Raw genomic sequence first — 144,179 nt, 5'->3', positions numbered from 1 at the left:
GGGTGCAAATAACTTTCAGAATGCCCGGGTATTTGAGGGTCATGTTCCTCCTCTCTTTTCTGTTTGACAGAAAGTATTTCCCGGCATTTCTTGCACGAAGAAAACGAATGGAAATGCAAAATAATTCAAATGCAAATATCTCCGTTCAAATTATTTATAGTTGAAGAAGTCATGTCATCTTCTTTCTTTGCTTTTAAAAGCTTGAATTTGAATTTACCGGAGATGGGGAAAGTCATTTTATTCCCTCTCATTCAAAAGTTTCGAAAAGTTTCAAATTTCACACAAGTTTTAATCACTCAGCAAACAAACAAACAATCAATCTAATAATTATATTAACATTCCAAAATTTATAATTTTGGGATGTTACAAACTACCACACTTAAAATGAATCTCGTCCTCGCGATTCGGAAGGGCTAGAAAGAAAAGGTTAGGGTTTGGGGGTCTTCTAACAAATCCAATCTCCGGCAAGGCGGGATGCTACCACACTTAAAATGAGAGATACTCGTCCCTCAAAATGCTTTAACGATCCTCTGGGGTTTTGGCAACTGACATCGCACAGTCTTCATATTAAATCCTTTGGTGATGCTCTCCCGTTGATATAAGCTTCTTCCATCACTGGGTCTTCTTAACTGATAGTCTCGTGGTCAATTCTAAATAACATATCGATGGTTCTCGTGGTGGTCTACCATTTGTGGTTATCCTGCAGAGGGAGGGGTCTTGGTTTCATTCTCACCATAAAATTTCCTACGCGTGGCAACAAATGCCATGTACTTGGGGCGTTCATCATACCATTCTAAGGCTTAAACAAAAGCTTCAAAGAACGTCGTCTCTCTATATGGGTAAGTCTCTCAGATTTACCATTCCGAATAGCAAGATAAATGATAAGAGTAAGTCGTCATGGTGATCAATCCATTCCGCACCCAAATCATTTCTCTGTATAAGGTTTAGCGAATCTCGCATTCTAACACTTGGGCATCCTCACAAACGTTGCAGAATTTCTCTTGTCCACGAACGAAGTTCGGATAATCCATTGGTTCTCCAAGCTGAACGAAACATCTATCGTATCTTCACAACTCTCAGGTTTTCGTATGCTCCTAAGAAAACGTTTTGCTGATCCATCATAGCTTCTTCCATAAATCATATTCATTTCATAATCAATCCTTTATTACATCCTTAAATTCCCCTCAAAAACTCCATTTCAAAAGTACTCTATTACAAATGCTGCCATCCACATTGTTCGGTATGGTCGAGCATTTCTGCCAACTTTATTCATCTGCCTCTTTAGTTCCACTGGAACTTTCCGAGGTGCTCCTTGAAATCATCCATCTTTTGCTTCATCATGGTGGTCATGAGCTTCATCTCCATCTTTTCCGCACGTACCTCACTCAGGTATTCCTGGGTGTGACGGAGTCTTGCTTCAAGTATTTCTCCGATCTGACGTATGGCTTCCATGGCAGCTTCACGAACAGCATCAAAGAAGGTTGCTCGTGGTACAAGTGAAATGAAAAAGTATTGCACAATAGTCTTTGGGCAAACTCCTTTCACATGGTGGAGGTGTACTTCCACGTACCAAAGTTCCACTCCATTTTCCACAAATGGGTAGCCTTTGTAGACTGCATCTCCTTCAAGATGAATGTGCTTCATCATGTCCTTCAGGATTTTCGGGTAATCATGATCACTGGTCAGGGTCATGATCGTTTTTGGGCCCTTGAGGAATGACTCGTAGAGAGTTGTCATCTGCAGGTGTCAGTAAATAGGTACTCAGAGGAATGTATATGTCTCCTTGGTAATCATGGTACACTCCTACCCAATGGATCCTGTGGGTTTACCGATTACTACCACACTTAAATGAATTATACTCATGCCTGCATAGACCATATTTTCTCTTATCCTCATAAATGTTCAGAGATATTTGCTCGTAGAGAAACAACGCATACAGTTTCAACATACACAATCATGAGACAATTATTCATGATGTTATTACAATCTCAGGGACTTCTGTTACAAAAATTTCACTCCATGATCTTATGAAAAACAGGAGTGCTTCGGATTACACTCATTGTCATGGTCAAAACTTAACTACTCCATTCTAGCTTTCTTCCTTTGCGGACAATCGCTAGCAAAAATGTCCTGCTTCCTTGCAACAAAAGCAAATGATTTCTGACAAGTCTCTAGGCGTCTTAGTGTTTGCCTTTGCTCCTTGGGTTCCCGGCTTCCTTCCTGAGCACATGTATTTGTGGTGGCCAAATTTCATACACTTGTAACATCTGACATGACTCAGGTCTATGTCTGCAGAGATTTGGCTCTTCCGATGGTACTTTTTCTTCTTTCTGGTCTCCTTCATTTTAGCCAGTTCTTCTATTTCAAGTGGATAAATATCCACTCCTTCCGTCGGGAAGTTTCCCAGATACTCTTGGCTTCTCTTCGTGCAATCCTGTGAATAATGTCCTTCTTCTCCACATGAGTAGCAGGCATTGGAGAAAAATCTGGTCAGACCTTGTCCATCGGGGTCTTCAATATTTTCGTTCATCACAGGTTCTTCTAGAATCTTCTTCTTGAGGGATTCCTTCATTGCATCTTTCTGCTGCTTGACAACCTGTTGCACCTTGGGGTAAATGTGACACTGGGCTGGGTAGTGGGTGGTTCCTTCACACAAGAAACAAGTCACCTGACTAGTTGGGCATTCCTCAGCTGGGTGATTTTCTCCACAATGAATGCATCCATCCTGCTGTTCTTCCTGGGTGTGTCCGATTTCTCCACAGATCTTGCATGCACAACTCTTCTCCTTCGGATTATCATAGCACTTCCGAATGAGACGGGATCTTAACAGAGTCCTCTTGAATTCGTCCCAGGTTTCTGCTCCACTAAATCCTTGTATGGCATGATGCATTTTCCACCACATTGCAGCACTTTGTGTAAAGTACTGAAGAGCATGTTCCACTTCATACTTCTTTGAGATCAAGTTGCTCCCGAAGTGGTTCTCCATGTTCTGAATCCATATTTTAGCCTCCAGCTGGGTCATTGGTCCAGAGACTACAAGTCCAGCTTCATACTCCATCTGGTAGGGTTGAGGTTTTGGGGATGAGACGGGTAAGAGAGGGAGATACACACGATACAAACAATATTTTTTGAGAATGGGTTTTATTTGTGGCCGTCGGAAAACACACACCAATGACGGCTCACAATTCATCGTATCTAACGTGAGTATACAAAAGGGGTTTGGACTTCTAAGGATCATATACATATTCAAACACTTCAGGGTCTTCGAGTCCTTCGGGTCTTGAGAGTCTACTGTTGGTGTAGCTTCAACTGCATGATGAAATCCTCTTTACTTTCAAGTGGGAGTAGGCTGATCCTTCACGTGGTCAAAGGGGAAAGGGCATTGTCTAACTATTTGAGGTGAGAGAGAACGTTTGATGAAATCAGAAGAGATGAGAAGTAAAAGGTGTTCTTGAAAAATAGAATTTTTTTTGAGAGATCCTTTCCTAAGAAATTTCCAGTTTCTAGGGGTCACGTCCTACGGTCAACATGTGCTCTGATACCATTTCTGTAGCGACCCGACTCAAGACGAGTCAAGCCTCTGTGTATCTGTGCCATCCCTGGATCAGTATGCTGGCACACACAGTACATCAATGTATATATCAAAGTGCAATCACATGTAAATAGCGTAAAACTGATATATATACCTTAAATATTTTAGCGGAAGCAGTCAAGGGAGTAAAGTCCCAATAATCACCAACGGCAAGTTGAGTGTAGACCGTAACCGTGAATCGTACTCTTACTCGTCGAAGAAAGATATCTGCAACATAAGACGTTGCAGCCGTGTAGGTCAGCATATTGAATATGCCGGCAAGTCACATAAGAGAGGGGTAAAATGTCATCCATACTATATGCATATATGGCAGGTGGGGTTGTAAGTTTTTTAGCGTAAAGCAATTTTTTCTCCTACGATAAGAGAGGGCTAAAAGCAAAATATTACTACATTGTTGGTTGTTAACGAGATGGTTCCACCAACCAATTCTCGTACCCATGTTGTCAATAATACCCACATCAATATTATTACTTGTGTTGAGCATTTCAGATAACTTCAGTTCCTTTGGCTCAAGTTGTCCATGACCGTGGACACGACTAATCGATTAGGTTTGAGTACTCTGCAGAGTTTTGCACACGTTCCCCACAAGATTTGATCGCCTCCGTGTATGTCCTCGCACTTCAGGGTGTTTGAAGACCGGATGATCAAAACATGGTCTTTCAACGGGTCCCTCTGAATCCCTGTCGGTGCCCATCCATTCCTACCGTTCTTCTACATCTGCTAGCACCGCCTGTCCAGAGTCGCCGCGTTGTCCAACCAAGCCAGAGCCCACAATGACTTGTGGCTGTGCAGGTAAGCCTTGGGTCTTGAAAATATCCGTCCGTCTCTTTGAGCCTAGGTGAAGCTTTCCGCAGGATGTCATGGCCGTCCCCAGCATCCCGGGCATCCACTGGGTTCTCCAGGGAGCCGATCAACCGTCCTTCACCCAGAGTTGCATTGCGTCCGTGGTCTTGAAAATCTTGTCTTAACCAGTCTTGATTATTTAATCAACCTCGCATCACTCGTGTTATGCACTCAACCGAAATCCCGTCTACGCAAGCATAGCAATATGAACTTTGTCGTCCCGGGGCCAAGTATAGGGGTTGTTGTGTGCCTACCACATGTACCTAAGCAGCATGCAATTGGGCATAGGATGGTAGAACTACGATGCATAAAACATAGGTGATAGTATGATCAAAGTGACTTGCCTGGTGATGTTGACGAAGAAGAATTTCTCGAGAAAATAACTTGATAGACTACTCATCACTCTCCGATGAAATCTATATAGCAAACATATCATTCACATAAGCACTCATACTAGCAATCATTCTAGCAATCAAAACAAAAGAGAGAGAGCGAATAAGAAACCGAAAGAAACTTCAAATAAGACTAGGGAGTCTTCTACTACGTCAAACACTAAATAGTTTTTGTCCAACAGAAAATAATAACAAGGAACTTAGATATAAGTTTAATAAAGGATTTTTCCCAAACTTTTTGAAAGTATTCCCAAACGGGATTTGAAACAATGGTGAAAACAATTGCAAGTTACTAAGGAACTAGAATTGATTTGATGAAAACAAATAAAAATAAAATAAAAACTTGTTACAAAACTACTGTTAACTAACATAAACAAAGCATAATAATCTTTCTGAAATAATAAAGAAAATATTTTAAAAACAATTCTAGAAAAGGAACTAGCCGAAATCCTAAAAGAGGTGAAACAGAAATTGTTTCACAAGAAACAGTGAGCTAAAGTACTCAAACAAATCTGAAATTTTTACCACTGATAAATAAGATCACTAGTGATCAGTACCAAAAGGAATCAAATTTAAAGTTATTTTTAAACTCCTGGAATACGCAAAACAAGGTTTAAACTAAATCTGATCTAATTCAAATTTTAAAATTTCAAACATAGACAAATTATATGTTTTTGTAAACTACAGGAAATTTGTGAGCTACTGGAAAAAGAATCAACATCATTGGACTTCGGGATCAAAAGTTATGGGCTAAACAAGATTCGAACTTTGAATGGACCGATTCTTTTTAGAAAACCGAACGGGTAAGTACTTCCTAATCTACACCGTGGGATCTAGATCTAACGGTAAAACTAAAAAAACAAAACAAGTAAAAAAAAGAAAGGAGGAGAGGTTACCTCGGCTGGGAGTAGCAGGAGCCTTCTCCGGCGAGGGTGGGCAACTCCGACGGGGGTGGGGGAGGGGCCGGCGGAAGGAGTGGTGGAGGGGGGGGACGAAGGGTGGAGGGGCTCCAGGGAGGGGAGGGAGGCGAGGTGGAGGGAGGGCTGCAGGGGGGGCGAGGTGGAAAAACTGCTGGCGATGGGAGGAGCAGCGAGGTAGAGGTGTGCAGCGAGGTGGAGGGGTGCAGCGAGGTGGGGCTGCAGGGGGGCGGTGGAGGAGGTGCAGGGAGGTGGCGAAGGGTGCAGCGAGGTGGGGTGGTGGAGGACTCAGCAGGGAGGGGAGGGTGCAGGGGGTGACGAGGTGGAGGAGCTCCTGTGATGTTCTCTGGTGCCGACTCCGGCGAGGTGGCGCGCGAGCTAGAGGCGAGGAGAGGGGATGGTTTCAACGGGAATGGAACGAGGAGGTGCAGGGGGTTCTTATAGAGGCGACGGGAGGCGCTGGGAAGGGAAGAGCTTCGCGAATCCCGGAGGTGGGGATCTTCTGTCCATGGAAGGAAAACTTCCTGTGACGTGAAGAAGAAGAGAGGTAGGAGAAGATCTCCTGTTGGGCCAAGTTTGGAAAGTCTTAATGGGCGAGCAGGTCTTTCCAAATAAAAAGGGATTCCTTTTCTATTTTTAAAACTAGGAAACTAAAACGATAAAAAGGAAATCAAATCAATTCGGAATAAAGAGTTTCTATATACTAAAATTATCAGAAAAATAAAATATAGATGATGGGCATTTTTCCACGGCAAAAAAAATAAAACTTCAGAAGAAATTATTTTCACAAGATTGCCTAAAAGGTTTATTTTCTTTTGCAAATAATTTTCAAATGACCCTCTAAGTTTGAGGGTGCAAATAACTTTCAAATGCCCGGGTATTTGAGGGTCATGTTCCTCCTCTCTTTTCTGTTTGACAGAAAGTATTTCCCGACATTTCTTGCACGAAGAAAACGAATGGAAATGCAAAAGAATTCAAATGCAAATATCTCCGTTCAAATTATTTATTGTTGAAGAAATCATGTCATCTTCTCTGTTTTCTTTTAAAAGCTTGAATTTGAATTTACCGGAGATGGGGAAAGTCATTTTATTCCCTCTCATTCAAAAGTTTCGAAAAGTTTCAAATTTCACACAAGTTTCAATCACTCAGCAAACAAACAAACAATCAATCTAATAATTATAGTAACATTCCAAAATTTATAATTTTGGGATGTTACAGAAGCCAAGAAATCTATGCAAGAGAAAGGCATTAGATCTGAAGATGTCAAAAATCTACCACCTATCGAAGAGATCCACGGTCTCGATAACCCGATATAGGTAGTGGAAGTGAATTCTCTGCGTAGGTTTGACGAGAGTGATATTCCTTTTGATAAACCTGCTAGCCTATGCTTTGATGAATTTGACAACTTTGTTGCCAAACAACAGAGTTTCAATGATTATGTTAGCAGACATTTGGAACAAAGTGCTCGTATGCTTAGCCATTTATGTGCTTGTGTAGACAGAAATGTCAATGCTCTGAAGCTTCTGAGTAAACATTCCTCTATGATTACTACTCAGGTAGAACAAGTACTTAAAGCTCAGAATGACCTGCTCAATGAATTAAATGACAACTCTATCAGAGTCATTACTAGAGGAGGCAAAATGACTCAGGAACCTTTGTATCCTGAAGGTCATCCTAAGAGAATTGATCAAGATTCTCAAGCAATCAATGCTGATACACCTAGTCATCCTAAGGAGAAGAAGAAGGATGATAGAAACCTGCACGCCAGTTCAAAAAATATTGTCACATCTGAAGAACCTAATGATATTTCTGCGTCTGATGCAGAAACACAATCAGATGATGAACATGAACCTGGTGACAATATGGACAGTCATGTTCATAATAATGCTCAACCTAGCCATGATGAGGATGTGGAGATTGAACCTACGGTTAATCATGATAATCCACAACCTAAGAGATACGACAAGAATGACTTCACTGCTAGGAAGCATGGTAAAGAAAGAGAGCCATGGGTTCAGAGACCTATGCCCTTTCCTCCTAAGCCATCCAAGAAAAAGGATGATGAGGATTTTGAGCGCTTCGTTGAGATGATAAGAGCCGTCTTTCTGCAGATGCGGTTAACTGATATGCTCAAGATGTCTCTGTATGCCAAGTACATGAAAGATATTGTGACTAATAAACGGAATATACCAGATCTTGATATCTCCACCATGCTTGCCAATTACACTTTTAAAGGTGGAACTCCTAAGAAACTTGGTGATCCCGGAGTGCCCACTATACCTTGCTCCATTAAAGGAAACTATGTAAGAACTGCCTTATGTGACCTTGGAGCCGGTGTTAGTGTTAAGCCACTCTCTCTTTATCGTAGACTTGAGTTGGATAAGTTGACACCCACTGAAATTTCTCAGCAAATGGCCGACAAATCAACTGCTTTCCCTATCGGTGTTTGCGAGGATGTGCCTGTTGTGGTTGCTCATACCACTATCTTAACGGACTTTGTTATCTTGGATATTCCCGAGGACGATGCCATGGCTATCATCCTCGGAAGACCCTTTTTAAACACTGCAGGGGCTGTTATAGCTTGCAACAAAGGCAATGTCACGTTCCACGTCAACGGTAATGAGCACACAGTGCACTTTCCGAAGAAACAATATCCAGTACATTGCATCAATGCTATCGGAAAGACTTCATCATTTCTCATTGGGAGCTTTGAATGCCATTTTCCTCGCGTCAAGATGAAGTATGATTTGCTTGTTGGGGAGATTCATATCCCCATTGAGGTGACTTAGTGGCTATTTGAAAATTCTCTGTTCTCTCTTATGATTCGAGAAAGTTTTGTCATAAGGACTTGATCAATCCCATTGACGAATTTCTTTCGATGACCATGAAACGGATGAATCAAGGAGTCACATCCCTCTATTTTGAGTCTTCATTTTCTGTTTCTTAGAAGAAAAATGATAGAATTAGTTTAGCTCTTCCTGTTTTGTGTTTTATCGTCCCGGAGAAAAATACCTCGAAAATAAAAGTTCTCCGATGGTTCTGAAAATTTAGTATGATTTTTTCTGGAATTTTTGAAAATTTCTGGGCCTAAGAGCTGGTCAGGGGGCCACAAGGCCCCCACCGCCACCTACCCCCCTGGTGGCGAGGTGCAAGCTTGTGGGGCCCACAGGCACCCCCTCCACTCACTCCAGCTCTCAGCCTCTTCTTCCACCTCCAGAAAAAATTGTTTCACAGCTCAAACCCGTGTTCTTGCTCATTTGGCTGTGATTTTCGATCTCCTTGCTCAAAGCACCATTCTCCGAACTGCTTTGGGGAAATTGCTCCTTGGTAAGTGACTCCTCCATTGGTCCAATTAGTTTTTGCTCTGGTGCTTTATCCTTCGCGAATTCTTGCTACCTTGGTGACCCTGTTCTTGAGCTATAAAAGTTGATTTTAGCTGGTCCCAAGTAGTTTTAGCGCATGATATGGTCTCTAGACACTAGTAGGAGTAGTTGCTACAAGGTATGGTTGGTCCTCATTCACTTTTCTCTTGAACTTCAAAAATTTCAGCAAAAGGAAATTTTGTTCAGGAGGAAGTTTCATGGTGGTTCCTCAAGTAAGAAGGGTCCCCGTCTCTCTTTTCGAGAGCCCGAACCTTTTCAACTAAGGGACGCACCAGTACAACCATGTGAATGGCCTTCCGATGAGTTCATGATCGAAGCAGGCTTCAAGGATGAGTTCGATGCACTTGTCCGCAATGTCGGGTTAGAAGAATTCCTCTCAGATAAATGTGAACAGTATGCTATGCTCACTGCCTCTTTCGTGCGTAGATTTAAATTTTTAGCTGGCCATGAGTCATCCATACTGTTTGATCTGTACGATAAATCCTATACCGTGGGTCTAGAGGATTTTAATAGGATTTTTAAGATACCCGATGGAGGTAGTGTTATGGATCCTCCTAAGTCTTCGGTCAGAGACTTTGTCTCCAGTATAACTGTTGGAGAAACCAGAGATATCACGCAAGCCACCATAGGAAGCATACATTTCCCTACCTTGCACTACCTTGCCCTCTTCATAGGTAGGTGCATTAACGGCAAGGGTGCACATTGTCACCTACGCGCTTTCGACCTTAGTATCCTTAAGAGCGCAGTCACAGGTGACAGGAGCTTCAATATGGGAGTTATTATAGCAAGGAGGTTGAATAAAAATGCCAGTGAGGGGGGTTTCTTTGGCGGAGTTTATGCTACACGCTTAGCAAATTTTCTTGGGGTATCCATCCGTCCAGAAGACCCTCCTCTCCGTACAGCCTACCTTGATCGTGTCGCTCTAACACGCTACCAGTTCCTTGAGAGAGATCATGGATCTCTTCTATACCGCTTGATATTTAACCAGCAGCGTGTTTTCCATATTACCCTTCCTGCTCCTGCTTTCTTTGACTTTCAGGTTAAACGAAGATACTACATAACCATAGGAGAGGCAGAGGAGTATGAGAGGGAGGCGACGGCTGCTCGACTTCGCGAGACAGCTATTCAGGCAGTGGTTGCAGCACTCCCGTATAACACCCATTATGACTTTGGGTTTCGCCAGGATCATCCATGGGAGTAGACCAAGCAAGGCCAAAAGCCTAAGCTTGGGGGAGTACGTGTTCTCACCGACCTTACATTCATGCTTATGCTTTCACTTTGTCAGCCGGTGGTTACACTTTTCCACTGTATTATCCATGCTAGTTTCTTTTTGTTTTCTTGTTTTCTTGTTTTGTGTCCTTTTGAGAAAACCCAAAAATATGTTTCTTTCTTCTTTTTCTTGTTGGGAGCTTTCCCGTGTAAATAGTTTTCTTTTTCTTTGTGTCAAGGTAGAAGATATTGGTTACAATTCTTAGTGGTTCTTACATGCTTACCTGTTTAGCTTTCAAAGAGCCATATTATTTTGTCTTCCCCTTTGTGTTTGCCTGCAAATTCATCTTAGTCCAACGCGCTTACTATCGTTTTCATCGTTCGATCGTGCAAATGAAAGGCAACAATGATGATATATGATGAAGTGACTGAGACTGAAAAGCTGGTATGAACTCTATCTATTTTGTTTTTGTAAATATGACTAGCTTGTCGACCCAAATTTAGCTTTGTTGTGAGAGAACCATGTTTGCAATGACAACTTAGAGATCATAGTTTCTGATGCCATGCTTATTTAGCTGAGAGCTTATAATGGTTTGTCTTGATTGCGGACATAGATTTTGAGATGACTATGATGTAGTATGATAGGATGGTATTCTCCTTTGAATGTTTCAAGTGGCTTGACTTGGCACATGTTCATGCATGTAGTTGAAACAAAATCAACATAGCCTCTATGATGTTCGTGTTCATGGTGATTTATATCCTCTTCATGCTTGCATTCAATGTTAGTCAAACTCGTTGCATCTTGATGACTGTTGTCGCTCTCTAGTTGGTCGCTTCCTAGTCTTTTGCTAGCCTTCACTTGTACTAAGCGGGAAAGCTGCTTGTGCATCCACTTTCATAAACCCAAAAGTTTTTCCATGAGAGTCTACCATACCTACCTATTTGCGGTATCTACCTGCCGTTCCAAGTAAATTTGCATGTGCCACTCTCTAAACCTACAAGAAATAAATCTGTTTTGCATGCCCGAACCGCTCATGTGGTGACACAGGGCTATTGGTATCTTCCATGCTAGGAGTGTTATCCTCGACATGTGTTTATTCACAGTCATTCACGAGAAAGGGGCCAGTATTTGGGATGCCCAGTTCCATGCTTAAATTGAAAACATAACTATAAAACAAGACTCCCCCGGAATGATGTTAGTATGGATGGTACCCGAGGATTCAGCTAGCCATGGAGTGTGATTGATTGGTGGTGGGGGAGTTAAAACTTTACTTTTCTGTTTGGGAACTTCCTATAGCATGAGTAGGATGGAAGATATTGAGAACTCTTGGTCATTGCATTGACAATGAAAGCATGCCACCCAAAATTATTATCTCTGTTTTCAAAGCTTGAGCTCTGGCACCTCTGCAAATCAATGCTTCCCTCTGCGAAGGGCCTGTCTATTTATTTTCCTATCAAGTCATCCTCCTTTTATATAAGCACCAATTAGAGAGCACCTCTGTCATTTTTATGCTTTGCTTTTGATTTATATTGAGTATGACTATGACTGGATCTTCGTTGCTATGAATTACAATGTTTAGTCAGCCCTTGATCTTTGAAAGTGCAAGTTCTTTTCCCTAAGCACGTATGACGACACACGGAATGCATGCCTACATCACATTGACGAACGGGAGCTAGCCATATATCTCCCCGTGTTATAGCTGTTGCATGATGAATATCATCCAAACAAATCACCGACCCATTGCCTACGAGTTTGTCCTACTGTTGCATCCAAACAAATCACCGACCCATTGCCTACGAGTTTGTCCTACTGTTGCATCCAAACAAATCACCGACCCATTGCCTACGAGTTTGTCCTACTGTTGCATCCCAACAAATCACCGACCCATTGCCTACGAGTTTGTCCTACAGTTGCACCAAACAAATCACCGACCCATTGCCTACGAGTTTGTCCTACTGTTGGATCCAAACAAATCACCGACCCATTGCCTACGAGTTTGTCCTACTGTTGCTACTGATGTTACTTGTCTTGCGCTGCTACTACTGTTGCTACTACTATCGCTTGCTACTGTTGCTACTTGCTACTGCTGTCACTACTGGTGTTCCTTGCCACTGTTATTGCTCGTTACACTGTCGTTACTCGTTACTTTGCTGTTACTACTGTTCTTGCATATACTAATCTTTCAGGTGTGGTTGAATCTGACAAATTCAGCTGCTAATACTTGAGAGTATACTCTCACCTCCTGACTAGCTTACCTACAAATTAGGGTTGAATACTCTACCCTCGAAAATTGCTGCGAACCCACGCGACAAATTCAGCTGCTAATACTTGAGAGTATACTCTCACCTCCTGACTAGCTTACCTACAAATTAGGGTCGAATACTCTACCCTCGAAAATTGCTGCGAACCCACGCGCTGGTGGGCCATTAACAACATTCTTCTAGTCTCATTACTCGGGAATGCTATCAGCATTCTTCTGGTGCCGTTGCAAGAGAAGGTTAGTTGTCATAAGCATTCATCTAGCTAACGCCAGAGATTGCAGGATCAACCCTTTTCTGGATCCATTGCCAGGGAAGCGCAACTGACGTCAGTGCATTTATTGGGATCCGATGAATTGTGGGTTTATGTTTAGATTACTCATGAAAAGTATTTGAGTGTTCTATGAAATTATTATGATTCTTTTTTGCATGATCATCATAGCTTCGTAAATCTATTCGATCTATTGAATTTCTTTGGACAAGTAGTTTTGTATTTCTTCAGTGGTAGATGTGCATTGTAGTGGGTTCAAACTCGCGAGTTTCTATATCCCACGGACAGAAGGGGATAACTTGTGTCTTTGTGTTTCTGCCACTAAGGATAAACGATGGGGTTTATTCATATTGGTTGAGTTTGCTTTGTCTACATCATGTCATCGTTCTTCAAGCATTACTTTGTTTTACTTAATACTATAGATGCATGCTGGATAGTGGTCGATGGGTGGAGTAATAGTAGTAGGTGCACGCACAAGTGGGCCTATTTGCTTATGGATGTGGTGGCTACATACACGTGGTCATTGTCGTGAAAATCGCGTAACTATCCGATGCCCTTTCAATTGCCCAAAGGTAATTTGTTTACCCACCATATGTTGCTTTCATGAGAAATGCCCGTGGGAACAATATGTACAAAAGGTCTATTAACTTATATATTCAGGAAGCTTATAATTTCCTCGCTATTATATATTATTTGTCTTTTATTTATATTGCAAGTTACAATTATATACAATTATATACACACCTTATTTGCTTGCAAATAACGAGATCAAGGGGATTAACAACCCTCTTGCCTGCGTTGGGTGCAAGTTGTTTGCTCTTTTGTGTGCTTCCATTGAATAAGGTTGATGATTGATATTCCTATTGGTCTGATAAACCTTGTTTTATTAATCGAGGGAAATACTTACCTGCATTGTGCTACGATTACCTGTTCCTGTTCACGGAAAACCCAACGCAGATCACAAGTATAAGGAAGGATTTCTGGCGCCATTGTCGAGGAGTATCATCACCAACTATCAAGTAACTTCACACACATTATCATTCACTTGTTCTTCTTTTTATTTGCTGTTATATCTACCTTGCTTAAAAAATCAAAAATACAAAATATTTACCTTTGCTTGTCACTAGCTTGAACCTTTGCTCTCTAGTTTACTTGTGCTACTTGTTACTTTCCTTGCTCGGTCACCATGTCCCAAGATAGGTTCCACAATATCTCGTATTACCGAAGAATGTTGGAAATAGGAAACTATATGAAAAATTTCATGACTTCACAATATGAGAATAATGAATTCTTTGGTTCAGAAATTAAGGAACATTCATCTTTGCTTGGTTCTATTAATAATCGACTTGATGAAGTCAATAAGAAAGTATCTAATCTCCTATCACAATTAGCTAAAACTGAAGCGTTGTTAGGAAAAATCTCTGATAAGCAAATCACTTTGATAAATTGGATGCCGCTAAATCGGAATCAATCCCTATAAATGATCATTATGAAGATCTTAAAATTATTGGCACTTCTCCTATTGAATCTTTATTTACTTCTCTGGATGCTAATAAAAAGGGATAGGATATTAGTCAAGTTTAGTTAGAGAGCATCCCATTTGCTTGGAGGGTGATGATTCTAATGCTAAAACTGAAAAAGTAGGTTTGAAGAGGTCAAAACTTTAACTAGTAAGGTGCCGACTATCTTGGATTACAAGTACTTTAATTATGAAAGTTGCTCTTTAATAGAATGTATTTTCTTGTTGCAATCCATTATTAGCTCACCCAATGCTTATGAACAAAACAAGGCTTTCACCAATCATATAGTGGAAGCAATGATAAAGGCATATGATGAGAAACTTGAACTTGAAGTTTCTATTCCTAGAAAATTGCATGATGAGTGGGAACCTACTATCAAAATAAAGGTAATAAATATGAATGCAATGCTTTGTGTGACCTAGGTGCTAGTGTTTCAACACTACCTAAATCTCTTTGTGATGTGTTGGTCTCACTAATATCCAAGAGTGCTCCCTAAACTTGCATCTTGCGGATTCTACCATTTAGAAACCCTTAGGTAGAATTAATGTTGTTCTCATTTTTGAAAATAAATATTATGTGGCTTTATATTACATTTCGTTAATACTGATCGCAATCCTACTTGTCCAATAATACTTAGAAGAGCTTTCCAACAAACTATAGGTGCAATTATTGATATGAAAGAGGGCAACATAAGGTTCAAACTTCCATTAAATAAAGGGATGAAACACTTCCCTAGAAATATAATCAAACCACCTTATGAATCTATCATCATGGGTACTTATGGGTTGAGTGTCAAAGATGACAACAATTGATCATATGAATTATGCCTAGCTAGGGCCATAAAACCATAACACTTGTTGGGAGGCAACCCAATAGTTATCTTAATGTTGCTTTTTTACTTCTTGTCTTGGTGTGATGACAAGATTATATCCTCTCTATTGATTGTGTTTTATGTTTAAATTAGTGTTTGTGCCAAGTAAAGCCTTTGGGATCACTTATATGATAAATATAATTGATATGGTGCAAAAACAATAACTTTGACGTCCACTGTAAAATTTCTCCTATTTTACTAAAATGTCTTTTTAATATGAATGTTTTATACAATATTTCTACATAAATTCCTTAGGTTGTCCTAATTGTTTTGAATTTTTGGACTGACATAAGTGTAGGAACTTTACATATCACTACGGATTGTTCTATTTTAGACAGATTCTGCTTTTGTTTGCATAGTTTGTTTGTTTTGATGATGCTATGGATTGTATTGGGGGGGGTATAAGCATGGAGAAGTTATAATACAGTACCTATTATTAAATAACAAAATATGACTCAATTTACAGTAGTTCCTAAGTATTTGATACGTTTCTTATACTAACGGATCTCATGAAGTTTTGTTGAGTTTTGTGTGATTGAAGTTTTCAAGTTTTGGGTGTTATCGCGATGGACAATGGAATAAGGAGCGGCAAGAGCTTAAGCTTGGGGATTACCAAGGCACCCCAAGGTAATATTCAAGGAAGACTCAAGCGTCTCAATCCATCGGTATGTAACTTGGCGCTACATTTTTATTCATCACATGATATGAGTTTTTCTTGGAGCGTCGTTTGCTTTAGTATGCTTTTTTATTTTTAATTTGCCACGATCATCATTTTCTCGAAACGCCAACCTGAGAGAGACAGAAATTTATCATGATCAATATTAGAATACTCTATGTGCTTCAGTTATATCTTCTGACTTAAGCACTTGCTCTAGTACTTCACTTATATCTTTTTGAGCACGGTGGTGCGTATATTTTATAGAAATTTTTGAACTCTCGTTCTACACTTATATTTGTTTTTGATTTAATAAACAAAAATGGTAATTTTCATGGGTCATGAAGCTAGTCCAAAAATAATAGGTATTCAATGAATGATAATCAAAACCATCATGCAGCACATAAAGAGAAATTGTGGGTTAATGATATTGATGTGGTAATATGAAAAAGGTGTGACTGCATCATTGTTAGTTTCTAGTAGTAGAGGTACTGATACATGTGAATTCCATGATTCTTTGGATATTAAAAAGGCATGGCGGGGATGCGTGAACATTTCTATTCCTCATTGAAATCCCAGTGTTGTTTCGAGTCGGAGTCGTGCGATGGTTGACTCCTCCCAACCCTCTACCTTGGGGCATGTGGGTAGTGCTTTGATTTGTGACGGAACTAATAAAAACATTGTAATAAGTATATTAGTTCTTGATGACTAATGTGAAACCATGGACATACGCAATCTCACCTCCTTATATTTTGCTAGCCTCTTTGGTACCGTGCATTGCCCATTCACACCTCAAGGATCGGTGTGAGCTTAGCCGGTGCATCCAAACCCCATGGCATGATATGCTCTGTCACACATAAACGTTCCTATATATTCCTTAAAACAACCACCATAGCTACCTATCATGGCATTTCCATAACCATTCCGAGATATATTGCCATGAAAATTCCACCGTTACATCATATGACTAGTTCATTCAACATCATATTGCTTTGCGTGATCATATAGAGCTGACATAACATTTGTGGCAAAGCCACCATTCATTATATTGTTGATACATGTCATGCTAGATCATTGCACATCCTAGTACATTGCGAGAGGCATTCATAATTGAGTCATAGTTCTTCATATCGAGCTTTCATGAGTTGTAAGTAAATAAAAGTGTGATGATCATCATTACTACAGCATTGACCTAGTGAGGAAAGGATGATGGAGACTATGATTCCCCCAAAAGTTGGGAAGATACTCCGGACGAAAAAATGGGGGGGGGCAAATGAGCCCACAATAATAAAAAAAAAGATGAAAAAAATCAACGAGAGAAAAAGAGAGAAGGGAGTCTTCATCAACCTTATGCCCTCGTGATGATGTGTGAGTAGTTCACCATAGACATACGGGTCTGTAGTTAGTATCTAGATGGCTATCACACACTCTCTCTCTCTCTTGATCTTCAATACAATGATCATGACATCTTCTCTTTGATCTATCAAATGTAATTCTTTTGTATGATCTGTTTGTCGGGATCCGATGAATTGTGTGTTTATGTTCAGGTTATTCATGAAAAGTATTTGATTCTTCTCTGAAATTATTATGGTTCTTATTTGCATGATCATCACAACTTCATAAATCTATCTGATCTATTGAATTGCTTTGGCCAAGTAGTTGAAACTTCTTCCATGGTAGGTGTGTGTTGTAGTGGGTTCAACCTGGCGAGTTTCTATATCCCAATGATAGAAGGGGACAAGTTGTGTCTTTGTGTTGTTGACACTAAGGATAAAACGATGGGGTTTATTCAAATTGGTTGAGCTACTTTGTCTACATCATGCCATCGTTCTCCAATCATTACTTTGTTTTACTTAATACTCTAGATGCATGCTGGACAACGGTCAATGGGTGGAGTAATAGTGGTTGGTGCGGGCAGCAGTCTTCCTATTTTCTTATGGACGTAATGTCAATATACAAATGATCATTGCTATGAAAATCGCATAACTATCTGTTTTTCTATCAATTGCCCAAGAGTAATTTGTGTACCCACCATAGGTGACTTTCATGAGAGATTCCACTAGAGAACAATACGGCCCTCGGGTCTGTTCACTTATATATTCAGAAAACATATAATTTCCTCAATGTGATTATTTGTCTTTTATTTCATCTTACAAGTTACAATTATCTAGACACCTCATATGCTTGCAAATAACGGGATCAAGGGGATTAACAACCCTCTTGCCCGCGTTGTGTGCAAGTTGTTTTCTCTTTTGTGTGCAGCCGCTGAAGACAGTTGATGATTTATATTCCTATTGGTTTTGATAAACCTTGGTTTCTTAATCGAGGGAAATAAATACCCGCATTGTCGTGCGATTACCCATTACTCTTCACAGATAACCCAATGCAGATCAAAAGTATGAGGAGTACATCAAGTTCGATGAAGACTAGTTCCCCATGTCGAGGAGAGTTTTAAAATGATGGACATTGATGAGTTCATAGGTAAATAGATGATTGTATGGAATGATGAGCTCATCATGAAATTCTACTCAACTACTCATTTCTATCTGGATGGAAGGATGGTGTGGATGATAGAAGGCACCAGATATCAGTCAACTATTGATGAGTGGACTACCATATTAGGAGTCCCAAAGGTGCAGGAGAGAGACTTGGATGTTTACTCAGAATCCAAGATGAAGCACAACTCAATGGACAACATGTACAACCCTATCCCCGAGAATATGTGAAGACTCACAAGCTTGGCTCAGTTTACTTTCTACAAGCAGGATCGCCTACCTACAACACAATATTGAGACACACATTGATTCCCAAATCACGAGATGACGAGATGATCCGTAGCTACTCTATTAACATGTTGCATCATGTGGACAACTGCACCAGGATCAATGATGGATCTCATAGTTGAGACCATCAAGAGGACTGCTACAGATCAGAAGAGATCTTGTGGATATGCTCCATATATTCACATGCTCATCAACTCCAAAGTTGTAAAGAGCCTCTATCTAATTGATCTATCACACCTACCCCTTTAGCCAGAGTTTGAATACAATGTTTTGGCGATGTACAAATCTCATCCCACTTCATCTATTGCACATGCAGCTATAGAGGCATAGGCCCACGCAGAAGCAGCAATAGCCGCTAGTGCGCCAGTCCTTGAGATGAAGCATGATCAAATGACCTATCTTGGCAGTGCTACGAGTGAATGGATAAGAAAATCACAAAGCTACTGCTCAATCAAAAGATCCTAGAGAGGATTACGGAGACAAAATTCCATGATCTTGACATAAGGTAACTGAGTTGACCTCCATTGTCAATGCTTTACAGCAAGAGGTAGATTGAGTGTCCATGCCAAGCTCAGATAATGATGATAGCCCTACACTCCCTACGACTGTTCAGTTGAGGAATCAGGCTAGATGTGTTGATGTGGCTGCCCCAAAGATGAGACCTTCAGTATCTGCACCTACTTCATCTACCATGCCTCCTTCAGCATCTTTAGTGTCCACTCCACCTGCTCAGACATCTTATACACAAGCATTGGTCGATGCTCTTCTTTCGACTACTTCCACGACCACTAGAGCAGCTTCATCGCCCCATGGAGGAGATCCAGCCCATAGTGACGTTTAGCTCTATACTTTCGAGATTTTTGGTAACTTGTTGCCCAAGGGTGATAAATTGTATTGATCATAGGGCTCAGAGAGAGATAGAGGGAGAGAGTTGCCTTTTTGTTGCTTCTCTTGTTGTTAAAACATTTGTCCTACCTTTTGTTCGTCTTAAACTTCGTTGTGTTTAATCATACGCCTTGTGATTTATGTTAGTATTTCCTATTCTTGTGATATTTTTATTATGATCATCACTAATTTTCTTGGTGTTATGTGCATTGTAATCCATTAATATTCTTTATGCATACCACCAAGATGTATGTGAAATGGAAGAGTGGCCCATGATCCTAATACATTGTGCATTTCCATTCGAACGCAAATTTAAACAATGCACAAATTTAGGGAGAGCGCTTGCTTATAACATACTTCTCAAAGCGACGATGCTATGCATTGATTTTATTATTGTCAAAGCTTTGATCTATATGTTATCATTAATTACAAAAAAGGGATATTGAAAGTACAACTTCTCCCTAGGCGGTTTTGGTAATTAATAACAACATATAGTTCTTTGAACTAATGAGCCTATCAAGTATATTTCACGAAAATTTCAATGAACGGATTGGATAGCATTGTAAGCAGACTCCTTAGATGCAAGGAACATCAATTGGCAGAATCTTCAAGGCTCTACATTTTTTACTTTAGGTGAGAAATCACATTTGAGTCCATAGGAAAGCCAATACTATTAAAAGGGGATGAGGCATCTATGATGATCTAGTTTCTCAAAGTACTTAGAGATTAGCCACCAAAAACATCAACATTTCTCCCACAAAATATTCTGTCCAAAACCCTAAAGACCAAATTCGGTACCACCAAAATTTCCCACATCGGCCACACCAAGTTTTGCTTAGATAGAACCCAAGCCAAAACCCTAGCAAATTGGTAAAACCGAGTTTCACTTTGGTACAACTGAAAAGTAGTGACCAACCTTCTCTTTTCTATTTGCTTAAAATGGGATTTATGAGTTTTACAAATCGGTGCTACCGAAGTGAGGAACTGCTCAAGGCTAGCCAAATCTGTCTCACCGAGATGCTTTATATAGGCCTGACTGAAAACCCAAAAGTTAGAGCATTTTGCACTAGTCTGTGCTACCGAATTTTTTACTTTGGTTCCGACGAGTTGGGCAATAATGTTTTAACGTTTTTTTTTATTTTTGGAGATGGCGATATATACCTCTCCAACTCCCTCTCATTCATAGAGAGATCACTCAGAACAAGCAAACACTTCCACCATTCATTTTATGAGAGAGAACTACCTGCTCATGTGCTGACATCAAGATCTTGCACTCAAACCAAATGAATCTTGATTTCTAGCCTCCCCAAGTTGCTTTCCATGTAGTCAATCTCTTCTACCAAGCCAAATTCTTTGAGAGAGTCATTGAGTGTTGAGGAGACTATCTTTTGAAGCACCAGAGTTAGGAGTTCATCATCCATACCACATTTATTACCTTTTGGAGAGTGGTGTCTCCTAGATTGGTTAGGTGTCGCCTGGGAGCCTCCAAATCATGTGGAGCTGAACGAAGAAGTTCGTAAGGGCAAGGAGATTGCCTACTTCGTGAAGATCTATCGCGAGTGAGGCTAGTCCTTTGTGGACGTAAGCCATGGTGGAATAGACAAGGTTGCTTCTTTGTGGACCCCATGTGGGTGGAGCGCATCGTGGACTTGCGCAGCCCTTACCCTCCCTGCGTTGAAGTCTCCATCAACGGGCATGTACGATGGCTCCACCTATCGGAACCATGCCTAAAATGTTTGTGTCTTCATTGCGTTTGATCTTCCAATCCCTACTTTGTCCTTACACTTGCACGTATTTACTTCCTGCTGCTATATCGTAGACTTCCATGTGTAGGGTCTGAAAGACTTGGTAAAATTTTCTAAAACTTGCCAACCGATAAAATTGCAGAAAGGTTAAGTTTTTATTTATCCAAGTAGTCTAATCACCCCCCTCTAGACATACTTTGGATCCTACAAGGAGGCATTTAGGGAATCAATGTGATGCCCCGGTAAATTAAGCTACAGTAAACCTATGCTAATGGTGTCACGTCACCGGGATTACTATTGGTAGTCTCGCGTAGTTTCAAATCGATCCAAATTCAAATTTAAAATAAATGTCAAGCGATAAAAGTTTTGAATGCAAAAATAATATGGTTGGATGAATTGTAAAAATTCCCTAATAAGTTATGAATGTGAATCGGGCATTTTTGAGATTATTTATAATCCCTATATATTTAAAACAGAAGCTATATGTAAAATAAATAAATAAAAGAAAATAATTTTAAAAAAATGCCCCTGGCCAAAGTGTCCGAGTCGTCCACCCCCCATTCGGCCCACCCACCTAGGGGTATAAGACCCTCACGGGGGGAAACCCTAGCGCCCAGCGCTCCCTCCTGCCGCCGCCAGAGACGAGGGCAACCCCCTCGTCGCTCGCCCCACCAACCCACGCTCGCCCCACTCCCCTCGTCACACCCCACGCTCGCTCCTGTCCCCACGCTGATTCACCCCACGAGCCCCCATTGGCTCGATCCCATCCCCCACTTAGTGCCAGCGCCCGCTCCCTCTCTCATGCGCCCCACATCGGCCCTTCCCAGGGTTCCCATCGCCCACCAGTACCCCAGGGTTCCCGTCGCCCCTCCAGTACCCCAGGTTCCATTGCCCCATCGCCCGTTCCCTCTCGTCAGCGTCCTCCAACCACAGCGCCACCACTTCACGTCGCCCCTCCGGTTCCCCCTGTCGCCGCCCCATGCCACCCCGGCACCACCGCGCCCCCGCTCCCCCGGGCGAGTCCCGCGTCGCCTCCAACCGCCGATCGACCCAAGCCCCAACACTGAACCGTCGCCCGGCCCTGCGCCTCCCAGCCTCCCTCTTCCTGATTCCTCGATCCACGAGAGGTTGGGGACGCCAGGCGCTGGCTGAGCTCCGCCTCTCGCCGTCCCGGGGCTACACCAGAGTCGTCCCGCACCGGATCCACCACCTCGGCCTCCTCCTCGCCGGAACCGCGCCACCACCACCGCATCGGCCTCCTCCACCGGCTCCATCGAGCCTCACCGCCCCGATCCCCGGCAACCCCGCTGAGCTCCGGGCCCCGCCCACCCTTTCCTTCCTTTCCATGCCCCGGTGCTGTTCCAGCAGTTGTCGTCCCGTTCCGGCGCCGTTAGGCTTTTGTAGGTGGAGGTGGAGGTTCCCTCCTCTCCCTCTCTATTGAGAGTTGTCTGTGAGTAGAGAGATGTGTGAGAGAGAAAAGAAAATAAGAAGAAAAAGATAATGCATATGTGTATGTATGTATGTATGTATTGCGTATGTATGCATGTATGGAGAAAAAGAAAAAGGCATAAAAATAAATATATGTTTTTATTAATAAAATAAATAAATAAATAGATATATTATTTAATTAATTAGTTAATTAGTTAGTTAATTAATTAAATAGATAATTAAGATAATATGTTAATTGGGATAATTAAATTATCCTATTAGAGAATGACATGTGGGTCCCCCACTAAATTAATCTGATTAATTAATAATTCAACCTAATTAAAATTTTGTGTCTATGACACATGGGACCCACTGGTTAGCTCACCAGTCAACTCCTGATGTTAGCATAACATCATGCTGATGTCATAATAGTATTTAATAATTAATTAAATCTGTTTTTAATTCTTAAATATTGAATAGAACTTTAAAAATTAACATAAAATAGACCGTAAGTGAGATCAAAATATTTTCAACATGAAAGTTGATCAGTAGAACGAGACGAACCCGGATACACGGTCAATTCGTGTGTCACGCGTCCCTAGCATAGCAAACATAGAACTTTTCCATCGTTTTCAGTCTGACCGGTAGACTCGAGAGACACGGGAAATAACATATGATATTTTCCCGACCCGTCTATGACGGATGTTTCTGCGTTAGCTCATGCCTAGCCTGCATACTGCCATGTCATGCTTAGTCTTGCACCTGTTGCTTTTATTTATTGTTTCTCCCCCCTCTTTTACCGGTAGACCCCGAGACTGACGCTGCTGCCGGGTACATCTATGACCCTATCGACCAACCCTTTGCCGCAAAGCAACAAGGCAAGCAAACCCCACCTTCATCATTCCTATATCGCCTATTCTTTCTTCCTCATGCTTGCATTAGAATTTTGCTACTGTTGTAGTTAGCTCCTATATCTAATGCATAGCCTATTTTTGATGAACTGCTACTTTCAGTACCGCTCTTTAAACTGTTTAGTATAGGTGGAGCAGTCTTTCCCTCTGACGCCGTAGTCCACTTGCCCCGCTTTGTTTGCAAGTCTCGATCCTGATCGATGAGCCATAACCGACACAACACTTACACCCCCTTAGTTGTGCGGTGCTACAGAGATACTATCGGGTACCGAGGGTGACACCTCGTGAAGTACTCCTGATGATATCTCTATAGTACAACTAGTCGGTCGTGGTTATCGAGGGTGATTCCTCTTTCACCATTCCCGACGATGCCTCTATCGTGCAACCCCTCAAGTGTGGGACCCTCGAGGGTGATTCCTCTAAGTCTACCTTGACGAATTACATCGTTCGGAATCCAACGAGGGTGATACCTCGGATTCCCCCTCAGGTTACAACCACACGGTTACTTGACCATGTTACTGGGATCTTTGATGAATAGATGTTAGGCGGGTGGATTCCCGCGTGTTTGTGTCGATGACTTAATTGAAATGATAATGGATTTCGGTATTGGATCTGGGTTGGTCGGAAGGCCTTATTACGTACTAACCGTCTGCGTGGGAAGAATTATGGGTACTCGACGTCGCGGTATCAGCCGAAGTTCTTCAGACGTCAGCGATGTAGCGACGCGCACCCGAGTGGTCCCGAGATGCATCGGTATTGTATTAAAGGGTGCTAGTACTGACCTCGGTCGCCCTCGCATCATGCGGGAGCGCGAAGGGAAAGTGGGCCCATGAACCATTTGTGCTTAGGAGTTAGACCGGCGAGCTGGCCTCCGTGCTGAGCTTAGGTGGGGCTGCGACGTGTCGATATTCCGAGGCCGGGCATGACCCAGAAAAGTGTGTCCGGCCAGAGTGTTATCGAGCGCGTCGGGGAATTTGTTGTGCACCCCTGCAGGGAAGAACTTATCTATTCGGATAGCCGTGTCCACGGTTACAGGAAGACTTGGAGTTGTGCCCTGATCTTATACAACTACAATTATTACTTAACTAGAATTAGTTGCCCCGGGATTGCTTCCTCACAGGGAGTCGAGGAAGGATCTCTGGGTGTGACCTCATATTAATATTGCTGCAACAATATGACTATTAATTGTGTTACCTTGCTCTACTCTCGTCTATTGCTGCAAGACCCTGAAGATGCTAGTCTTCGATAGGAGTAAGCCTTCTCTCTCTATTCTTGCATTGCTGCAGTCAGTCCACATATAAACCCCCCTTGTTTGATACTGATGCATACTTAGCATAGTTCTGATGTAAGTCTCGCGAGTACTTTGTATGAGTACTCACCGTTGCTTTGCTCCCCCTTTGTCCCCTTGATCCGTTGCTGCGACTAGATGATGGAGGCCAGGAGATGGAGTTTCCTGTCGACGCCTGCCACCCCGATGGTGATTTCTTCGTGGAGGCTACTGAAGACCACGAGTAGTTTAGGAGGTTCCCAGGCAGGAGGCCTCGCCTCGTTCGATCGTGTTTCTTTTGTGCTAGCCTTCTCTAAGTCACGCCATGTTTAATGTCTGTACTCATATATTGTTGTTTCCGCTGACTCGTGTGTTTATCGAGCTTCTGTATTCTAGCCCTCGAGGCCCCTGTCTTGTAATATGAAGCTTGTATGTTTTATTTGTGTCTAGAGTTGTGTTGTGGTACCTTTCCGTGAGTCCTTGAGTTTGACCATACGCATTTGCATGTATGATTAGCGTATGATTAAATCGAGGGTGTCACAATCAACAAACTCCACAAAGATTTCTCTATCTCCGGTCATATGATTGGTGCATCCACTACCGATCATCCATTGCGTTCCACTAGATATATATCCCTACATGAATAAAACGTTGAGTTTAGGTCCCCATTTTGCAATGGTTCCTGTAGATTTATCAACAAGGTTCTTAGGAACCCAAATATTCCATGCATAATCATCATAATTAGTGCCAACATATTGTTGCAAAAGTATAACCATCCTTTCCTCTCCTAAGGACATAGGATGGGTTGTTCTTACCGGCAAACTCTTTAGGAATGGCCTTATCCTGTTGTTCTTTCCATTCCCATCTTTCTATTTTTCCTTCTCCTTCTCCTTGTTCCATCCTTTCACAAAAACTACCTTTTGTTGAGGACAAGGAGCGGAACCGATCTTCTTCTTCTTGTTCTTCTTCTTGGCCTTCTTTTCCTTGAGAGAGCGATCAAACCCAATTCCCTGTTTTGCAACACTTTCCTTTGGGTTGCTCAAGAGGTCATTGAGTTTTTTTCTCCTTGAATGCATGACACAAGCCCTTTCTCTATTTCTACTATCAACTTTGTATTCTCTTCTTGAAGAGAGGCGCAATCATGAACAAAGTTAGCTATACAAGATTCATTATTTAAATTAATGCGAGAGATGGTAGTAAGAGCCTTCATGGTAGTAGCTTTAAGTTGAGCATACGATTTGGTGAGGGTAATGAGGTCACCTTTGACAACCTTGGAACTTTTCACAAGGATGTCATGTTCCTCACTAAGTCGAGATTTATCAACTAAAAGATTCTCATATTTAAGAGTAATGGCATCTTTGTTTTCAAGATAAACTTGTAAGGCATCATTGGTTATAGCAAAGTCAATGTCATGGGAAGACAAGGCTTCATCGAGAGAGGCTCTCATAGCACTCTGTTCATGTAGTTTGTGCTCGAGGAGTTTGCCTCTCTCTTTTTCCTCTACGAGGAGTTTTCAACGTTCTCTATAAAGTCATCACGTTTGGAGGTGACTTAAGGAGATCTCTAAAACGAGCACATGATTCACCATGAAGAGTTTGCAATAAATACATCAAGGTATCCTCATCATTGTCCATGCTAGCCTCACACTCATCCTCCACTATCTTACATGAGATATTTTGCGTGTGGTTAGCGGGGATGGAAGATTAGGACTTAGGTTTTACCTCTTTAGCCATGATGCATCAATGAGTGAAAGGTTTGTCCTCATTTTGAGATTCGAAGAGGCCGGTGGCAGAGGAGTTAGTGGCATGAAAGGCAATTGCCATTGTGTCCATGATGACCCACAAGTGTAGGGGATCTATCATAGTCTTTTTGATAAGTAAGAATGTCGAACCCAACGAGGAGCAGAAGGAAATGACAAGCGATTTTCAGTAAGGTATTCTGTGCAAGCACTAAAATTATCAGTAACACATAATTTTGAGATAAGGTAATTCGTAGCGGGTAGCAAGTAAAAATGTAACAATGGTGCAGAAAAGTGGCCCAATCCCTTTTGTAGCAAAGGACAAGCCTCGACAAACTCTTATATAAAACAAGGCCCTCCCGAGGACACATGGGAATTTATGTCAAGCTAGTTTTCATCATGCTCATATGGTTCACGTTCGTTACTTTGATAATTTGATATGTGGGTGGACCGGTGCTTGGGTGCTGCCCTTACTTGGACAAACATACCACTTTGATTAACCTCTCTCGCAAGCATCCGCAAATACGAAAGAAGAATTAAGATAAATCTGACCATAGCATGAAACATATGGATCCAAATCAGCCCCTTACGAAGCAACGCATAAACTAGGGTTTAAGCTTCTGTCACTCTAGCAACCCATCATCTACTTATTACTACACAATGCATTCCCCTAGGCCCAAATAATGGTGAAGTTTCATGTAGTCCACGTTCACATGACACCACTAGAGGAGAGACAACATACATCTTATCAAAATATCGAACAAATACCAAATTCACATGATTACTTTTAACAAGACTTATCCCATGTCCTATGGAACAAATGTAACTACTCACAAAGCATATTTATGTTCATAATCAGAGGAGTATTAATAATAATTAAGGATCTGAACATATAATGTTCCACCAAATAAAGAAACTAGCGTCAACTACAAGGAGTAATAAACACTACTAGCAACCCACAGGTACCAATCTGAGGTTTTGAGACAAAGATCGGATACAAGAGATGAACTACGGTTTGGAGAGGAGATAGTGTTGATGAAGATGTTGATGGATATTGACCCCCTCTCGATGAGAGGATCGTTGGTGACAACAATGGCTTCGATTTCGCCCTCCAGGAGGGAAGTTTCCCGTGCGGAATAGCTCCGCCGGAGCTCTAGATTGGTTTTTGTCAAAGTTCCGCCTCGAGATGGCGGTGCTTTGTCCCGAAATCTCTCTTCTGATTTTTTTTCCAGGTCAAAACCCTTCATATAGCAGAAGATGGGCACCGGATGCCTACCACAGGGCCCACAAGCCAATAAGTCGCGGCTACGGGGGTGGGCCTCGCCCTTGGCTTGTGACCTCCTAGTGGGTCCTCTCTAGTATTTCTTTCGCCCAATATTTTTTATATATTCCAAAACAATTCTCCGTAACTTTTCAGGACTTTTGGAGTTGTGCAGAATAGGTCTCTCATATTTGCTCCTATTCCGGTCCACAATTCCTGCTACCAGCATTCTCCCTCTTCTTGTAAACCTTGTAAAATAAGAGAGAAAAGGCATAAGTATTGTACCATAATGTGTATTAACATCCCATAATGCAATAAATATCGATATTAAAGCATGATGCAAAATGGACGTATCAACTCCCCCAAGCTTAGACCTCACTTGTCCTCAAGCGAAAGCCAAGATCGATAAATATGCCCACATGTTTAGAGATAGAGGTGTCGATAAATTAAAATACGGTCATGAAGGCATCATGGTTATCTTTAGAACAGCAACACATATTGACATAGAGTATCTTATGCTAGAGTATCAGTTCATTCACAAGGCAAAGTAAGAATCAATAACTCTATTGAGAACTAATAAACTATGATTTTAGTCATTGAAGCAATTCCAATTTATTGCAACGTAGGAAAGAGTCAATATAAGAGCTTGTAAAGCAAATCCACATACTCAATCATCTTATGCTCTTTCATAAATGTTAACACTCATGCGGTACCTATGAGGTCAAAGCTTCAATCGGACACAGAGAAAGATAGGGGCTTATAGTTTTGCCTCCCAACTATTTACCTCAAGGGTAATGTCAACAATAATAACTCATGATCACCCACATACGAGTGTATATATTTTTCTAGATCATTCCCCAACACATGACGCTTGCCAAAAGATAAAGGTGAAATAAAGGAAATGGTTAAGATCACCACGACTCTTACATAAAGGTAAGTACTAGAAAGTGAAGGTAACAAATAGGCCCTTCGCAGAGGGAAGCAGAGGTTGTCATGCACTTTTATAGTTGGATGTGCAGTCCCTTAATGCAAAGGAACGTCACTTTATATTACCCCTTGTGATAAAGAACTTTATTATGCAGTTTGTCGCTTTTATTTCTTCTATATCACAAGTTCATATAAAGTTTATTTTCCTCTAACTAATAAATCACACATATTTAAAGAGCATTTTTTATTGCTTGCACGAATGACAACTTACTTAAAGGATCTTACTCAATCCATAGGTAGCTATGGTGGACTCGCTAGGCAAAATTGAGTTAAAGGTGTTTGGATGCACAAGTAGTATTTCTACTTGGTGCGGAAGTTTTTGGCTAATATGGGGTCGAAGCAAGCAACACTTGTTGAAGGATCTATAACCATATAACTTCTATTCGGAAATAAGAACACATAACTCATTATGTTGTCTTCCTTGTCCAACATCAACTTCTTAACATATAATAATTTAATGAGTGCTCACAACCATGAAAGATGTCCAAGATATATATTTATATGGGAAGCGCTCTTTCTTTATTACTTCCTTATAATTGCAACAATGACCAATAGCTTTGTTTGTCAACTCACAACAAATTTCACTCAACATACTTTTTACATGTGAAGTCATCACTCCCCATAATATCATTATGTATGCTATTTTTCTTTTATTCTATACCTCTTTCTATTTATATTTCTCAAGATCATAGCAAGCAAGCAAAGCCCTCAACTCAAAACTACTCTTTATTATATAACTCTCAGACTTGCTTACATAGGGGGAGCATAAATCAAAACTTAAAACTAGATCACACTAAAACTTTATTCTACTAGATCAAGATATAACCAAAAGGGTCGAATGAACAAAAACAAAGAAAGTAAAAGGTGTGATGGTGATACGATACTGGGCACCTCCCCCAAGCTTGGCACAAGCCAAGGGGAGTGCTCATACCCTTGTGTTTAGTTGTCTTTCTTCGAAGGTGGTGAGGTTATATTATTGGCGATGATGCCCCTCAGAATGCGATTCTCCTCCTCAAGCTTATTATTTTGGTGTCTGAGATCCATTATTTCCTTGCGAAGTTTTCCAGTGATGGTTAGAGCTCCCATAACCCATGGATGTTTCATTGTTGCAGGGGAAGAAGCAACACTTTTTTTCATGTTTTCATAAGTAAATATTTAGCATTGGGAGGGATAACCAAATTCGGAATTGCTGAGCTCTGAAGTTCTTCCATCATGGCTATAGGTTGAAGACAAGAGGTAACTTCTTAGTCTTCCTCCGTGGCATCTATCCTTTTGAAATCAGCGTCCATCTCTCCCTCCTTGGCCTGCCCAAAGTGGTTGGTTTTGCTAAATGCTCCATACCCTAGTGTTAATGAGAGGCATGGCTCTCCCCGACCGACTCTTGCAAATACATTTTACTTTAAATCTGCTACAGAAATAGCTCAAAAAAAAATATTGTCGTCATAAAAAGGTCAAAACCTTCGGGAGATTATATAATGAATTTTTACCGACCCAAAAGAGTATACCACAAGAAAACGGAGTCTGAAGGGTACACGGGGTGGCCACAAGCCTGCAGGGCGCGCCCACGGGGGTAGGTCGCGCCCTCCTGACTTTTCGCCTCCTGGTGCACCCTTCAGATTGCTTTAAATTTTCCTAATTTTTTAAATATTCCAAAATTGATAAAAATTGCCATTAGGAAAGTTATGGAGTCGGTTTGCTTACCGTAGCACATATCTATTCCTTTTCTGAGTCTGAAACATTTTGATAGGTCTCCCTAATGTAGTCTTCTGGAGTTATGGTATTGATAATATTAGATTCAACATTTATGGGAGTACGTGAGATATAATGTTTGATTCTTTCCCCATTTACCACCTTCTGATTTGTGCCTTCGGCGTTGTTGATCTTGATGGCACCGGAACGATATACTTCCTCGATAACGTAAGGCCCTTCCCGTTCAGAGAGAAGTTTTTGTGCAAAAAACTTAAACAAGAGTTTTATAGCAAGACATGATCACCTACATTGAATTCACGCTTTTGCATCCTTCTACCATGCCATCTATTAACCTTGTCTTTAAACAACTTAGCATTCTCATAGGCTTGGGTTCTCCAATCCTCAAGAGAGCTAATGTCAAATAACCTCTTTTCACTAGCAAGCTAGAAATCATAATTAAGCTCTTTAATTGCCCAATAAGATTTATGTTTTAGCTCTAGAGGTAAATGACATGCTTTACCATAAACCATTTTATACGGAGACATACCCATAGGGTTTTTGTAAGCGGTTCTATAAGCCCATAATGCATTGTCAAGTTTCCTAGACCAATTCTTTCTAGATCTATTAATGGTATTTTGTAGGATTAATTTAATTTCTCTATTGCTCAATTCTACTTGCCCACTAGACTCAGGATGATAAGGAGATGGAATTCTATGATTAACATCATACCTAGCAAGCAATTTACGGAAAGCACCATGAATCAAGTGTGAACCACCATGAGTCATTAAATATCTAGAGACTCCAAATCTAGAGAAAATAAACTCTTTCAGCATTTTAATAGAAGTGTTATGATCAGCACTACTAGTTGGAATAGCTTCTACCCACTTAGTAACATAATCAGCATCAACTAGAATATGAGTATACCCATTGGACTTTGGAAAAGGTCCCATATAATCAAAACCCCACACATCAAATGGTTCTATAACTAGAGAATAATTCATAGGCATTTCGTGACGTCTACTAATATTACCAGTTCTTTGACATTCATCACAAGACAGGACAAACTTACGAGTATCCTTGAAGAGAGTAGGCCAACAAAATCCAGATTGCAATACCTTGTGTGCAGTTCTATCTCCAGCGTGATGTCCTCCGTAGGCCTGTGAGTGACACTTGTGTAGGATTTGTCCGTGATCATGCTCAGGTACACAACGTCTAATAATACCATCCACTCCTTCATAAACATGTGGATCGTCCCAAAAGTAATGCCTTAAATCATAGAAGAACTTTTTCTTTTGTTGGTATGTGAAACTAGGCGTTATAAATTTAGCAACAATGTAGTTAGCATAATCAGCATACTAAGGAGCAATGCGTGAAGCATTTATGATAGCTAATTGTTCATCATGGAACCTATCATCAATAGGTAGTGGGTCATCAAGAACATTTTCTAATCTAGACAAATTATCTCCTACAGGGTTATCCACACCCTTTCTATTAATAATATGCAGATCAAATTCTTGTAGCAGAAGAACCCATCTAATAAGTCTAGGTTTAGCATCTTTGTTTTCCATAAGGTATTTAATAGCAGCATGATCGGTGTGAACTGTTACTTTGGAATCAACAATATAAGGTCTAAAGTCATCACAACAAAACACAACTGCTAAAATGCCTTTTCAATGGTAGCGTAGTTTCTTGGAGCATTGTCTAGAGTTTCACTAGTATAATGGATAACATTTAATTTCTTATCAATCTTTGTCCTAGAACAGCACCAATAGCATAATCACTAGTATCACACATAATTTCAAAGGGTAGGTTCCAATCACGTGGTTGAATAACAGGTGCAGTGGTCAAGGCTCTCTTAAGAATTTCAAATGCTTCTACACAATCATCATAAAAAATGAATGGAACATCCTTTTACAAAAGATTAGTGAGACGTTTAGAAATCTTAGACAAGACTTTAATAAACCTCCTATAGAAACCAGCATGACCAAGGAAACTTCTTATACCTTTGATATCTGTTAGACACGGCATTCTTTCAATAGTGTCAACTTTAGCTTTATCAACTTCAATACCTCTTTCGGAGATTTTGTGTCCCAAGACAATGCCTTCATTAACCATAAAGTGGCGTTTCTCCCAATTCAAGATAATATTAGTTTCTTCACATCTCTACAAAACTTGATCAAGGTTGCTCAAGAAATCATCAAAAGATGTTTCGTAAACGGAAAAATCATCCATGAGAACCTAAACAATCTTTTCACAAAAGTCACAGAATATAGCCATCATACATCTTCGAAAGGTAGCAGGTGCATTGCATAAACCAAAAGTCATATGGCTATAAGCAAAGATATCGAAAGGGCAAGTAAAAGTGGTCTTCTCTTGATCCTCTTTTGACACAGGTATTTGAGAGAAACCAGAATAACCGTCTAGAAAGCAAAAAAATGTGTATGTTTGGATAGTCTTTCTAGAATTTGATCAATAAAAGGTAGAGGGTAATGATATTCCTAGTAGCTTTATTTAATTTCCTAAAATAAATTACCATTGTATATCCTGTAAGAATTATTTGCGGGATCAATTCATTTTTACCATTAGGAACAACGGTAATAGCTTCCTTTTTAGGGACACAATGAACGAGACTAACCCATCTACTATCAGCAATAGGATAAATTATACCTCCCTCGAGAAGCTTTAATATTTCATTTCTTACCACTTCCTTCATTTAAGGATTTAACTGTCGTAGGTGATCAACAACTGGTTTAGCATTAGGCTCCATATTGATTTTGTGCTCACATAGAGTGGGACTAATGCCCTTAAGATCATCAAGGGTATATCCAATAGAAGCACGGTGCTTCCTCAAAGTTTTCAATAATCTCTTTTCTTCATGCTCTGAAAGGTTAGCACTAATAATAACAGGATATATCTACTTTTCATCTAGATAAGCATACTTTAGAGTATCAGGTAATTGTTTAAGCTCAAACATGTGATCACCCTTGGGTGGAGGAGGATCCCCAAGTATTTCAACACGCAGGTTGTGTTTCAAAATAGGCTGGTGATCAAAGAAATCTTATCTATTTCATTCCTTTCATTCATATGCATATCATTTTCATGTTCTAGCAAATATTGTTCTAAGGGATCGATAGGAGGCACTCCGATAGAAGGGAGACCAATAATTTCATCTTTACTAGGCAATTCTTTGTCATGGGGTTGTCTACGAAATTTAGAGAAATTGAACTCATGTGATGCATCCCCAAAACTTACAGTAATCGTTGGTTTTTCACCATCAATCTTAGCATTAATAGTATTCAAGAAGGGTCAACCGAATATAATGGGACAACAATCAACTTGTGGGGAACCAAGAACAGGAAAATCAGTAGGATACTTTATTTTCCCACACAAGACTTCAACATCTCTAACAATCCCAATTGGTGCAATAGTATCTCTATTAGCAAGCTTGATGGTAACATTAATTTCCTATAATTAGGCTAGTGCAATATCATTCATAATTTCTTGGTATAAGGCGAAGGGAATTGCACTCGTTACGAATTACCTTATCACAAAATTATATGTTACCGATAATTTCAGTGCTTGAAGACAACACCTTAGTGATAGTTTTGTGATAAGGTAATTCATAACGAGTAGCAAGTAACAAATGTAACAATGGTGCAGAAAAGTGGCCCAATCCCTTTTGTAGAAAAGGACAACCCTGGACAAACTCTAATATAAAGCAAGGCGCTCCCGAGGACACATGGGAATTTATGTCAAGCTAGTTTTCATCACGCTCATATGATTCACGTTAGCTACTTTGATAATTTGATATGTGGGTGGACCGGTGGTTGGGTGCTGCCCTTACCTGGAAAAACATCTCACTTATGATTAACCTCTCTCGCAAGCATCCGCAACTACAAAAGAAGAATTAAGATAAATCTAACCATGGCATGAAACAGATGGATCCAAATTAGCCCCTTACGAAGCAACACATAAACTAGGGTTTAAGCTTCTATCACTCTAGCAACCCATCATCTACTTATTACTTCCCAATGCCTTCCCCTAGGCCCAAATAATGGTGAAGTGTCATGTATTCGAGCTTCACATGACACCACTAGAGGAGAGACAACGTACACCTTATCAAAATATCGAACGAATACCAAATTCACATGATTACTTATAACAAGACTTATCCCATGTCCTCGGGGAGAAACGTAACTACTCACAAAGCATATTCTTATTCATAATTTGAGGATTATTAATAACAATGAAGGTTCTGAACATATAATCTTCCACCAAATAAACAAACTAGCATCAACTATAAGGAGTAATCAACACTACAAGCAAGCCACAGGTACCAATCTGAGGTTTTGAGACAAAGATCGGATACAAGAGATGGACTATGGTTTGGAGAGGAGATGGTACTCATTAAGATGTTGATGGAGATTGAACCCCTCTCGATGAGAGGGTTTTCGGTGATGACGCTGGCTTTGATTTCCCCCTCCGAGAAGGAAGTTACCCCGGCGGAATATCTCCATCGGATCTCTAGATTGGTTCTGTCAAAGTTCTGCCTCGAGACGGCGGCGCTTTGTCCCGAAAGCTCTCTTCTGATTTTTTTTTCCAGGTCAAAACCCTTCATATTGTAGACGATGGGCACCAGAGTCCTGCCAGGGGGCCCACAAGCATGTAGGGCGAGGCCAGGCGGTAGGCCGCTCCCCCTGGCTTGTGACCTCCTGGTGGGTCCCCTCTGGTATTTCTTTCGCCCAATATTTTTCATATATTCCAAAAAAATTCTCCGTAACTTTTCAGGACTTTTGGAGTTGTGCAGAGTAGGTCTCTCAGATTTGCTCCTTTTCTGGTCCAGAATTCTAGTTGCCGGCATTCTCCCTCTTCATGTAAACCTTGTAAAATAAGATAGAAAAGGCATAAGTATTGTACCATAATGTGTATTAACAGCCCATAATTAAATAAATATCGATATAAAAAGCATGATGCAAAATGGACGTATTAGCCCACTTCGTCATCATCACCGTCATCATCATCTCCGAACATGTATTCTTCATGAACAAGTGCATTGTCATCTTTCCTCTTGGTGAACTTGGAGAACTTATTCTGAATCACAAGCTTCTCATACTTGTGTTTATGTCTCTCATGCAGGCAATCATGCACGAAGTGTCTTGGCTTACCAGAATTGTAGCACTTTCTTCTTCCAAATCTTCTTACTTGAATATTCTGCGCTTTGAAGGCCATGGTGTCCTAATATTTCTTGACTAAGGGGGAAAAGTCTTCCGCGAAGTCAGTGGCCAGGTAAGTAGTGTCACCATCATCCTCGCGCTCTTTTCAATCACTCCTTACTCTCTAGCTTGAGCAACCACCTTCTTCGCCTTCAAAGCAAGAGTTGAGTTCTTGGTGGCCTCAGCAATTGCAAAGGTCTTCTTTGACTTTCTCTCCAAAAGCACATGGGTGGAGAAAGTAGACGCAACTTGACCCACCTTCAACATGTGCTAATCCGGGCATTGATATATCATCATCACCATGCTGTGTTCTATTAGCACCATTGTATCAATGAACTTCTCCTTGATGAAATCATCATTAGCCCATAAGGATCCAAATGTTCTCAAGTTTAGCACAAGAGACTTCAATATTTGATACACTTCTTTCGTGGTCTCACCATCATTCATTACAAATAAATTTACGTATTGCTTGAGCAAGGCCAATTGAGATATTTGAATTGCTTCATCACCCTAAAGAGCCTCTTCTAGGAAATCCCAAATTTCCTTTGCAGTCTTGAGAATAGAAATGGAGTCACTATAGTCTTTGGTCGTGACATTATGCAAAATTTCGTGGGTGGTTGCATTGAGTTGATCATCAACTTCTCCCCTTGGAGTGAGATTTTTTCGGTCCTTGAGGTTGAAACCATTGACCACAATCCACTTTACTTGCATAGATGCACTTCGAGACTCCATATCTAGCTTCCACTTAGCAACCACATTAGCTTTGAAAGGGGAGGAGGCCCAACATGATTAATGTGAAGATGTGTCATTGTAATTAGGAACTTCAGTGCGACCCGGTGATTCAAGGGTTTCTCTTGAGTCATCCACATCAAAGAACTCAGTTTAATTAAATGAGTTTGACGTGGATGTCGATGGCTTTATGTGTGCATCAATTTCTTCCTTAACCGAGGAACAAACTTCTTTCAACATTGTGAGCTTGAGATCCGTAAAAATTGGAAGAACATCCATCGCGGTTAAGGGGGCAACCGTTTTGGGGGCTAAGGGAGCCTTGGCTTGAGGTATGGTCATACATATCCAACGTATCTACTTTTCAAGACACTTTTGCTCTTGTGTTGGACTTTAATTTGCATGATTTGAATGTACTAATCTGGACTAATGTTGTTTTTAGCAGAACTAAAATGGTGTTCTTTTTGTGCAGAAATAAAAATACTCGGAATTGGATGAAACTCTTTGGAGAACTTTTCTCGAATATTAAAATAATATTGGAGCAAAGATCCACCGGAGGGATCCACCTGTTGGAGCCAAGCCAACATGTGCGACCACCCCCCTAGGTGCGCCCTGTTCGCTTGGGGCCACCTCGTGGCACCAGAGACCCTAATACCTGACCTATAAATTCCTATTTATCTAGAAAGAAATAAAGAGAAGTTCCCAACAAGTTCTACGAGATACATCCACCACCACCTTATGTTCTTCCTCGGGTGGGCTGATCTGGATTCCGTTTGGGGCTGCGGAGAGGGGGATTCATCGTCGTTGTCATCACTAACCCTTTTCCATCAACACCGTCATGATGCTCACTGCTACCTCCTGAGCTTGCGTTGGTTTTTCCCTTGAAGAGGAAAGGGTGATGCAGCACAGTAGCAGTAAGTATTTACCTTAGTTTTAGAACCAAGGTATCAATCCAGTAGGAGTATCAAGGCAAGTCACCAATGTACCTGCGCAAAAACAAACAAACTTGCACCCAACGCTATAAAGGGGTTGTCAATCCCTTCACGATTGATTGCAAGGTGAGATCTGAAGGCGGAAAGTGCAACAAAGTAAAAGTGTAGAGCTGAAAATATGATGTGAAGTAGACCCGGGGGCCATAGTGTTCACTAGAGGCTTCTCTCATGATAGCAAATATTACGGTGGTGAACGAATTACTGTCGAGCAATTGATCGAACCACGCAAAGTCATGATGATATCTAAGGCAATGATCATACATATAGGCATCACGTCTGAGACAAGTAGACCGATACTTTCTGCATCTACTACTATTACTCCACACATCGACCGCTATCCAGCATGCATCTAGTGTATTGAGTTCATAACAAACAGAGTAACGCCTTAAGCAAGATGACATGATGTAGAGTGATAAATTCATGCAATAGATATAAACCCCATCTATTTACCCTTGATGGGAACAACACGATGGGTGCCTCGCTAACCCTTCTGTCACTGGAGGAGGACACCGCACGGTATGAACCCAAAACTAAGCACTTCTCCCGTTGCAAGAATTATAGATGAAGTTAGCCAAACGAAACCCACAACTCGAAGAGAATTACAAGGATATGAAATCATGCATATAAGAGATCAGAGGAAACTCAAATAATAATCATAGATAATCTGATCATAAATCCACAATTCATCGGATCTCGACAAACATACCGCAAAAGAAGATTACATCGGATAGATCTCCATGAAGATCATGGAGAACTTTGTATTGAAGTACAAGAGAGACAAGAAGCCATCTAGCTACTAGCTATGGACCTGAAGGTCTGTGCTGAACTACTCACGCATCATCAAACATGCAATGGTGTTGGTCAAGAAGCCCTCCGTGTACGAATCCCCCTCCAGCACGGCACCAGAACGTGCCCCAGATGGGATCTTGCGGAGACAGAAGCTTGCGGCGGCGGAAAAGTGTTTTCGTGGCTCTCTCCCGTGGTTTCAGATTTTTAGGGAATTTATTGGCAGAATAGGTAGGGCAGAGGAGCCACGGGAAGCTCACAAGCCTGCTAGGCGCCCCCCAGGCCGCGCCTAGGGGGCTTGTGACCTCCCCCGAGGTCCTTTGCCTTGGTTCTCAAGTTCCCCGCGTATCTTCTATTTCGGAAAAAATCATTCCGAAGATTTTATTCCGTTTGGACTCCGTTTAATATTCTCCTCTGAAAAGGGTCAAAAACACGAAAAAAACTGGAAGTGGCACTTGGCACTGAGTTAATAGGTTAGTCCCAAAAAAGATATAAAATGCATACAAAACATCCAAAGTTGACAAGATAATAGCATGGAACCATCAAAAATTATAGATACGTTGGAGACGTATCAAGCACCCCCAAGCTTAACTCGTGCTTGTCCTCGAGTAGGGAAGTGATAAAGACTGAATTTTTGATGTGGAGTGCTACCTAACATATTTGTCCTTTGCAACTTCTTTCATGTGACATGAATGTTTGGATTCGTAAGATTCAAAACAATAGTTTGCTATTGACATGAAAACAATAATACTTCAAGCAAACTAGCAAGGTAATCATGAACTTTCGAAATAACAAGGCGAAAGAAAGTTATCTCTACAAAATCATATAGTCTGGCTATGCTCCACCATCCCCACACAATGAATTTAAATCATGCACAACCCGGTATTGGCCAAGTAATTGTTTTCGCACTCTTAATTTCTCAAACCTTTTTCAACTGTCACGCAATACATGAGCGTGAGCCATGGATATAGCACTATAGGTGGAATAGAGTGTGGTGGAGGTTGTGAGGCGAAAAGGAGGAGATGGTCACATTGACTCGGTGTATCAAAGGGCTATGGAGATTCCCATCAATAGATATCAATGTGAATGAGTAGGGATTTCCATGCAACGGATGCACTTAGATCTACAAGTGTGTGAAAGCTCAAAAGGAAAACTAGTGGGTGTGCACCCAACTTGCTTGCTCACGAAGACCTAGGGAAATTTTGAGGAAGCCCATCATTGAAATATACAAGCCAAGTTATATAACAAAGATTCCCACTAGTATAAGGAGCGTCAAAACGAGAGACTCTCTATCCTGAAGAACATGGTGCTATTGCGAAGCACAAGTGTGGAAAAGATAGTACCATTGTCCCTTCTCTCTCTTTTTTTGGATGGGCTCTTTGGCCTCTTTTCAGTTTTTTTCTTTTTTTTGTGTGCATCTTTGGCCTCTTTTTTTATTTCCTCACATGGGACAATGATCTAATAATGATGATCATCACACTTTTATTTACTCACACCTCAATGCTTAGAGCAATGATGACTATAGGAGATGCCTCCAACAGTGTATTGGGATGTGCAACGATCTAGCTTGGCGTCTGACGTTAAAACATCTCGCTAGCTATCTTATGATCATGCAATTGCAATATGAAAGTGACGGCACAAGTCATGAGATGGAATGGTGGGATTTGCATGGCAATATATCTCGGAATGGTTATGAAAATGCCATAATAGGTAGGTATGGTGGCTGTTTTGAGCAAGGTATATGGTGGATTGTGCATCGGTGAAAGTTGCGCGGCACTAGAGAGACTAGCAATGGTGGAAGGTTAAAGTGCATCTATACCATGGACTCACATTAGTCATGAAGAACTCATATACTTATTGCGAAAGTTTTATTATTAATCGAAACAAAGTGCTAAACGCATACTCCTAGGGGAAGGGTTGGTAGGTGTTAACCATCGCGCGATCCCGACCACAACACAAAGGATGACAATCAATAAATCAATTATGCTCTGACTTCCTAACATAGCGGTTCACCATACGTGCATGCTATGGGAATCACTAATTTCAACACAAGTATTTCTTGATTCACAACACCCTACTAACATAACTCTAATATTACCATATCCATGTCTCAAAACTAATTGAGAGGAATCAAACTTCTCTTACTAATCGATGCACATGAATATGGAAGTTTTTAATATATCCTCTTTGGATGCATATCATCTTTAGGACTACTTTCATAGAACAAGCCAATTACCAAGTTACTCAGAGAGAGCACTCTCAAAAAGATATAAGTGAAGATCGAGAGTTCTTATTTCTCCAAAATATAACACCGCCGTGCTCTAAAAATATCTAAGTTAAGCACTAGAGAAAAGTTATCTAGCTCAAAAGATATAAGTGAAGAACATGCGAGCTAAATTGCCTAACTCAAAAGATATAAGCGAAGCTCAATGAGTATTCTAGCAAATTCACGATGAGTGCATGTCTCTCTCAAAAAGGTGTGCAGCAAGGATGATTGTGACACAACAAAAAGAATAGACTCCTATAATAGACGACGCTCCAAGAAAAACACATATCATGTGGTGAATAAAAATATAGCTCCAAGTAACGTTAACGATGGATTGAAGACAAAAGAGGGGATGCCTTCCTAGGGATTGATACGTCCCCAACGTATCTATAACTTTTGATGGTTCCATGCTATTATCTTGTCAACTTTGGATGTTTTATATGCATGAATATGCTATTTTATATCTTTTTGGGACTAACCTATTAACTCAGTGCCAAGTGCCAGTTTTTATTTTTTCCGTGTTTTTGGCCCATTTTCAGATGGAGTCCAAATGGAATGAAACTTGACGATGATTTTTTTGGACCAAAAGAGACCACCGAAGCATTGGGAGAAGGCCAGATGGGCCACGAGGGAGTCACAAGCCCTCACTCCGCCACCACCCCCCCCCCCCCGTGGTGGCGCGCAGGCTTGTGACCTCCTCGTAGGCTCAACTGACGCAATTTCACCGCCATAAATTCCTATAAATTCAGAAACCCCCAGAAAGAAACCTAGATCGGGAGTTCCGCCGTCGCAAGCCTCTGTAGCCACCAAAAACCAATCTGGAGCCCATTCTGGCACCCTGCCGAAGGGGGAATCCATCTCCTGTGGCCATCTTCATCATCCCGGCGATCTCCATGACGAGGAGGGAGTAGTTCTCCCTCGGGGTTGAGGGTATGTACCAGTAGCTATGTGTTTGATCTCTCTCTCTCTCTCGTGTTCTTGAGATGTCTTGATCTCGATGTATCATGGGCTTTGCTACTATAGATGGATCTTATGATGTTCTTCCCCCTCTCCCTCTTGTAATGAATTGAGTTTCCCCTTTGGAGTTATCTTATCAGATTGAGTCTTTGAGAACACTTGATGTATGTCTTGCACGTGTCTATCTGTTGTGATCAACTTGAGGGTTTGTGACAATTGGGAACCTATGCATCTGGGTTGGCACACGTGGATTCATGTGAGTACTTGATGTATGTTTTGGTGATCAACTTGTGGGTTCGTGACATTAGGAACCTATGCACAGGGATTGGCACACATTTTGACTCTCTGGTAGAAATTTTGGGGCACTCTTTGAAGTTCTATGTGTTGGTTGAATAGATGATTCTGAGATTATGTGATGCATATCATATAATCATACCCATGGATACTTGAGGTGACAATGGAGTATCTAGGTGACATTAGGGTCTTGGTTGATATGTATCTTAAGGTGTTATTCTAGTACAAACTCTATGATGGATCGAACGGAAAGAATAGCTTCGTGTTATTTTACTACGGACTCTTGAATAGATCGATCAGAAAGAATAACTTTGTTGTGGTTTCATACCCGACAATAATCTCTTCGTTTGTTCTCTGCTATTAGTTACTTTGGAGTGACTCTTTGTTGCATGTTGAGGGCTAGTTATATGATCCAATTATGTTATCATTGTTGAGAGAACTTCACTAGTGAAAGTATGAACCCTAGGCCTTGTTTCCACGCATTGCAATACCGTTCGTGCTCACTTTTACCATTTTTTACCTTGCGGTTTTTGTAATTTCAGATTACAAAAACCTATATCTACCATCCATATTGCACTTGTATCACCATCTCTTCGCCGAACTAGTGCACCTATACAACTTACCATTGTATTAGGTGTGTTGGGGACACAAGAGACTCTTTGTTATTTGGTTGCAGGGTTGCTTGAGAGAGACCATCTTCATCCTACGCCCCCCGCGGATTGATAAACCTCAGGTCACCCACTTGAGGGAAAATTGCTACTGTCCTACAACCCTCTGCACTTGGAGGCCCAACAACGTCTACAAGGAGAAGGTTGCGTAGTAGACATCAGGCATCCCCAAGCTTAGGCTTTTTCGTGTCCTTGAATTTGGCTGTGGATGTCATGGGCATCCCCAAGCTTGAGCTCTTTCCACTCTTTATCCCATTGTCCAGGAGAACATCACCCAAAACTTGAAAACTTCACAACACAAAACTTAAACAGAAACTCATGATATCATTAGCACAAGAAAACAAACTACCAACTCCTTAGGTACTATAGAAAACTTGATTTGTATTTATATTGGTGTTATATTACTGTATCTCACTTTTACATGGCTAGTACCCCCCCGATACTATCCATAGATTCATCAAAATAAGCAATCAACACAAGAAAAACAAAATATGTCAAAAACAGACCAGTCTGTAGCAATCTGTATACTTCATATACTTCTGTTATCTCAAAAATTCTGAAACATTATGACAATTGGGGAAACTATCATATCAACCAGAAGCAAAAAGAATCAACACAATATCTCTTTCTGGACAGGAATTAAAAATAATTCGTGAGTGCAAAGTTTCTGTCTTTTTCAACAAGATCAAACAACCATCACCAAAACTAGTCATAAAGGTTTTACTTGGCACAAACACAAAAAGAAACACAAAAAACACAATCATAACATAATTATGATGGTGTGGACACAAAAAAACAGAAAGAAAAAAGCAAAGATAAATTCATTGGGTTGCCTCCCAACAAGTGTTATTGTTTAACGCCCATAGCTAGGCATAAGGCGATAGAATCAAGTATCGTCGTCTTTGGTGCTCAAACCATAAGTAGGGTGAACACTCATCATTTTAAGATCTTCATCTCTCTTACTAGATGGTTCACCACTATTTTTAGGAACAAAAACAAACTTGGTGGCCTTATTGTGGGCAAAATTTGGAGTGTTCTGCACAGCGGCAAAAGCGGAACCCAAGTTGGTTATAACATCCTCTAGTTTGCCAATTCTAGCGGAATCATGACCTAGTTTTTCGTTAACTGTGGGTTCCCTCTCCTTTAAATTTTTCAAAGTCATTCCCACCTTGGATCCATACTGAGTGATTTGATTGTGGATCTTTTTATTCAAATTTTCAATGAGTTCAATCGTAGCAACTTTATTTTCAATGAAATCCAGCCTACGCATCACATGTTCCAAAGTTAAGGAAGTTCCATTAACCATGAGTGGGGGTGAGCCAACTAAATTTGTTAAAGCACCGTAAGAATCAACGGTATGGCTACCCAAGAAATTTCCGCCTACGATGGTGTCAAGAACATACCTATTCCAAGGGGAAATACCCACATAAAAGCTGCGAAGTAGGACGGTAGTAGATTGCTTACGAGTAGATCTATTTTGAGCATTGCAAATCCTATACCAAGCATCCTGTAAGTTTTCTCCCTCAATTTGTTTGAAATTAAGAACTTCGCTCTTGGGAGTATCGTTCGAAGCGATAGGTCTAGCCATAAGTATACGTAGACTATCCCACACAAGCAAACAAAAAGCAAGCGAAAGAAAAGGGCGAACAAAAAAGGCAAATATTTTTGTAAATTTTTGTGTTTCAGAACTGGGGGAGAGGAAAACAAGAGGCAAAATGGCAAAAAAAAGTAAATACAAGAGATGAGTTTGCGACAGTTACTTGGATAAGCTGCACTTAGAATAGTCCCCGGCGCAAGAAATTGACACGTTAAAGGAAGACTATTCTTGACTTGATACTCCCCGGCAACGGCGCCAGAAATTGGCACGTTGACGGGAGACTATTCTTGACTTGATCCTCCCCGGCAACGGTGCCAGAAATTTGTCTTGCTACCTCTTGAGCTTGCGTTGGTTTTTCCCTTGAAGAGGAAAGGGTGATGAAACACAGTAGCAGATTTCCCTCAGTTTGAGAACCAAGGTATCAATCCAGTAGGAGTATTAAGGCAAGTCACCAATGTGCCTGCGCAAAAACATACAAACTTGCACCCAACGCTATAAAGGGGTTGTCAATCCCTTCACGATTGATTGCAAGGTGAGATCTGAAGGAGGAAAGTGCAACAAAGTAAAAGTGTAGAGCTAAAAATATGATGTGAAGTAGATCCGGGGGCCATAGTGTTCACTAGAGGCTTCTCTCATGATAGCAAATATTGCGGTGGGTGAACGAATTACTGTCGATCAATTGATAGAACCGCGCAAAGTCATGATAATATCTAAGCCAATGATCATACATATAGGCATCACGTCTGAGACAAGTAGACCGATACTTTCTGCATCTACTACTATTACTCCACATATCGACCGCCATCCAGCATGCATCTAGTATATTGAGTTCATAACAAACAGAGTAACGCCTTAAGCAAGATGACATGATGTAGAGGCATAAATTCATGCAATAGATATAAACCCCATCTTTTTACCCTTGACTTCAACAACACGATGTGTGCCTCGCTACCCCTTCTGTCACTGGGTGAGGACACCGGATGGTATGAACCCAAAACCAGGCATTTCTCCCATTGCAAGAAATATAGATCAAGTTGGCCAAACGAAACCCACAACTCGAAGAGAATTACAAGGATATGAAATCATGCATATAAGAGATCAGAGAAAACTCAAATAATAATCATAGATAATCTGATCATAAATCCAGAATTCATCGGATCTCGACAAACACACCGCAAAAGAAGATTACATCGGATAGATCTCCATGAAGATCATGGAGAACTTTGTATTGAAGATCCAGGAGAGAGAAGAAGCCATCTAGCTAATAGCTATGGACCCAAAGGTCTGTGGTGATCTACTCACGCATCATCGGAGAGGCAATGGTGTTGATGAAGAAGCCCTCCGTGTCCGAATCCCCCCTTCGGCAGGGCACCAGAACGTGCCCCAGATGGGATCTTGCGCAGACAGAAGCTTGCGGCGGCAGAAAGTATTTTTGTGGCTCGCTCCCGTGGTTTCCGATTTTTAGGGAATTCCTAGGCGGAAGAGGTAGGGCAAAGGAGCCACGGGGGGGGGGTTAGGGGGCTTGTGACCTCCCCCGGGGTCCTTTGCCTTGGTTCTAAAGTTCCCCCCGTAATCATGTGGAAATAGAACCTCCTATAGATATTGATAACCCACATCCTAAAAGTAAACTTTATGATAAGAGATACCTTGTTGCTAGGAAGCATGGCACATAAAGAGAGCCATGGGTTCAGTAAGCCATGCCCTTCCCTCGTAAAACTTCTAAGAGTAAGCACGAGGAGAATTTTGACCGCTTTTCTCGAATGATTAGACCCATCTTTTTGTGCACTCGTTTGACTGATATTTTGAAAATGCCTCCTTATGCTAAGTATATGAAAGATATCATCACTAACAAAAGAAAGGTACCTAAAACTAAAATTTCCATCATGCTTGCTAATTATTCTTTTGATGCTTGAGTGCCTAATAAGTTGGGAGATCTTGGTATACCCATAATACCTTGCTCGATTAAACAAAGTTATGATAAAACTACTTTATGTGATCCAGGAGACGGTATGAGGGTTATACCCTTCTCTTTATACAAAATATTTGATTTGAATAAGCTTACACCTACTGAAATATCTTTGCAAATGGATGATAAATTTACTACTCTACCTATTGGAATTTGTGAGGATGTCCCTATTGTGGTTGCAAATATTACTATCTTAATGAACATTATTCTTGATATGCCTCAGGACGACAACATGTCGCTTATCCTTGGTAGACCCTTTTTATATATTGTAGGGGTTGTTATTCATTGCAACAAAACCAAAGTTACGTTTCATGTCAATGGTAAACAACATACAATGCACTTCCCTAAGAAACAAGATTCAGTAAATAGTATTAACACCATTAATAAACTGGCCACGATTGCTATTGGAGGGTTTAAATTTCCTCTTCCTACTGCCAAGAAGAAAGATGCTATTATTATTGTTGCGAGATGAAAATCCCCATTAAGGTAACCTAGTGTTATACAAAAATTCTTTAGTTTCATGTCAATCGGAAATGATTGTTAATAAGACTTGATCAACCTTATTAATGGATCCTTTTTGAGAGGCATGTGATTGACGAATTTAGTAAGCACAACTTGCTGTACTCATAGTTCACTCTATGATGTTTTTAGTTTAATAAAATAAAATGCCATGATTATCCTGTTTTCTAAATTATCCTTGCAATAAAAATGGCCCAAAATAAAAGTGCTCAAAATGTCGCAAAATTTACACATGATTTTTTCTGGAATATTTGATAGTTTTTGGAGCTGAGCACACCCTGAGGGGGGTGCACCAGTTGCTGCCAAGCCAACACGGCGTGACCACCCCCTCGGTGTGTGTTGATGGCTTGGGGCCACATAGGGACCCTCTCACTAATTGTTTCAGCCGAGTCCTTCTCTTACCTCTAGAAAAATTCTCTCTCTACCTCATGTTCTTGCTCCCAAACCTGAGATTTTCGATCTATCTGCTCGGAACTCCGTTTCTAAAATTGTTTTGAGGTATTAGCCTTGGTATGTGACTCTCCCATTGCTCCATATTGTTTTTTTGCTTTAGTGGATTATATTTTGCATATTTAACTCCTCTTGGTGCTACTGAAAATGAGCTTGCATATTGAATTCTTTGAGTTCCAAGTAGTTTGAATGCTTGATATGGCCTCTAGGCATGTATATGAGAAGTTGTCATCAATCTTATAATGTTTTGTTGATGTCCAATTTTTTTAGAAATTTGTTCTTAGGAAAATGAACATATTTAGCAGAGGTTTGATAATAAACAATTATAGGGGATCACGACAGTCTTCATGGATAGTATTTCACCCTAATTTATTGATTCGACACAAGAGGAGTCAAAGAATATTTATCTTCCTTGACATTTGGGCTGTCAATTCAACCGCACCTGGGATATCTCTCTGCAACAAAGGATTCAGTAGAACATCAAATAATAGTAGTAGCAGAAATAGTGATAGCAGCAATTTTGGTAACAACAATAACAATAACAATTAAGTAGGAAGTGTGACAGTAACATCAGCAATAGTAACTTAGCAAGATTCCATAGTTGTAAAGCGTAGGCACATGGATCAGCGATGGAAATATATGGATGAAATCAATCATGTAATTGTTACACACTAGAATGACATGGAACTAGCTCCAATTCATCAATATAATGTAGGCATGTATTCTGTATATAGTCATACGTGCTTGCGATAAGAACTTGCATCGAATCTTTTCCTTACCCTCCAGTGGCAGCGGGGTGCTATTGGAAACTTAGGGGTATTAATGCCTCCTTTTAATGGAGAATCGTAACAAAGCATTAACACATAGTGAATACATGAACTCCTCAAGTTACGACAATCACCGAAAAGAATCCCAATTATTGTCACCCTCGGGGATGCGGATCATAACTCGTAATTGGTGTCTACAACTTGCAAGATAGGATCAAGAACACATATATATTCATGAAAACATAATAGGTTCAGATCTAAAATCATGGCACTTGGGCCCTAGTGACAAGCATTAAGAATAATAAAGTCATAGCAACATCAATCTCAGAACATAGTGGATACTAGGGATCGAGCCCTATCAAACTTAACTCAATTACACGATGAATCTCATCCGAACCTCATCACCATCGAGCAGGCATACTAAGCAATTACTCACACCTGATGGTGATTATCATGTAATTGTTGATGAAGAAGGTTGGTGATGATGACAGCGACGAATCCCCCTCTCTAGAGCCCAAAACGAACTCTAGATCAGCCCTCCCGAGGAAGAACAAGAGGTGGCGGCGGCTTCGTCTCGTAAAATGCAATGAAATCTTCTCTCTGATGTTTTTCTGTGAGAATAGGAATTTATTGCACTGGAATTAGGGCGGAGGAGCCATGTGGGACCCACAAGACATGAAGGCGCAACCATGGGGTGGTTGTGCCCTATTGACTTGTGGCCCGGAGGTAGCCCCCTTCCAGTGGATCTTCACTACAAAATTCATCATATATTCCAAAAATAATTCACAAAAAGTTTCATCCAATCCCAAGAACTTTTATTTCTGCACAAAAATAACACCAAGGTAGTTCTGGTGAAAAGAACGCTATTCAAATCATGCAAAGTAGAGTCCAAAACTAGAAGAAAAGTATTTGTAAAAGTAGATAGGTTGGAGACGTATCAACTCCCCCAAACTTATCTCATTTCTTGTCCTCAAGAAATTCAGTTGATAAATTGAAAGTGATAAATAAAAAATTTAGAAACTCTTTTGTTCTAGATGATGTATATATGCTTAGATAGTGTTTAGGTTTTCAGTATAAATCATAAGTAATCACATCCATGATAACAATTAAGCATCATATGCCATCGTGGGAATACATAACCAATTAGCAAGCAATAATAAGAGATATCACATGGCAACAATTTGTTAAAACAATCATGATATAATATGTTGACATGATATCTCGCTAGCCCTTTCTAAGACCTCAAAATATAAACGCACAGCACCTTTCAGGTTCAAGCTACAACTAAACATTATAATTCAGGGTAGAAAAGATCCAGTTAATGCTCACATCCAACTTTAAGTAGATTCAATCCATAATAATGGTAATAGTGCTCTCTGATCTGGTACTCGTAGTTAGAGGGTGATGAATCAACATAAAAGTAAATAGATAGGCCCTTCGCAGAGGGAAGCATTGATTTACAGAGGTGCCAGAGGTCAAGTTTTAAAACAAGATTGAAAATATAGTTTTTGAGTGGTGTTCTTTACTGTCAATGTTACGACGAAGGTTTTCAGTATCTTCCATGCCAAAATAATTATTGGTGGTTCCCAAACATAGTTATAAAGTCTACTCCTATCCACCATCCATTCACAAACCATGGTTAGCCGAATTCACACGTGCCTTCCAACATATCAACTTTGCCAAGGAGTTTTGTTTAATTTAATTTTGATTATGCAGGACTGGGTATCCTTTTTTACAAACCTCTCTTGTGCAATGATGACTAATAAATGCATGTCTTCATAATGAATTACTCAGCATGGAAGATACCGATCGCCTCATTGCCCCATGAGCGGTACGAGTGCACAAAATAGATGTTTGTTTGAATATTTAGAGGTGGCGCATGCAAATTTACTTGGAACGCCATGGTAATACCGTGTATAGGTAGGTATGGTGGATTCATGTGGAATAACTAGGTTTAAGTATTTTGGATGCACAAGTAGTATTTCCACTTAGTACAAGTGAAGGCTGGCAATAGATTGGGACACGACCATCTAGAGAGAAACAACGGTCATGCGCATGCATTGCGTATAATTAAAATTAGATATTAGCATGAGTAGAATATGAACACTCTCAATTTAAACATCATGAAGGCTGCATTGGTTTTGAATCAACTACATTTTTGCACATAGGCCAAGTCAAGCCGCTTGAATCACTCACACGGAAATACCATACTACCATACCACGTCATAATTGTTTTAATGCATGTTGACTACAAAACATAAATCATTATCAACTCCTAGTTGTTTTAGAATGGCATGAAAAACTATAATATCTAATTGTCATCATAAAAATGTTCATTCATGATATACTGAATCAAGATGGAACAAACTAAACATATTTACACAAACGAAAAACAAGAAGAGTTCATAACTGTTTCCTTTGCCATGATCACTTCATCAAATATCATCATTATTGCCTTTCGCTTGCACAACCGAATGATGTGATAATAATAATAGTAGAAGGATGTCGTGGACTAAGATGAAATGTGCAATGCCTTTGTGCAAAGGAGAATACATGGTAATATTGGCTCTTTGTTAGATCGACAATAATGCATATGAGATCCACTCAACATTTTCATCATGGTCCTCAACTTTCAACGACTCAAAGAAAAGAAAAGAAATTCGGAGAAACACATCGGAATATTTTTTGAGTTATGTATTTTTCAAAAAGAAAGTGAAAAATCAAAGGAAAAACAAAAACGAGAAAAACTATTTACACGCGAAAGCTCCCAACAAGTAAAGAAAATCTTTCCGGGTTTTGTTTTAATACTACACCTAATTGAAATGGAAAGAAAATCCAAAAAGAAGCGAGAAATATTTTTGGATTTTCTAAAGTTTTTCAAACACATAAGAAGAAAGTGGAAAAATAAAACTAACATGGATTTACAATGAAAGAGGATGAACACCGAAAATTTATATGAAGTGTGTGAACATGAATGTAATGTCGATGAGAAAAACATACTCCCCCAAGCTTAGGCATTTTCCTAGCTTGGTGATCACCATCATTCGTATGGATAATAGTTGAAGTGGTATATTGGGGAGACGTTCTATCCCGCCTCCTCCACCAAATGAGTTGCCTCTAATGCAGCATTATGCTTTTGCATCTCGCTCTCGAGAACATAGTATCTCCTTTTATTCTAAAATCAAAGAGAGCACGCACATGCAAGGTGGCAGAAACATGATTATATTTATTAAATATTAAGTTATGCTCATATCCTCTGGCATTATTCACAATGAACTCATCACGGCGCATGGCTTCAAAGTCTAAATATCTCTTAGGTAGGATAGGGTCATAAGGTTGGGTGAAATGTTCACACTTGCGGCCACACGAGCGGTATAAATACCGCCATATAGGTCGTCGCTGCCTGCGTTAGAATGCAACCTCCGGGCCACAATAGCACCAAGGTTACAATGTCTCTTGCCAGTCATCGCAGTGTAAATAAGGCTTAAACTGGGAGCGCACAATTCACTACAATCCTGCTTATCTACTACACATTTTCCATTAAACAATGCAAAGTAGCGAATAGAGGGAAATTGAATACTTTTATTCTAGCTTGTGTCACCCCTTTATATTCTCCGATGTAAAGGCTTTCTAGAAACAAATTATAATCATATTTTTGCGGTTTTCCTAGCGATCCCCAAGAGGGAAGTTTGCTTGCCTCGCAAAATTCTTCTAAAATAGAACGAAAGACTTATCATATAGATTAAACAACACCCTAGAAGTATGAGGATGATATAGGAATCCATGCGTGAATGTGTGAGTAAGATTATACTGTTGCACACATTTATATGCAAGGAAGTCCGTCAGGCTAGCATAGTGAATCTATTGATCGAATTCCTCCTTAATACCCGCACTGCTCATGAACTCATCGCATGACCAACGTCATTATTTATCATCTGACATATCTCTCAAGCTGACTTTGGGTTCGACATAAGCTTGCCGAATCAGTCTCTCACTTGATGATTCACCCGAGGAAAGTCTCCTTGAGGAAATCCATCTAAAGAAATTCATTTTCCTACACAAAAATTTCTTAAATTTTTGGACCACCAAATTATGTTAGTAAAACTTTGCAAGATTGATTGCAACTACTCATATGGATACCTAGAGGACATGAAATCATTACCTCTACTTGGAACTCAAAGAATCAAACATGCAAAATCATTTTCAGTAGAACCAAGTGCAGCAAAATATGCAAAATATAAACCACTAAAGCAAAAACTAATTGGAAGAACGGGAGAGTCACATACCAAGGAGCAATTCCTCAAAACTGTTTTAGAAATGGATTTCCAAGCAAAGAGATTGATAAGTTTAGTTTCTAGAGGAAGAACGAGAGAGACAGAGAGAGAGAGAGAGATATTGAGAGAGAGAGAGCGAGAGAGCTAGAGATTTTTTCTGGAGGTAGGTGGTGAAGTGAGCTAAAGGGATAAGGCAAGGGGGCGTGTGGTCCCCACAAGCCATCACGCCGCGGCCTCTGGGTGGTCACGCCCCGTTGGTGTGTGGCCCACAGGTGCACCTCCCTGCTGCAATGTTTATGCCCAAAATTCTTAAATATTCTAGAAAATTCATGTTAAAATTTGGTGGCATTCTCAGACTTTTTGTTTGGGTCATTTTTCAATTGCACGGAAAACTCATAAAATGGGATAATCATGGCATTATTTTCTTAGCTAAGAAAATAAAGAATAAACTTGAGGCACAAAGGGTTGTGAATACTTAACTCATCAATCACATGTCTTTCAAAAAGGATCCATTAAGAAGGTTGATCAAGTCTTATTAACAACCGTTTCCAATTGACATGAAAATGAAGAATTTTCATATTCACTAGGTTGCCTCAATGCAGATTTGCATCTCCACAATAATATGATTGTAATATTTCTACTTGGCAGTAGATAGAGGTATTTTAAAATCTCCAATGATAATCGTTGCATAAGGCTCAATGATATTAATATTATTAACCAAAGCTTGCTTTTTCAGAAAAGGCATGGTATGTTACTTTCCATTTACATGAAAAGTAAATTTGCTTTTGTTGCAATCAATAACAACCCCTGCAGTATTTGGAAACGGTCTACGAAGGATGATCAACACATTGTTGTCCTCAGGCATATCAAGAATGACAAAGTCTTTTAAGATTGTAACATTTGCAACCACAACAAGAACATCCTCGCGAATTCCAATAGGTAAAGCAGTTGATTTATCAACCATTTGCAAAGGTATCTCACTAGGTGTAAGCTTATTCTAATCCAATCTTTTATATAGAAAGAGAGGCATCAAACTAACATCGGCTCCTAAATCACATAGACCATTTTTAACATAGTTTCTTTTAATAGATCAAGGTATAGTGGGTATGCGAGGATCTCCCAACTTCTTAAGCATTCCACCATCAAAATAATAATTAGCAAGCATTGTAGCAATTCCAGTTTCAGGTATTTTTATTTTGTTGGTAATAATATCCTTCCTATACTTAGCATATAGGGGCATTTTGAAAATATCAGTTAAGCGAGTGTGCAAAAAAACAGGTCTAATCATTCCACCTAAGCGTTCAAACTCTTCATCGTCCTTACCTTTCTAGCAACAAAGTCTCTATTACCATAACGTCTATTCTTAGTGTGTGGGTTATCAAGTTTTTCAGCAGGTTCTATTTCCACATCATTATTAGGTTTCTTATTTCTATCTGGTGGATTTTCTACATGAACATTATTACTATCATTATCATTATCACTAAGTTCATGTTCACTACCAGATTGTGTCTCAACATGAGAAATAGAAACATCATTATGATTCTCAATAGGTTTCTCAATATCAGGTTCACTAGGAGCATGCAAAGTCCTATCATTTTTCATTTTATTTTTCCTCTTAGGTGGACTAGGTGTATCATCATTAGTTCTCTCAGAATCTTGTTCTATTCTTTAAGGGTGACCCTCGGGATAAAGAGGTTCCTGAGTCATTCTACCTCCTATAGTCATTACTCTATGAGCATGATCATTCATATTATTATTCATTTCATAAGAAAATCATTTTGTGACTTACCAACTTGGTCTAGTTGGTGTGAACCGTAGAACCATGTTTACCTAGACCTTTCACGTCATTAGCAATTCTACACATCAAGTCACTTATGCGGTCTATCATCATTGCATTACGTCTTAACTGATCCTTGACATAATTATTGAAGTGCTTTTTCTTAACAGCGTAACTATCAAATTTATCCATGCATTGACTAGGAGTCTTGGTATAAGGTATATCACTTCCATCAAAGGAACGGAGGGAATTTAGCTCTACTACCTATGTCGGGATATCGAGTCCATGAATTTCTTTGATATGTGGTAGTTTATTAACTTCTTCAATTTTAATACATGTCTCCTACATAGATCTTTTTGCTTCTTACATATCTTCAAGGTAGTCCATGAATATAATACATATCTTCTTTTGAATAGATTTTGGAGGTGGTTTGGCAATAGTCCAATCATCGACATTTTGCAATACGTAATTCAATAATTCTTCAGCTTGACCAATAATTCTTTCCCAGAAAACACAACCAACATAACTATCTAGGAATTCCCTAGAAGCATTGGTTAGCCCATTATAAAATATATCAAGAATTTCATTTTTCTTAAGAGGATGATCATCTAAGGCTCTAAGTAACTAGAGAAGACTCCCCCAAGATTGAGGGAGATTCTCTTCTTTAGTTTGCACAAACTTATATATTTCCTGTAAGGCAAATTGTTTCTTATGAGCAGTAAAATGTTTTCAGAGAAGTAATAAAGCATATCCTGAGGACTACGCATACAACGAGGAGCCAAAGAGAGGAACCATTCCTTGGCCTCGCCTTTTAGCGAGAAAGGAGAAAGATTAAGGATATAATAGTAGTGTATCTTTTCATCATTAGTAAACAAGGCACCCATATAATTTAGCTTCATGAGATGTTCGACAATAGTTTCATTTTCATAACCATGGAAAGGAGTGGACTCAACTATAGGAACCAATTCAGGGTCTATAGAGAATTCATAGTCCTTATCAGTAACAAAAATAGGAGAAGTGGAAAATTTAGGATCATGTTTCATTTCCTTCATGATAGATTTTACTTTTAGTTTGCATAGAAATTTCTTCAAATCATTCCCATCTTCACAAGAAAGAAAGTATATAGCTACTTACCCTGCCATATCAACTAGGGAATTCATAGCTACTTACCCTTCCATAACAAATAATAGTATCAGTTGATTCAAAATCTTCATCAATTTCAGCATTTTCAAGTTCTCTAGCTCTAGTAAGATGAGCATCAAGTAATTCATTCAGTGGCACAGTTTCAGTTTCATCAAATATAGTAGCAGTATCATCATTAATTTCAGAGGTAGCATCATCAAGTTCATGTGACATATCAAGACGAGCACTAGGTGGCGGTGTAATAAGCTGATTCAAAATAGTAGGTGAATCAAAAGCAGAGCTAGATGGCAGTTCCTTACCTCCTCTTGCGAGAGGGTACGATCTTAGTTCAAGTATCTTTCTAATTCTTCATAGTAGCAATTAGATATCCTCAAGTTAACACAATAAATGTAGCTATTCTCCCTGGCAACGACGCCAAAAAAGGTCTTGATAACCCACAAGTATAGGGGATCACGACGGTCTTCACGGGTAGTATTTCACCCTAATTTATTGATTCGACACAAGGCGAGCCAAAGAAATTTATCGGCCTTGACAGTTGAGTTTTCAATTCAACCGCACCTGGGATATCTGCCTACAGCAAAGGATTTAGTAGCACATCAAATAATAGTAGTAGTGGAAACAACGATAAGAACAATTTTGGTAACAGAAGTAACACTAGAAATTGAGTAGCAACTCTGACAGTAAGAGTGGCAGTAGTAACTTAGCCAGATTCAATATTTGTAAAACGTAGGCACATGGATCAGCGATGGAAAGATATGGATCACATCAATCATGTACGAGTTACACACTAGAGTGACACGGAACTAGCTCCAACTCATCAATATAAAATAGGCATGTATACTATATATAGACATACGTGCTTGTGATAACAACTTGCATGCCATCTTTTGTCCTACCCTCCCATGGAAGCGGGGTCCTATTGGAAACTTAGGGATATTAAGGCCTCCTTTTAATAGAGAACCAGAACAAAGCTTTAACACATAGTGAATAGATGAACTCCTCAAATTACGACAATCACTTGAAAGAATCCCAATTATTTTCACCTTGGGGTATGCGAATCAAGACATTTAATAGGTGACTACAAATTGCAAGATAGGATCCAAATCAATCTTATATTCATGAAAATATAATAGGTTCAGATCTGAAATCATGGCACTCAAGCCCTAATGACAAGCATTAAGCATAAAAAAGTCATAGGAACATCAAACTGAGAATATAGTGGATACTAGGGATCAAGTCCTATCAAACTTAACTTTATTACATGATCAATCTCATCCAAACCTCATCACCATCCAGAAGGCCTACTAAGGAATTACTCACACACGGTGGTGAGCACCATGGAATTGTTGATGGAGAAGGGTTGGTGATGATGGCGGCAATGAATCCCCCTCTCCGGAGCCCAAAACTGACTCCAGATTAGCCCCCCGAGGAAGAATAGGAGGTGGTGGCGGCTCCGTCTCATAAAACACGATCAAATATTCTCTCTGATTTTTTTCTCTGAGAATAGGAATTTATACGACTGGAATTTGGGTTGAGGCAGCCACATGGGCCCCACAAGCCATTAGGGCGCGGCCAGGGGGTGGATCCGCCATGTTGGCTTGTGGCCCACATGCAGCCCCCATCCAATGGTACTTCACTCCAAAATTCATCATATATTCTAGAAATAATTCACAAAAAGTTTTTCCCAATTCCGAGAACTTTTATTTCTGCACAAAAATAACATCAAGGTAGTTTTGTGGAAAACGGTATCAGACCGGGTTAGTTTCATTCAAATCATGCAAATTAGAGTCCAAAAATAAAGCAAAATTGTTTACAAAAGTAGATATGTTGGAGATGTATCAAGGTTCTTCAAGCCAGAGTTCCAAGGGAACCGTTGGGCGTGCCCAAGATCAGGATATCAACATCTTTCATCCAACGGAGGTTCGGCTATGCGAATGGCCACATAACACCTTCATGAACGAAGCAAGTTTCTACCATTCATTACAAATGTGGGGCCGTCCAACTTCCTCCCAAATGACTATGGTGAATAGTATATCCTCATGAATTCCTTTGTGCAAAATTTGGATTAACTGCATAGGCTCGATATTCCAATGGTACACTTTGATTTATACGTTGAACATTATGAAATACCATTCACCCTATTCTGCCAAGTATACTTGATTCCCTATTAAGGGGGATTAAGTGAGCCTAAGGTAGATGAATTCAAGGATTTCCTTCTTACTCTAACTATGGGAGAACAAAGGGGTGTGCCAAACGCCAAAGCTGCCAGTTTGCATTTTCCTATTGTGTGCTACTTTGCGTTATTTATGTAAAATGTTGAACTTCTATGGAGAAAGGTGGCGGTCTCAGTGCCCCTACCCTATCTATCTTACACCTTGCATTATTTAATGACAAGACATACAATTTAGCAGCTATCGTTGTGCGCCGCGTGCATGGTAATCAGATCAGGGGAAAGATTCATGGTGGTATTTATGCCACCCACTTAATAAAACACTTTAATACCAATATACGCCCTACTACTTACTTGTTGCCTAAGGTTTATCTGGATTATTAGTCTATGATAGAACACCACTTTATCGATGCACTTGAGCCTCTGCACCACTATCGCTATAACATGGTATAGTGAGAAGACTTGCGATGTTATTTTGTTGCCAACACCTTCTTTGTTTAACTATCATGCCAAGCACGGATACATCGTCAAACCATCTTATATAATCAGTTGTGAGAATGAGTTGGCTGAGGCAGAGGCCCCGGTCTAGGCTTGGAATGCTCAAGTGCCTCAGCATAACTACTTCCCTCATGGACCCGATGGCTACTACGGATGGTGATTGCCAAGCTAGGCCAAAAGTCTAAGCTTGGGGAGTACATATTTCTCACCTACATTACATTCATGTTAATACATTTCATATCAATTGCCGGTGTTCATCATCTTTCATTGTATGCCCAAGTTAGTTTTATTTTGCCTTCTTGTTGTGTGTTTGAAAAAACTTAGAAACTCAAAAATAGTTCTCACTTGTTTTTCGGTTTTGTTTCTTGTTCAGTTAGTTTGTAGTATTAAAAAGAAAACCCAAAAAGATTTCTCTTGTTTGTTGGGAGCTTTTCCATGTAAATAGTTTTTCTATTTCTTGTTTTCCCCTGTTTATTTTCCTTTCTTCGGAAAAAAACAAAAACTCCAAAAACATTTCAATGTGTTTCTATTAATTTGTTTTCCTTTTGTTCAGTCAATGAAAGGAGAAGACCACGATGAAATGTTGAGTGGCTCTAATATGCATTATTATTGATCTAACAAAGAGCCAATATTACCTTGTCTTCTCCTTTGTATAAATTGTTTCAAGGATTCCATCTTAGTCCACGACACATGTGCACTATTATTATTTTCACATCATTCGGTTGTGCAAGTGAAATGCAATAATGACGATATTTGATGAAATGATCGTGGTAAAGAAAGCTGGTATGAACTCTTCTTGTTTTCCGTTTGTACAAATATGTTTACCTCATTCGATCTTGATTCAACATATTATGAGTAAACATGTTTGTGATGACAATTGGAGATTATAGTTGCTCATGCCATGCTTAAATATCTAGGAGTGGATAATGATTTATCTTATGTATCAACATGTATTAAAATGGTTGTGATGTGGTATGATAGTATGGTATCCTCTTGTGAGTAATTCGAGTGGCTTGACTTGGCACATGTGCAAACATTTAGTTGATCCAGAACTGATGCAACCTTCATGATATTTAAATTCAGAGTGTTCATATCCTACACATGCTAGTGTTTGATACGTCTCCGTCGTATCTATAATTTTTTATTGTTCCATGCCAATATTCTACAACTTTCATATACTTTTGGCAACTTTTTATACTATTTTTGGGACTAACATATTGATCCAGTGCCCAGTGTCAGTTCCTGTTTGTTGCATGTTTTTTGTTTCGCAGAATATCCATACCAAACGAAGTCCAAACGTAATAAAAACTTACGGGGATTTTTTTTGGAATATTTATGATTTTTGGAAGAAGAATCAACGCGAGGCATTGCACGGAGTGCCCACAAGCCCTGTAGCCGCGGCCAGGGGTGGGCCCGCGGCTGGCAGGCTTGTGGACACTCCTTAAAGCGGTTGGAGCACTTCTTTCGCCACAGGAAATATAATATCTGGAAGAAAATCGTGTTAAAATTTCAGCCCAATCGGAGTTATGGATCTCCCGGAATTTAAGAAACGGTGAAATGCAGAATCTGGGAGCGCAGAAACAGAAGGACACAGAGAGAGAGATCCAATCTCGGAGGGGCTCTCGCCCCTCCGCCGCCATGGAGACCATGGACCAGAGGGGAAACCCTTCTCCCATCTAGGTAGGAGGTCAAGGAAGAAGAAGAAGGAGGGGGCTCTCTCCCCCTCTCTCCCGGCGGCGCCGGAACGCTGCCCGGGGCATCATCATGTGACGACGATGTACACCAACACCTCCGTCATCTTCACCAACATCTCCGTCGTCTTCCCCCATCTATATTCAGCGGTTCACTCTCCCGCAACCCGCTGTACCCTCTACTTGAACATGGTGCTTTATGCTGCATATTATTATCCAATGATGTGTTGCTATCCTAAGATGTCTGAGTAGATTATCGTTGTCCTATCGGTGATTGATGAATTGCTATGATTGGTTTAATTTGCTTGTCGTTATGTTGCTATCCTTTGGTGCCCATCATATGATCGCGCGCGTGGATCACGCCATAGAGTTAGTTGTATGTTGATAGGACTATGTATTGGCAGGCTAGAATGACAGAAGCTTCAAACCTAGCATAGAAATTGATGCATATGGGATTGAACGGGGACCAATATATCTTATTGCTATGGTTGGGTTTTACCTTAATGAACGTTAGTAGTTGCGTACGCTTGCTAATAGTTCCAATGATAAGTGCATAGAATTCCAAGTAAGGGATGACATGCTAGCAGAGGCCTCTCCCACATGATACTTGTTATCGATCTAGTAACGTAGTCAATTGCTTAGGGACAATTCCGCAACTCCTACCACCACTTTGCCACACTCGTTAGACACTCGTAGTTGTTTCTTTATCTAACCAGCCCCTAGTTTTATTTACGTGTTCTTTACTTTCTTGCAAGCATATCCTATCACTCCTACAAAGTACTTCTAGTTTCATACTTGTTCTAGGTAAAGCGAGCGTAAAGTGTGAGTAGAGTTGTATCGGTGGTCGATAGAACTTGAGGGAATATTTGTCCTACCTTTAGCTCCTCGTTGGGTTCGATACTCTTACTTATTGAGAAAGGCTACAATTGATGCCCTATACTTGTGGGTGATCAAGACCTTTTTCTGGCGCCGTTGCCAGGGAGCAATAGCGTGGGGTGAATATCCTCGTGTGTGCTTGTTTGATTTCTCACTAAGTAGATTTATTTTCTGTTCTAAGTTGTTTTCTATCTTTAGTTATGGATATGGAACACGAAATACCAAAAAAATTAGGTGTACTTGCTACTCATGGAGATGGGGAACCTCCTAAAACCCTCTAGGCTAGTTATGTGGAAAATATTATGCACTTCTTTTATAATCCTGCGAAAGCCCCATTTTATTATATAATGGGATACACATTGGATCAACGTGAATACTTTAGGGATTATCGCTTGACTCAAAAAGGGAAACTTTTATGGGATCAAATCCATTTGTTGAAATGGTATGCTTGGGAACTATGCAAGAGATATGGTGTTACTTGTTGCTCTAGGATGAAGGCTCCACACCTTCCCTTTTCTTGTGAATTTAATGATCATAGAACCTTGGCTTCTTATGTTAATGGTATATATGATTACTATGATGTGGAGCAAATAGAAGAGTTTGTTGCTTTTATGGGTGCTTATGAAATTGAGGCTGTGTTTAAAGGGTGTGATGATAATGATGATGGTCCTTACCGATCAGAAAATTCGGCTATGCTTCGTTATTTTTATACTAATTATGAATATAATGCCCATATTGAAAGATTTAAGGAGAAATTCTATGCTGCCCAAGAAGAGACTATCATTTTGCAGGAAACTATGGAAGAAGAGAAATGTTGAAATTGTGACCTCATTAGATGAAAAAAGATGAAGAGGAGAGCGAAGAACAAAAGGAGGAAGAGGCGGACTAGCTACCCGTGCCCACCTTCTAATGAGAGTAACTCTTCTACTCATACATTATTTAATTTCCCTTTGTTCTTACCGAAGGATTGAATGCTATGATCCCCTGGATTCGTTTGAAATATCCCTTATTGATGAACTTGATGCATGCTATGCTTGTGGCCATGTTGCCAATATGAATGATGCTTATGAAGATGAGCTAGCTATAGTACCTTATGTTAAACATGATGATTTTGATGAATATAATATGCATGTGCCTTGCTGCTCCTACTTGCAGTTATTATGAGAGAGGAACTACATATCCACCTCTCTATGTTTCCAATACGATAAAATTGCAAGAAAATGCTTATGCTATGTATTGGCCTTTACTTGGTGTGCATGAATTGTTATTTTATGACATGCCAATGCATAGGAAGAGAGTTAGACTTCGTCATTGCATGATATATGTTACCTTGTGCTAACTACTAAATTTCAAATCATTACTAATTATAATTGGCTTTGATATACCTTGGGATCCGGGGTGGATCCATTACTTGAGCACTTTATGCCTAGCTTAATGGCTTTAAAGAAAACGCTGCCTGGGAGACAACTCGGAAGTTTTAGAGAGTCATTTATTTATGTTGAGTGCTTTTATTTAGTTTAAAAACAAAAAAAATATATAGAGGGTAACTTCAGACTTTTTCAAAAGAGAAGCGATTGAAAGGTGATGCATTGCGGAAGTGAGGGTTGACCTTGAACACTTGTGTTCATGATCATGGAAACAATGTAGAATTTTTCATGGAAGTTTCTCACAAAAATAATTATCCCCTTGTACAATTCCTTTGTATTTTAAAAATAATGTGCCAAGCAAAGCCTTTACGATTAGTTTGGGTGATAGTTGTTTGATCACGCTAAGAAAAGACAGAAACTTTCTGCTCACGAAATTAATTTTCATTTTTATTCTGGAAGAGCTTTTGAGTTTATTCTTTTTTCTGTTGATTGATATGCAAAGTTTCCAGACGTTCATAATTTTTCAGAATTTTTGAGATATCAGAAGTATACGGAATATACAGATTGCTACAGATTGTTCTATTTTGACAGATTCTGTTTTTCTATGCATTGTTCTCTTATTTTGATGAATCTATGGGTAGTATCGGGGGGTATGAACCATGGTGAAGTTGGATTACAGTATATATAATGCTAATATGAATTTAGAATGAGTTCACAACAGTAATTGAAGTGGTGATTTATTTTATTATACTAACGGATCTCATGAAGTTTTGTTGAGTTTTGTGTGATTGAAGTTTTCAAGTTTTGGGTGAGAGCGTGATGGATGAAGGAATAAGGAGAGGCAAGAGCCTAAGCTTGGGGATGCCCGAGGCACCCCAAGGTAATATTCAAGGAATACTCAAGCGTCTAAGCTTGGGGATGCCCGGGAAGGCATCCCCTCTTTCGTCTACAATCTATCGGTAATTTTACTCGGAGCTATATTTTAATTCGTCACATGATATGTGCAAATGCTTGGAGCGACTGTCTTTTTTTTTCTTTTTCTTTTATGCACCATGCTGGTATGAGATAGTCCTTGGTTGGCTTTATAGAATGCTTCTTGTGCTTCACTTATATCTTTTGAAGTTTGGATTGCGTGTTTCCCTACACATAGAAAACCGCCATTTGTAGAATGCTCTTTTGCTTCACTTATATTTGTTAGAGCGGGGCATATCTTTTATAGAAAGAATTAAACTCTCATCGTTCACTTATACCTATTTAGAGAGTTAACAGGAGTCGGTCATTCACATGGTTAGTCATAAAATCCTACATAAAACTTGTAGATCACTGAATATGATATGTTTGATTCCTTGCAACAGTTTTGCGACATGAATATGTGATATTAGAGTCATGCTAGTGAGTAATTGTGTTTTTTATAAATACTTGTGTTAAGGTTTGTGATTCCCGTAGCATGCACGTATGGTGAACCGTTATGTGATGAAGTCGGAGCATGATTTATTTATTGATTTTCATCCTTTGTGTGGAGGTCGGGATCGCGCGATGGTTAACTCCTACCAACCATTCCCCTAGGAGCATGCGTGTAGTACCTTGTTTCGATGACTAATAGACTTTTGCAATAAGTATGTGAGTTTTTTATGACTAATGTTGAGTCCATGGATTATACGCACTCTCACCCTTCCACCATTGCTAGCCTCTCTAGTACCCCGCAAGTTCCGTCGGTGCATTACACCCACCATATAGCCTCCCTCAAAACAGCCACCATACCTACCTATTATGGCATTTTCATAGCCATTCCGAGATATATTGCCATGCAACTACCACCGTTCCGTCTCATGACATGTGCCACCACTTCCATATTGCCATTGCATGATCGTAAGATAGCTAGCATGATGTTTCCATGGCTTGTCCGTTTTTTTATGTCATTGCTATGCTAGATCATTGTCACGGTACACTATCGAAGGCATTTCATATAGAGTCATCATTGCTCTAAGTATTGAGTTGTAAGTTTGATGATCATTATTAATAGAGCATTGTCCCATGTGAGTAAATAAAAGAGGCCAACCAAGCCCATTTACAAAAAAGAGGCCAAATATGCCCACCAAAATAAAAAAATAAAAAAATAAAAAAGGAGGCCAAAGAGCCCACAAAAAAATGAGAGAAAAGAGAGAAGGGACAATTGCTACTATCCTCTTTCCACACTTGTGCTTCAAATAGCACTATGTTCTTCATGACAGAGAGTCTCCTACGTTGTCACTTCCATATACTAGTGGGAAATTTTCATTATGTAACTTGGCTTGTATATTCCAATTATGGGCTTCCTCAAAATTGCCCTAGGTCTTCGTGAGCAAGCAAGTTGGGTGCACACCCACTAGTTTATTTTGTGAGCTTTCATACACTTATAAGCTCTAGTGCATCCGTTGCGTGGCAATCCCTACTCACTTAATTTGATATCTATTGATGGGCATCTCCATAGCCCGTTGATACGCCTAGTTGATGTGAGACTATCGCCTCCTTTTTTGTCTTCTCCACGACCACCATATTCTATTCCATCTATAGTGATATGTCCATGGCTCATGCTCATGTATTGCATGAAAGTTGAAAAGGTTTGAGAACACTAAAGTATGAAACAATTGCTTGGCTAAAACCGGGGTTGTGCATGATTTAAATACGTTGTGTGGGGAAGATGGAGCATAGTCAGAATAGAAGATTTTGTAGGGATAACTTTCTTTGGCCATGATATTTTGAGAACACATGATTGCTTTGTTAGTATGCTTGAAATATTATTGTCTTTATGTCAAATGATAGACTATTGCTTCGAATTACTCGTGTTTTAGTATGCATGCCATAATTAGATTATATGATCAAGATTATGCTAGGTAGCATTCCACATCAAAAATTATCTTTTTTTATCATTTACCTACTCGAGGACGAGCAGGAATTAAGCTTGGGGATGCTAATACGTCTCCGTCGTATCTATAATTTTTGATTGTTTCATGCCAATATTCTACAACTTTCATATACTTTTGGCAACTTTTTATACTATTTTTGGGACTAACATATTGATCGAGTGCCCAGTGCCAGTTCCTGTTTGTTGCATGTTTTTTGTTTTGCAGAATATCCATACCAAACGAAGTCCAAACATAATAAAAACTTACGGGGATTTTTTTGGAATATTTATGATTTTTGGGAAGAATAATCAACGCAAGGCGATGCACGGAGTGCCCACAAGCCATGTAGCCGCGGCAAGGGGCTGGCCCCGCGGCTGGCAGGCTTTTGGCCACTCCTTATGGTGGTTGGAGCCCTTCTTTCTCTGCAAGAAAGGTACTATCCGGAAGAAAATCGTGTTAAAATTTCAGCTCAATCGGAGTAAAGGATCTCCGGGAATTTAAGAAACGGTGAAACGCAGAATCTGGGAGCGCAGAAACAGAAGGACACAGAGAGAGAGATCCAATCTCGGAGGGGCTCTCGCCCCTCCGCCGACATGGAGACCATGGACCAGAGGGGAAACCCTTCCCCCATCTAGGTAGGGGGTCAAGGAAGAAGAAGAAGGAGGGGGGCTCTCTCCCCCTCTCTCCCGGCGGCGCCGGAATGCCGCCCGTGACATCATCGTGTCACGGCGATCTACACCAACACCTCCGTCATCTTCACCAACATCTCCATCATCTTCCCCCATCTATATTCAGTGGTTCACTCTCCCGCAACCCGCTGTACCCTCTACTTGAACATGGTGATTTATGCTACATATTATTATCCAATGATGTGTTGCTATCCTATGATGTCTGAGTAGATTATCGTTGTCCTATCGGTGATTGAAGAATTGCTATGATTGGTTTAATTTGCTTGTGGTTATGTTGTTGTCCTTTGGTGCCCATCATATGATTGCGCGGGCGGATCACACCATAGGGTTAGTTGTATGTTGATAGGACTACGTACTGGCAGGCTAGAGTGACAGAAGCTTCAAACCTAGCATAGAAATTGATGCATATGAGATTGAAGGGGGACCAATATATCTTATTGCTATGGTTGGGTTTTACCTTAATGAACGCTAGTAGTTGTGGACGCTTGCTAATAGTTCCAATAATAAGTGCATAGAATTCCAAGTATGGTATGACATGCTAGCAGAGGCCTCTCCCACATGATACTTGCTATCGATCTAGTAACGTAGTCAATTGCTTAGGGACAATTCCGAAACTCCTACCACCACTTTTCCACACTCGTTAGACACTGGTAGTTGTTTATTTATCTAGCCAGCCCCTAGTTTTATTTACGTGTTCTTTACTTTCTTGCAAGCCTATCCTATCACTCCTACAAAGTACTTCTAGTTTCATACTTGTTCTAGGTAAAGCGACCGTAAAGTGTGCGTAGAGTTGTATCGGTGGTCGATAGAACTTGAGGGAATATGTTGTTGGGGAACGTCGCATGGGAAACAAAAAAATTCCTACACGCACGCAAACCTATCATGGTGATGTTCATCTACGAGGGCGATTTCAGATCTACGTACCCTTGTAGATCGCACAGCAGAAGCGTTAATAAATGCGGTTGATGTAGTGGAACGTCCTCACGTCCCTCGATCCGCCCCGCGAACCGTCCCACGAATCGTCCCGCGATCCGTCCCACGATCCGCTCCGATCTAGTGCCGAACGGACGGCACCTCCGCGTTCAGCACACGTACAGCTCGACGATGATCTCGGCCTTCTTCATCCAGCAAGAGAGACGGAGAGGTAGATGAGTTCTCCGGCAGCGTGACGGTGCTCCGGAGGTTGGTGTTGATCTAATCTCAGCAGGGCTCCGCCCGAGCTCCGTAGAAACGTGATCTAGAGGAAAAACCGTGGAGGTATGTGGTCGGGCTGGCGTGGAAAAGTTGTCTCAAATCAGCCCTAAAACCTCCGTATATATAGGTGGGAGGGGAGGGGCCTTTCCTTGGGGAACAAGAGGCCCAAGGGGTTCGGCCGAAGGGGGGAGGAGGATTCCTCCTCCAATCCTAGTCCAACTAGGATTGGAAGGTGGAGTCCTTCCCTTCCTTCCTTTTTGTCCTTTTCTCTTTGATTTTCTTATATCCTGCGCAGGGGCCTCTCTGGGCTTTCCCACCAGCCCACTAAGGGCTGGTGCGGCACCCCTAAGGCCTATGGGCTTCCCTGGGATGGGCTGCCCCCCCCCCCCCCGGTGAACATCCGGAACCCATTCGTCATTCCCGGTAATTCCGGAAACCTTCCGGTAATCAAATGAGGTCATCCTATATATCAATCTTCGTCTCGGGACCATTCCGGAAACCCTCGCAACGTCCGTGATCTCATCCGGGACTCCGAACAACATTCGATAACCAACCATATAACTCAAATACGCATAAAACAACGTCGAACCTTAAGTGTGGAGACCCTGCGGGTTCGAGAACTATGTATACATGACCCGAGGGACTCCTCGGTCAATATCAAATAGCGGGACCTGGATTACCGTACTAGATCCTACATATTCTGTGAAGATCTTATCGTTTGAACCTCAGTGCCAAGGATTCATATAATCCCGTATGTCATTCCCTTTGTCCTTCGGTATGTTATTTGCCCGAGATTCGATCGTGAGTATCCGCATACCTATTTCAATCTCGTTTACCGGCAAGTCTCTTTACTCATTCCGTCATACAAGATCCCGCAACTTACCAAGGCTTGTGTGTCATGTTGTATTACCGAGTGGGCCCCGAGATACCTCTCCGTCACAGGGAGTGACAAATCCAATCTTGATCCATACTAACTCAACGGACACCTTCGGAGATACTTGTAGAGCATCTTTATAGCCACCCAATTACGTTGTGACGTTTGATACAAACAAAGTATTCCTCCGGTGTCAGTGAGTTATATGATCTCATGGTCATAGGAATAAATACTTGACACGCAGAAAACAGTAGCAACCAATGACACGATGAACATGCTACGTCTATTAGTTTGGGTATGGTCCATCACATGATTCTCCCAATGATGTGATCCAGTTATCAAGCAACAACACCTTGTACATAGTCAAAAGACCCTGACTATCCTTCATCAACTGGCTAGCCAACTAGAGGCTTGCTAGGGACAGTGTTTTGTCTATATATCCACACATGTATCTAAGTCTTCATTCAGTACAATTATAGCATGGATAATAAACGATTATCTTGATACAGGAATTATAATAATAACTTATTTATCATTGCCTCTAGGGCATAATTCCAACAGTCTCCCACTTGCACTAGAGTCAATAATCTAGCCCTCACATCACCATGAGAATTACATTGTAATAAATCTAAAACCCATACAGTTCTGGTGTTGATCATGCTTAGCCCGTGGAAGAGGTTTAGTCGGCGGGTCTGCTACATTCACATCCGTGTGCACTTTGCATATATTTACGTCCTCCCCTTTGACGTAGTCGTGGATGAGGTTGAAGCGTCGTTTGATGTGTCTGGTCTTCTTGTGAAACCGTGGTTCCTTTGCTAAGGCAATGGCACCCGTGTTGTCACAGAACAAGGTTATTGGATTCAATGCGCTTGGCACCACTCCAAGATCCGTCATGAACTGCTTCATCCAGAGACCCTCCTTAGCCGCCTCCGAGGCAGCCATGTACTCCGCTTCACATGTAGAATCAGCTACGACGCCTTGCTTGGAACTGCACCAGCTTACCGCACCCCCATTAAGAATAAATACGTATCCGGTCTACGACTTAGAGTCGTCCGGATCTGTGTCAAAGCTTGCATCAGCGTAACCTTTTACGGCGAGCTCTTCGTCACCTCCATACACGAGAAACATCTCATTAGTCCTTTTCAGGTAATTCAGGATATTCTTGACCGCCGTCCAGTGATCCACTCCTGGATTACTCTGGAACCTGCCTATCATACTTATGGCCAGGCTAACGTCCTGTCTAGTGCACAGCATTGCATACATGATAGAACCTAGCTGAAGCATAGGGGACGGTGCTCATATGCTCTCTATCTTTATCAGTTGCTGGGCACTGAGTCTTACTCAATCTTGTACCTTGTAAAACTGGCAAGAACCCCTTCTTGGACTGTTCCATTTTGAACCTCTTCAAAACTTTATCAAGGTATGTGCTTTGTGAAAGTCCTATCACGCATTTTGATCTATCCCTATAGATCTTAATGCCTAGAATGTAAGCAGCTTCTCCTAGGTCCTTCATAGAGAAACTTTTATTCAAGTAATCCTTTATGCTCTCCAAAAACTCCACGTTGTTTCCAATCAGCAATATGTCATCCACATATAATAATAGAAACGCCACAGAGCTCCCACTCACTTTCGTGTAAATACAAGATTCTCCAACCACTTGTATAAACCCAAATGCTTTGATCACCTCAACAAAGCATTTATTCCCACTCCGAGATGCTTGCACCAGTCCATAAATGGATCGGTGGAGCTTGCATACTTTGTTAGCATTTTTAGGATCGACAAAACCTTCGGGTTGTATCATATACAACTCTTCCTTAAGAAAACCGTTAAGGAACGCCATTTTGACATCCATCTGCCAGATTTCATAATAAAAAAATGCAGCTATTGCTAACATGATTCTGACTGACTTAAGCATCGCTACGGGTGAGAACGTCTCATCGTAGTCAACTCCTTGAACTTGTGAAAAACCCTTTGCCACAAGTCGAGCTTTATAAACGGTCACATTACCGTCAGCGTCAGTCTTCTTCTTAAAGATCCATTTGTTCTGAATAGCCTTGCGGCCCTCAGGTAGTACTTACAAAGTCCACACTCTGTTTTCATACATGGATCCTATCTCAGACTTGATGGCCTCCAGCCATTTATTGGAATCGGGGCCCACCATTGCTTCTTCATAATTCGCAGGCTCATTGTTGTCTAACAACATAATTGATAAGACGGGATTGTCGTACCACTCTGGAGTAGTACGTGGTCTCGTCGACCTGCGAGGTTCGATAGGAACTTGATCCGGAGTTTCATGATCATCATCATTAACTTCCTCCTCAACCAGCGTCACAACGATAGGGGTTTCCCCTTGCCCTGCGCCACCATCCACAGGGATGAGAGGTTCAATAACCTCATCAAGTTCTATCTTCCTCCCACTCAATTATCTCGAGAGAAATTCCTTCTCGAGAAAAGCTCCGTTCTTAGCAACAAACACTTTGCCCTCGGATTTGAGATAGAAGGTGTACCCAACTGTCTCTTTCGGGTAACCTATGAAGATGCACCTTTCCGCTTTGGGTTCCAGCTTTTCAGGCTGAAGTTTTTTGACATAAGCATCACATCCCCAAACTTTAAGAAACGACAACTTTGGTCCTTTGCCATACCACAGTTCGTATGGTGTCGTCTCAACGGATTTTGATGGCGCCCTATTTAAAGTGAATGCAGTTGTTTCTAATGCATAACCCCAAAACTATAACGGCAGATCGGTAAGAGACATCGTAGATCGCACCATCTCTAATAAAGTACGACTACGACGTTCGGACACACCATTACGCTGTGGTGTTCCAAGCGGTGTCAACTGTGAAACAAGTTCACATTGTCTTAAGTGAGCACCAAACTCGAAACTCAGATATTCACCCCCACGATCCAACCGTAGGAAATTGATCTTCTTGTTATGATGATTTTCAACTTCACTCTAAAATTGCTTGAACTTTTCAAATGTTTCAGACTTGTGCTTCATTAAGTAGACATAACCATATCTACTCAAATCGTCAGTGAGGTGAGAAAAATAACAATATCCGCCGCGTGCCTCCACGCTCATTGGACCACACACATCGGTATGTATGATTTCCAGCAAGTCACTTGCACGCTCCATTGTTCCGGAGAATGGAGTTTTAGTTATCTTGCCCATGAGGCATGGTTCGCACGTGTCAAGTGAATCAAAGTTAAGTGACTCCAAAAGTCCATCAGTATGGAGTTTCTTCATGCGCTTTACACCAATATGACCTAAGCGGCAGTGCCACAAAAACATGGCGTTATCATTGTTAACTCTAACTCTTTTGGTCTCAATGTTATGTATATGTGTATTATCACTACCAAGATTCAATATGAACAATCCTCTCACATTGGGTGCATGACCATAAAAGATATTACTCATAGAAATAGAACAACCATTATTCTCTGACTTAAACGAGTAACTGTCTCGCAATAAACAAGATCCAGATATAATGTTCATGCTCAACGCAGGCACTAAATAACAATTATTCAAGTTCATAACTAATCCGGATAGTAACTGAAGTGAAACTGTGCCGACGGCGATTGCATCAACCTTAGAACCATTTCCCACACGCATCGTCACTTCATCTTTCGCCAGCCTTCGCCTATTCCGCATTTCCTGTTTCGAGTTGCGAATATGAGCAACAGAACCGGTATCGAATAACCAGGCACTACTACGAGAGTTGGTTAAGTACACATCAATAACATGTATATCAAATATACCTTTTTTTCTTTGGCCGCCTTCTTATCAGCCAGATACTTGGGGCAGTTGCGCTTCCAGTGACCCATACCCTTGCAATAATAGCACTCTGTTTCAGGCATAGGTCCAGCTTTGGGTTTCTTCATCGGATTGGCAACAGGTTTGCCGCTCTTCTTTGAATTACCCTTCTTCCCTTTGCCGTTTCTCTTGAAGCAAGTGGTATTATTCACCATCAACACTTGATGTTCTTTACGGAGTTCTGACTCTGCGACTTTCAGCATCGCGAACAACTCGCCGGGTGACTTGTTCATCCCTTGCATGTTGTAGTTCAACACAAAGCCCTTATAGCTTGGCGGCAGTGATTGAAGAATTCTGTCAGTGATAGCCTCTTGCGGGAGTTCAGTCCCCAGCTTAGCTAGATGGTTTGAGTACCCAGACATTTTGAGCACGTGTTCACTGACAGACGAATTCTCCTCCATCTTGCAAGCATAGAATTTATCGGAGGTCTCATACCTCTCGATCCGGGCGTTCTTCTGAAAGATAAACTTCAACTCCTGGAACATCTCATATGCTCCATGACGCTCAAAGCGACGTTGAAGTCCCGGTTCTAAGCCATACAAGACTGCACATTGAACTACTGAGTAGTCCTCCTTACGTGATAACCAAGCGCTCTTAACATCTTGGTCAGCCGTAGCGGGTGGTTCATCTCCTAACGCGGCATCAAGGACATAATCCTTCTTCCCAGTTTGTAGGATCAACTTAAGATTACGAGCCCAGTCTACAAAGTTGCTTCCATCATCTTTCAACTAAGCTTACTGTGACGCCCTCGATTTAATCGTACGCTAACCATACACGCAAATGCGTAAGATCAAACCGAAGGACTCACGGGAAGATATCACAACACAACTCTAGACACAAATAAAATAACATCAGCTTCATATTACAAGCCAGGGGCCTCGAGGGCTAGAATACGAAAGCTCGATAAACACACGAGTCAGCGGAAGCAACAAATATCTGAGTACAGACATAAAACATTGGGTGCCTTAGAGAAGGCTAGCACAAAAGATACAACGATCGAACGAGGCGAGGCCTCCTGCCTGGGAACCTCCTAACTACTCCTGATCATCAGCGGCCTCCACGTAGTAGGCACCGTCGGGGTAGCAATCGTCGACGGCGGGGACCTCCATCTCCTGGGCTCCATCATCTGGTCGCAGCAAACGGATCGAGGGGACAAGAGGGGGAGCAAAGCAGCGGTGAGTACTCATCCAAAGTACTCGCAAGTCATACATCAGAACTATTCTAATTATGCATCAGTATCAAACAAGGGGGGTTATATGTGGACTGACTGCAGCAATGCGAGAATAAAGAGAGAAGGCCTAGTCTAATCGAAGACTAGCATCTTCAGGGTCTTGCAACAATATACGAGAGTAGAACAGGGGTAAAACATTAATAGCCATATTGTTGCAGCAATATTAAAGTGAGGTCACGCCTAAAGATCCTCCCTCGACTCCCTGCGAGGAAGCAATCCCGAGGCAAACTAATTCCAGTTAAGCAACAATTGTAGTTGTAAAAGATCGGGGCAAAACTCCAAGTCGTCCTGTAACAGTGGACACGGCTATCCGAATAGTTAATTTTCATCCCTGCAAGGGTGCACCACATGTCCCGTCACGCTCGATAACACTCTGGCCGGACATACTTTTCTGGGTCCTGCCCGGCCTCGGAATATCGACACGTCGCAGCCCCACCTAAGACTAATCAGAGAGGCCAGCCCGCCGGTCTAACTCATAAGCACAAAGGGTTCGTGGGCCCAGTTCCCCTTCGCGCTCCTGCATGTGGCGTGGGCGGCCGACGTCAGTCCTAGCATTCCTTTATCACAAGCGCGATGCATCTCGGGACCACTCGGGCGCGCGCCGCTACATTGCTGGCATCTGAAAAGCTTCGGCTGATACCGCGACGCCGAGTACCCATAATTCTTCCCGCGTAGCCGGTTAGTGCAAAAAGGTCTCCGACCAACCCAGATCAAATACCCACATCCATTAACATTTTAACTTAGGCCATCAACACAGTCTCACGGGAATCCACCCGTCTTACAACTAATCACCAATGATCCGAGTAAAATGGTCGAGTAACTTTGTGGTTGTAACATCGGGGGGGGGGGGAATCTGAGGTATCACCCTCGTTGGATTCTGAACGATGTACCCGTCAAGCTGGGCTTAGAGGAATCACCCTCGGGGGTCCCACACTTGCGGGGTTGCACGACAGAGGCGTCATCGGGAATGGTGAAACAGGAATCACCCTCGATAACCACGACCGACTAGCTATACTACAAAGATATCATCAGGAGTACTTAGCGAGGTGTCACCCTCGGTACCCGATAGTATCCCTATAGCATCGTACAACGAAGGGGGTGTATGTGATGTGTCGGGTCTGGCTCGTCGATCAGAGATCGAGATTTGAAAACAAGCGGGGCAACTGGACTACGGGGTCAGAGGGGATGACTACTCCACCTATACTAAGCATTATAAAGGTACAAGACTGAAAGTAGCAGTTCATCAAAAACAGGCTATGCATCAGATATAGGAGCTAACTACAACAGTAGCAAAATACTAATGCAAGGAGTAGGAAGAAAGACATAGATGATATAGGAATGATCAAGGGGGGTTTGCTTGCCTTGCTGCTCTGCGCCAAAGGACTGATCGGCAGGGTCGTAGATGTACCCGGCAGCAGCGTCAGTCTCGGGGTCTACCGGTAAGAAGAGGGGGAAGAAACAATAAATAATAGCACCGATGCAACACAAAGCATGACATGGCAAGATGCAGGCTAGACATGACCTAACGCAACAACATCCGTCATAGACGGGTCGGAAGAATATCTGACGATATTTTCCGGGTCTCGGGCTACTACCGGTTATACTGGAAACGATGGAAATGTTCCATGTTTGCTATGCTAGGGACGCGTGATAGACGAACGGGCCGTGTATCCGGGTTCGTCTCGTTCTGCTGATCAACTTTCATGTTGAAAATATTTCGATCTGACTTACGGATTATTTAATATTAATTTTTAAAGTTTTTTTCACAAATTAGGAATTAAAAACAGATTTAAATAATTTAATAAAAAGCTATTATGACATCACCATGATGTCATGCTGACATCAACAGTTGACTGGTCAACTGACCAGCGGGTCCCGAACGTCATAGGCACAAGTTTTAATTAAGATTAAATATTAATTAATCAAATTAATTTAGTGAGGGACCCACATGGCATTCTCTATTAGGTTAATTAATTATTCTAATTAATAGATTAACTTATATAACTATTTAACTAATTCTTTAACTCATTAAATAATTATTATATCTAATTATTTATTTATTTAATAAAAACATATATTTTTATTATTTATATTTTAATTTCCATTTTCTTCAAAGCGGGTGCGGGGCCTCCCTGTAAGTGGGTGTGGAGGTATGGCCCCACCGGTAAGTGACATAGGCCACATACATACTAAACACACATACACCGAATCATACATAACGTATTTTCTTACGTACATGCATTCATACATATTAATACATACATACGTACATGCTTTATACATATATCATTTTTTGTTTCTCTCTCTAACTCTTTCTCTAACCTCTGTGCTAACAAGCAACCTCTCACAGAACCTTCTCATCTCAACAGAAAGAGGGAGGAGACAACCTCCACCTCTACCTGCATGAACCTATAGGCGTCGGAATGCGGCGGCGTTCGTCGGAACGGATCCGGAGGGCAGAGAGGAGAAGAGGGGTTGTTCTCACCGAGCCCATAGAGGTGCAAAGCGGGCTCGAGGGAGGGCGATGGCCGACGTGGTGCTACCGTCCGGCGAGTTAGGCGGAGGAGCTCCGGCGTGGAGGCGCGGTGGTGACGATGCTGGTGAGGATGGTCGTCGGAGAGGCCTCCCGGAGGCCGGGGCCGGCCGGAGGCGCAAGTTGTGGAGGGCCAGCCCGTGCGGAGGTCGTCGTGGTGCCGCCGAGGAGGCGCTCTGGCGACGGGGAGTGAGGCCGCCGGGGAGGCGCTTGGCGAGGAGGAGGGGCGAGGTGCACGGGCTCGGCCGACGGGGTCCTGGTACGGGTTGGCCGAGGGGATGGGGAAGGGGCTGATGGGAGAGAGAGGAGCCGAGGGAGAGGGCTCGGTCGGCGGGGCTCCTAGAGGGTGGGGGTGGTGCCGCGGGGGAACAGGGGACCGACGAGGGGGGATCCGGGAGGTGAGGTCGCTGGAGGGAGGAAGGAGGCCGGGAGGGAGAGGTGGCTCGCCGGCGAGGGTGGATCTGTGGGGGTCGGTCGAGATGGGGACGAGGGGCTCGGTCCCCAGGGGTAGACGAGGTGGGGAGGGCTCTCATCGTGGGGGGGGGAGATCGTGAGAGGAGGGAGTTAGCTTGGGAAGCAGAGCCGCTCGTGGGGAGTGGGGTCGGGCGACGGGGGCCTCATGGGGTGGCGGCGCTGGAAAGGGAGGAGCGGGGGCGTTTTAGGGTTAGGAGGTGGGCTAGGACAGAGGGAGGTTATGGCCTGGCCGGCTGGGCCTCTAGGCCCAGTTGGGCCAGGGGCGGGGGGTTCCTTTTCCTTTTTGTTTTTTTTGTTTTGCTTTTCCTTTTCTATTATTTCTTCTTTCTAATTTCTTTTTTTATTTTTTATTTCTTTTCTTTCTTTTATCATTATTATTTTTAATACTTTCTTTCTTTAATAGTTAATATGAATTTATAAATATAATTATCTTTTGTTTTCAATTTCTGAATTCTGATAGAAATTCAATGCGGGTCATCGACGGTAATTCTCGATGATGTGGCATCATTTGCGGGTGATCACTCTAGCTTAATTACAATATCTACTGTAGCAAAAGTCGAGGATGTCACAATTCTCCCCTACTAACCAGAATTCTCGTCCCGAGAATTAATAGGTAGAGGGAAAGACCCCGGGGTATTCATCACGAAGATGATCCTCGCGTTCCCAAGTGGCTTCATCTTCAGGGTGATTTGACCACTCACTTTAAGGAACTTGGTGACTTTGCGACGAGTCTTATGTTCAGTTTGATCGAGAATGCGGACCGGATGCTCTTTATAAGAGAGGTCTTTTTGCATCTCACGCATATCATGATCCACTGCTCGAATAGGATCATGGAAGCAATGGCGGAGCTGAGACACATGGAAGACATCGTGAACCTGAGAAAGGTTCGCCGGCAGTTCCAATTGATAAGCCGCTTTTCCATGCCTTCCGAGAATAGTTGATGGATCAATATAATGAGGAGCTAAATTTCCCTTGATTCCATAACGGTGTGCACCTCACATTGGTGTGATACGAAGATAAGCCTTTTCGCCAGATGGATAGACCATATCTCGATGATGACGATCATACTGACTTTTCTAACGAGACTGCGCAGCCTTTAGATTGTCGTAATTAATGCAGACTCGATCTTTAGCATGTTGGATAACATCTGGACCCAAGAGTGATCTGTCCATTGAACGGTGGCTCGGGAATTCCATAAGAGCCAAGTGCCAAGGATACTTTGGAGTCAAAGATGTACAGGAGAGTCAGGTTTCAATCCTGTGGAACTTTGGGTTATGGGTCCACCATGTGGGCCAAGAATAGGTAGAGGGGTGACATATTATACGGTCTTGGTAGCAAGACATGTCAGAGGGAAACATGTCAGTAATGTTGGCAACAACGTCAGTACCAAGTGCGGGGGACGAATCGAACCATTTTCCTGCTCGTTGAAACAAGGCGGACCAATAGGCAAGGCTCTCGTCCGCCGGCGGCTAACGGAATGTTATCCACAATAGTAACAGGGTCTTACCGACAGAGTTGTATACCGAGATTTTTACCTAAGCAGGGAATTAACACTGCTTAGATAAGTTATGCCACAAGAAAGGTCAAAAAGGCCAAAGGGAATGAGAATGTGTTTCACACACAGTATTAAAGTCTACCATTCCCGAGGAAAACATAGGGTATGGCATACATCATAGGTCATCCAGTACATAACCATTTTGACAAAGAGGCAAGAAGAATCATGATGTTTACCCATGCCATAGGGTTTGGGATAATTGATCAGGAATAATTTAGCATTGCGCTTCCAATGTTCCTATTGAAAATTTGGAGTACCACATCCATGCTTTGAGGTAGCATCGACATGGTCATCAGATAAAGGTTGGACTTAGGGGTATACAAAGAAGATTCATGACGATCAACTTATGAAATAATTCATATAGTTTCTGCATGAAAGGATGGTGAATCTTACATATGGAAGAATTTATAACAATAGGTCCTTCGGCCCGGTGTGCCAGACTAGACATCACTGTACCAGGTTACATAAAGACCAAAGTTATAGTTATTGGGAAAATGTTCCAACCATCATATCTGCCCGAGATTCAGACCTGATTGGTGTCGGGACACCTCAGACTCAAGATACCCGAGAAGTAAGATGAAGATGCAAGATTCTCATGATATGAGCTATACAAGCAATTCTTGAATCATGAGTTCGATTGTAAGACATATGAACATAATGTCAAGACATTCGTGCCCCCATAGACTTCTTACGTCAAAACACAACTGAGTTCTCATTTGGAAACCATCATCGAGGACAACAATGTTCCCTGTGCAAATCTCGATTAGCTCTTATGAAGGAACTTCTTTTCCTTGATCAAATCAGTCAGTGGCTTCGCTTGCTAAGAGAAGTTATATGAAGTGAAGATAACAAATCTTCAAAACATACAACACTTCGCACATGCGTGAATGATTTGGTATTTTCTGAGAGGAAGCGAAACAAAACTTCCACATATTCACGGTGTGTAGAATGCACATAAGCTTTGGGGAAACATTTATGCTATTAAGCACATTCTTCATGAGCTAGGCACAAGGATAATGCTTTCAAGAGCTTCATCGCCAAACATGGAGAAGTTGAGGGTGTGGCTGATAGGCTCAACAGCAATCCCTCAAGGTTTTGCCAGTGTTGAACTTCAAAAATTAATAATATCAAGGAGATAGCATTTGTCAAATCAAATGGTATAATGTCGTATGCTCGAGGGAACAACAACAATTAAACATTGGTCGAAGGGTGCACTCGGAAATACGGGTTGAGTAGCACAACCAATGCTAAAATGATGAGTCAACACCCAACACACCAAGAAGGAAACAATCAGTTGTTAACCTCAAGGCGATAGGGTTGACAGAAGTATGGGAATCACACATCAGAGTTCATTTGTCGGTATACCGGTTAGAAACAACACGGGACCAAGAAATGAATGGTGATGTCGAGAAGTATCAATATATCAAGAATTCTTAAGAGGTGCAATGATGCTCGCAACATTTTTGACACAAAGGATAGTGATACTCCAAGGTAGAAGATAACGTAAGTTGAATAGCAAGGGTCTTAAGGGACCACACAAAATATGAACGCGTTTGTGTTGGAGGGGAGATAAACAATGATGCCGATGATAATACAATCATCGAGGGGCAAGGATGGTATTTCTCATCATGCATCCGATCGGTGCCCTGGAAGAGCTCAGAATGCTAGTGATGATCACGACACAATTGTCGAGAACTTCACGAAGATGTAATCAATCGGCGACGACATCAAGCAAGGGAATGGTGAAGCAAGAGGTTGTCGGAATCACAGATAAGACTGCTAGCTTAGAATTGAGATTGTCTTTCACGACAACCAACATGATGTGGAAAGCTCGATGCAAGCTTAACACACAGTTGGAATTGTGTTCGAGGGATGAAGGGTATATATAGCATGGTCGAGCTCCAACATGACGATGATGACGTAGCTTAACAGCTTGGAATGACATGATCGAGTACAAACTCGTAAACAAGGAAGATTACTAAAAATTGTTGAATCGCAATGCGTACTCGATTCCATTATCGATGTACTCGCGTGTCCAACAACTCAAACACGAGGAAAAACTGGAATTAATGAAAATATCATAGTTGATGCGGAGCTCACAAGAAAATATGTGGCTCATGATATCCTCGTGATACGAGGGATAATACTCGAAGGTAGATCAACGTTAAGGCTTCGGCCGATGTGTTGATCTGAAGAAGACAAGTACCTTTAACTCGCCTGAGAATGAAGTCATTGTTGGACAACATGGTCGGAACCATGATTGCAAAGGACAAGATCACATATACCAGATCAAATCATATAATGAATGATTATTGATACGAGAAGTTTCTATGATAGGATCAACGTCGTTTCCATGGGCATGAACAGAAAGTTCAAGGTCGACTCCCACTTCATCAATGCATCACCTGCAATTTACTCCTCGCCTCTGATCAGGTTGTAGCTTTAAAAATATATTCGGCAAAGCTCCAGAAGAGTAAGACTCATGAAAACTTTTTGAGTCATATTGATTTAGGAAGGCATAGGTTCAACCAGTCGGGGCATATTAGGAACATATACAGCAAACTTCAAGAGTAATTAACACATGCTTGACAACAGAGCATGGCCGACAAAAGTATAGGATACAATTTATCAAAGGGAGAAGACACAATTTTACCAATGGCATCATGTGTCAGGGGGAGCAATCACAAGAATTCCCTAAAGCAAAAGGATGTCGTCGGATAATAACTCAAATGAGTCTGGCAATCCACAAATGATCTGATATGAGTATCGGTACTCAATCAGAGGGGGGAGGGTAAAACGCAAGGCATCGGATTATAGAACATCTGAAAATTACTGATACTTAACTAGCAAAGGAATTAAGATTTCCAGGTTGGTGTATCATAATCAAATGCTCCGATCAACCACAAGTAAGTTGAAGGGACTTAGATGGACAATCAATCAAAGTTGATTTGTCGCGAACCAGTTCTATCTAGAAGGATGTCTAAGCCGGAAGATAATTCATAAGTATCAACAAATGATTGTGCGTATTCACAAAAAAGTACAAACGATAAGACCAGAGGAAATTCACAAACGAATTTAATGAATGCGGCTAGACATATGGATTTAACCATAATGCAAGTAGGTGAGAAAGGTCATGAACACTAGGCTACGGAGGATTTCGGAAGACCGAATAGTAAGTCGAAGAACTTTCGAAACCCATGACAAATGATGATGGACGAATCCCTGATAAGATAATTCGTTGCATCTCGTAAAACAAGAACAATTAGAAAAGAAGGTATGAACGACATTTGTATGAAGTCATCCATAGTGGTTGACGGAGGAAGGGAAATTTGCAGAAGCAATGAGCACAACAGCTCAAGAGAACATCGAAGAGTAACTGTAGTTCTTCTGAGGGATAAAGCCATCGTCTGGAATACGGGGCTCTCCGGAATGAAATATTTACGAGAACCTAATGTTAGAGTTAGTCAAAATCTTTAACCCGAAAGAGAAGAGACAATAGAGCCCAGAGTATAGGAAAGGAGTAAAAGATACTAATACCACCCAATTGAGATGTGGGCCCGTAAGCCACAACATCAGTGTTAGTAAAGTTTTTCAAACACTAGACTCAACTTCGGCCAAGGAGTTGGAAAGGGGGCTACCTACAGGCAGTCGGCTCTGATACCAACTTGTGATGCCCTCGATTTAATCGTACGCTAACCATACACGCAAATGCGTACGATCAAACCGAAGGACTCACGGGAAGATATCACAACACAACTCTAGACACAAATAAAATAATATTAGCTTCATATTACAAGCCAGGGGCCTCGAGGGCTAGAATACGAAAGCTCGATAAACACACGAGTCAGCGGAAGCAACAAATATCTGAGTACAGACATAAAACATTGGGTGCCTTAGAGAAGGCTAGCACAAAAGATACAACGATCGAACGAGGCGAGACCTCCTGCCTGGGAACCTCCTAACTACTCCTGATCATCAGCGGCCTCCACGTAGTAGTAGGCACCGTCGGGGTAGCAATCGTCGGCGGCGGGGACCTCCATCTCCTGGGCTCCATCATCTGGTCGCAGCAAACAGATCGAGGGGACAAGAGGGGGAGCAAAGCAGCGGCGAGTACTCATCCAAAGTACTCGCAAGTCTTACATCAGAACTATTCTAATTATGCATCAGTATCAAAGAAGGGGGGTTATATGTGGACTGACTGCAGCAATGCGAGAATAAAGAGAGAAGGCCTAGTCTTATCAAAGACTAGCATCTTCAGGGTCTTGCAGCAATAAACGAGAGTAGAACAGGGGTAAAACATTAATAGCCATATTGTTGCAGTAATATTAAAGTGAGGTCACGCCTAAAGATCCTCCCTCGACTCCCTGTGAGGAAGCAATCCCGAGGCAAACTAATTACAATTAAGCAACAATTGTAGTTGTAAAAGATCGGGGCACAACTCCAAGTCGTCCTGTAACCGTGGACACGGCTATCCGAATAGTTAATTTTCATTCCTGCAGGGGTGCACCACATGTCCCGTCATGCTCGATAACACTCTGGCCGGACATACTTTTCTGGGTCCTGCCCGGCCTCGGAATATCGACACGTCGCAGCCCCACCTAAGACTAATCAGAGAGGCCAGCCCGCCGGTCTAACTCCTAAGCACAAAGGGTTCGTGGGCCCAGTTCCCCTTCGCGCTGCTGCACGTGGCGTGGGCGGCCGACGTCAGTCCTAGCATCCCTTAATCACAAGCGCGATGCATCTCGGGACCACTCGGGCGCGCGTCGCTACATTGCTGGCTTCTAAAAAGCTTCGGCTGATACCGCGACGCCGAGTACCCATAATTCTTCCCGCGTAGCCGGTTCGTGCGAAAAGGTCTCCGACCAACCCAGATCAAATACCCAAATCCATTAACATTTTAAATTAGGCCTTCAACACAGTCTCACGAGAATCCACCCGTCTTACAACTAATCACCAATGATCCCAGTAACATGGTCGAGTAACTTTGTGGTTGTAACATCGGGGGGGGGGGGGAATCCGAGGTATCACCCTCGTTGGATTCCGAACGATGTACCCGTCAAGGTGGGCTTAGAGGAATCACCCTCGGGGGTCCCACACTTGCGGGGTTGCACGACAGAGGCGTCATCGGGAATGGTGAAAGAGGAATCACCCTCGATAACCACGACCGACTAGCTATACTACAGAGATATCATCAGAAGTACTTAGCGAGGTGTCACCCTCGGTACCCGATAGTATCCCTATAGCCTCGTACAACGAAGGGGGTGTATGTGATGTGTCGGGTCTGGCTCGTCGATCAGAGATCGAGATTTGAAAACAAGCGGGGCAACTGGACTACGGGGTCAGAGGGGATGACTGCTCCACCTATACTAAGCATTATAAAGGTACAGGACTGAAAGTAGCAGTTCATCAAAAACAGGCTATGCATCAGATATAGGAGCTAACTACAACAGTAGCAAAATACTAATGCAAGCAGTAGGAAGAAAGACATAGGTGATATAGGAATGATCAAGGGGGGTTTGCTTGCCTTGCTGCTCTGCGGCAAAGGACTGATCGGGAGGGTCGTAGATGTACCCGGCAGCAGCGTCAGTCTCGGGGTCTACCGGTAAGAAGAGGGGGAAGAAACAATAAATAATAGCACCGATGCAACGCAAAGCATGACATGGCAAGATGCAGGCTAGACATGAGCGAACTCAACAATATGCGTCATAGACGGGTCGGAAGAATATCTGACGATATTTTCCGGGTCTCAGGCTACTACCGGTTATACTGGAAACGATGGAAATGTTCCATGTTTGCTATGCTAGGGACGCGTGATAGACGAACGAGCCATGTATTCGGGTTCTACTCGTTCTGTTGATCAACTTTCATGTCGAAAATATTTCGATCTGACTAACGGATTATTTAATATTAATTTTTAAAGTTTTATTCAAAAATTAGGAATTAAAAACAGATTTAAATAATTTAATAAAAAGCTATTATGACATCAGCATGATGTCATGATGACATCAACAGTTGACTGGTCAACTGACCAGCGGGTCCCGAACGTCATAGGCACAAGTTTTAATTAAGATTAAATATTAATTAATCAAATTAATTTAGTGGGGGACCCACATGGCATTCTCTATTAGGTTAATTAATTATTCTAATTAACAGATTAACTTATATAACTATTTAACTAATTCATTAACTCATTAACTAATTATTATATCTGATTATTTATTTATTTAATAAAAACACATATTTTTTTTATTTATATTTTAATTTCCATTTTCTTCAAAGCGGGTGTGGGGCCTCCCTGTAAGTGGGTGTGGAGGTATGGCCCCACCGGTTAGTGACATAGGTCACATACATACTAAACACACATACACCGAATCATACATAACGTATTTTCTTACATACATGCATTCATACATATTAATACATACATACGTACATGCTTTATACATATATCATTTTTTTGTTTTTCTCTCTAACTCTTTCTCTAACCTCTCTGCTAACAAGCAACCTCTCACAGAACCTTCTCATCTCAAGAGAAAGAGGGAGGAGACAACCTCCACCTCTACCTGCATGAACCTATAGGCGTCGGAATGCGGCGGCGTTCGTCGGAACGGATCCGGAGGGCAGAGAGGAGAAGAGGGGTTGTTCTCACCGAGCCCGTAGAGGTGCAAAGCGGGCTCGAGGGAGGGCGATGGCCGACGTGGTGCTGCAGTCCGGCGACGTAGGCGGAGGAGCTCCGGCGTGGAGGCGCGGTGGTGACGATGCCGGTGAGGATGGTCGTCGGAGAGGCCTCCCGGAGGTCGGGGCCGGCCGGAGGCGCAAGTTGCGGAGGGCCAGCCGGTGCGGAGGTCGTCGTGGCGCCGTCGAGGAGGCGCTCTGGCGACGGGGAGTGCGGCCGCCGGGGAGGCGCTTGCCGAGGAGGAGGGGCGAGGTGCAGGGGCTCGGCCGACGGGGTCCTGGTACGGGTTGGCCGAGGGGATGGGGAAGGGGCTGATGGGAGAGAGAGGAGCCAAGGGAGAGGGCTCGGTCGGCGGGGCTCCTGGAGGGTGGGGGTGGTGCCGCGAGGGAACAGGGGACCGACGAGGGGGGGATCCGGGAGGCGAGGTCGCTGGAGGGAGGAAGGAGGCCGGGAGGGAGAGGTGGCTCGCCGGCGAGGATGGATCTGTGGGGGTCGGTGGAGATGGGGACGAGGGGCTCGGTCCCCAGGGGTAGACGAGGTGGGGAGGGCTCTCGTCGTGGGGGGGAGATCGTGAGAGGAGGGAGTTAGCAAGGGAAACAGAGCCGCTCGTGGGGAGTGGGGTCGGGCGACGGGGGCCTCGTGGGGTGGCGGCGCTGGAAAGGGAGGAGCGGGGGCGTTTTAGGGTTAGGAGGTGGGCTAGGACAGGGGGAGGTTATGGCCTGGCCGGCTGGGCCTCTAGGCCTAGTTGGGCCAGGGGGTGGGGGGTTCCTTTTCCTTTTTGTTTTTTGTTTGTTTTGCTTTTCCTTTTTTATTATTTCTTGTTTCTAATTTCTTTTTTTTCTTTTTAATTTCTTTTCTTTCTTTTATCATTATTATTTTTAATACTTTCTTTCTTTAATAGTTAGTATGAATTTATAAATATAATTATCTTTTGTTTTGAATTTCTGAATCGAGATAGAAATTCAATGCGGGTCATCGACGGTAATTCTCGATGATGTGGCATCATTTGCGGGTGATCACTGTAGCTTAATTCCAATATCTACTGTAGCAAAAGTCGAGGATGTCACACTTTCTCTAGGAACGTATTAAAATTGAGAGTGACTCTCGCGTGAGCCATGATCTACAACACAAATATATTCAAAGTGGACTTAGACTATGTTCAGGATAATTAGAGTTTAACTTAATCAAATTACTTGCTAAACTCCCACTCAAAAAGTACATCTCTCTACTCATTCGAGTGGTTCATGATCCAATTCCACTAGCTCAAGTCCGATCATCACGTGAGTTGAGGATAGTTTCAGTGGTAAGCATCCCTATTCTAATCATATCAACTATATGATTCATGATCGACCTTTCGGTCTCATGTGTTCTAGGCCATGTCTGCACATGCTAGGCTCGTCAAGCTTAACCCGAGTGTTCCGCGTGTGCAACTGTTTTGCACCCGTTGTATGTGAACGTTGAGTCTATCACACCCGATCATCATGTGTTGTCTCGAAACGACGAACTGTAGCAACGATGCACAGTCAGGGAGAACACAATTTCGTCTTGAAATTTTAGTGAGAGATCACCTCATAATGCTACCGTCGTTCTAAGCAAAATAAGGTGCATAAAAGGATTAACATCACATGCAATTCATAAGTGACATGATATGGCCATCATCACGTGCTTCTTGATCTCCATCACCAAAGCACCGGCACGATCTTCTTTGTCACCGGCGCCACACCATGATCTCCATCAACGTTCCGCCATCGGGGTTGTCGTGCTACTCATGCTATTACTACTAAAGCTACATCCTAGCAATATAGTAAACGCACCTGCAAGCACAAACGTTAGTTTAAAGACAACCCTATGACTCCTGCCGGTTGCCGTACCATCGACGTGCAAGTCGATATTAACTATTACAATATGATCATCTCATACATCCAATATATCAAATCACATCGTTGGCCATATCACATCACAAGCATACCCTGCAAAAACAAGTTAGACTTCCTCTAATTGTTGTTGCATGTTTTACGTGGTGACCATGGGTATCTAGTAGGATCGCATCTTACATACGCAAACACCACAATGGAGATATATGAATTGCTATTTAACCTCATCCAAGGACCTCCTCGGTCAAATCCGATTGAACTAAAGTTGGAGAAACCGACACTTGCCAGTCATCTTTGAGCAACGGAGTTACTCGTAGCGATGAAACCAGTCTCTCGTAAGCGTACGAGTAATGTCGGTCCGAGCCGCTTCGATCCAACAATACCGCGGAATCAAGAAAAGACTAAGGAGGGCAGCAAATCGCACATCACCACCCACAAAAACTTTTGTGTTCTACTTGAGAAGGCATCTACGCATGAACCTAGCTCATGATGCCACTGTTGGGGAACGTCGCATGGGAAAAAAAAATTTCCTACGCGCACGCAAACCTATCATGGTGATGTTCATCTACGAGGGGGATTTTAGATCTATGTACCCTTGTAGATCGCATAGCAGAAACGTTAATAAACTCGGTTGATGTAGTGGAACATCCTCACGTCCCTCGATCCGCCTTGTGAACCGTCCCATGAACCGTCCCGCGATCCGTCCCACGATCTGCTCCGATCTAGTGTCGAACGGACGGCAGCTCCGCGTTCAGCACACGTACAGCTCGACGATGATCTCGGCCTTCTTGATCCAGCAATAGAGACGGAGAGGTAGATGAGTTCTCCGGAAGTGTGACGGCGCTTCGGACGTTGGTGGTGATATAATCTCAGCAGGGCTCCGCCCGAGCTCCGTAGAAACACGATCTAGAGGAAAAACCGTGGAGGTATGTGGTCGGGCTGCCGTGGAAAAGTTGTCTCAAATAAGCCCTAAAACCTCCGTTTATATAGGTGGGAGGGGAGGGGCCTTGCCTTGGGGCACAAGAGGCCCCAAGGGGTTCGGCCGAAGGGGGGGAGGAGGATTCCTCCTCCAATACTAGTCCAACTAGGATTGGAAGGTGGAGTCCTTCCCTTCCTTCCTTTTTTTCCTTTTCTCTTTAATTTTCTTATCTCCTGCGCAGGGGCCTCTCTGGGCTTGCCCACCAGCCCACTAAGGGCTGGTGCGGCACCCCTAAGGCCGATGGGCTTCCCCGGGGTGGGCTGCCCCCCCCCCTGATGTACATCTGGAACCCATTCGTCATTCCCGATACATTCCCGGTAATTCCGAAAACCTTCCGGTAATCAAATGAGGTCATCCTATGTAACAATCTTCGTCTCCGGACCATTCTAGAAACCCTCGTGACGTCTGTGATCTCATCCGGGACTCCGAACAACATTCGATAACCAACCATATAACTCAAATACGCATAAAACAACGTCGAACCTTAAGTGTGGAGACCCTGCGGGTTCGAGAACTATGTAGACATGACCCGAGGGACTCCTCGGTCAATATCAAATAGCGGGATCTAGATTCCCGTACTGGATCCTACATATTCTGTGAAGATCTTATCGTTTGAACCTCAGTGCCAAGGATTCATATAATCCCGTATGTCATTCCCTTTGTCCTTCGGTATGTTATTTGCCCGAGATTCGATCGTGAGTATCCGCATACCTATTTCAATCTCGTTTACCGGCAAGTCTCTTTACTCGTTCCATAATACAAGATCCCGCAACTTACACTAAGTTACATTGCTTGCAAGGCTTGTGTGTCATGTTGTATTACCGAGTGGGCCCCGAGATACCTCTCCGTCACAGGGAGTGACAAATCCAATCTTGATCCATACTAACTCAACGGACACCTTCGGAGATACTTGTAGAGCATCTTTATAGCCACCCAATTACGTTGTGACGTTTGATACAAACAAAGTATTCCTCCGGTGTCAGTGAGTTATATGATCTCATGGTCATAGGAATAAATACTTGACACGCAGAAAACAGTAGCAACCAATGACACGATGAACATGCTACGTCTATTAGTTTGGGTCTGGTCCATCACATGATTCTCCCAATGATGTGATCCAGTTATCAAGCAACAACACCTTGTACATAGTTAGAAGACCCTAACTATCCTTCATCAACTGGCTAGCCAACTAGAGGCTTGCTAGGGACAGTGTTTTGTCTATATATCCACACATGTATTTAAGTCTTCATTCAATACAATTATAGCATGGATAATAAACGATTATCTTGATACAGGAATTATAATAATAACTTATTTATCATTCCCTCTAGGGCATAATTCCAACATATGTGTCCTACCTTTAGCTCCTCGTTGGGTTCGACACTCTTACTTATCGAGAAAGGCTACAATTGATCCCCTATACTTGTGGGTTATCAGTGTTCAGTGTTAATTATTCTCAATGCATGATTATGACCGTTTTTCTCTCTAGCTAGTCGCTTCTCAATCTATTGCTAGGCTTCACCTGTACTAAGAGGTAATATTGCGTGTGCATCCAACTCCTAAACCTATGTTGTGCCAAATGTGTCCATCATACCTACCTATATGAGGTATTACCCTATCATTCCAAGCAAATTTGCACGTGCCTCCTATAAACATTCAAATAAGCATTTGTTGTGTGTGCTCGTACCGCTCATGGAGAGACGGGGCTGTCACTATCTTTCATGCTACGCGGGTTATTTTCAAGATGAGTGTTTATTCATGTGGCTGGTTAAAAGGATGCCCAGTCCTGCATAATCAAAAATAAATTAAACAAAACTCCCAGGATAGTTGAAATGTTGGAGGGCTCCAGGGGATTTGGTCAGCCATGCCTTCTGTATGTATGGTGGATGGGAGTAAAGTTCATATTTCCGCTTGGGAACCACCAATAGTGTGTTTAGCATGGAAGATATTGAAAACTCTGTTGTGACGTTCTGAGGCAAAGCACAACACCCAAAATTACAATTTCATCTATGTTTTAAACCTTGATCTCTAGCACCTCTACAAATCAATACTTCCCTATGTGAAGGGCCTTTTCGTTTAATTTTATGTTATTTACTTTCATACTATTTTGTTATATTTGAGTCAGCATCTTCTTACCAACGCAACACACCTAAGAGCACTATTGTCATTCTTATGCACTGAGTCTAGTTAATGTTGGACGTGAGCATGACTGGATCTTTTCTATTGTGAAGTAAGATGTTTAGTCATTGCTTGAACCTCACAGGTATTCCGTATTTATGTTTGGTGGTCTCATAAAGGGCTAGCGAGAAACCACATCATCATATTATATCATGATTGTTTTGACAAATTGTTGGCATGTGAGATATTTTATTAGTGGTCATTAGTTGGTTATGTTATTACTATGAGTGAATATAATATTGTACATTTATAACTAGCAAACGTTCGGATTTTAGCAATAGGCGAGAATGATCCTTCTTTCTTGCATGCCTTAGAATGACTAATTTTCCTTTCACGTACACTCCTCCCTCTAATTACATTCACATATGCATTAGAGGACGAAAAGTTGATGTCATCCTAGGTTCTTTTTTTCAAACTTCAAAATATTTTGTAGCTCAAACCGTCGCTCTGATTCAAAAATTATCTTAAAAACATGTCGACGAGATCTTCGAAACTAGATCCCATGTTGATATGTTCTGATGACTTTTTTGGACCAAAAGTTACCACGTCCGGCTACGTAAGTTGCCACGTTTGACATACATAAGTCACCGTGTCATTTACACAAAAGTTTCCGGGTTGTGTTCTCAACAAACTTTTATCCCAGGGTCAAAAAGTGATTATGATATTTCCAATGAGTTATCAGCTTTGTTGTGTATATTACCGTGTTGCAGGAAAGTAATTGTGGTATGTTTTTCAACAATTTTCATTACCGAGATATTTTTATATGAGTTATCAGCTCTCATGTGTGTGTATTATCATGTTGTTTACACATGAGTTATTGGGATGTAATTTTTTAATAACATTTTTCCCTAGTCAAAAAGTTACCACGCCTAGATTAAGTTACCAACTCTATTGTATGTATCTTACCATTTTATTTACACAGATGTTATCATGGTGTTTGTACCTAAGTTATCATGTGTATGATGTGTTATTACCATGATGTTTATACAAAAAGTTACGAGGGTACATTTTTGACAGCTTTTCCGTGAAAATTGTTGTGGTGTTTGTGCCCAAGTTAGAAGGGTTGCCATGCAGAAATTACCATGTTGTTTACAAATAAATTACCTGAGAGAAGTTTTAATATTTTTTTCATTCCCGGCCGAAGTTACCATGACATTTATGCGAAAGTTATCGGGTTCTCGTGCACAAATTACCATGCCATTTGCACAAAAGTTACCAGGGTATGTTTCAATCTCAAAACTCCCTCATGATATATATACCTATAACTTACATCTCTTGTAGAGGCCTCAGCGAATCCATTGTCAACGTCATCCTCAACTAGTAAAAAAAGTTTAGTGTTCATCTTGCAGTCAAAAAGAAGGGTTAAAAAAATCAAGACATTTATTGGTGTGAACACGAACAAACATCTTCACCGTATTATCGACCTAATATAGTTGGATTCGATCCTTAGCTACATGCTTCATTTTTTCCATGTGCTGGATCGGCGCTTTATTCTTATATAGGAGTAGTACAATAGTGTTCAGTGTGTATAGTTTTTGCTAGGGACAACAACAATCACAGGGTGGGTTGGTAAGTGTGTGTGGTATTCACAGCCTATGGCCTGGGTTCGAGTCCCTAGTACCGTGCTTTTTATTTTTCAAAAAATGGATGAGGGTATGAATAAAATCGGGAAACAGAGCATCGTGAGCGCTTGATCAGATTGCAACCGAAGCGTTCGGATATATCACTAAATTATGAACGTTCGGAAAATACATATATCATATAATATTTACATGTTATCATTAAGATGGTTAATTATGATTTATGATGAAAACCTCAACACTAGCTAAGTGTATGTACATCAACGAGAACAATAAAGTCTATAAAAGTTTTATTCACCGCTTTCAGTTCATCAACTGAATTGCGTGAGGAGAAGCAATGAGTTAAGCTTGAGGGAGTTAATACGTCTCCAGCGTATCTACTTTTCCAAAAACTTTTGTTATTGTTTTGGACTCTAATTTGGATAATACGAATGAAACTAATCCGGACTCATGTTGTTTTCAGCAGAACTACCACGGTGTTGTTTTTTGTGCAGAAATAGAAGTTCTTGGAATTGGATGAAAAAAATTGGAGTATTTTTCACGAATATATATAAAATGTTGGAGCAAAGATCCACTATAAGGGGGGCAACTGTTAGTGCTAAGCGAACAGGGCACGCCTTGTTGGCTTGGGGCCACCTCATGGCTCCGCAGACCCAAATTCCAGACCTATAAATCCTATTTCCAAAGAAAAAAAATAGAGAGAATTTTTCATTGCATTTTATGAGTTGGAGCCGCCTCGACCTCTTTTTCTTCCTTGAGAGGACTGATCTGGAGTTGTTGGGGGCTCTAGAGAGGAGGATTCGTCTTTGTCATCATCATTGATCCTTCTCCATCAACACAATCATTATGCTCATGATCAGGATTGAGTAATTACTTTGTAGGCTTAATGGACGGTGATGCGATTGGATGAGATTTTTCATGTAATCGAGTTATTTTGATAAGGCTTGATCCCTAGTATCCACTATGTTCTAGGATTAATGTTGCTATGACTTTACCGTGCTTAATGTTTGTCACTAGGGCCCGAGTGCCATGATTTCATATGTGAACCTTTTATGTTTCCATGAATATGGGAGTGTTTTGGATCCTATCTTGCAAGTTCTATGCACTTATTACGTGTCACAATCCGCATACCCCAAGGTGACAATAATAGGGATACTTGTTAGTGCTTTGTTCTGGTTCTCTATTTAAAGGAGGCCTTAATATCTCTTAGTTTCCTTATGGACCAGCTGCCATCGGAGGGTTGGACAAAAGATGGCATGCAAGTTCTTATTTTTTGATGGAAAACTGTAAGGGAAACCCCCCACAACGAGTTTTTTTTTAAATAATAAGAACCCAAATTCGCTCCCGTGGGGACTTGAACCTGGGTGGCTGGGTTGTACATGCAAGTTCTTATTATAAGGACGTATAACTATATATGGAATCCATGCCTATATTACATTGATGAATTAGAGCTAGTTTTGTGTCACTCTAGTGTGTAACTGTTACATGATGAATGTCATCCAATAAATATACTTATCCATCACCGATCCAAATACCTACGCTTTTCATATACCAAATCTTGGTAAGTTACTATTTTTCTACTTCTCGTGTTACAATCACTACAAAACTGTTGTGGTTACCATTACCGTTACTACTACTATTTTTTGGGATAATAGAACTTCTACTATAGAGAGATATCCCAGGTGTGGTTGCATTGACAACTCAACTTCTACGACTAATTAATATTCTTTAGCTCCCCCTGTGTCTAATAAATAAATTAGGGTGTAATACTACCCGTGAAGACTGTTGTGATCCCCTAAACTTGTGGGCTATCATATGACGACCTCTGTTGCGATGGGACCTTGGTTTTGACCAAGTCCCACAAGCGGTAGGTTACCTCCCACATTATCAAGATCATCCATATCCTCTAAGGTTACAAAACCTTGTATTGGAGCACGAGGCTCGGATACCAATTGAAAGGATCGATACGGTAGACTAAAGGGGGGAGGGGGTTAGGAGATTACAAATTTTAATCTTGTTTGTCAATTTTAGGGATAAGCAGATAAATAGGGTTCTCTAGATATGCAACTAGGTCAACACAACCTATATGACAAACACAAGTAGTTATAAATATTCTAGGCAACAAGGTAATTAACAAGCATACAAAGCAAAGTTAGGTGCTGAAAAGGATTAACCACAAGTGAGACAATAATGTGGATTTTATCCCGAAGTTCACTCTTCCTTGGGAAAGAGCTACTCTCTGTTTAGAGCGGTGTCGGAGCCAAAGCTTGAGGGACGCCACCGAAGGCTCACCGTATGTATTTTGAGTCACCCCAATGGATGAGCCTTGAATCACTCGGGTTTGGTCTTGAAGGCGGCCATCACACCTTTAGAAACTTCTCTCGAGCACACCACAAGCAAGGAAACTACCGGAGGAACCTCTTACCGCCTAGTAGCCCAAGCTCCAAGAGTAACAAGTCAATGGTGAACAAATGTTGGGGGAACACGAATTTGGTTTGGTCAAAGTGTAGGTCGGGTTTTGTTCTCCTAATCCCCAAAGTAACAACAAGTTCGGGTGGAGGGAATGAGAGTATTGAGAACAAATAGGTGTAGCATTAGTAGAGCTCAACAAGACATTAGGGATAGAGGTTGGAGGTGGAAGGAAGGGATATTTATAGTGTTCTTCGCCGAGTGGGGATTTCTCTCCATTGGACCCCGTGCGCGCGGGCTATAAGTTGGACCCATGTGCACGGGGTCGTTCGAGACTTTCCAACCCCCCTGTGCGCACGGTGGGTCTACGACCCCATGAGCACATGGTGTCTAGAAACTTTCTGACCACCCCGTGCGCACGAGGGTCAAATACCCCGTGTGCATGAGGGTTCTACAAACTTTCTGACCACCCCGTGCGCATGGGGGTCAAAGACCCCATGCGCACGGGGTGTCCACAGAGTTTCTACTGAAAGTCACAGGACACCTCGTCAAAGCACGCTGGTGGTAGGTGTAGGAAGGCTGGTGTATATGTTTTGGAGTCATTCCCATACGACACACATACACGATGACCCCTCTTGATAGAACGGTTTATCCTATGACTAAAATCTAACCAAATAAGAAAACCTTTGAGTCGTGAGTTAACCACGCCTTGACCTTTTCAAAATGGTGGGGTCACACAACTGCAGTGATATCTTCGTGAAACCAATATTCTGAGATAAACTATAGAAATTGATATTAGTTCCACTAACCACATTGTCATCACACAAAAATATAATATAGTGCCATATGAAATTTCAATTATGATATCACACACTATATCACCGTTTGAGGAGCTGAAATGGCGTGCTTATTGCAAGTATCATAATTCATTTTCTCACGCTACTAATGATTGTAATGTTTTTCGAGGACAGATACAACCGAACATTAATGATGAATGATTAAGTTTTGTTGAGACGCAAGTTGATAAGCAACCTTCCCCATAAACACCACATACTTGGAAGGGAATAGAATGTTAATTCGGCCTAAGATAGTGTTGTTATTGGTGAACCAAGGAAAGACAAGGAAGGCGACAAAGTCTTGGGATGAGAGGTTGTGCTTGATAAGTGCTACTGCAACAAAAGACCTTCCAACGGCGCCAGAAATAGGAGTGTTGCTTGATACTCCTCAGCAACGGCACCAGGAATCCTTCTGCTACGGCTACGCCTTAAGGGACTTCCTTGGCAAATATGCAAAGGATTTCCCCATGGCCTTGGAGCCTTGCGTTGGTGTTCCCTCGAAGCGGAAAGGGTGATGTAGCACAGCGGTGGTAAGTATTTCCCTCAGTTTGAGAACCAAGGTATTGATCCAGTGGAGGAGTATCACAAGTGCCTGCACAAACACAAAAAGCTTGCTCCCAACGCTATGAAGGGGTTGTCAATCCCTTATAGGTTGTTCGCCAAGTGAGATCTGAAAGCAACAAAGTATCAAAGCAAAGTAGAAGCGAAGGTGGAAACGATAGATGTGAATAGACCCGGGGGCCGTAGTGTTTACTAATGGCTTCTCTCATGAAAGCAAGTAGACGGTGGGTGAAGAAATTACTGTGGAGCAATTGATAGAACCGCGCAAAGTCGTGACGTCATCTATGGCAATGATTATATCTATAGGCATCACGTCCAAAACAAGTAGACCGATACTTTCTGCATCTACTACTATTACTCCACACGTCGACCGCTATCCAGCATGCATCTAGTGTATTAAGTCCAAAAGAACAGAGTAACGCCTTAAGCAAGATGGCATGATGTAGATGGACAATCTCATTTCTACGACAAAGCCCACCATGTTACCCTTGATGGCAACTACTCAATGTGTGCCTTGCTGCCCCTACTGTCAGTGGGAAAGGTCACCACATGGTAAGAACCCAAAACCAAGCACTTCTCCCATTGCAAGAATCATAGATCTAGTTGGCCAGAAAAAACCCAAGACTCGGAGAGACTTACAAGGATATCAAATCATGCATAAAAGAAATCAGCAAAGACTCAAATATATATCATAGATAATCTGATCACAAATCCACAATTCATCGGATCTCGACAAACACACCGCCAAAGAAGATTACATCGGATAGATCTCCATGAAGATCATGGAGAACTTTGTATTGAAGATCCAAGAGAGAGAAGAAGCCATCTAGCAACTAACTACGGACCCGTAGGTCTGAAGTGAACTACTCACGAGTTATTGGAGGGGCGATGATGATGATAAAGAAGCCCTCCAACTCCAAAGTCCCCTCCGGCAGGGCACCGGGAAGGGTCTTCAGATGAGATCTCGCGGAAACGAAAGCTTGCGGCGGCGGAAAAGTATTTTCGTGGATCCCTTGATTTTTTGCTGTATTTTAGGGAATATATAGGCCATGGATCTAGTCCTGGTGGTGGAGTGGGAGCTTGTGGGCTCCCTGTGGCCCTCCTGGCTTGGCCCACAAGCCCCCTGATCTTCTTCCGTTCGGGAAAAAATCATTTCGGGGATTTTATTCCGTTTGGACTCCGTTCCAAAATCAGATCGGAAAAGAGCCAAAAACACAGAAAAAACAGGAACTCGCACTTGGCACTGAATTAATAAGTTAGTCCCACAAAAGATATAAAAGGTACATAAAACATCCAAAGATGACAAGATAACAGCATGAAACCATAAAAAATTATAGATACGTTTGAGACATATCAAGCATGCCCAAGCTTAACTCCTGCTCATCCTCGAGTAGGGAAGTGATAAAGAATGAATTTTTGATGCTTTCATGCTACCTAGCATAGATGTCCTTTGTAACTCCTCTTATGTGACGTGAATGTTCAGATCCATTAGATTCAAAACAATAGTTTTCTATTGACGTGGAAACAGTAATAATTCAAGCAGACTAGCAAGGTAATCATGAACTTTCAAAATAACAAGGCCAAAAGAATGTTATCCCTACAAAAGCATATAGTCTGGCTATGCTCTATCATCATTGCACAACGAATTTAAATCATGCACAACCCCAGTATTGGACAAGTAATTGTTTCACACCTTTACTTTCTCAAACCGTTTCAACTCTCATGCAATACATGAGTGTGAGCCATGGTTTTAGCACTATAGATGGTGTGGAGTGTGGTGGAGGTTGCAAGACAAAAATAAGGAGAAGATGATCACATTAACTAGGCTTATCAATGAGCTGTGGAGATGCTCATCAATAGATATCAATGTGAATGAGTAGGGATTGCCATACAAATGATGCACTAGAGCTAAGAGTAAGTGAAAGCTCTTAAAGAAAACTAATGGGTGTGCATCCAACTTGCTTGCTCACGAAGACCTAAGGCAATTTTGAGGAAGCCTATCATTGGAATATACAAGCCAAGTTATATAATGAAAATTTACCACTAGCTATATGGTGGTGACAAAACGAGAGACTCTCAATCATGAAGATCATGGTGCTTAATATGCAAAAGTGTGGAAAAGTGGTAGCATTGTCCCTTCTCTCTTTTTCTCTCATATTTTTTATATATATATTTTTTTGGTGGGCTCTTTGGCCTCTTTTTTTTGGTGGGCTTCTTTGGCCTCTTTTATTTCCTCATATGGGACAATGCTTGATCAATGATGATCATCACACTTTCAACTCAAAACTCAGAGCAACGATGACTCTATATGGAATGCCTTCGGTAGTGTGCCGTGACAATGATCTAGCATGGCATAGACATTAATGGAAACATCATGCTAGCTATCTTATGATCATGCAATGTCAATGTAGACGTGATGGCACATGTCATGGTGGTAGTTGCATGGAAATATATCTCGGAATGACTTTGAAAAAGACATAGTAGGTAGGTATGGTGGCTTTTTTGAGGGAGGCTAATGGTGGGTTTTGTGCACCGGCGAAAGTTGCACGGCACTAAGAAGATGGTGATGGTGGAAGGTGAAAGTGCATCTAAACCATGGACTCAACATTAGTCATGAAGAACTCATATACTTGTTGCAAAAGTTTTATTAGTAATCGAAACAAAGCATTCAATGCATACTCCTAGGGGAAGGGTTGGTAGGTATAAACCATCGCGTGATCCCGACCGCCACGCAAAGGATGACAATCAATAGACTAATCATGCTAAGATTTCATCACATAGCAGTTCACCATACGTGCATGCTACGGGAATGACTAACCTCAACACAAGTATTTCTAGATCCACAACACCTTACTAGCATAACTTCAATATTACGATAAACACAACTCAAAACTAACTGAGATGAATCAAACTTCTCTAACTATTCAATGCACATGAAGGTGGAAGTTTTCGTATCCCTTTGGATAACTACCACTTTTGAGACTACTTTCAAAGCATAGATCAACTACCAAGCCACGCACCGCTGTGCTCTAAAAGATATAAGTGAAGCACATAGAGCAAAAGTATCTAGCTCAAAAGATATAAGTGAAGCACAAGTGAGCTGAATTGTCTACCAAAAGATATAAGTGAAGCTCGACAAAATCACGGTGAGTGCATGTCTCTCTCTCTCTAGGTGTGCAGCAAGGATGATTGTGACACAACAAAATAAAAAGACTCCTACGATGCAAGACGCTCCAAGCAAAAACACATAACATGTGGTGAATAAAAATATAGCCCCAAATAACGTTACCGATGGATTAAAGACGAGAGAGGGGATGCCTTCCCGGGGCATCCCCAAGCTTAGGCTTTTACGGCATCCTTTAATCTCTTAGGGTGCCTTGGGCATCCCCAATCTTGAGCTATTGCCACTCTTTATCTCTTTGTCCATAAGAACTTCACCCAAAACTTGAAAACTTCACAACACGAAACTTAAACAGAAACTCGTGATAACATTAGTATGAGAAAGCAAACCACCACTTCCTTAGGTACTGTAGCAAACTTAAATTCTACTTGGTATGATGTTGGGTTACTGTATTTTCAATCTTCCATGGCTAATACCCCCCGATAATATCCATAGTTTCATCAAAATAAGCAACCAACACAACAAAAACAAAATCTGTTTACAGCAGACCAGTATGTAGCAATCTGTATATTTCGTGTACTTCTGGTACTTCAACAATTCTGACAAATTACGACAGTGTGAAGAATTTGCTCTTACAGAAAAAAAATTGGAAATTCTTTTCGTGAGCAGAAAGTTTCTGTCTTTTCCAGCATGACCAAACGATCATCCCCAAGACTAATCATAACGGTTTTGCTTGGCACAAACGCAAAAAGAAACACAATAATAACAGAATTATGAAAGTGTGGAAAACACAAAACAGAAAGAAAAAGGATAGATTCGTTGGGTTGCCTCCCAACAAGCGCTTTTGTTTAACGCCCTTAGCTAGGCAAAAGGTGATGGAATCACGTATAGTCATCTTTGGTGCTCAAACCATAAGTAGCCCTCATCATAGATTCATAAGGCAGTCTTATTTTCTTTCTAGGAAAGTGCTCCATGCCCTTCTTCAAAGGAAATTGAAATATAATATTCCCTTCCTTCATATCGATGATAGCACCAATAGTCCTTAGGAAAGGTCTACCAAGAATAATGGAACATGAAGGATTGCAATCTATGTCAAGTACAATGAAATCCACGGGTACATAGTTCTTATTTGCAACAATAAGAACATCATCGATCCTTCCCATAGGTTTCTTGACAGTAGAATCCGCAAGATGCAAATTAAGAGAACACTCTTCAATCTTATGAAATCCAAGAATATCACATAAAGACGTTGGAATCGCGGAAACACTAGCACCCAAATCACACAAAGCATTGCACTCATAGTTTTTTATCTTGATTTTGATAGTAGGTTCCCACTCATCATGAAGTTTTCTAGGTATAGAGACTTCTAGTTCGAGCTTCTCTTGAAGAGATCTCATCATAGCATCTACGCAAGGCGCGGTAAAGGCTTTGCTTTGGCTATAAGCATGTGGAGAGTTTGCAATGGATTGCATCAAAGAAATGCATTTAAACAAGGAGCAATTATCATAATTGAATTCCTTGAAATCCAAAGTGGGAGTTTCATTACTACCCAAAATTTTGATTTCTTCTACTACACTCTCCACACATTTATCATCAAGATAGGTGGACTCCGAATCATTGGGCGTTTTTCAACCAAAGTGGATTCATATCCAGCCCCTCCATCAAAAGGTTTGACACGCGAAAACAAAGATTAAAGAGGAGACACACTAAGGACTTTAAGATCTTCGTGATTTGCATCACTAGAACGCACCCTTTTAAACCATTCATGCCTAGCGCGAATTTGGGCGGTTCTTTCTTTGCTCTCATTCATGGAGACACACATAGCTTTCAAAGTTTCATCCAAGTTGACCTTGGGAGGAGCGCATCTAACTTTCAAAGCATCAATATCACAAGACATCCTATCAACGCTCTTAGCCAAATCGTCTATTTTGAGTAGTTTTTCCTCTATGGACGCATTGAAAATCTGTTGAGAGTTGATGAACTCTTTGATATTACTCTCTAAATCAGAGGGTAATTTGTTGTGATTTCCTTAAGTGTTGTTATAGGAGTCGCCATAATTGTTAGAGGAGTTACTAGGAAAAGGCCTAGGAACATAGTTTCCTCTAAAAGCATTGTTGTTGCCAAAATTGTTCCTACCAACAAAATTCACGTCCAAAGTAGCGTTGCTACTCTCAATCAAGGAAGATAGTGGCATGTCATTAGGATCTACAGTAGCGTTTCTACTAGCAACCAAATTCATCAACTCGTCCATCTTAGCACTAAGCGAGTTAATCTCTTCTATAGCGCGTAACTTTTTGCTAGCAGGTGACCTTTCAGTGTGCCACTGAGAGTAGTTGGTCATGATATTGTCTAGGAGTTTTGTAGCGTCTCCTAACGTGATTTCCATGAACGTTCCACCTGAGGCGGAGTCCAAGATATTGCGAGAAGCGAAATTCAAGCCAGCGTAAAAGATTTGTATAATCATCCACAAACTCAAGCCATGAGCGGGACAATTTCTAATCATGAGCTTCATCCTCTCCCAAGATTGTGCAACGTGTTCATGATAAAGTTGCTTGAAATTCATGATATCGTTACGTAAGGAGATGATCTTAGCCGGCAGAAAATACTTGGATATGTAAGCATCTTTGCACTTATCCCAAGAATCGATACTATTTTTAGGCAAAGAAGAAAACCAAGTTTTTGTGCGATCTCGCAACGAGAAAGGAAAAAGTTTCAACTTAATCACATCATTATCCACATCTCTTTTCTTTTGCATATCACAAAGCTCAATGAAGGTATTGAGATGGGATGCGGCATCTTCACTAGGAAGGCCAGAGAATTTCTCTTTCATAACAAGATTCAGCAAAGCTGCGTGGATTTCATACGATTCCGCACTAGTGGTGGGAGCAATCGGAGTACTAATAAAATCATTATTATTGGTACTCGAGAAGTCGCAAAGTTTGGTGTTTTCAGTCATGATGACTTCAACAAACAAACAAGCAAGAAAACCGGCAAAGGAAAATGACAAAAGGCAAAAGGCAAAAGCAAAAGGCAAAGGAGAAAGGCAAATGAAAACGGCAAATGTGAAGTGGGAGAGAGGAAAACGAGAGGCAACTGGCAAAAAAAACTAAATGCAAGAGATGAGTTTGTGAGACCTACTTGGATAGATCTTTCCTTCCCCGACAACGGCGCCAGAAATACTTCTGCTACTGCAACAAAAGACCTTCCAACGGCGCCAGAAAGAGGAGTGTTGCTTGATACTCCTCAGCAACGGCACCAGGAATCCTTCTGCTACGGCTACGCCTTAAGGGACTTCCGAGGCAAATATGCAAAGGATTTACCCCGTGGCCTTGGAGTCTTGCCTTGGTGTTCCCTCGAAGCAGAAAGGGTGATGTAGCACAGCGGTGCTGAGTATTTCCCTCAGTTTGAGAACCAAGGTATTGATCCAGTGGAGGAGTATCACAAGTGCCTTCACAAACACAAAAAGCTTGCTCCCAACGCTATGAAGGGGTTGTCATTCCCTTATAGATTGTTCGCCAAGTGAGATCTGAAAGCAACAAAGTATCAAAGCAAAGTAAAAGCGAAGGTGGAAACGATAGATGTGAATAGACCCGGGGGCGATAGTGTTTACTAGTGGCTTCTCTCATGAAAGAAAGTAGACGGTGCGTGAACAAATTACTGTCGAGCAATTGATAGAATCGCGCAAAATCATGACGTCATCTATGACAATGATTATATCTATAGGCATCACGTCCAAAACAAGCAGACTGATAGTTTCTGCATCTACTACTATTACTCCACACGTCGACCGCTATCCAGCATGCATCTAGTGTATTATGTCCAAAAGAACAGAGTAACGCCTTAAGCAAGATGACATGATGTAGATCGACAATCTCATATCTACGATAGAGCCCACCTTGTTACCCTTGATGGCAACTACTCAATGTGTGCCTCGCTGCCCCTACTGTCACTGGGAAAGGTCACCACATGGTAAGAACCCAAAACCAAGCACTTCTCCCATTGCAAGAATCATAGATCTAGTTGGCCAGAAAAAACCCAAGACTCGGAGAGACTTACAAGGATATAAAATCATGCATAAAAGAAATCAGAAAAGACTCAAATATATATCATAGATAATCTGATCAGAAATCCACAATTCATCGGATCTCGACAAACACACCGCCAAAGAAGATTACATTGGATAGATCTCCATGAAGATCATGGAGAACTTTGTATTGAAGATCCAAGAGAGAGAAGAAGCCATCTAGCTACTAACTATGGATCCGTAGGTCTAAAGTGAACTACTCACGAGTCATTGGAGGGGCGATGATGATGATGAAGAAGCCCTCCAACTCCAAAGTCCCCTCCGGTAGGGCACCGGGAAGGGTCTCCAAATGAGATCTCGCGGAAACGGAAGCTTGCGGCGTCGGAAAAGTATTTTCGTGGATCCCTTGATTTTTTGTTGTATTTTAGGGAATATATAGGCCAAGGATCTAGGTCAGGGGGGCGCCAGGGAGGCCACAAGCCTGCCCACCGCCGCCTCCCCTGGTGGCGGAGTGGGAGCTTGTGGGCTCCCTGTAGCCCTCCTGGCTTGGCCCACAAGCCCCTTGATCTTCTTCCGTTCGGGAAAAAATCATTTCGGGGATTTTATTCCGTTTGGACTCCGTTCCAAAATCAGATCTTAAAAGAGCCAAAAACACAGAAAAAACAAGAACTGGCCCTTGGCACTGAATTAATAAGTTAGTCCCAAAAAAGATATAAAAGGTACATAAAACATCGAAAGATGACAAGATAACAGCATGAAACCATCAAAAATTATAGATACGTTTGAGACGTATCAATAAGCAACCCGATGGTAACGAGGTATTGAAGATCACCATAAAATTGCTCCACTTGAGGCATGGGGGACCTCAAATACAAGCAGATACTCATATTAAATTTATTAAGCCCATGAATTCGAAAGTTGATAAATGGAAAAAGAGTGAAGCTAAGCGCAAGCGAATCACGCCAACTATTCATATGTTCCTATTCAAATATGCCAATCAAGCGACCAACTCTATCTCTAGTCGGTCATCACATTCAAATCATTCAGGATAACCTGTGAATCAAGATTTTTGATGCTACACAAGGCCATATGGGTCATGGGAACCGTCACCGTGGATGTCGCCAACTCCCTATGGACCATACTACATAGGAGACTTCAATGGAGGATGGGGCCAGCCCTCAATGGATCCTTATGCTTTTCGTATGGGGTGAGCAGTACCTATAAGACTTTCTCTTGAGATACTTTATTATCCTACACATGACCATTCAACCCATCGTGCTAATTGGCGAACAAAAATAAGTCTTCAAGCAAGGCCAAACATATGGATCCCAAATATACTCAACCTAAGTGGTGTCCTCCTGGTTTAACTAAGACAATCAAAAGTAGATTGCAATGCACGAGGAACCACGAGAAGCTACAGAACGAAGAGGAGGAGCAAAGGGATGAATTGTTTAATGAAATTCGGCCCATAGCATCCATAAAGAAAGTGTGGAGGCAAAAACAAAAAAGAGAATGTGGATGCTTCTATATTGACTACAACAAGACCTACACCACCAAAAGACGATGATGTGACCCCTATTACATCGTCAAGACCACCTGAAACATCCCCATAAATTGAGAAAACTTCAAGTCCGATATAGACATTGGGAGATGAAGACGAGATGGAGGATTATGAGTCTTTGTCGGTTCGGGAAGGTGTGGATATTACTATGGTGCATTACTTACCCGCCGAATTTCGTGCTAGAGATGAAGAAGGGTAGGTGGACCAGCTGGATTTTTGTCCTAAGAATTCTATCTTCGAGAAGCCATGGAAACCGGTGAAACACTTGAAGCCATGGTACCTCAAAGGTCATATTAGCGAAATTGTCGATTTCTAGAATGCTTGTTGATGGTGGTTTTGTGGTAAATATTAGGCCCTATTCAATCTTCAAGAAGTTAGGATTATATGATGATGCATTGATGACGACCAATATGGTACCTAACAGATTTGATGGTAAAGAAACGACAAGTGCAAAAGCTTTGATGCGCATGGAACTCATCGTGGGAAGCAAAACTTTAGCCAACACATTCTTCATTGCCGAGGTGCAAGGTAACTATAATGCTATATTAGATTGTGGTTAGGTTCATTCTAACCAATGCATTCCATCTATCAAGCATCAATTCCTAAAAGAATGGGTCGATGATGAAGTAGAAGTCATACATGCGGACAATTCGGCTTGTCTTGCTTTGGTCGATGCATCCATGGATTGGAATCATCCCGATGTTACTTGATTAACGGTGTGTGCCCTCTCAAAGTTTGATTTTCTTAGTGCTATAAGGAACGAGTTCATTCCCATCTCTTTAAATCTAACTGGTGGTAATCGGTTCCAAGTTATGATGCAAGCAAACAAAAAGCAATGGCCGATATATAATTATCACCCTAAGCAATAAACATGGCTCATACATATAATTATCGTCCTAAGCAATAAACATGGCTGATACATATAATTATCGGCCTAATCATAAGCATCGATGAATCATCATTATCGCCCAAAGCATATAAAATGGTCAATGGAGTGTTAACATCGTCCTTAGAACAAGCATTGTTTAAGTTATTTTTCGTCACACAAGTTTTTCCCAACAATAGGAGGGCATATGTTGACACCAGATTTTTATGTGCCAAAGAACCCAATTAAGATGGCCTCAAATGAACCTAACAATACGAAAGTTGAGCGTATCATCGAAATGGTTAATTTTGATACAAAAATTGTCTCCATCCGAGGTCCTATGCAACATATGGAGCCAAAACAAGATCAGGGACAGAAATTGCTAGGTCACTTCACACAAAATGAGTTGATTTTACTGAGTGAGGCGGAGTTGATGTTAGAAAAATCGTCATGAGGCACATAGTGTACTCGGCGAGAGCGAATGAAACCATTTGGAAGTTGCGAATGAGATACAGAAGATTAAAAAATTGGGAACATCCACTAGGTGACACCGAACGAAACCACTTGGAGGCTCCAAGTTGATCCAAAAATTTGCAGAAGATTCTTGTCCGAGTTATGTCAGATTTTTTGATGTTTTGGCCAGAATTTTAGTCCTTTTCTTATAAGAGAAGTCCAGCCGCCTCATAAATAGATAAGAGTTGACAACCATTGAACGACACAAAATGGACAAATCAATACACTACTTTTTACCCCTAGTTTTTTACATTGATCTCTTGTTCTTTTTCTCTCGTTCTTCATGTTGAAGGGCAGCGATCCTCAATGGCTAGGGGTGAGCAAATCGAGCTAGGTCAGCCCATAGCCAACACACGCCCACACGGGTTCATCCCGGGCATGTGTGGTTTTGGGTCCTCAAAAGCACCAGAGCGAATCGCTTGTGTACTACACTTCCGGACGGGCCTCCTTTGAAGTGAGTTGTGTCGTATCACCCGTAACATCAACGGTACACTATCATGTGTTCGTGTGTGAATAGCTACACTGCAAGAATGTTGCACTGGGAAGTGTGCTATTCCCATGGTCACTATAGTGCACCTTTGATCAGCTACAACGATAGCAATCTAGGAGGCGATGTTGAAAACAAAATTAGCACCACTGGAGTCCTGTTCTTCCTTGACAACAACTTGATTAGCTCGCAGTCGCCAAAACACAAAGTGTTGGCTCTCTCGTCGTGTGAATCTGGGCACATGTCATCTACGATGGCAACGTGATAAACAATCTGGCTCACACTACTCCTTAGAGATATCAAGGATGAAGATCAAAGGGTGGCGACGCTGAACATCGACAACAAGTCTGCAATAACCATGAGTGAGAACCTTGTTTTCCATGAGCGAAGCAAACACATTGAGAGACGCTATTACGTTATTTGGGAGTGTTGGGGAACGTTGCATGGGAATCAAAAATTTCCTACGCACATGAAGACCTATCATGGTGATTTTCATCTACGAGAGGGAGATCGGTTCCACATACCCTTGTAGATCGCTAAGAGGGAAGCGTGAAGAAACGTGGTTTATGTAGTGGAACAGCTTCATGATTCAAATCACTGTCGTCCCACGATCCGTCCCGATCTAGCATGGAACGGACGACATCTCCGCGTTCAGCACACTTACAGCTCGATGACGATCTCCGCCTTCTTGATCCAGCAAGAGATACGGGGAAGTAGATGAGTTCTCCGGCAGCGTGACGGTGCGCTGGCGATGGTGATGATCTATTCCTGCAGGGCTCCGCCCGAGCTCCACGAAAAACCGATCTAGAGGAAGAACTACAAAGTAGAGGTTTAGGGTTGCACGTGGCAAAAGTTGTATCTCAAAAACCCCTAAACCTCAAGTATATATAGGAGGAGCCAAGTGGTGGGGCTTTCCCTTGGGGCGCCGGCCGAAGGGAGGAGGGATCCTCCTCCAAGTCGGTTTGGAGGGAGGAATCCCTTCCTTCCTTCCCACCTCCTCTTTTTTTTCCTTTTTTCTCCTTTGATTTTTTTTTCCTTTTAGCCAAAATAGCCCTATTGGTATCGCCTCACAAGCCCACCAAGGGCTGGTGCGCCACCCATGGGCTATTAGGTTCTCTCTCGGGTGGGTGCCCCCCCCCCCCCCCCCCCCGGTAAAAACCCGGAACCTATTCGTCACTCCCGGTACACTCCCGGCAATGCCCGAAATCTTTCCGGGGTCCAAATGAAACAATCCTATATATCAATCTTCGCTTTCGGACTATTCTGGAAACCCTCGTGACATCTGTGATCTCATCCGGGACTCCGAACAAACCTTCGGTCACCAACACCTATAACTCAACTATACCGAAACGTCACCGAACCTTAAGTGTGCAGACGTTGCGGGTTCGATAACTATGCAGACATGCCCTGAGACACTCCACGGTCAATATCCAACAGTGGGACCTGGATGTCCATATTACATCCTACATATTCTACGAAGATCTTATCAGTTGAACCTCTGTGCCAAGGATTCATATAATCCCATATACCTTTCCCTTTGTCCTTCGGTATGTTACTTGCCCGAGATTCGATCGTTGGTATCCCTATACCTATTTCAATATCGTTACCGGCAAGTCTCTTTACTCGTTCTGTAATACAAGACCCCATGACTAACACATTAGCCACATTGATTGCAAGGCTTATATGTGATGTTGTATTACCGACTGGGCCCCGTGATACCTCTCCGTCACACGCAGTGACAAATCCCAGTCTTGATCCATGCTAACTCAATGCACACCTTTGGAGATACCTGTAGAGCACCTTTATAGTCACTCAATAACGTTGTGATGTTTGATACACACAAGGTATTCCTCCGGTGTTAGTTAATTACATGATCTCATGGTCATAGGAATGAATACTTGACACGCAGAAAACAATAGCAACAAAATGACACGATCACATGATACGTTTATAGTTTGGGTATTATCCATCACATCATTCTCCCAATGATGTGATCTAGTCATCAAGTGACAACACTTGCATATGGTCAGAAAACCTTAACCATCCTTGATCAACTGGCTAGTCAACTAGAGGCTTACTAGGGACATAGTTTTCTCTATATATCCACACATGCATTTATGTTTTCATTCAATACAATTATAGCATGGATAATAAAAGATTATCTCGAATCAGGAAATATAATAATAACTATTTTATCATTGCCTCTAGGGCATATTTCCAACAGTCTCCCACTTGCACTAGAATCAATAATCTAGTCTCACATCGCTATGCGATTTACATTGGAATGAATCTAACACCCATACAGTTCTGGTGTTGATCATGCTTCGCTCGTGGAAGAGGTTTAGTCACCGGATCTGCAACATTCAGATCCATTTGCACTTTGCAAATATTTACGTCCTCTCCTTCGACATAGTCGCGAATGAGGTTGAAGCGTCGTTTGATGTGTCTGTTCTTCTTGTGAAACCTTGGTTCCCTGGCTAGAGCAATGGAACCACTGTTGTCAGAGAACCGAGTTATTGGATTTAGTGCGCTCGGCACAACTCCAAGATCCCTCATGAACTGCTTCATCCAGGCACCCTCCTTAGCTGCCTCTCAGGCAGCCATGTACTCCGCTTCACATGTAGAATCTGCTATGACGCTTTGCTTGGAACTGCACTAGCTTACCGCACCCCCATTATGAATAAATATGTATCCAGTTTGAGACTTAGATTCATCTGGATCAGTGTCAAAGCTTGCATCAACAAAACTCTTTACGACGAGCTCTTCGTCACCTCCATAAACGAGAAACATTTCCTTAGTCCTTTTCAGGTACTTCAGAATATTCTTGACCGCCGCCCAGTGTTCCACTAGTGGATCACTTTGAAACCTGCATGCCATACTTATGGCCAGGCTGACGTCCGGTCTTGTGCACAACATTGCATACATGATAGACCCTATGGCTGAAGCATAGGGGACGGTACTCATCTTTTATCAATCTTCTGTAGTTACTGGACACTTAGTCTTACTCAACTTTATACCTTGTAACACTAGCAAGAAGGCCTTCTTGGATTGCTCCATTTTGAACTTCTTCAAAACTTTATCAAGGTATGTTCTTTGTGAAAGTCCTATTAGGCGCCTCGATCTATCTCTATAGATCTTAATGCCTAATATGTAAGCAGCTTCTCCTAGGTCTTCCATTGAAAAACATTTGTTCAAGTAAACCTTTACACTTTCCAATAACTCCACATTGTTTCCAATCAGCAATATGTCATTCACATATAATATTAGAAACGCTACAGAGCTCCCACTCACTTTCTTGTATATACAAGATTCTCCAACAACTTGTATAAACCCAAACGCCTTGATCAGCTCATCAAAGCGCTTATTCCAACTCCAAGATGCTTGCACCAGTCCATAAATGGATCGCTGGATCTTGCATACTTTGTTAGCATTATTTGGATCGACAAAACCTTCGGGTTGCATCATATACAACTCTTCCTTAAGAAAACCATTAAGGAACACCGTTTTGACATCCATCTGCTAGATTTCATAATCGAAAAAATGCATCTATTGCTAACATGATTCGGACGGACTTAAGCATCGCTACCGGTGAGAACGTCTCATCGTAGTCAACTCCTTGAACTTGTGAAAAACCCTTTGCCATAATTCGAGCTTTATAAATGGTCACATTACCGTCCGCGTCTGTCTTCTTCTTAAAGATCCATTTGTTCTTAATAGCCTTGCGACCTTCAGGTAATACTTCCAAAGTCCACAATTTGTTTTCATACATAGATCCTATCTTGGATTTCATGGCCTCTAACCATTTGTTGGAATCCAGGCCCACCATTGCTTTTTCATAATTCGCAAGCTCATTGTTGTCTAACAACATGATAGATAAGATAGGATTCCCGTACCACTCAGGAGCAGTACGTGATCTTGTCGACCAGCGAGGTCTGATAGTAACTTGATCCGAAGCTTCAAGATCATCATCATTAGCTTCCTCCTCAACTGGTGTTGCCTCGATAGAGATTTCTCTCTGCCCTTCTTTCGTGGTTTTGTCACGGCAGATGTCCTCATGAAAGGACTTAGAGATGGAGCCATCGCACCTTGGTGGCGACTCGAAGGGGGTGAGCGAAAGCGAGACTCAAATTTACCCAGGTTCGGCACCTCATGAGGAGGTAAAAGCCTACGTCGTGCTATGTGTGGATTAAGGGTGGTTTCGATTACAAGGAGGGTGTAACTCGCCTAACCTAGATCTTGATTCTCTCTAACTCGCGTGACCTCTCCCTGGGACTGGCCTTTATATACAGGTCGAGGCCCTAGGGTTTACAAAGTCCTGTCATTCTACTCTTTGTGGCTTTCCTTATCTCTAAGTCGTTGTGTCCCCCATGATCAGGAGCTTCCTTGGTAATCCATCATCTGCACGATCTCTTGAGCCACCCTCCAGCTTCTGGGCCATGGGACGCGCAGCTAATGGCGAGTCGCCCCTTTGGTGACCCGGCCCACTAGGGGCGGGTTACCCATAGGTAATATCCCCAACATTAGGCCCCAGATTGTCCTGAATTCATTCATGTCAATAAACTCCCATCAACTTGGGGCGACTCTCCCCATTTCTAACCTTCGGTGAATGTTAAGTCGACATCCATTGTACTTCATCTGAGTCGCCATGTAGTATTGAATGGCATCACCTCGTCCCCTTAATTCCAGGGCTCCTAACACCGCAACCGTCAACGGATCTTTTGTTCATAATTACTTACCCCAAAAATCTAGGCGCCATCATCGCAATCTCTAACTTGTCACCTCGATCTCCGCCTCGACGGTCTCGATTTTTGTTCCTGCCTTTAAATAACAATGGAAATGGGAGGGGAGGAGATCCCGTCACCAACCTCCATCTCTTCCTCGTCTTCCTCGCACGCTTCATCTCCGAGCACCAGCACCCCGACGTCGTCTGCGGCTCCCGGAGCTTCTCCATCTACCGTGATCTTCTGAGCGTCAAGGAACACAGAGCACTGTGCATTCATCCCCGGCACCGATCTCCTACCCTCGGGTACAAACATTCCCTCCATTTAGGGTTAGGCCGAGAACACCACGACTGTAGTTTCTTGCGGACTAGCTTCCATGATGCGACGAACACCTTTATCTGCTTTAGATCCGTTTCATGCTTTCGTGATAGACCTTATGCAGTAGTAGGCTTTGGCCACTTGATCATGTCCTTCCGCTAGCTTAGACCTTCATACCGTAGACCCAATGTTGTTGCCGCGTTATGTGCATAGTTCTCTATCATTATTTAAGGCAATATCCTTCTATTTTGACCTATTCGTAGATCCACAATTTACTGCCTATTTTTAGAAACATCTTTGTTCATCTGTCAAAAATATCCCTAAGGAAGAAAACACCTCTGAGAGTCGCCGTTTAGCTCCAGCCTTCATAGCGACTTCGCTTTATTACCATAGCTATGACACCTTCTCTTCCAATCTGAAGGGCGAGTCATAATACTTTTGAAGATATGCCCATGGATCGCCCAAATAACGGGCTACAATGTATGTCAACCATTTGGCGGGTTACCAAATCTTTTCCGAACACCGTAGACCCATACCGACGGGTTAGAACATTTCCTAGTTTTTGACTGAGTCGCCTTGTTCCCCTCTCTTTTGTAGTCATGGCCATTACGAAGTGTGACTGGTTACCAACCAAAGTCGACGATGCCACGCTTGAGAAGTTTGTTAAGGTGGGTCTCCTTAACAGTAAGGAAACCATTGGTTGGAGAGCCGCCCCGGGCGAGTTGACTCCCAACCCTGCTCTAGGAGAAGTAGTAATCTTTACCGACTACCTTGAGCGCGGTTTTAAACCGCCCGGGTCAAAGTTTTTCTGGGACGTCCTGCACTTCCTCAATGTTCATCCTCAAGATCTAGGACCAAACTCCATCAGCAACCTATGCCAGTTCCAGGTTTTCTGCGAAGTGTATTTGCAGAGAGAGCCCGAAATTCCCTTATTCTGGAACTTTTTCCATCTGAACCGCCAGACCGAGTTTCCCAACGGTCCCAACCACTAGCTCGGAGGAGTCAACATCCAAAGACACCGTGAACGTGGATTCCCAACTGTTCTCCTGCCCATCCATCCCAAACGCTTGGCCGAGTCATGGTTCTACTACCGAAACTGTTGGAATTATGCCCTAGAGGCAATAATAAATGTAGTTATTATTATAATTCCTGTATCAAGATAATAGTTTATTATCCATGCTATAATTGTATTGAATGAAGACTCATTTACATGTGTGGATACATAGACAAAACACCGTCCCTAGCATGCCTCTAGTTGGCTAGCCATTTAGTCAATGATAGTCAGTGTCTTCTGATTATGAACAAGGTGTTGTTGCTTGATAACTGGATCACGTCATTGGGAGAATCACGTGATGGACTAGACCCAAACTAATAGACGTAGCATGTTGATCGTGTCATTTTGTTGCTACTGTTTTCTGCGTGTCAAGTATTTATTTCTATGACCATGGGATCATATAACCCACTGACACCGGAGGAATGCTTTGTGTCTATCAAACGTCGCAACGTAACTGGGTGACTATAAAGATGCTCTACAGGTATCTCCGAAGGTGTTAGTTGAGTTAGTATGGATCAAGACTGGGATTTGTCACTCCGTGTGACGGAGAGGTATCTCGGGGCCCACTCGGTAATACAACATCACACACAAGCCTTGCAAGCAATGTAACTTAGTGTAAGTTGCGGGATCTTGTATTACGGAATGAGTAAAGAGACTTGCCGGTAAACGAGATTGAAATAGGTATGCGGATACTGACGATCGAATCTCGGGCAAGTAACATACCGAAGGACAAAGGGAATGACATATGGGATTATACGAATCCTTGGCACTGAGGTTCAAACGATAAAGATCTTCGTAGAATGTGTAGGATCCAATATGGGCATCCAGGTCCCGCTATTGGATATTGACCGAGGAGTCTCTCGGGTCATGTCTACATAGTTCTCGAACCCGCAGGGTCTGCACACTTAAGGTTCGACGTTGTTTTATGCGTATTTGAGTTATATGGTTGGTTACCGAATGTTGTTCGGAGTCCCGGATGAGATCACGGACGTCACGAGGGTTTCCGGAATGGTCCGGAAACGAAGATTGATATATAGGATGACCTCATTTGATTACCGGAAGGTTTTCGGAGTTACCGAGAATGTACCGGGAATGTCGAATGGGTTCCAGGAGTTCACCGGGGGGGCAACCCACCCCGGGGAAGCCCATAGGCCATAAGGGTGGCGCACCAGCCCTTAGTGGGCTGGTGGGACAGCCCAAAAGGGCCCTATGCGCCAAGGATAAGAAATCAAAGGAAAAAGAAAAAAAAGGAGGAGGTGGGAAGGGAGGGGGACTCCCTCCCACCAAACCTAGTCCAACTCGGTTTGGGGGGGGAGAGTCCTCCCCCTTGGCTCGGCCGACTCCTTGAGGGTCCTTGGACCCCAAGGCAAGGCCCCCCTCCCTCCCACCTATATATACGGAGGTTTTAGGGCTGATTTGAGACGACTTTTCCACGGCAGCCCGACCACATACCTCCACGGTTTTTCCTCTAGATCGCGTTTCTGCGGAGCTCGGGCGGAGCCCTGCTGAGACAAGGTCATCACCAACCTCCGGAGCGCCGTCACGCTGCCGGAGAACTCTTCTACCTCTCCGTATCTCTTGCTGGATCAAGAAGGCCGAGATCATCGTCGAGCTGTACGTGTGCTGAACGCGGAGGTGCCGTCCGTTCGGTACTAGATCGTGGGACTGATCGCGGGATTGTTCGCGGGGCGGATCGAGGGACGTGAGGACGTTCCACTACATCAACCGCGTTCTCTAACGTTTCTGCTGTACGGTCTACAAGGGTACGTAGATCACTCATCCCCTCTCGTAGATGGACATCACCATGATAGGTCTTCGTGCGCGTAGGAAAATTTTTGTTTCCCATGCGACGTTCCCCAACAGAGACACCTCTCCACCTGGCGAGAACCCTCTTCCGGGCTTCAGAGCAGATCGCCTGCCCATGGATTTCAAATTCCCCGAGAAGCTCACAGAGGAAGAAGAGTCGGAGTTTATCCCCATTTTCTCCGAGTTAAAATCTTTGAACAACAACGGGCTCATCGGGATCAATCTATTCTGTTGCTGGATAGAATGGAACATCCTTCCCTTCAGCCGCCGAGACGGGCTGATGTACGAATATGATGGTACAGTAGATCATCCACAGTGCTTGAATTTTAAAAAACTCTCGGAGAGTGAAATTGTCGGAATCATCAAGAAACTGACCGACGAATCCTTGGAAGAATGTGCCAAAATTGGGCTTAAGGCCTTCTACTGCTCCAACCCGATGACGCCAGTAAGAATCCAAGCCGCCTTTCGTCCTTTTTATGCTTAACAATGCTCTTGGTTTGAAATTTTCTTCCTATCCATCAGAACTGATGTATTTTGGCGAAGGGGCCCCAAAGTGACCGCCCAAAAGACTACCAAGCCGCCACCCAAAAAGAAGAAGACAGTAAGCAAAAAAGAAAGCCGCCACCAAAGATTCATCTTTTGTGGGTGACTCACAAGCAGACGAGGCACACTCAGAGGTAAGGTTCCCCCTCACTCATCATCTATGTGTTCCGACTTACCTTTATACCATGCATCCTTATGTGTAGGGCGAGGACCATGAGAGCAAAAATGATGCAGTCGAGGTAATTTCCATTTCTTCCGACTCACCTTCTCCTTCCCCTAGACCAGCCAGGCGGATCTGCCGAAAAGTGCCCATGTCTCACCCATATGCTTATATGGACCCTGATTTCCTTTTGAAGAAGGCAAGATTTACCCCCACGCGCAAGACCCGTAGTCGCTCTGGCGACTTAATCACCGGACTGCCTGAGAAGACAACCGGTCAGAAACGCACCAGCGAGGTACATTCTTGTTTTATCATACCCTCTGTCGTGTATGACTCGCCACTTTTTCAACTTCAAGCCTTTGTTCTCTCAGACTTCTCCCCGTACATCTGGCGACTCGGCAATATCAGCTCTCCCGCCGATGATTCGTGTGCAAGGGTGAGTCTTCTTTGTTAATCCATTTTTTTCTAAACAATGATGTGTGCTTTTAATCTTCGTGCTTTTGTCGCAGGGCACAAGCGAAGAGAAGAAAAATCGGCGACCCATCTTCTGCTCTCCGAACATCTAATGCCTTAGGCACGAGAAACTCTGTTCCTGAGACTGATGAAGAGCAAATAGCAGCTCATGATATTCCTGCGGACGATATTCCCGAAGCCCGGGATGACTCGCCCGTCATTTTGAAGGAAACCACTGGTAAGAGTAACCTGAGAATCCCTCTCGAGGCGACTGACGATCCAGACGTCGTGGTCACTGGCTTTGGCTGCTCCACTCCTCAGACTGTAGTGCTTTCCAAACATACCTCCAAGGCAACTCGCCTTTCTCCTGATGAAGACACAGACACCCTCAAGCTCCCCCAACATGAGAAGCTGGAATTCGACCAACTCTGTTCCAGCTTCGCAAGTCATCTGGAGAGGGATTACGAAATGAACAAGAGCTTGATCCATCTTATGAGGACTAAACATGAGGTACGCATGTTTATGTATTTTCCTACACCCATTAGCCTTCCAAGGGCCTCCTCGTCTTTTGAAAGATGAGCCGGGTCTTTGAATATAAAAAATCTCCAACCTGTAGCCCCCAAGGATCGGTTCATCTTTTGAAAGATGAGTCGGGTCTTATATTAGATAAAAACTTCAACCTGTAGCCCCCAAGGGCGGGGTCATCTTTTGAAAGATGAGCCGGGTCTTGTATTAGATAAAAAACTTCAACCTGTAGCCCCCAAGGGTTGGGTCATCTTTTCAAAGATGAGCCGGGTCTTGTATTATATAAAAAACTTCAACCTGTAGCCTCCAAGGGTCGGGTCATCTTTTGAAAGGTGAGCTGGGTCTTGTATTAGATAAAAAAACTTCAACCTGTAGCCCCTAAGGGCCGAGTCATCTTCGAAAGATGAGCCGGGTCTTGCATATGGTATGATTTTGATGAAAACCATACATTAGCCCCCAAGTATCAGGAGTATTGCTTGCAGTAATGTTGAAACTTGTCTCCCCAAATTTGATGTGTAGGAGTCTGTGACACAGACTGAGTTGGCTGTGGCTGACTTAAAGAAAAATCTGGCTGAACAACAGGATGCACACTCCGAGTTGGGGAAGAAATTCCACTTACTTCAAGCTGAGCTAGAGAAGATGAAGGCTGGCCATAAAAAATTTGAGAAGAAAGCCAAAGACGATCAAGCCGCCATTCTTAAGCGTGCTGAGCAGGCTGAGGAAAAATGGAAGCCACCTAGCAAGAGTTAACCGGTTTAAAGAAGCATGTGTCCAATATGATAGTCACCATGTTTGGTAAGTGTAAACCTTTGACTGTTTGATTAACTAATATGGTATCAAAAATTATCAAATACCGATATACCCTTTGCAGGTGCACGAGCCGCCAATCTTTCAAACAACTGCCTGCTTAAGTTAAAAGCCATACATACCTTCGCTGAGCAACTATACACCGGGGGCGTGCTGACGATCAAGGCAGTGATGGGCAATAAGGGACCAGTGATGACTATCAAGCAGATGCTCGGCTTCCTGTCTACATTGCCTCCTCAGATAGAGGAATTAAAAAGATCAGCCGCCCGGAAGGGAGTTTTGAACACCCTGAGTCGGTGCTTAGCATACGCCCCTGAGCTCAAAACCGAAGAAATAGCCGCCGGCTACCCCGAGCTGAAAGATGACGGGTCAGAATTCACCGAGGTGGACTATCACCGGGTTATCGTAGAATCTTTCTATGCGGCGATTCAACTAGGAGCCAGTTTAGATCTGAACAAATACGAAGCCGCCTATGATGAGAAGAAAAAGAAGGTGACGCCTCCTTCATACGAAACTGCTAGCTTGGTTCCTAGTCGACCCAGGAATCCTTTTGATCTTGACATGGACCTATCTCTCTTCCTTGATGATGAAGACGAGTTCGTTGCCTTGTCCAAGTGTAAATGGAAGCTGGGTGACTTACGAATCGAAGGAGGGGAGAGCTCAAGGCAAGGTAACTCGGCGGCGGCCTGATTCGCCCATGGATCCTTCCTTCACTGGGGGATGACACCCATTCTGGCCATGCGAGCCATGTAATAGCCTTGTTAGTGTGTGTGAAATACCAAGTATGTCGTATTACCTTTTGATGGAACTACTTGTAGTCCTTGAATCTATGCATGACGCGCGTGTAATTTTGATAAACCAAGGAATGTCACAATGTGACAAACAAGTTTTTTTCTGATGTGTTAGGAAAAATAGGAGCCGAGTCAGTAAGTGCATTGCCAGGAATAAACCAGCCCCCTGGATCATGGCAAGAAATAAATTAGCCCCCGGGTTATGGCGGGAAATAAATCACCCCCCGGGTTATGGCAAGAAAAATGAGTCGGGGCGAGTTATAATGAAAGCTGGCTCAAAGATATGTTAATAAACCTTGTGATCTTGTCCTCAAGAAGTATAAAAAAAATTATCGACTCAGTGAGTTTTGATAGGATAAGTCGAGTTTGCAAAACTCTATTATTACCCTTAGAAAGCTTTTGCAAAAAAAGCCTTGTTGTTTTAGACCGGCTGATCACGCGCGAGTCAAGCTTCTCTGAAGCAGGTTCAGTGAACCAATGGTTTCTATATTTCCCATGTGTGACTCTGGCCGGTACCTTTTATGTTTTAACCAAGGTGAGTTCAGGGTCCAAATAATAGATTGACTCGCCCTGAGTACATAGGTCCATATGGCGACTTGTTCAACACATAGTCCAGTATAACCATTTGTAATGCGGTAATTTTTCGCTAGCCAAGAGGGTATTCAGGCTGAACTCAATGAGTGGAAGCCCCCAAGTGACCTATGATTTAGGAAGAAACCAGGCATAGGATTACAAAAGCGTATACGCTCTTACTGCAAAACTACTTGGGGCCTAGTAGCCCCCAAGTAAGCCGACTTAATTCTCAAAACCATATAAGGCGCCTATGTTTGAACCGTGCGACGTGGCAACATTGGTCCTCTTTGGCTTTTATCAAAGCCCAGTTTTGGAGCAAGTGCAGCATGGCGACTTACGCTCTTTGACTTTGATAGCGTCCATGTTTGGGCGACTTATAGAACAATAAAGACTCGTGCTTTCAAAAGTTGAAACGGAAAAGTACCCCGAAGTTCGTGGGTGCCGGCTTTATGGCTTTCATAATTCATGGATTACAATTTTCTGAAAACTGGTAAAGAAAAAAGGGGGAGCTCATGGCTCTAAGTGTAATAAGGCCGCAGATGGGCTATGTTCCAGGGGCGAGTTGTCTCAAACTCTGTAGTTGGCCAATCTGGGCGAAGATCCACCAAATAGTATGAGCCGTTCTGAAGATTCTTGCTGAAGACAAACGGTCCTTCCCATGGAGGTGATAGCTTGTGCATGCGAGTATGATCTTGAATCAAACGGAGCACCAAGTCGCCATCTTGGAAAGCTCGGCTCTTGACCCGGCGACTATGGTAACGTCACAAGTCCTGTTGGTAAATCGTCGATCGTGATGCGGCCAAGTCACGTTCCTCCTCCAAGGCGTCCAGTGAGTCTTGTCGCGCTAACTCGGTGTCCTGCTCCACGTAGGCGGTGACTCGCGGGGAATCATGTTTGATGTCACTTGGTAACACCGCTTCTGCTCCGTAGACCAGAAAGAAAGGAGTAAAACCCGTGGAGCGGTTTGGAGTCGTCGTGATACTCCACAGTACTGATGGTAACTCCTCGACCCAACATCCTCGTGTGCGTTCCAAAGGTACCATGAGCCGAGGCTTAATCCCCCGCAATATTTCCTGATTCGCCCTCTCTGCCTGTCCATTAGACTGGACATGTGCAACCGCGGAAACATCAAGCCGGATATGCTCTCGTGAACAGAACTCTTGCATTGCACCTTTGGATAGATTAGTACCATTGTCAGTAATGATACTCTGAGGATAACCGAATCTGAAAATCAAATTCTTCAAGAACTTGACGGTCGTATCAGCGTCACAACTGCTAACAGGTTCTGCCTCCACCCACTTGGTAAATTTGTCAACCGCCACCAATAGGTGAATCTTTTTGGTGGAAGACATCTTGAAGGGACCGGCCATATCAAGCCCCCAGACTGCAAACGACCAAGTGATTGGTATCATCCGCAATTCCTGAGCCGGCACATGCATCTGGCATCCAAACTTTTGGTAGCCATCACATCGGCGAACGATCTCCTCTGTGTATGCGTGAGATGTCAGCAAATAAAACCCATGTCTGAAGGCTTTAGAAACCAAGGATCGGGACCCAGCATGATGACCACAGTCACCCGCGTGAATCTCATTGAGGATCATACATCCTTCCTCAGAAGAGACGCATCTTTGAAATACCCCCGAGGTGCTTCGTTTGTGTAACTCGCCATTGTGTATGACCATGGATTTACACCGACGGACGATTTGGCGAGCTAGCAACTTGTTGCCTGGTAACTCGCCTCTGGGGAGGTACGCCATGTAAGGAATCGCCCAGTCTGGAGTAGCATGAAGAGCCGCCACGAGGTGAGACTCGGGGTCCGGTACCACTAAATCTTCCTCCGAAGGCAGTTTCACTGAAGGGTTATGTAATATATCCAAAAAGACATTGGGAGGAACTGGCTTACACTGTGAACCAAGGCAGAAAGAGCGTCCGTTGCTTCATTAAGCCGTCGGTCGATGTGATCCACTTGATAACCATTGAAGTGACCCGCCACATCTGACATAGCTCGTCTATAAGCCGCCATCACAGGGTATCGTGAATCCCAGGTGCCAGAAACCTGCTGCGCCACCAGATCTGAATCGCCCAAAGATCTCACTCGTGTGAGATTCATCTCTTTGGCTAGTCGCAAGCCATGGAGCAAAGCTTCGTATTCTCCTGCATTATTGGTACATGGGAACATGAGCCAAAGGACATAACAAAACATGTCAGCTTGAGGCGAAGTTATCATCACACCAGCCCCCGAGCCTTCCAGCTGTCTGGACCCATCGAAATAGATGGTCCAATAAGTAAGATCGGGTCTCTCCTCCGAGATTTGTAACTCGGTCCAATCATTGATGAAGTCCACGAGTGCTTGAGATTTGATGGCCGTACGAGGCATATATCGCACCTGATGAGATCCAAGCTCGATGGCCCACTTAGCAATCCGTCCAGTAGCCTCTCGATTCTGTATGATGTCGCCGAGGGGGGCGGAGCTGACGACCGTGATCGGGTGTTCCTGGAAGTAATGTTTCAGCTTTCGACTCGCCATGAACACCCCAAAAACCAACTTTTGCCAATCTGGGTAATATTGCCTGGAGAGGGTGAGGACCTCGCTGATGAAATACACCGGTCGCTGGACCGGGTACTCCTTTCCTTATTCCTTTCGTTCGACAACTACTGCCACGCTGACCGGTTTAGAATTGGCTGCAATGTACAGGAGCATAGGTTATTTGCCTGTCGGAGCCGCCAACACTGGCGGGTTGGCTAATTGTCGGTTCAAGGCTTCGAAGGCTTCATTGGCTTCGTCCGTCCAAACGAAACGATCAGTTTTCTTGAGCAACTAGTAGAGAGGGATGGCCTTCTCCCCGAGGCGACTTATGAAGCGGCTCAAGGCTGCAATTCGACCCGCCATACGCTGCACCTGGTTAACGTTGGTTGGTTTCCCAAGTGAAGTAATCGCCTCAATCTTGTTCGGGTTGGCCTCAATGCCATGTTCCGACACCAAGAAACCCAATAACTTCCCCGGAGGGACACCAAAGACACACTTGGTGGGGTTAAGCCTCATCTGGTAGACACGCAGGTTGCCGAAGGTTTCCTTGAGATCCTCCAAGAGCGACTCCTTGCGTTGAGACCTCACCACGATGTCGTCCACATAAGCATGGACGTTACAGCCTATCTGGTTGTGTAAGCAGTTTTGGATGCAGCGCTGGTAAGTCGCCCCTGCACTCTTGAGCCCAAACGGCATGGACACGTAACAGAAAGCTCCGAATGGGGTTATGAAGGATGTCTTCTCCTGATCTGCCACCGCCATCTTTATCTGATGGTATCCTGAATAAGCGTCCAAGAAACACAGACGTTCGCAACCCGTCGTCGAATCAATAATTTGGTCAATGCGAGGAAGGGCGAAGGGATCCTTCTGACAGGCTCTGTTGAGGTCAGTGTAGTCAATGCACATGCGGTAAGTGTTGTTCTTCTTGAGCACCAGGACCGGGTTAGCCAGCCATTCAGGATGAAAAACCTCAATGATGAACCCGACGGCAAGGAGTCGTGCTACTTCCTCTCCGATCACCTTACGACATTCTTCATTAAACCTGTGAAGGTACTGTCGAACCGGCTTAATTTTAGGGTCAGTATTAAGATGGTGCTCAACGAATTCTCTCGGTACATCCGGCATGTCAGAAGGTTTCCATGCAAAAATGTCCCGATTCTCATAGATGAATTCGATGAGCGCGCTTTCCTATTTGGGGTCAAGACTCGCCCCAATAGTGAACTGCTTGGTGGAGTCGCCCGGCGTAAAGTCGATAACCTTGGTGTCGTCCATTTGTTTGAACTTGAGAGGCGGCTCAGAATCAATGGTCGGCCTTTTGAGCGGCGTCATGTCCGCCGGGTCAACATTGGTTTGGTGAAACTTGAGCTCCTCAGCCGCGCAGGCTGACTCGGCATAAGACGCGTCTCCTTCTTCACACTCTTGGGTTATCTTCCTGTCGCCATGGATGGTAATAGGACCCTTAGGTTCGGGCATCTTGAGTTTGAGGTCAACATAGCATGGGTGGGCCATTAATCTGGCGTACGCCGGCCGCCCAAACAGCGCATGGTAGGGGCTCTTGATTTTGACCACCTCGAACAGGAGGGACTCGATCCTGTAATTTGACTACGTGCCAAAAGCCACGTTAAGCTTAATCCGCCCAATTGGATATGCCGACTTAACGGGGACTATGTCGTGGAAGACCGTGGATGATGGCATCAGGTCTTTCTCCAAGAGGTTCATCCGCCAAAAAGTGTCGAAGTATAGGATGTTGATGCTGCTGCACCCATCCATGAGGACTTTGGAGAGGGTGTACCCCCCGACTTGGGGAGCCACGACCAAAGCCAAGTCGCCAGGGTTGTCTACTCGGGTTGGATGGTTTTCCCTGCTCCAGGTTATGGGTTGCTCAGACCAGTGAAGGTATCGGGGGAGCGCCGGCTCAGCTACGAAAGCTCTATGCTTCACCTTATGATCCCGCTTACAGGTGTTGGTGGTGAACATGTGGTACTGCCCGATGTTCAATTGTTTGGGATTATTCTCAAACCCGCCACTATCTTCCTGCCGCTGGGGGTCCCCTTGCGGGAGGGGTTCCTGGAACACTCCCGGCAGGTGATATTGCTGGTTGTGAACTTGGTATTGGCCAGCATTGGGTTGTGACCCGCCCTGCGGTCCTTGGTTAGGAAAACCTCCAAACGTGACCTGGCGTGACCCGGACGCGCTGGGTTGTTCCTGCCGTTGGCCCTGTTCGCCACCTTGGCCTCTCCTGATCGCCTCGGCTCGGAATTCCTGCATCACATAGCAGTCCTCCCATGAGTGAGTCGCCGGTCCTTCCGCCATGGCATGTTGCGGACACGGGCCCTTAAGCATCTCGTGGTAATTGTGAGGTTTCTTCCCGCTAAAGCCCCACTTCTTCTGACGTGGGTTTGCGTTGCCAGTATTAGTATTAACAACAAATTCTGTGGGACCTTCCTGTTGTCTTTTCTTGTCGTGCCCACCATGGTGGTGGTTGCCCCATCCTTGAAACTGAGAATGACCCTTGTGTAACTCGCCCTTCCTGGCGGTACTAACTTTGTCGTCGTCCTCCCCGGGATCCTTGGTGTCGTCCGACTCGGCATACCTGGTGAGGGTATCCATTAACTCACCCATGTCCGGTACTTTTCGCTTAAGTCGCCCTAGCTTTAGAACCAGAGGTTCGTAATGGTAGTTCTTCTGCAGGATCAACACCGCGTGAGCCGCCGACATGCCTTCCCATGAATGAATAACTTCCGCGACTCGCCGGGTCCAATGGTGGGCCGACTCATCCGGCCGCTGGACGCAGTGCTGTAGGTCAACGATGGTAATCGGGCGCTTGCAGGTCCCTCTGAAATTCTTGATGAAGTGCTCCTTTAGCTCCGCCAAAGTGTTGATGGAGTTGGGCGGCCAGTTTTTCAACCATGCGCGCGCCGTCCCCTCAAGCATCATAGTGAAGTATTTAGCGCAAACTACCTCGTTCACATCGAGCATGTCCATCGCGAGCTCGTAGCTCTCGATCCATGACCCTGGCTCGAGGTCCGGCGAGTAATTGGGAACCTTTCGGGGGCCTTTGATGTCCTTCGGCATGCGCTCGTTGCGCAAAGCTGCTGCAAGGCACGATACCCCGATGTGCTTGCCCCCGGCATCCACGGGCGTGCTACTTCTCAAACAACAGCGCCAGAAATTGACACGTTGACGGAGATTGGGCTTGCGTTTCTTTTTCCCTTGAAGAGGAAAGGGTGATGCAGCACAGGAGCCTATTGGGAATATATAGGCGCAAGATCTAGGTCAAGGGACCTCCACGGGCCCCACAAGCCTGGATAGCGCGGCCCCCTGGCCGCGGGGTGGGGGCTTGTGGTGCCCCTGGGGCTCTTCTTGCTTGGCTCCCAAGTCCTCCGAGCTTCTTCTATTCCAGAAAAAATATTTTCAGGGATTTTCTTCCGTTTGGACTCCGTTTCAAAATCTCGTGTGAAAGGGGTCAAAAAGATGGAAAAAACAAGAACTGGCACTTGGCACTGAGTTAATAAGTTAGTCCCAAAAAATAAATAAAATGCATGCAAAACATCCAAAGTTTGACAAGATAATAGCATGAAACCATCAAAAATTATAGATACGTTGGACATGTATCAAGCATCCCCAAGCTTAACTCCTCCTCGTCCTCGAGTAGGGAACTAATAAAGAATGAATTTTTGATGTGGAATGCTACCTAGCATAGTTGTCCTTTGCAACTTCTTTCACGTGACATGAATGTTCAGATCCGTAATATTCAAAGCAATAGTTTGCTATTGTCATGAAAACAATAATACTTCAAGCAAACTAGCAAAGTAATCATGGACTTTCAAAATAACTAGGCCAAAGAAAGTTATCCCTACAAAATCATATAGTCTGGCTATGCTCCATCATCCTCACACAACTAATGTAAATCATGCACAACCCCGGAATTGGCCAAGTAATTGTTTTTGCACTCTTACTTTCTCAAACTTTTTATAACTATCACGCAATACATGAGCGCGAGCCATGGATATAACACTATAGGTGGAATAGAGTGTGGTGGTGGTTGCGAGACAAAAAGGGAGGAGATGGTCACATTGACTCGGCATATCAATAGGCTATGGATATGCCCATTAATAGATATCAATGTGAATGAGTAGGGATTGCCATACAAGAGATGCACTAGAGCTATAGGTATATGAAACTCAAAAGGAAAACTAGTGGGTGTGCATCCAACTTCCTTGCTCACGAAGACCTAGGGCAATTTTAAGGAAGCCCATCATTGGAATATATAAGCCAAGTTATACAATGAAGATTCCCACTAGCATATGGTAGTGACAAAGCAAGAAGCTCTCAATCATGAAGAACATGGTGCTATTATGAAGCACAAGTGTGGAAAAAGATAGTAGCATTGTCCCTTCTCTCTTTTCTCTCCCTTTTTTATTTTGGATCTTAGGCCTCTCTTTTTTCTTTTCTATTTTTTTTTGTTTTTGGGCTCTTTGGCCTATTTTTTTCCTCACATGGGACAATGCTCCAATAATGATGATCATCACACTTTTATTTACTCACAGCTCGAAGATCACAATGATGATGACTCAATAGGAAATGCCTTCGGTAGTGTACCGGGAAGTGCAACGATCTAGTATGATCATGCAATGGCAATATGAGAGTGACGGCACAAGTCATGAGAAGGAATGGTGGTAGTTGCATGGAAATATATCTCGGAATGGCTATGAAAATACCATAGTAGGTAGGTATGGTGGCTGTTTTGAGGAAGGAATTTGGTGGGTTTGTGCACCGGCGAGAATTGCGCGGCGCTAGAGAGGCTAACAATGGCGGAAGGTGAAAGTGCATCTAAACCATGGACTCAACATTAGTCGTAAAGAACTCACAAACTTGTTGCAAAAGTTTTTATTAGTAATCAAAACAAAGTGCTAAACGCATACTCCGAGGGGAAGGGTTGGTAGGTGTAAACCATCGCGCGATCCTGACCTCAACACAAAGGATGACAATCAATAGATCAATTATGCTCCGGCTTCCTAACATAGCGGTTCACCATACGAGCATGCTACAGGAATCACTAACTTCAACACAAGTATTTCTAGATTCACAACACCCTACTAACATAGCTTTTAATATTACTGAATCCATGTCTCAAAACTAATTGAGAGGAATCGAAACTTCTCTTTCTACTCAATGCACATGACGATGGAGGTTTTTGCATCATCTTTGGGTACCTAGCACATGGGACTAATTTCATAGCATAAGCCGACTACCAAATCACGCACCGACGTGCTCTAAAGATATAAGCGAAGCACATGAGCAAAAGTATCTAGCTCAAAAGATATAAGTGCAGCACATGAGGAAAAGTATCTAGCTCAAAAGATATAAGTGAAGCACATGAGCAAAAGTATCTAGCTCAAAAGATATAAGTGAAGCAAATTGAGCATTCTAGCAAAATCACGATGAGTGCATGTCTCTCTCTCTCAAAAAGGTGTGCAGCAAGGATGATTGTGACACAACAAAAATAAAAGACTCCTATGATACAAGACGCTCCAAGCAAAACACATATCATGTGGTGAATAAAAATATAGCTCCAAGCAATGTTACCGATGGATTGAAGATGAAAGAGGGGATGCCTTCCCGGGGCATGCCCAAGCTTAGGCTTTTTGGTGTACTTGAATTTGTCTTGGGGTGCCTTGGGCATCCCAAAAATTGAGCTATTTCCACTCCTTATCTCTTTGTCCATGAGAACATCACCCAAAACTTGAAAACTTCACAACACAAAACTTAAACAAAAACTTGTGATAACATTAGTACAAGAAAACAAACTACCACTTCTTTTGGTACTGTAGCACACTTGAATCATATCTATATTGATTATGGGCTACTTTATTCTCACTTTCCCATGGCTAGTACCCCCCGATACTAACCATAGTTTCATCAAAACAAGCAACCAACTCAACAAAAACCGAATCTGTCAAAAACAGGCCCGTCTGTAGCAATCTGTATACTTCGTATACTTGTGATACCTCAAAAAATCTGAAAAATTACGACGGTCTGGGGAAAAGCATATCAATCAGCAGCAAAAATAATCAACTCAAAAGCTCTTTCTGAATAAAAATTAAAAATCATCTCATGAGCGAAAAGTTTTTGTCTTTTTCGAGTAGGATCAAACAACCATTACCAAGACTAATCATAAAGGTTTTGCTTGGCGCAAACACAAAAAGAAACACAAAAAACACAATCAAAACAGAATTATGAAAGTGTGGACGCAACAAAACAGAAAGAAAAAGATAAATTCATTGGGTTGACTCCCAAGAAGCGTTGTTGTTTAACGCCCTTAGCTAGGCATAGAAGCGATAGAATCACGTATCGTCATCTTTGGTGCTCAAACCATAAGTGGCCCTCATCATGGATTCATAAGGAAATCTTATTTTATTTCTAGGAAAGTGTTCCATGCCCTTTCTTAAAAGAAATTGAAATCTAATATTCCCTTCCTTCATATCGATGATAGCACCAATAGTCCTTAGGAAAGGTCTACGAAGAATAATATGGCATGTAGGATTGCAATCAATGTCAAGCATAATGAAATCCATGGGTACATAGTTCCTATTTGCAATAATAAGAACATCATTGATCCTTCCCATAGGTTTCTTGACAGTAGAATCAGCAAGATGCAAATTAAGAGAACACTCTTCTATCTCATTAAAACCGAGAATATCACATAAATACTTTGGAATCGCAGAAGCACTAGCACCCAAATCACACAAAGCATTGCACTCATAGTTTTTGATTTTGGTTTTGATGGTAGGTTCCCACTCATCATGAAGCTTTCTAGGGATAGAGACTTCCAATTCAAGTTTCTCTTCAAGAGCTTTTATCATAGCTTCGACGATATGATCGGTAAAGGTTTTGTTTTGGCTATAAGCGTGCGGAGAGTTCAACATAGATTGCATCAAAGAAATGCATTCAATCAAGGAGCAACTATCATAATTGAATTCCTTGAAATCCACGGTAGTAATTTCATTACTACTCAAAGTTTTAACGTCTTCTACTCCACTTTGAATGCTTTTAGCATCAAGATAGATGGACTCCGAATCATTGGTGCACTTTTCAACCAAAGTGGTTTCATATCCAGCCCCATAATCATTAGGTTTGACACAAGAAAACAAAGATTCAATGGGAGTCACACCAAGCACTTTAAGATCTTCGTGATTCTCATCATGAGAACACGCCTTTTTAAGCCATTCATGTCTAGCACGAATTTGGGCGGTTCTTTCTTGCCTCTCAATCATGGAAACACGCATAGCTTTCAAAGTTTCATCCATGTTGATTTTGGGAGGAGCACATCTAACTTTCAAAGCAACAACATCACAAGAAATCCTATCCTCGCTCTTAGCCAAATCGTCAATTTTGAGTAGTTTTTCCTCTATGGACGCATTGAAAATCCTTTGAGAGTTGATGAACTCTTTGATATTAATCTCTAGATCAGAGGGTCATCTATTGTAATTTCCATGAGTATTGTTGTAGGAGTTGCCAAAATTATTAGAGGAGTTACTAGGAAAGGGCCTAGGAACATAGTTTCCTCTAAAAGCATTGTTGTTGCCAAAGTTATTCCTACCAACAAAATTAACGTCCAAGCTAGCGTTGCTACTCTCAATCAAAGAAGACAAAGGCATATTATTAGAATCCAAAGGATCACTTCTACTAGCAACGAAATTCATTAACTCATCCATCTTAGCACTCAACGAGTTAATTTCTTCTATAGCGTGTATCTTCTTACTAGTAGGTGACCTTTCAGTGTGCCATTGAGAGTAGTTTGTCATGATGTTGTCTAAGAGCTTTGTGGCTTCTCCTAACGTGATTTCCATGAAGGTTCCACCTGAGGCGGAGTCCAAGATATTTCTAGAAATGAAATTCAAGCCAACGTAAAAGATTTGAATAATCATCCAAAGGCTCAAGCCATCAGCGGGACAATTTCTAATCATTAATTTCATTCTCACCCAAGCTTGTGCAACATGCTCATGATCATGTTGATTGAAATTCATGATATCATTACGGAGAGAGATGATCTTACCGGCGGAAAATACTTGGATATATAAGCATCTTTGCACTTGTCCCAGGAATCGATACTATTTTTGGGCAAAGAAGAAAACCAAGTTTTTGCACGATCTCGCAATGAGAAAGGAAAAGGCTTAAATTTAATCACGTCATTATCCACATCTTTTTTCTTTTTCATATCGCAAATCTCAATGAAGGTATTGAGATGGGATGCAGCATCTTCACTAGGAAGGCCAGAGAATTGCTCTTTCATAACAAGATTCAGCAAAGCGGCATTGATTTCGTATGACTCCGCACTAGTGGCGGGAGCAATCGGAGTACTAATAAAATCATTATTATTAGTATTCGAGAAGTCACAATGTTTGGTGTTTTCATTCATGCTGACTTCAGCAAGCAAGCAAGCACACAAGGAAACAAAAAGCAGGCGAGAAAAAGGGCGAACGAAAAGGCGAACGAAAAAGGCAAATTGGTGAAGTGGGGGAGAGGAATAAGAGAGGCAACTGGAAAACAAAGTAAATGCAAGAGATGAGTTTGCAACACTTACTTGGATGAGTTCTTGACTTGATCTTCCTCCCCGGCAACGGCGCCAGAAATCCTTCTGCTACTTCTCAAACAACAGCGCCAGAAATTGACACGTTGACGGAGATTGAGCTTGCGTTGGTTTTTCCCTTCAAGAGGAAAGGGTGATGCAGCACAGGAGCAGTAAGTATTTCCCTCAGTTTGAGAACCAAGGTATCGATCCAGAATGAGAGTCTCGTCAAGTCCATAGTACCTGCGTAAACACAAAGAAGCTTGCACCCAACGCTTCAAAGGGGTTGTCAATCCATTCAAGATTGTTCGCAAAGTGAGATCTGAAGGCGGAAAGTGCAACGAAGTAAAAAAGTGCAGGGCTGAAAATATCGTGTGGAGTAGACCCTGGGGGCCATAGTGTTCACTAGAGGCTTCTCTCAAAATAGCAAGTATTACGGTGGGTGAACAAATTACTGTCGAGCAATTGATAGAACCGCTCAAAGTCATGACGATATCTAAGGCAATGATCATACATATAGGCATCACGTCCGAGAAAAGTAAACCGATACTTTCTGCATCTACTACTATTACTTGTGACATCCTCGACTTTTTCTACAGTGATGATTGTATCTAAGCGACAGTGATCCCGCGCTAATGATGCCACGTCATCGTGGATTATATCAATGATCTCGTGTTGGTTGAACCCGAATCAAAGTTCGAAACTTCAAATTAAAGTGGGACGAGAAAAGATTTTATGTTGTTGAAATAAAAACGTCGGGGAATTATAAAAATACCCTAGCGGATTATAATATCAAATCGGGCACTTTAGGAATTATTGGTAAACCCTATATATTTAAAAGTGGAGCTTTGAATAAAATAAATAAAATAAATATAGTAAAGGGAAAATAAATAAATAAAAGAAAGTATTAGAAGTGTATATAATAAATTGTTAAAGAAAGTAAATAAGATTTAATAATAAAAATAATTGGAAATAATAATAATAAATGAAAAAAAAGGTGACCCCCTGGCCCAACTCGGCCTAGTGGCCCAGTCGGCCAGGCCAGCACCAACCCGCGGGGGGCAACCCTAGCTCGCCCCCTCACTCCCATTCCTCCCAGCTCCGTGTCGCCGTCGCCAGCTTCCCAGCCGTTCCCTCGCTCGCCCTGGCCTCGCTACCCCACCCGCTCGTTTCCCTCCAGCCCCACGATCGAGGGCTCCCTCCCCTCGGTCCTCACACCAACTGCGCCACCAACCCCCCTGGCCCGATCCCCACCGGCCCCGCGAGATCCCTCCCATCTCCTCTCAGCCTCTTCCTTTTCTCCCCCACGAGGAACCCTCCTCTGTCCCTCTCGGTACATCTCCCCACGAGACACCGAGCCCATCCCCATCTACCGAACCGCCCCACCCACTTCCCTCGATCTCCCTCCTCCCGTCGGCCCCAACCCTCCCTGGGACCGAGCCCCTCCCCCCACGACACCACCTCCAACCGAGCCCCTTCCCCACGAGAGCCGAGAGAGACACACCACAGTCTCCCGGATCCCCCCCCCATCAACCGGCCCTCCCCTGCATCTGTCGGCCTCCCTCCCTACGTCCCGCTCAATCAACCAGGAGCCCCGCTCGTCGGCCCCAGGATCCCCGTCGGCCGAGCCCCTCCCCGTCAGCGGCTCCATCTCGGGGGCCCTCCTCACCGGGGCCCCTCTCGGCACGTCCTCACCGACACCACCACCACCGTCAACACCGTCACCGCCTCGTCCTCCTCCTCGCCGTCACCTCCGCCTCCTGAGAACTCCATCTTCACCGGGCCCTCTCGTCAATGTCGGTGAGCCCCTCCTCGGGCTCCTCCCACCATCTCCTTCCTTGCTCCGTTCCCGGTTCTGTTCCGGCAAACGGCGTTCCGATCCGACGTCGTTTGGTTCGCGTAGGTGATCTTGGAGATGTGTCCCTCTCTTTGTGATGTTGAGTTCTCTGTTAAACAGAGAGGTTGGAGAGAGAGAGAGTCTTTGAGAGAAATAAAAATAAATAATGTATTGTGTATGTATTTTGTATGTATGAGATGCACGTATGTATGTATGTATGTATGTCGGTATATGGCGGTATACGTTAATTGTATGGATATGTATCTGTGGGTAAAAATGTGTATTTGGCCTAAGCCACTTACCGGTGGGGCCAACGCACCTCGATATCTATGACAAGGAGGCCCCACAACCTCTTTTAAAGAAAAGTAAAAATGAAAATATAAAAATAAAAATAATGTTTTTATTAAATAAATAAATAGATATATTATTTAGTTAATTATTTTGGGTAATTAGAATAATTAGAGTATGACACGTGGGTCGCCCACTAAATTAATCTGATTAATTAATATTTAATCTTAATTAAAACTTGTGCCTATGACGTTCGGGACCCACTTGTCAGTTGACCAGTAAACTGCTGATGTCAGCATGACATCATGCTTATGTCATAATTGCATTTTATTAAATTAATTAAATCTGTTTTTAATTCCTAATTATTGAATAAAACTTTAAAAATTAATATAAAGTAAACCATAAGTCAGATCAAAATATTTTCAACATGAAAGTTGATTAGCACAACGAGACGAACTGCGATAAACGGTCCATTCATTTGTCACGCGTCCCTAGCATAGCAAACATGGAACTTTTCCATCGTTTTCCATCTGACCAGTAGTAGCCAGAGACTCGGAAAATATCGTCAAATATCGTCAGATATTTTTCCATCTGACGGATGTTGCTGCGTTAGCTCATGTCTAGCATGCATCTTGTCATGACATGCATTGTGTTGCACCGTTGCTATTATTTATTGTTTCTTCCTCCTCTTCTTACCGGTAGACCTCGAGACTGACGCTGCTGTCGGGTACATCTACGACCCTGCCGATCAGTCCTTTGCCGCAGAGCAGCAGGGCAAGCAAACCCCCCTTGATCATTCCTATATCGCCTATGTCTTTCTTCCTACTGCTTGCATTAGTATTTTTCTACTGTTGTAGTTAGCTCCTATATCTGATGCATAGCCTGTTTTTGATGAACTGCTACTTTTAGTACTATACCTTTAATCTGCTTAGTATAGGTGGAGCAGTCATCTCCTCTGACCCCGTAGTCCAGTTGCCCCGCATGTTTTCAAATCTCGATCCCTGATCGACGAGCCAGACCCGAGAGAGCACATACACCCCCTTAGTTGTACGACGCTACAGAGATACTATCGGGTACCAAGGGTGACACCTCGCTAAGTACTCCTGATGATATTTCTGTAGTATAGCTAGTCGGTCGTGGTTATCAAGGGTGATTGCTCTTTCACCATTCCCGGCGATGCCCCTGTCGTGCAACCCCTCAATGTGGGACCCCCGAGGGTGATTCCTCTAAGCCCACCTTGATGGATACATCGTTCGGAATCCAACAAGGGTGATACCTCATATTCCCCCCGATGTTACAACCACACAGTTACTCGACCATGTTACTGGGATCATTGGTGATTAGTTGTTAAGACGGGTGGATTCCCGCGAGATTGTGTCGATGGCCTAATTAAAATGATAATGGATTTGGGTATTTGATCTGGGTTGGTCGGGAGGCCTTATTACGCACTAACCGTCTGCGTGGGAAGAATTATGGGTACTCGACGTCGCAGTATCAGCCGAAGATTTTCAGATGTCAACAACGTAGTGGCGCGCGCCCGAGTGGTCCCGAGATGCATTGCGCTTGTGATTAAGGCATGCTAGGACTGACGTCGGCCGCCCTCGCATCGTGCAGGAGCGCGGAGGGGAACTGGGCCCATGAACCCTTTGCGCTTAGGATTTAGACCGGCGAGCTAGCCTCTCTGATTAGTCTTAGGTGGGGCTGCGACGTGTCGATATTCCGAGGTCGGGCAGGACCCAGAAAAGTGTGTCCGGCCAGAGTGTTATCGAGCGCGTCGAGACATGTGGTGCACCCCTGCAGGGATGAAAATTAACTATTCGTATAGCCGTGTCCACGGTTACAGGACGACTTGGAGTAGTGCCCTGATCTTATACAACTACAATTGTTACTTAACTAGATCTTTAGTTGCCTCGGGATTGCTTCCTCGCATGGAGTCGAGGGAGGATCTATGGGCGTGACCTCACTTTAATACTGCTGCAACAATATGACTATTATTGTGTTACCCCCCTGTTCTACTCTCGTCTATTGTTGCAAGACCCTAAAGATGCTAGTCTTTGATAGGACTAGGCCTTCTCCCTCTATTCTCGCATTGCTGCAGTCAGTCCACATATAACCACCCCCGCTTCTTTGATTCTGATGCATACTTAGCATAGTTCTGACGTAAGTCTTGTGAGTACTTTGGATGAGTACTCACCGTTGCTTTGCTCCACCTTTGTTCCCTTGATCCGTTGCTGCGACCAGATGATGGAGCCCAGGAGTGGAGTTTCTTGTCGATGCCCGCCATCCCGATGGTGTCTTCTTCATGGAGGCCGCCGAAGATAGGAGTAGTTAGGAGGTTCCCAGGCAGGAGGCCTCGCCTCGTTCGATTGTGTTCCTTTTGTGCTAGCCTTCTCTAAGGAACCCCATGTTTTATGTCTGTACTCAGATATTTGTTGCTTCCGATGACTCGTGTGCTTATCGAGCTTCTGTATTCTAGCCCTCGAGGCCCCTGACTTGTAATATGAAGCTTCTATTATTTTATTTGTGTCTAGAGTTGTGTTGTGATATCTTCCGGTGAGTCCTTGGGTTTGATCGTACGCATTTGCGTGTATGATTAGCGTACGATTAAACCGAGGGCGTCACAACTCCACACATCGACCGCTATCCAGCATGCATCTAGTGTATTGAGTTCATGACGAACAGAGTAACGCTTTAAGCAAGATGACATGATGTAGAGGGATAATCTTAAACCAATGATGAAAACCCCATCTTTTTACCCTTGATGGCAACAACACGATACGTGCCTCGCTACCCTTCTGTTACTGGGTGAGGTCATAGATCTAGTTGGCCATACAAAACCAAAACCAAAACCAAGCACTTCTCCCATTGCAAGAATCATAGATCTAGTTGGCCATACAAAACCCACAACTCGAAGAAAATTACAAGGATATGAAATCATGCATAAGAGAGATCAGAAGAAACTCAAATACGATTCATAGATAATCTGATCATAAATCCACAATTCATCGGATCTCGACAAACACACCGCAAAAGAAGATTACATTGGGTAGATCTCCATGAAGATCATGGAGAACTTTGTATTGAAGATCCAAGAGAGAGAAGAAGCCATCTAGTTACTAGCTATGGACCCGTAGGTCTATGGTGAACTAATCACGCATCATCGGAGAGGTCATGGTGTTGATGAGAAGCCTTCCATGTCCGAATCCCCCCTCCGACAGGGCACCAGGACATGCCCCAGATGGGATCTTGCGGAGACAGAAGCTTGCGGTGGCGGAAAAGTGTTACGATGCTCCCCTGATTTTTTTGGGAATATTTGGGAATTTATAGGCGCAAGATCTAGGTCAGGGGACCTCCAGGGGGCCCACAAGCCTGGATGGCCCCCTTGGCCGCGGGGTGGGGGCTTGTGGGGCCCCTGGGGCTCTTCTGGCTTGGCTCCCAAGTCCTCCAATTTTCTTCCGTTCCAGAAAAAATCTTTTTGGGGATTTTTTTCCGTTTGGACTCCGTTTCAAAATCTCCTGTGAAAGGGGTCAAAAACATGGAAAATACAGAAACTGGCACTTGGCACTGAGTTAATAAGTTAGTCCCAAAAAAATAAATAAAAGGCATGCAAAACATCCAAAGTTTGACAAGATAATAGCATGAAACCATCAAAAATTATAGATACGTTGGAGACGTATCAGGGCGCGAGAGGTGACGGCACGCCAGCCAGGTAAACCTGACCCGACGCTGTTGTGAGCTCTAACTGATGCGCGGCTTGCGCCGCATCCACGATATCCTGGGCTTGCGTGTCGGGCATTCCGAGCGGATCGTGTTGAGGGAACCACCGCGGCCCACTGGTTACTGCGGCGAATTCCTCATGGAGACTTCTGGTGTGACTCGCGTGAGACGTGGAGTGTAGCCTATCAAGGCTATGCGAATATTGTGCGTGCTGAACCATGGCCGTCTTTAGCATCTCGATGGCGTTTTTGGCTTCTATCTTGGCCAGCACATTGTCCACAAGATTCGAGTAGTGACCCTGTGGCGTCTAGAACCGAGTCGCATGGGCATCCATTGGCTGAGACGATGGCGGATTGGGCGGTGGAACCGCTCCTCCCCTCGGGATGGTTTGTAAAGGTCGATCAGGACCCGCCCCGGGGGTGCGTGGGGTGTCGAAAAGGCGAGTTGGGTGTAAGTCGGTCGGGATGCGCCCATTGTGCCTCCTTTGGTGAACGGCGTCAAACGCGCGCTGCTGTCTCTCGAGCCGCCAGCCTTCGGTGTTCAGTCGCTCCGTTTCTGCTGCGACCGCAGCTTGCTGCGTCTCAATCCTGGCGGCTTCCGCTTCCATGTCCCGCTGTGCCTTGTCCATTGCCTCCCGCAGCTTAGCTAGCTCGGTTTTGACAGACTGCTGATTCGCAGATGTGATCGTAATTGCCACGAGGCTGGTGATCTCCGCCGCTAGCTCCGTTATGGTTTGCGCTGGGGATTTGGATGTTCCTCCGGTCTCGTTATTGCCAGTTGGATTCTGGTGAGGCTGCGCTGACCCCGCCATGTAGATGGCGATTTGCCGGTGAGACCTCTCGAAGACCTCAGGATCCATTGCCAACGACAGCCCCCCGAGCTGTCCTTCCTTAAGAGAGTGGATCGATTCCGTCTCACCCATGGATAACTCGCCATCAGAATTGACAGGGGTGATCTCCTGGCCCGCCGCTTTGTCTTGCGCGTCGTCTCCCTGCGTAAAACTGACCAAAACATGGCGACTCCTGTTCTGCCGTGTAACGGGGAGGACGTGCCTGGCCGGCTCAACGATATCGGTGGAGATGTCCGGCTCAGGCACAGGCGTCCCGATCATGCCGATGAAGACGTTGATCTTGTCGAAGGGGACTCGGTAGCCACATTCAACGGAATCGGCCTCCGGCTCCCACAGTGAGTTCTCAATATAGTACTTCCCGCGGCGGCTCTTAGTCATGATGTCGACCGCATAGCTTTCTAACCCTGGTAGGGCTCCCATCGACAACTCAACTCCACCGTGCGCTAGCCCCACGGTGGGAGCCAACTGTCGTGGTTTTGTCACGGCAGATGTCCTCGTGAAAGGACTTAGAGATGGATCCATCGCACCTTGGTGGCGACTCGAAGGGGGTGAGCAAAAGAGAGACTCGGATTTACCCAGGTTCGGCCCCTCGTGAGGAGGTAAAAGCCTACGTCCTTCTATGTGTGGATTAATGGTGGTTTCGATTACAAGGAGGGCGTAACTCGCCTGACCTAGCTCTCGATTCTCTCTAACTCGCCTGACCTCTCCCTGGGACTCGCCTTTATATACAGGTCGAGGCCCTAGGGTTTACAAAGTCCTGCCATTCTACTCTTTGTGGCTTTCCTTATCTCTAAGTCGTCGTGTCCCCCACGATCAGGAGCTTCCTTGGTAATCCATCATCTGCACGATCTCTTGAACCGCCCTCCAGCTTCTGGGCCATGGGACGCGCAGCTAATGGCGAGTCGCCCCTTTGGTGACCCAGCCCACTAGGGGCTAGTTACCCATAGGTAATATCCCCAACACCTGCGCCACGATCCTGTTGGAGGAGAGGTTCCACAACCTCATCAAGTTCTATCTTCCTCCCACTCAATTCTTTCGAGAGAAACTCTTTCTCAAGAAAAGCTTCGTTCTTAGCAACAAACACTTTGCCCTCGGATTTGAGATAGAAGGTGTACCCAACTGTCTCCTTTGGGTAAGCTATGAAGACGCACCTTTCCGCTTTGGGTTCCAGCTTTTCCGGCTGAAGCTTTTTGACATAAGCATCGCATCCCCAAACTTTAAGAAACGACAAGTTTGGCCTCTTGCCATGCCATAGCTCAGATGGTGTCATCTCAATGGATTTTGGTGGTGCCCTATTTAAAGTGAATGCAGTTGTCTCTAATGCATAACCGCAAAACTATAATGGCAAATCGGTAAGAGACATCATAGATCGCACCATATCTAACAAAGTACGATTACGACGTTCGGACACACCATTACGCTGTGGTGTTCCAGGCGGTGTCAATTGTGAAACAATTCCCCATTGTCTTAAGTGAGCACCAAACTCGAAACTCCGATATTCACCCCCTCGATCAGATCGTAGGAACTTGATCTTCTTGTTACGATGATTTTCAACTTCACTCTTAAATTGTTTGAACTTTTCAAACGTTTCAGACTTGTGCTTCATCAAGTAGATATATCCATACCTACTCAAATCACCAGTGAAGGTGAGAAAATAACGATATCCGCCGCGTGCCTCCACACTCATTGGCCCGGACACATCAGTATGTATGATTTCCAACAAGTCACTTGCACGCTCCATTGTTCCAGAGAACGGAGTCTTAGTCATCTTGCCCATGAGGCATGGTTCGAATGTATCAAGTGATTCAAAATCAAGTGACTCCAAAAGCCCATCAGCATGGAGTTTCTTCATGCGCTTTACAACAATATGACCTAAGCGGCAGTGCCACAAAAAGGTGGCGCTATCATTGTTAACTCTACATCTTTTGGTCTCAATGTTATGGATATGTGTGTCATCACAATCAAGATTCAATATGAACAAACCTCTCACATTGGGTGCATGACCATAAAAGATATTACTCATAAAAATAGAACAACCATTATTCTCTGACTTAAATGATTAACCGTCTCGCAATAAACAAGATCGAGATATAATGTTCATGCTTAACGCAGGCACTAAATAACAATTATTTAAGTTCATAACTAATCCCGATGGTAACTGAAGTGAGACTGTGCCAACGGTGATTGCATCAACCTTGGAACCATTTCCCACGCGCATCGTCACTTCATCCTTCGCCAGCCTTCGTTTATTCCGCAATTCCTGCTTCGAGTTGCAAACGTGAGCAACAGAACCGGTATCAAATACCCAGTCACTACTATGAGAGTTGGTTAGGTACACATCAATAACATGTATATCACATATACCTAGTTTGGCATTGGCCGCTTTCTTATCACCAAAATACTTGGGGCAGTTGCGCTTCTAGTGACCCATCCCCTTGCAATAATAGCACTCTGTTTCCGGCTTAGGTCCAGCCTTGGGTTTCTTCGTCGGAGGGGCAACAATCTTGCCGCTCTTCTTGGAGTTACCCTTCTTGCCTTTGTCGTTTCTCTTGAAACCAGTGGTCTTATTGACCATCAATACTTGATGTTCTTTCCGGAGTTCAGACTCTGCGACTTCCAGCATCGCGAATAACTCGCCGGGTGACCTGTTCATCCCTTGCATGTTATAGTTCAACACAAAGCTCTTGTAGCTAGGTGACAGTGATTGAAGAATTCTGTCAGTGATAGCCTCCTGCGGGAGTTCAACTCCCAGCTAGCTAAACGATTTGAGTACCCAGACATTTTGAGCACATGTTCACTGACATACGAATTCTCCTCCATTTTGTAAGCATAGAATTTATTGGAGGTCTCATACCTCTCGATCCGGGCATTCTTTTGAAAGATAAACTTCAACTCCTAGAACATATCATATGTTCCATGACGTTCAAAGCGTCGTTGAAGTCCCGGTTCTAAGCCATACAAGACTGCACATTGAACTACTGAGTAGTCCTCCTTACGTGCTTGCCAAGCGTTCAAAACATCTTGTTCAGACGTAGCGGGTGGTTCATCTCCTAGCGCTGCATCAAGGACATAAGGATAAGCCTCATATTACGAGCCCAGTCTACAAAGTTGCTACCATCATCTTTCAGCTTAGCTTTCTCTAGGAACATATTGAAATTCAGGGTTGCTACTGCGTGAGCCATTGATCTACAAAATTTTGCAAAGTGGACTTAGACTATATTCAAGACAATTAGAGTTCAGCTAATCATATTACTAATAAACTCCCACTCAAATAGACATCCCTCTAGTTATTTGAGTGTGGCATGATGCAAATTCACTAACTCAAGTTCGATCATCACGTGAGTTGAGTGCAGTTTCAGCGGTAAACATCTCTATGTTAATCATATTGACCATACGATTCATGCTCAACCTTTCGGTCTCTTGAGTTCCGAGGCCATGTCTGTACATGCTAGGCTCGTCAAGTTAAACCGAGTGTTCCGCGTGTGCAACAGTTTTGCACCCGTTGTATGTGAACGTTGAGTCTATCACACCCGATCATCACGTGGTGTCTCGAAACGACGAGCTGCCGCAACGGTGCGCAGTCAGGGAGAACACAATTTTTATCTTGAAATTTAGTGAAGGATCACCTTATAATGCTACTCTCATTCTAAGCAAGATAACTTGCATAAAAGGATTAACATCACATGCAATTCATAAGTGACATGATATGGCCATGATCTTGTGCTTCTTGATCTCCATCACCAAAGCACTGGCATGATCTTCATCGTCACCGGCGCCACACCATGATCTCCATCATCGTGCGGCCATCGAGGTTGTCGTGCTATTTATGCTATTACTACTAAAGCTACAACCTAGCAATATAGTAAACGCGTCTGCAAACACAAACGTTAGTTTAAAGACAACCCTATGGCTCCTGCCGGTTGCCGTAGCATCGGCGTGCAAGTCGATATTTAACTACTACAACATGATCATCTCATACATCCAATATATCACATCATGTCTTTGGCCATATCACATCACATGCATACCGTGCAAAAACAAGTTAGACGTCCTCTAATTTGTTGTTGCATGTTTTACGTGGTTGCTATGGGTATCTAGTATGATCGCATCTTACTTATGCAAAACCACAATGGTGATGTGCAAATTGCTATTTGACCTCTCTCCAAGGACCACCTCGGTCAAAACCAATTCGACTAAAGTTGAAGAAACAGACACCCTCCATTCATCTTTATGCAACAAGTTGCATGTTAGTCGATGAAACCGGTCTTTCATAAGCATACTAGTAAGGTTGGTCCAAGCCGCTTCAATCCAACAATACCGCCGAATCGAGAAAAGACTAAGGAGGGCAGCAAATCGAACATTAACGCCCACAAAAACCTTTTTGTTCTACTCGAGATTACATCTACACATGAACCTAGCTCATGATGCGACTATTGGGGAACGTTGCATGGGAAACAAAAAAATTATACGCACACGAAGACCTATCATGGTGATGTTCATCTACGAGAGGGAGATCGGATCCACATACCCCTGTAGATTGCTAAGCAAGAAGCGTTAAGAAACGCGGTTGATGTAGTGGAACAACTTCGTGATTCAAATCACCGTCGTCCCACGATCCGTCCCGATCTAGCACCGAACAGACGGCACCTCCGCGTTCAGCACACATACAGCTCGATGACGATCTCTGCATTCTTGGTCCAGCAAGAGAGATGGGGAAGTAGATGAGTTCTCCGGCAGCGTGACGGCGCTCCGTTGATGGTGATGATCTATTCCTGCAGGTCTCCACCCGAGCTCCGCAAAAAACCAATCTAGAGGAAGAACAAAGAAGTAGAGGTTTAGGGTTGCACATGGCAAAAGTTGTGTCTGAAAAAGCCCTAAACCTCAAGTGTATATAGGAGGAGCCAAGGGGTGGGGCGCCAGCCGTAAGGACGAGGGATCCTCCTCCAAGTCAGTTTGGAGGGAGGAGTCCCTTCCTTCCTTCCCACCTCCTCTTTTTTTCCTTTTTTTTCTTTCTCCTTTGACTTTTTCCTCTTAGCCAAAATAGCCCTATTGGGCTGGCCTCACCAGCCCACCAAGGGCTGGTATGCCACTCATGGGCTATTAGGTTCTCTCCGAGGTGGGTGGCCCCCTCCCGGTAAAAACCCGGAACCCATTCGTCACTCCCGATACACAGCCGGCAATGCCCGAAATCTTTCCGGAGGCCAACTGAAACAAACCTATATATCAATCTTCGTTTCCGGACTATTTCGGAAACCCACTTGACGTCCGTGATCTCATCCGGGACTCTAGACAATCCTTCGGTCACCAACATCTATAACTCAACTATACCGAAACATCACTGAACCTTAAGTGTGCAGACCCTGCGAGTTCGAGAACTATGCAGACATGACCTGAGACACTCCCCGGTCAATATCCAACAGCGGACCTGGATGTCATATTGGATCCTACATATTCTACGAAGATCTTATCGGTTGAACCTATATGCCAAGGATTCATATAATCTCGTATACCATTCCCTTTGTCCTTCAGTATGTTACTTGCCCGAGATTCGATCGTCGGTATCCCTATACCTATTTCAATCTCGTTACCGGCAAGTCTCTTCACTCGTTCTGTAATACAAGACCCCTTGACTAACACATTAGCCACGTTGCTTGCAAGGCTTATATGTGATGTTGTATTACTGAGTGGGCCCCGAGATACCTCTCCGTCACATGGAGTGACAAATCCCAGTCTTGATCCATGCTAACTCAGCGGACACCTTCAGAGATACCTGTAGAGCACCTTTATAGTCACCCAGTAACGTTGCGACATTTGATGCACACAAGATATTCCTCCGGTGTCAGCGAGTTACATGATCTCATGGTCATAGGAATGAATACTTGACACGCAGAAAACAATAGCAACAAAATGACACGATCACATGCTACGTTTATAGTTTGGGTCTTGTCCATCACATCATTCTCCCAATGATGTGATCCAGTCATCAGGTGACAACACTTGCATATGGTCAGAAAACCTTAACCATCCTTGATCAACTGGCTAGTCAACTAGAGGCTTACTTGGGACATAGTTTTGTCTATATATCCACACATGCATTTAAGTTTTCATTCAATACAATTATAGCATGGATAATAAAAGATTATCTTGAATCAAGAAATATAATAATAACTATTTTATCATTGCCTCTAGGGCATATTTCCAACAGGGGGTATGTGGAGAACAGGGAGATCCATATGGAGTTCCTTGGATCAAAGGAAGAGCTCACTAACGTGCCCACTAAGGTTCTTGGACGAGTCAAGCTTTAGGAACAAGGAGCAAATATTTGGATGATCGAGTTTAAAAAAGCGCCTAAGGTCTAGGGAGTGAATGATGATTTAAACCTAATCTGCCCGTTTTAGTGCCATGGCAGCTCTTTTTGTTTCGTTGTCATGGCATCCTATTTTCGTTACGATGACAGCTCTTTATCCGTGGCACAATAATGATTGTTTTTCACGTGGGTAGTTAGTTTGCTTACCTAATTTTTAGGATCGTGGGATGGCACGATCGTCAAGGTTCACCACAAGTATTTTAGCGGGTCATTTTTTTGACAACCTCGCAAACTATTATTTCATGTGTTACAATGTTGACATTGACAAAAGTTAAGATCACCTCGATTTCCTAGGCAAGCATGACGACCAACCTCAAGATGAAAAGCATGCTTCGTTAAGTTATGAGCCTCGAAATTCAATGCTCCATGCTAACGACTGAAATCTATACCTAATAATAATAAAGTAATTAGTGTTTCTTCTCGTACGTGACATAAATTGTTCCCAAAGTTGCAAAATATTACCCATCAATGCCACGTATAAGTCATAAAAAACATTTCATGCAAGGAATCCCTGCCTCGGTCGGCCTGTGCAGTAGGAACCTCTTATACTACGTCGTGCATGTTGAAGAAGACACAACGCGCGTGTTTGAGCTGGCCCATCTCCGGGCGGCCTGTTTTTTACATTTTTTTCTTTTTTCTTTTTCCTATCACATCTTCCTTTTTTCTACTTTAAATAATTTGAGACTTGAAAAAGGTTCTGGTTTTTTTAAAACGAAAACTTTGAAATAAATTTTTTAATAATTAAGAATATTTCTGGATTAAAAAATCTCATATTAAAAAAAGTTCGTGATTTTGATAAGAAATGTTTGGAAAATCCAAAAATCTTTATTTTTTTTAAAAGTTCGCATATTAAACAATGTTAATAAGCTGAACTAAATATTGCCAATTAAAAAAATGTTTATGAACTGAAAAATATTTTTAAATTTGAAAAACTGTGCGTGTCTTAGAAAATAGTTTATTGATTCATAAAATGTTCACTGATTCAAAAATGATCATGCATTTCATAAAATGTTCGTTAAAACAAAAAAAATTCTCCAATCTCAAAACTTGTTCCAGAATTTCCAAAATTTCTTCGCTGATTCAAGAAAAATGTTTAATCTCTTTGTAAAATATGAAAAATATATTTGCAAATAGTTTAAAATGTTCATTAATTTTAGAAGGGTTCATGATTTTGAAAAATATCCATGATTCAAATATGTACACCATTTTAAAAATATATTCAGAATTTTTTTTAAAAATCACGGTTTTATAAAAACAAGAGCGATAGTGTATCTCGGTGATGCCGCAAGATGTGTTGATGAACATTAAATTTTATGATTTTCTTTTTAATTCTGTTACAACGCTTGGGCCGTTTTGCTAGTTACAAGAGATAAGAAAAATAGTTGCGGGTGGTTGGTGGCTGCGTAGAAGAAGGAATGAGCAAAAAACATAAAAGGCTGAACGTTGACACACACCAAAAAACCCTCCGAGTACTAGTGTTCATCGCGCAGTACAGAGGCCAAGAACATCGAGATAAGGTGATACAGAAGCCAAGGACATCCCCCGCACGCATGACTTCACTGCCGAGAGCAAATATAAGGCAATAATTAGTACAGCCACCACGGACAACACTAAAGATTGTGTAGTAGCAGTAAATAAAGATTGTATTAGTACAAACTGAATGCATGCAAGCAGAATAGCAGACTCGCAGTTCCTACGCAAAATTGACAAAAATGACCCGTGGAGCGAAAGAACTCACGGAGTGACCCCTCGGAGAAAATATTTCACCGGCCTGATCCTTTTGTGTGGCGCCCGACACCTAGGCGTCACACTACACTGTGTGACGCCTAGACGTTCGGCGCCACACCCCCCGACCACCTGGCAGGGAGGGTCCCACCTCCCAGGCCATGTGACGCCTAAGCCTCACGCATCACACACTGTAATGTGTGGCGCCGAACGCTTAGGCGTCACACATGGACTTAACTGGCCACGGGCCAGCCCCCCTCCCCACCCCCTCCCCACCCTCCCTCATTCAAACAGAAACTGCAACGGCGGCTGGCTCTCACCCCCTCCCTAATCCCCTCCCCCATCTCCTTCATATCTGGTGATTTCTTCCTTGGATTGATCCCCCAAGGTAATCTCCTCCCCCATCCCTTCCGTTTCCCATCCTTCTATCCAAGTGTATTAGGTTTTGGTTGAGTAGATTGATTTTAGTAGATTGATTTGAGTAGGTTCTTAGGATTTGACTAGTTAGGATATGAGTTAGTATATGAGTAGATGAGTAGTAGTTCATATTTGTAGTTAGTATTAGTAGTTAGTATATGAGTATATTAGTAGTAGTAGTTCATATTTGTAGTTAGTATTAATAGTTAGTATTAGTAGTTAGTAGTAGTAGTTAGTATTAGTAGTTAGTGTATGAGTATATTAGTAGTAGTAGTTCATATTTGTAGTTAGTATATGAGTATATGACTAGTAGTAGGTCATATGAGTTCTTAGGATTTGAGTAGTTAGGATATGGTGAATATGAGTTAGTATATGAGTAGATGAGTAATTTGAGTTCTTAGGATTTGAGTAGTTAGGATTTGAGTTCTTAGGATTGTAGGATGGTGTAATTTTTTGAATATGAGTCTTATTTGAATATTAGTTAGTATATGAGTAGATGAGTAATTTTTTGAATATTAGTTAGTATATGAGTAGATGAGTAATTTTTTGTGATTTGTAGGATGGTGTGGCTTCTGAATAATGTTTATGACGTTGAACACCGGGCCTATTTCATGTCGGAGAAGAAGATGGTAAGTAGAAAATGATTAGTAGATGAGTAATTTTTTGAAAATGTAATAAGCCCTTGATATCTTCTTCTCCTATATGTTTGCAGGAGCTTATGCCCTTGAAGATCCGGTCTCATGGGGCATCCTCTGTAATGCAGTACGATGAGCGGTACACCCCGTACATCGAGATGATCGGACTCCTTCCATTCGTGCAGCTTGTGAGTCGGTCAACTCCCAATCTGAACGTTGCAGCAGTCACAACACTTATTGATCGTTGGAGGCCGGAGACACATAGTTTTCACCTCTGGACCGGAGAGATGATGGTTACTCTTCAAGATGTTTCCATGATCACCGCTCTTCCGATCGAGGGGAAGCCTCTATGTATGAGCACTGATTCCGAGGGATGGCGGCAACAAATGGAGGCTCTTATTGGTATGTCGCCGCAGGAGCCGGAGGTAGAAGATGGAGCGAAGAAAGATAGAGTTCCGGCCAGCGCTCCTTTCACTTGGACTACCGCCAACTTTGCTCATTGTCCCGAGGACGCAGATGACGAGGTGATCCACAGGTATGCTCGCGTCTACATGTGGTACGTCATCTCTAGGACTATCTTTGCTGATGGCACATGCAAGAATGCTCCATGGATGTGGCTGAAGGCGTTGACTGTTTTCGACAACAAGTTCAGCTGGGGCTCGGCCGCACTGGCTTACTTGTATCGGTAGGTAATAAATTGTTAGTATTAAGTACTCTCAGTTATCTTTTTCTGCTAAACTGATGCATGTTTGTTGTTACTTGTAGTTGGACGATGCATGTCGCAGGACGACAAAGGACGGTGGAGTTGGTGGTTGTATGCTCCTACTTTCAGTATGGAGCTGGGAACGCCTACCTGTTGGACGCCCTAAAAGCTCACAATGGAATACCTGGGATGACCACGGCAACCCTGTACAGCAACCTACATGGGCTTACAAGTGGGACTTGGTATCGGAGGTGGCAAGCAAAGTGAACCTATTGTA

This window comes from Hordeum vulgare, chromosome 7H (genome assembly GCF_904849725.1).
Source record: "Hordeum vulgare subsp. vulgare chromosome 7H, MorexV3_pseudomolecules_assembly, whole genome shotgun sequence".
Classification (NCBI taxonomy): Eukaryota; Viridiplantae; Streptophyta; class Magnoliopsida; order Poales; family Poaceae; genus Hordeum; species Hordeum vulgare.
Note: the sequence above shows the minus strand (reverse complement) of the source record.